Source organism: Cricetulus griseus, chromosome 2 (assembly GCF_003668045.3).
Source record: "Cricetulus griseus strain 17A/GY chromosome 2, alternate assembly CriGri-PICRH-1.0, whole genome shotgun sequence".
Lineage (NCBI taxonomy): Eukaryota > Metazoa > Chordata > Mammalia > Rodentia > Cricetidae > Cricetulus > Cricetulus griseus.
Window position 1 is genome coordinate 307,684,642 of NC_048595.1, and position 144,179 is coordinate 307,828,820.

General features: G+C 35.7%; 2 protein-coding genes and 1 pseudogene across 3 annotated transcripts in view; 2 read left to right on the top strand and 1 right to left on the bottom strand.

The window, feature by feature from the left end:
• Positions 1-26,357: 26,357 nt before the first annotated feature.
• LOC113834194 lies at positions 26,358-96,060 on the bottom strand (annotated as a pseudogene).
• A 32,260-nt stretch (positions 96,061-128,320) lies between these two features.
• On the top strand, positions 128,321-128,662 carry LOC113834193 (60S ribosomal protein L29-like). Its single transcript, XM_035438777.1, has one exon. It carries the CDS (start codon positions 128,321-128,323, stop codon positions 128,660-128,662), a length of 342 nt encoding a protein of 113 aa, XP_035294668.1.
• A 6,477-nt stretch (positions 128,663-135,139) lies between these two features.
• Edil3 (EGF like repeats and discoidin domains 3) overlaps positions 135,140-144,179 on the top strand; it is a 449,920-nt gene continuing 440,880 nt past the window's right edge. For both annotated transcript variants that reach the window (XM_027401777.2, XM_027401778.2), the window contains exon 1: positions 135,140-135,206. In XM_027401777.2, coding sequence (XP_027257578.2) covers positions 135,140-135,206 — 67 coding nt within the window. The remainder of the gene's footprint in view (positions 135,207-144,179) is intronic.

The following is a 144,179-nucleotide window of genomic DNA, read 5'->3' on the forward strand; positions in this document are numbered from 1 at the left end:
TTGCCAAAACATAGTGGCTTCAAATAACTACTTTGTACTTATTCAGATTTGTAGCTAAGAAGGTAGGGTATGGTATATGGGTTCAATGCTTAGAAATTTAAAGGCTGAAATCAAAGCATTGGTTTGGCTAAATTCTATATTGTTTCTTTAGAAGAATATTCATGCAGAATTTTTCTTGAAATTGATATTATTTAGCATTTTAGTGTTGTGTACGATTGAGGGATATATAGATAGTAGCTATCTTCTAAGTGTCTATCTCAGCTCCTAGAAGCTACTTTTGTCCTCTGTCATCTATCCCAGTAAACCCCAAGCCAAAATCTGACACAGCCTTTTTTATCAAACCCACATGCTTCAGATTGCTGTGACTTGACCTACTCTGACTTCCAGGGCCATCCTACTAAGTAGGATCCACCTAAGTAATGTTTTAAAATTATAATTGTCTTTAGATCTCAGTTACATCTACAAAATACTTCTAAGTTCAGATTAGTGTTGGCTGATACACTACGTATATACATCATGGACTGAAAATTTTGGGAGCCATTACATAATCCCACTACTACAAATGCCAGCCATGCATTAATTGGTTCCTCATCTCTTAACTGAAGACACACCTCTGAGGAGATACATCACTACCACCAAGAACTTCTGAGAAAGATATAGCAAAAAGGCATAGTCTAATTAAAAATCAATAGTTATATTAATAATTATACCAAAAATATTTTTTGAGATAGTGCCTCATTGTGTAGAATAAGATGCCTTCAAGCTCTTTATGTTGCTCAGACTTGCATCAGACTTGAAATGATCTTTTTTTTTCAGCATCACAGGTATTTGAAATGTAGGTGTGCATCACAATCACCATCATGCCCAATTTGGAAGTAGTTTTGTGTTTCCAGGGATTTTTCTGAATTTGGTTTTCAGTGAAAGAAATCAAATTTAAACCCTGACATATACTAGACAATCAATCTACCTCTGTGCCTAGCATCCATTATAAATTTTGCTAAATATACTAATTAGCAAATGAAGTCTTAGGCATAACATGGAATAAGTATATGGAAATAGGGACCAGTTCTGTGATATGGTAGAATTTTAAATATGATTATTAGAGAAGAATGGATTAACTGAAGGGGTGAAATTTGGAGAAACACATAGACAAATGACTGACCAAGCTATACAATCAAAAGTAGAGCATCCCAGGAGAGGATGCAAATACACGATCTGTAATGTGGGTACAATTCTAAAGGACCCTTGTGTTGTGTCAAGAACAGGAAGGGAAATCCAGCTGGTACAATGCTTAGAAAGTTAGCAAATAACTTTAGAAAGAATTTGGTAATATTGAAGTGGTGGTGGAGTAGACAAAGACTTTAAAATAATGAAAAGATTACTGTTTCATATTTTAAGAGCAGGCGGAATACGTGGTAAAGTTGCACAAAAGAATTGAAGGTCACACTTAACGATAACTCTGTTGATTTAAGCCTGAGTTTAACACAGGAGGCTCATCCAAGTTTGTGGCAATGGTTTTATCTTAATTATATTTTATTTTGAGCTGGGCATTGGTGGCGCGCGCCTTTAATCCCAGCACTCGGGAGGCAGAGGCAGGTAGATCTCTGTGAGTTGGAGGCCAGCCTGGTCTCCAGAGCGAGTGCCAGCATAGGCTCCAAAGCTACACAGAGAAACCCTGTCTCGAAAAACCAAAAAAAAAATTATATTTTATTTTGGTATGTTTGGTTGTTACCTCTTACAAGCCTGTGCCTTTCTAAGGAGGAACAGAAAGGGAGTGGATCTAGATGGGAGGAGAACTAGGAAGGAACTGGGAGGAGTTTAAAACATAAGAGGTAAAATACTACTACTGTGTCATCAGTCAGTAATAGACAGAATTAGGAGTTTGAGCAGAAGACAGCAAAGTATTCCAAGAAGTAATGGCTAATCAGGTAAGAAGAAAACTATGAGACTATTGGAGTACAAATACAAGTGAAATTACTATTTCAAAAAAAGAGAAGGTGGCATTCTCTGAACAGGTTCATGGTGTGTTATCTTAATCTATTTTTTGCTTCTGTGATGGAGGAACATAAGTTGTATACAAATAAAAATTCATTTTCTCATAGTTATGGAGGTTTGGAAGCTCTAGATCAAGTTGACACTAGTATTTGTTGAAGGCCTTCTTGCTGAGCTCTCATCAGGCAGAACTGTGAAACTGTCCGAAGGATCCAAGCTAATTTTCTCCAGGGTTGTTATAAGGCACTAATCTGCTCATAAGGACACAGCAATCTTAACTTCCCTGAAGACCACACTTCTTAACATGAACATGAAAGGCATAATGCTGTGTCATAAATTTTGTACAAAATACATTCAAACCAAAGCATAGGTCATGTAAAGGTAAGAAGTGAAAATACACCCTTAGTTTTAGCTTACAAGGATAATGCTCAACTTGGCACTAATTTCAGCCTTGCTGGATGGAGCTTCTGACAGCAAAGAAGAAACTGAAGACAAAGCAGTTAAGACTGAACAATTATGGGAGATAATTATTGTAAGAGGAGTAAGAGGGAATAGCAGGGATCACAGAAAATAATGGAATCAAAATAAGATGATATTTTAAGTTAAAAATGAGAGCAAATTTGCAGGCTAATAGGAAAGATCTACAGTATGAAGAGATTATGTTTTTGTTGTTGTTGTTGTTTTTTTGTTGTTTTTTTGTTGTTTTTTTTTTGTCTTTACTGCCAAGGACAAAGCCCAAAGTCTGGTGCATGTTAACAATGAATTGTAACCCCATACCTTACAGTGCTTTTGAAAAAAAAAAGTCCTCATGAGTGTATTATTGGAAACAACTTATTAAGCATGAGTGACCAATAAAATATACATCGAACGTGGAGAGCCCACCCATGGCAGCAAGTATGATGAGATGAGATCATCAAGTTCAATGTGAATTCAGCCAACTAGATGTAGTAGGACTTGTGAAAGTTTGCTGATGAATGTTTTTACTTTCTTGCTTAAATTATATTGTAAATTACTGTTCTGATGGCAGACAAAAAAAGCTAATGTAGTAAGAAAGCTCCTCAGCGCATCATATGGTAAATTACAGAAGACCCAAGTACTCTGTTTTTGGTCCCATGGACAAGTGGAAACTGAATCAATGACCTCTGGACACTGATATAGTATGAGGAAAATGATTGGTGCCTGGGACTTCTGAGCATGCTAGAAACAGCTGTGATTTCAGAAGAAGCCTCACAGATACGTAGTTTATTTTAGCTTCTCAGTCACAACATTCATTTGCTGTGATATGTGAATCATGAAACATAGGAAAATATTATAGTTAGTCTCTCTAGCTGATTGATCAGTCATTGGTTTGCATCTTTGCTTAAATCTACTACTGATCCACCTGGGATGTTAACATAGTCAAAACTTTTGGTTAAACAAAACCAAGTTGATCAGAAAACTGCTTATGAAAGACTAAACACAAGAATTGCTTCATGAACCATGCCCAAATCCATGTACACTCAAATGACAAAACATTTAAGCAGTAGTATAAATATCTTGGGATTTATATAAAATTTTACAAGTTAGGTAACTTTTCTTTGTTAAAATTTACTTTTATTTTTTTTTTATGCCCTGCCCTTCAACATCATATGAAGGCTGATTTCTCATAAAATTTAATCTTTGTCAGCTAATGCCTGGAGTAACAAAGCTGTAGGTCTTAGAGATCAAGAACCAATGACTCATTCAAATGAAAGCTAGGCATAGTAATAATTAAGATGACCATGTATTTTATTTCTATGATTATTATGGGATTATTTGTTTCCCAAGTTTTCAACTTACCTTCTCCCTTTCTTCTATGGTTCAGATACAAAGGAATAATTCGTAAAATATTCTCCCCTTTCTTTCTCTCCCCTCCTCTTCTCTTCTTCTCCTTCTCCCTCCCACTCTACCTCCGCTCTATTCCTCTCCAAATTTATTTTGAATCAACCTTAATGGCAGAATAAACCTCCCCTTTATTATGTGAATTCTGTTCCTGCATCCAACCCCCTATGAAGCTCTAGAAAATATTACCATAGGGATATTTTCTTCAGTTTGTTTTGAAAATATCTTCTGAATTAGTGATTGATACCTGTGTTCTATCCACATTGGTTTGATGGCTCTAGTTGTAAATCATGCCTAAACTGTGGAGTAATTAACTTCACAGTTCTTCTGATACAGAAGAGATATTAAAAAACATTGAATGTCTGCATTGAAATCATCTGAATACAAACATGTACTCCATTGTAAACACCATGTCATGAATGAAATAGATGGTTTGTTTGCTGCTACCTTTATTATGAAAACATGAAAAATGCACTGGGGAGATGGGTCAGTTTGTAGATAAATTGACTAGTATACATAAAGCCTTGGTTTGGTCCCTGCACAATACAAACTAAGTGTTGTGATATGTAGTTCCAACATCTGATGTGTAATTGTAGCACTAGGAAGGTGGAGAACTGAGGGTCAGACATAAAAGATTATTTTCAGCTGTATAACAAGTTCAAGCCAGCATGGTAGATACAGACCCTGTCTCAAAAAAGCATAAATAGTGAAATATCACTTAACAAAATTTTAAAATGACTTAATCAATACATCTATCTACATGGGAAAAAAGAATTTTACTGATATTTACACCAGTGACATCATATCCTCTTCCTAGAACACCCTCAAAGTAACTCAAGATTAGTAATTATAGCTTTTGCAGTTATAGGGCCTTAATTTAGAAAATCTTAGAGGGTTGCTTATAAAAAATGTTCTTCCCATTTAAAATAAAATTTTGACATCAGTCTCAAAATATGCTATGATGAAAATGAAGCTCTTCACTTTTTTTCATAAAGGACATAAAATAATTAACTTGGCATACTTTGGGGATTATTAAAAAGTTTTACTTACTATGAGATATATATTAAACAGCAAGAATTTTACTTTCAGGATCGATTTTATTTTTATCCCACTGGATGGAGTAAGGGCAATAAAAATAGAAAAATATAACAAAACTTTAAATGCTCTGCACATCAAAATACAGTTTTGAGTTAACCAGTACTTTCCTGAAAGATCTAGCTTAAAAAGGTACATAAAGCTTTGTCTGCTTGGGCTTCAGAAGAATATTCAAGACCAGAACAGATATGTCAAAATCAAACAAGATCTAGAGTGCTCTCTGTTCTACTATAATCTTCAGCAAAATGGAATTATTTCAATCCTTAAGGAAAATTGACAAAAAGTGTAGGAAACCTTAGGTGAAATAATTTAAATTTGGTCCAAGAACAATAATTTCTTTTGGAAACCAAAGGAAAAGCTCACAGAAAGAAATGAATGAAAATAACTAATCACAAAATGGAAAAACTAAAAAATATAGCAGTGTATTGAAAAGTAAAATTTATGAATTAATCAGATCTGTATATTTTCAGTTAATATTTTACAGCAACATTGGTCATAGGAAATAAAATTTGATAATTTAAACCTAAATGAGGAAGGGTCTACTGCACTGTTAGAAGGTTGGAAAAGGAGAACCTACCAAAGAGTGCTAGACCTGAAACTACTGTAAGTGCTACTGTGAGATTATTATACTCTTCCAAGAAACTCTTAAAATTAAATGCATAATTGTACAAATGTATTTAAAAATTTTTAAAGCTTAATTATATGATACATATATAATATATATACACACACATACATTTAGGTAAGGATTCCTTGAAAGGATAAGAAGCCATTATTTTTTTGTAAATATACCTGTAATCATATAAAGAAGAGACACATTTTTCTGAATATCCATCAAGCATTTCTTCACAAAAGTATAAGCATTTATTTAAGCATTCATGTTATGTACTAAAGTACTTTATTTCAGGTCACAAATAAACTGATTGAATAAATGTGCAAAATGCCTTTCATTATAGATGAAAGAAAATAGAGTTAAAAAGAACAAGACTAGCTAAATGGTAATAAACAATGAAATTGAGGAGCATATGTTTATTTTATTCTTATTTAGTATTTTAAAAAATTGTTTAAAAAGAAATGTGAAACAAATAGCTTTATTGTATTTCCATGGCAGCTTTTCATCCCTTTGTTCATACTGAGGACCAGAAAAACCCTCCATCTCATAGGGAGTCTTCTGTGTTTCTCTTATTAGAATAATATAAGCATTTTGTTATAGAAGACAGTTCTTCCATATCCCATGAATATCCTTTTGTTTCTTTTTTCTCTGCAATCGGCCATTAATACTACCATAGATATTTTGCTCTATGTGATATATATATATATATAGTGTTTTGGGCTGAATCTCATTTATAAATTAAGGTAATCTGTACACTTACATAAATTTTGAAATCTGTTATACAAATAAAACGTCAATAAACTATTCTAATTATTCATGATATTATAATATGCTAGTAAATTATTTAAATTATTGAGTGTTTAAATAAATACAAATCACAAATTAGAATAAATATTCTCCTTTACATGCATTGCACAAAAGAAACAGGATGTTCTTTTTCTACAGTACTACATGGTAAGTAATTCTGAGTTCCCTTAAATAAAAATGTGTGATAAGTAAATAAATAGGATATGAAGAACCAGTTGCAAACTACTTCAGAGACTTATTTCATATTCTATTGGGTAATGATTATAAAAATGAAAGTGTGTTTTATTTTATTATAGATTAATTCTAAATTGTGTTGCAAGTGACCTCACTTATTTACCTGTTCTGACACAACATATCAATAACCAATAAAATGTGTATGCAAAACATATTTTTACCTTACTGATTGCTGCAAGATTTTGTGGTGTTTTTGTTCAGAGTATTAAGTCTAGATGGACCTTTTTGTCCATTGATTTAAAAATGCTATTAATTCTTTAGAATTGAGCCTGCTTAATCATTAACTATTTTGTTGTTTTAAAAACACTAAATATGTGAATCAAACACTTTTATGTTTTTGAAAATAAAGCATTTCTTTTCTGAAATAATTTTTGAACAGGACTTTATTTTCACACAGTAATGATTTCATTAGTGAAATTAAGTTAAATAAATAAAAAGTGAACTAAAGAAATATCAAATTCATGATGCTGATACACTGAAAACTGAATGGTGCTTAAAGGTTCCTTTTAGCAGCAAGGGAAATATACTTCACAAGATTACACACTTATTTGAAGAATTCAACAATCGTTCTATTCTCTTCAAATACCATAAGGGATGAAGGTTTTTAGAGGAATAAAAAATGTCTACTGAATGGAACAGAACAAAGTGGCTTGCCAAAGTATATTTCAGTGTATATACCAACATGGTTCTGTAATGGAAGCAAAAACATGTTTTGTTTTGTTTTTTTCTTTTCTGTAGAAAAAAAGGCTTATAACTTGTTCAAACACCCCCACACAACACAAATTCATAATGTATCCAGACTGTGAAGAAACTTCCACCATTTCCTGGCAAGAGTTATTAGGATTAGTTCTGCTTAAATGTTACTTATTCTACAAGAAAACAAAAGTCTCAATAGCGTTCATATTAAATGAGACATTTTATTTATAGCTAGGTATGTCATGACCATTAAATACTTTAAAACATGTATTACTCTGAGGAGTTCTCAAAGACTGGCATTGTTGAGATATTTGTATGTAACTAAAAATAAGTACACATAAGTTATAAAATTTTATAAAATTTTATAAAAATATAAAATGTTTTTAATGCTTAAAACAAGAATCTAGTATAGCAAACTATATATAAAATTTAAAATCTGTTACTCTAATATTAAATATATTTCAGTTAATTTTAGAAGCTTACCCATGTTTGTGGAAGAATAATGCATATTCCAAGCAGAATGTATTATTAAATTTCATTATTAGTTAATTACAAATTTCTGAAATGTTTTTTTTAAATTTTATTGTTCAATATTTAGTAATATAAACACAAAAATATCTAAACCATTATATTTGTATCATCAGGAATATAAAATAAACAACAAAATTATTCTGGGGTCTATGCAAATTTGAAGTAAAATATATTAACAAAATAAATAAAAAATAATAAAAATTTTAAACAATATCTGGGCAGTGGTGGTGCATGCCTTTAACCCTAACACTTGGGAGGCAGTGTCAGGTATATCTCTGTGAGTTCAAAACCAGCCTGGTCTACATCGTTACACTTAGAAACCCTGTCTTGCAAAAAACAACAAAAAAAATAAGAAATATGATTGAACTATCTAAATGTAAAAATCACAGTTTAAATACAATAAGAATGTAAATTTGAACAAATTATAGATAAATTAGTCTTGTTTTCTCCAATACTGATTTTACAAATTTGTACCTAACATTTAGAGAAGTTCAATAACTTTTCTCTAAACTTGTGTTTTGTGTTCTTTACCCCAAGGCCCACAGCTTCATTACAGGGTCACTGTCTAGGGTCAAAGCATAATTCTTCCCTTTGAATTATACAGTTAACACAGCAAATTGTCATTTACTGTATTTTAACATTGGTTTGTTTTCTCATCCAGCAAATTAAAACTCTGTATTTGATATGTTTTACATCATTTTATTGTTATTAAATGGTTTCACATTCTGACTTAATCTCTACCACTGGGATATGAATAATTACACACACCTAGATATTTATGCAAAAGTTCAAAGATTGTCTGATCACTATTAATCACCAATGACAAATATTAAAACAGACAGCAAAGTACATTAAAGCTTCTTTTACTCCTTGGTCTCTCAAAATCTAGTGTTGGAATAAAGCAAATGATTTACTCTTTGGATAATTTTGACAACTAATTTTTACATTAAATTTTGTGTTTCACTGTGGCCTGTCTCATTCTATATTTGAATCTATTGAGAAGATGCAAAGGACACAGTTCCCACCTTTTATTTTTTAATGCTGAGAAGAAAATTTAGTACTTTAAATAACAGGAACTTTTTCTTCTTCTTTAAGTTTTTAAAAAATTTTATACAATCAGTTTGTCATAAAACAAAATACAATATGGCTGCTAGCCAGAGTAAATAGCCTGTTCTTAGTAATATAAGCTGAATTTAACAGAGTGCATTATATAAAGGGGAAAATATACCTCCATTTAGAAGTTTAGTAATATAAAATTTAACCTGCATTTCTATTTAAAAGTAGAATACAAGGTACAATAATACAAAAATTGAGTCATAGTCATAATTTTAAGATCACATTATTCAAAGATTTATGTTCTGTTTTGCACAAAATCATTTAACATTAGCACACTTCCATTTGTCTTCTTAATTACTAACAATGGAATTATTGTGAAAATTTATTATAAAATTAAAACAGACAGGGCACATGATTATCATACACAGTCATATTTGTTTGGAAGTGATTTCTGAGAAAAATTGCATTATCACTAAAGACTTACTTGCTCTATGTCAGAATTCATTAATATAATGCACATTAAAAAGGGTCAAGAGCATTTTAGACAAATTTGTATGATTTAAATTTGATAAAACTAATTCTGATGAAAAATAAAAAGCTCAAAAATGTACAGAGAACAATAAATCCTTTCTGAATCCTCTCACACAAGTACTTGATGCTTCAAACATGTGCTATGTATAATGATAGATTTTTCTAGTACCATTTCTTTCTTCAGCATTATTACCAACTCAAAAAATATTACATTTGTCTTATGTAACCTCTTTAACTGAACCGCTTCTTAAGACATAAAAATATTAAGTCAAAACAATAACTTACCTAGTATTTTCAAGCACACTAGTACACTAACTTTGGTTTGTGAGTCTAAGATTTGGGCGTTGCATCTCTTTTAGCGTAATCTGTCTTCAAACTCATAATCCTACCCCCTTAGCCTCCAAAGCTGTGGTATTTTGGAGGAGAAGTTTCCCACAGACACCTGTGATCACCATCTGATAGTGCTGCCTGATAAGGTAATAAGGACTGAAGGTGGGGGAATCTTGCTGGAGGTGTCATCACTCTGGCAGGTCTTCTGAGGTTTTCCACTTGTCCGGCACACTGTTCTGTCACTCCACTCTGTGTACAGATGAAAATATGATCATTCAGCTTCCTGCTCCTGCTACAATGCTTTCTCTGCCTGTTGTCATGCCTTCCCTACCATGACATAGTCTATCCTTCCTGAGATGTCTGAGGAATCTAAATTTCCCGAATGCCAGATTTTATCAAATTTTCTACTTTTTAGACTTGGTATAACTAAGTAGAAACTATCTGAAAATTGTCTGAAAATATTCTGCAACTTTTGGCTGAACAAAAACTAAAATATAGCTAAGAATATGCATTTATTTTCCTGAGGAACATTTTATGTTTGAAGGGCTTCTAAGTAAACCCTGGCCTGGCAGTGGTGGTGCAAGCCTTTAAGCCTAGCACATGGGTGTCAGAGGCAGGCTGATCTCTATAAATTGGAGGTCAGCTGGACTACAAAGCTAGTTCCAGGCAAGCCAGAACCTTACAGAATGAAACCCTGTCTTTTTCTCCTACCTCCCTTAGCCCCTCCCCCTATGCTCCCAATTTTCTCAGGAGGTCTTGTCTGTTTACATGGGGGAGGGCCTAGGTTCTGACCCAAATGATGTGATAGACTTTGATGATCCCCCATGGGAGGCCTCAGACTCCCTGAGGACTGAATGGGGGTGGGATGGATAGTTGACGGGGGGGGGGGGGGGGATGGGAGGACAGGAGGAGAGTGAACTGGGATTGAGTATGTAAAATAAGATTGCTTTCAATTTAAATAAAAATTAATTTAAAAAAAGAACCCCTGTCTGTAAAAGTAAACTCCGTGGTTAAGATTCTTACATGCTCATGCATAAACAACCCTGGAAGCATTCAGGAAGCATTTCACTCCTCTTGGATTCTCTTTTCTGATCCTCAGTGTGGTCACAAAAAACAAACCATATCATCTTAAAATTATTATTCAACTTTCATGGATAACAATCATTCAGACTGTTTGCAAATTTCCTGATATCTATAAAACTGTTACAGATATTTTCTTATGCTTTAAAGATGATTCCTTCATTGGCATTTAGTATTTTTGAAGTTGAGAGAGAGAGAAAGTGGGGGTCTTTAGCTAAATTATTTCTTCTTACATATTCCTGAGTACCTTCTGAGATAAATATTTCTATGATGCTACTTGGAGCCCAATGTTAGTTGAGAAAATTAAATTTGAGAATAAATTCAGAACAAAAAAAAAGTTCATGCCAGAAACGTGCTAGATTACATCAACTTACAAAAGAGCACACAAAAACTGTTCTTTGTTTTGGAGCATAAAATTGTACCTGGGGCTGTTGTACTGAAAGGAATGATTGTTAAAAAAGAATGAATAATCATAAGTATAAAGGAACAGAATAGCCAGGCATGGGTGGTGCACACCTTTAATCCCAGCACTCAGGAGGCAGAGGCAGGTGAATCTCTGTGAGTTCTAAGCCACCCTGGTCTACAAAGCTAGTTCCAGGACAGGCTCCAAAGCAATACAGAGAAACCCTGTCTCAAAAAATCAAAAAAAAATGTAAAAAATAAGTAAGCTGGGGAGCCCCCGTCGAGGGCCCTACCCTGCCTTAGGAGTTGGAGGGTGGATGGGGTGGGGAGTAGATCAGGGGTGGGGGGTTAGGGGTAGGGGAGGGAAAGGGAGAAGGGATTGACATGTCGAACAAGCTTGTTCCTAATTTGAACTAATAAAAAATTACAAAAAAACTAAAAAAGTAAGTTTTAAACAAGGAATAAACTACAAGACAACAATTTTAAAGTTCAATGAGATAAATGATAAGAGGATGTAGAAGACATGCATAAAATAGGATAAAAATAAACATAAGGTAAAATACTTATTAAAATGATAAGAAAAATTCAGTTATAACTAGCATCATATATGGAATTTAGTGTCCAACTTCAAATTCACAGGTTAAGTATGCTAGATGAGATAATTTTTTTGAATATAGATCAAGCAAACCTCTTTCTAAAATGTAGAAATAAAATCTATATATATCCTTAGGTTTATTAAGTTTCATATGTTTTATTAAGTTTCAAATTTATTTGTTATCATTAATATTTTATTAAAATTGAGAAACAATCTCACATTAAGACCTTTGTCTTATCAGGAGCCACTTTCATACAGGAAAAGAGATGAAGGTCTAGTTTTATTTTTCTACATGTTTGTAGATAGCTTTATGAGCACCATTAGTTGAAGACTATTATTTTTCTCAACTTTAAAAGAATAACTATAGTTGAATAAAGCTATGTTTTGGACCTCTAATTTTTTAATCTAAGTATCTGTTTTTATGCAAAAAATATGTTGTGTTTGATACTATGTCTTTGTAGCACAACTTAAAATCAGGTGGAACTCTGAAAGTAGGGAAAACACTTCAAGATATATGCAGAAACAAGCATTCTTCGAAAAGGATCCCAGTTGCTGAGGAATTAATGTCTGCAATTGGCAAATGAAGCCTTATAATGTATACAACTGCACAAGAAGGAAAAATGCTCCATTGAAAAGATAGCCTAAAGAGTGGGAGAGAAACCTCTGCTAGTTTATTTACCAAAAATATACAAAGATCAAGAAGTTAAAACAACTTGATCTATAAAATGTCTAATGAAGAAAAAGTTATCAAAAGAAATTAAATAGAAATGGCCAATAAACATGAAAATGTGAGCAACCTCACTAACCATGAAAGAAATACTATTAAAACTGCTGTGAGATAGTCAAGTAGTTAGAAAAGAGTAACGGTGAATACTGACGAAGATGTAGCTCTAAGGACCCTGAATAAACTGATAGTGACAATGTGAGTTATTGTTGCCACTGTGCAAATTAGTATGGAGGTTTCTTCAAAAACAAAAGTAGGTCTCCCACACATCACAGTGATACAGTAGTGTTTTTTTAGTACCTGAAATACTCCAAATATTTACTGAAGCACTCTTCACAATAGTTTAGTTATAGAACCAACCTAGCTGTTCAGCCAAACAGCAGCTGATAAATATAACCCAGCAGTGAAAATTTGGAAAGGCTATATAACCACCAAGAAAACTGATCATGAATTCAAAGAAACACACAGAACAACAAAAAAAAAATCCTGAATTTTATTGTAAGTTTCTGGAAAGCAAAACAAAACATCTTTTCTCTTATTTGTGGTTCCAAGACACTTTAGTTTGTTTTTGTATTGTTTTGTTAATCATCTGCCCAAAGGCAGGTTGAGGCATAAGAGTTTCCTCTCCCACAGCTTGAGTCACAGTCCGACAAAGGAAATTCAGGAGGAATGGAATAGACCATAGTGGGATGTGGTTTATTGGATTACTGGCTTGATCTCCACTGCTTGGCCAGGGTTCTTTCTTATATAAGCCAGGACCACCTCTCCAGAGGTAGAACCATGCAGGCCGGCCTGGGCTCTCTAACATTAATCATTAATTTAGGAAATTCCCACAGACTTGCCTATAGGCAAATCTGTTACAGGTATAGTCTCATTTGAGGTTCCTCCTTTCCTGTTGATCAGAGCTTCTGTCAAGTAAACAAACAAACAAAAACTGATGGGTCAGTTGATACTTCCTGTTGTGGGGGCATATAGTTCAGAGTCAAGTCTTTAGCACTCATGCAAAAGACAGACATAGTGTTATATTTCTGCAGCCAGAGTCTTCAGGAACAGAGTAGGGGAGCCTGGAGCTAATTTGTCAGAACCTAGCACAATAAATGAACATAAGAGAGATGAGGTCAAAGAAGGAAGGAAGTGAAGAAGGGAGGGCAGGAGGGAGGAAAGAAGAAGGAAAAGAACGGAATGAAAATATTTTAAAAGATGAGTAATAAAAGAAAACATCAATGTGCAACCTAAACATGTAGATGCGCACACATGAGAATGTAGAAAACACACCAACATATATGTTGTGAAAGAAGTGGATCTACCTAGGGATACAAAAGAGATTAATGAGGGTAGGTGGAGGGAAAGAGAAAATAAGAAGTTTGAGTGGCAATTATGGTCAATATACAATGTATACTTGTATGAAAATGGACTTGTATTAGACTATGTATAATGAACATATAATGAATTATTTTAAATAGCAGTAAATTAAAGAGGATAAATTGAAATAAAGCAAGATTCACTTTTAGTTAAGACAAATTTGCTTAAGTTAGATGAATTCTGCATGAAAGTTGTCATGGTTTGAAAGAAAATGGACCACAAAGGAAGTGGCACTATTAAGAGTTATTGCCTTGTTGCAGTAGGTGTGTTCTTCTTAGAGGAAGTGTGTCACTGTGAGGACAGCTTTGAGGTCTCTTTTTCTCAAGCTTCTATTAAGTGTGACAGTGAGTCGGCTTACTTTATTTCGTAGCAATCTTAGCTCCAGCACCACATCTGCCTGCAAGAGCCCATACTCCCTGTCATGATGATTATGGACTGAACCTCAGAAACTACAAGGTAGTTTTAGAGTTACATGGTGATGGTGTCTTTTCACAGAAATTCAATCCTAACTAAGACAGAAGTCAATAGAAAAATCTATAAAATATGAAAATATCTACTAGAAAGTAATATAGATAAGATTTTTTTAAGTTTGCTGACTTTATTCTAGATCAAATTGTTTTCTTTAAATTATCAGTTTTTCCTTTGTTTGTCTGTTTGTTTGTTTGTTTTTCGAGACAGGGTTTCTTTGTGTCTTTGGAGGGTCCTGAAACTAGCTCTTGTAGATCAGGCTGGTCTCGAACTCAGAGATCTGCCTGCCTCTACCTCCCAAGTGCTGGGATTAAAGGCATGTGCCGCCACCACCCATCACAGATATGAAATCTTAATACATAGGATCAAGCTCCAAGAAAAAAGTAAAATAACACAAATCCCCAATTTCAGGTACTCTCCTATAATCCACTTCTTGAGTATTTGCAATTTGCAACCTCTGGAAGCCACTAAGCATATAAATGGTGATTCTGGGCATTGGATGGAACTGAAAGAATTAAATTAGAATTAAATATTTGGCAGAGAAAAGGGTAGGTGGAAAGTATTCCAAGCATTTAATTGGATACAGAAATACAACAGTACTGACAAAAAATACAGTTCCCAGTAAGAAAATACATCTAATAAAAGGAAACTGAATGTAGACTGATCCTTACTCTTGCCATTTAAATATTGATTTTACTCAAAGCTAACTGAACTAGTACCATTTTCCATCATTGTGACAACAAACTACCCTGAGAAAAATAACCAACTAACTAAATGCTAGAGCCTCTATATTTTTCTCAGGAAGAATACACTGAATTCTACATGAATTCAATGATCTATATTTTTTCCCAATACTAATGTGTTCTATTTACTTGAAAATTGCATTATTAATTTACATCAGTAACACCTTTCAAAAAACATGAATTATAAAATGTTAGTGAAAAAAATCACAATATGGACTTTCTATGAACAGTTGTTATTAATACATGCTAATACATTGTTCTTCAAAGGGTGTGATTATTTAAAAGAAAACAACAAAATGATCATTAAAAACACAATAATCATTAACCAGAAATCTTTTCCATAAAATTTTACGGACGTTAGGGGAGACGGTTTCAAAATCACCACAATTGCAATGATAATTCTTTAGGACATACATTCTTCAGATGTTTAAGAATATGTTGAGTTGCTAAAACATATACTGTATAAAATTCATATTTTGAAAGTACATTTAAATTTATAATATCATTATAAAATATAAACTTCATACTTTACATGTAAAATTCACAAATTATTTTAAGTATAAATTGAACGAAAATATAATTATATCTATTCACATCTGGATTACCCCAGTCAATTAAATTCCAAATGATTGAATATTCCCTCATCAATACTGTAACTGCCATTTGATAACTGTTGTTAAATATATATTTTCTATATTTGCTTTGTATCCATATCCATATTCCAAATATATGTATCTAAATGATTTAGATTTTTTTCTGTAGATCAGTGAATGAATGTCCATTCACTACATATAGGGAACTGACAATAGGCTAAGAAACAGTTCTACCAAAGGCTAACTTAGTGAACCAGTGAATTTGTTGCAGTTACTTACAGGAACACAGCTGAGGGGGTGTTTCTAAAACATGAATTACTCCCAAGAGCTGCATCCCAGACTTCGCTGCACACTTTTCAAACAGCTTAGCTAATCATTCTTCTTACCCAGCGATTGTAGCTGCATGAATAGCCTTACTATAAGGTCTTGTGAATCTTACAAACTTCAAGAGTTTCCTATGATATGTGAGTGTTCTTTTCTTCCTGTGTGCCATGAACTTCCCTCTGATTTCTAGAAGGAAATTTTCTAATTGGAAGAAAATCACTGTTCAACATACAGATGAAACTCACATTAAGAAAGAGGGAGATGATTAAATTAAACTCCTGCACTGGAAATTCACACAATAAATTTAAGATAACTGATTAATATTTTTAAGAGAATTGAGAATTTGATTTTTTAATGAAATGTACATTTGAAAACTCAAAGCTACAAAACCCCATTAAGAACTAAATTAGTGAGCTTAATAGTGGTTCATTTGGTCATGGACCAAAGAAAATATTATTAATTACTAATTAACAGAAAATATCTGTAGTGAAACTCAAGATGGAAAAATAATGGATAATGATACCAGAAACATAGGCCAAAATTATGGGATATTTCAATAAGTTCTAGCAAATTAAGAAGAAATAAAAGGAAAAAGAAAAAACACAATAAAATAAAAACTCTGAAATTGCAAAATCTATTAGATAAAAATAATACTCTTATTTACACTGATTAAATAGTAAGCAGCAGGAAGAATGTAAATCAAGAACAAACTGTGCAATGGCTTCCATGCTTTACCTTAAGAAGTATTGCAGTAAGAACGAAAAAAAGTTAATAAATGAGAAAACAGTGAAGAACAAACCCATAATGTTAAACGATACAATTTTAAAGTGGAATTCAGATTTCAACAAAAATTATTCCTCAAAATGAACCTGGGACCACTCAAAGAGCACCAAATACTCTTAACCACTAAGAAATATCTTTAGCCGTTAGGTAACTTTTAATTGACTGTGCTATATTTCCACATAGGTTTTATCTGTCCATTGTTATTCTATAGTTAGCAATATAAAATAAGCATGATAATGGCATTGAGAATGTGAGCTACAAGAAAAATTTATCACTCATTACAATGGATATATGCCAATAAAAAGTTTAAAATGTCCCATATACAACTACCAGTACCAGTATTGTCACTCCAGAGGGATGCAATGTCTGTCTGTGCATAGCCTACCTAGGCCATCTAACTGGCACCTACATTCACAGGGCTTGGTTTAGTCCAATGCTGTTTCCTCAGCTTTACAACTGGGGTCCGTGTGTTAACACTAGGTCAGGTCAGATGGTTCTATAAGTTTATCCAGCAAGCTCTTGACTATTTTCTTCAACATCCCCCCCTTTCTACAGTTGGATTCCAGGAGTATGGCTCAGTGCTTAGCTGTGGATGCCTGTTTCTGCTTCCATCAGCTACTGGATGAAGGCTGTTCTGGGGCTCTGGCTTGTTCCGATGTTTTTTCCCCAGCTGTCAGACTGGGGTCCATGAGTTCCCACTTTCCCAGGTCGGCTGTTTCTGCAGGTTTTCCCAGAATGATCTTAACACCTTTGCTGGTCACTCCTCCCTCTCTGAAAATGTATTTCTAGAGTTGGGCTCAGTGCTTAGCTGTGGGTGTCTGTTTCTGCTTCCATGAGCTAATGAATGAAGGCTCTAGGATGACATATATGGTAGTCATCATTCTCATTATAAGGAAAGATCATGTAAGGTAGCCTCTCCACTATTGCTTAGGTTCTTAGTTGGGGGTTATCCTTGTGGATCTCTCTACAATTCTCTAGTGCCAGATTTCTTTTTAAAACTATAGTGGCTCCCTCTATTGATGTGCTTCTTTTTTCCTCTCCTCTATTCCTCTCCCCACTATATTGTCCTGATCCCTCATGTCCTCCTTCCAACTCTTCTTCTCCCTTCCTTTTTCTCCTGTCTCCCTCCTCCATCCCCCCAAGATGCCAAATTTCTCAGGGGCTCTTGTCTTTTCTGATTCACTGGGGGACCCTATATCTCTCTCTTAAGGTCCTCCTTGTTTCCTTGCTTCTCTGGATGTGTGGATTGATCTATGTCTAATATCCATATGAGTGAGTACAAGCCACGTTTGATTTTGGTTACTGAGTTACCTCACTTAGGATGGTTTCTTCTAATTCTATCCCATTGCCTGCAAATTTCAAGATTCCATTATTATTTTTCTGCTGAATTTTACACCATTGTGTAAATGTACCACTTTTTCTGTATTCATTCTTCCATTGAGGGGCATCTAGGTTGCTTCCAGGGTCTGGCTATTACAAATAATGCTGCTATGAACATAGTTCATAATGTATGAATGTTCATTCTTTGAGTATATGCCTAAGAGTGGAGTTTGACGTTTCCTGAAAAACCACTATACTGATTTCCAAATTGGTTGTACAAGTTGGCACTCCCACCAGCAATGGAGAAGTGTTCCCCTTTCTCAATACCCTCTGCAGCATAAACTGTCTTTAGTGTTTTTTATTTTAGCCATTCTAATGGGTGTAAGATGGTATCTCAGAGTTGTTTTGAATTGCATTTACCTGATGGCTAAGGATGTTGATCACTTTCTTATGTGCCTTTCAGCCATTTTAGATTCCTTGACTGAGAATTCTCTGTTTAGTTCTGTGTCCCAATATTAATTGAATTATTTGGTGTTTTGGTGACTGCCTTCTTGAGTTCCTTTTATATTTTGGAAATCAGCCCTTTGTGAGATGTGTGGTTGGTAAAGATCTTTTCCCATTCTAGGGGCTGCCGTTTTGTCTTGTTGACTATGTCTTTTGTCTTACAGAACTTTCTCAGTTTCAGGATGTCCCATTTATTGATTTTGATCTCGGTGTCTGTGCTACTGATACAGCTGTTATTTTCAGGAAGCATTCTCCTGTACCAATTCTCTTCCAAGAGTTTCAGTGTGGCTGGGTTTATGTTGAGGTCTTTGATCCATTTGGACTAAGTTTTCCAAAAATGATAGATAAAGATCTTTCTGCAGTCTTCTACATATCTTCATCCAGTTATGCCAGCACCAATTGATGATGCTTTCTTTTTTCCATTCTATAATTTTAGCTTCTTTTTCAAAGATCAGGTGTTCATAGGTGTGTGGGTTAATATTAGGGTCTTTAATTGGATTCCTTTGGTCTACCAGTCTTTTTTATGACAATACCAAGCTTTTTACATTACTATAACTCTATAGTACAGCTTGAAGTCAGGGATGGTGATGGTACCTGAAGTTCCTTTATTGTACAGGGTTATTTTGGCTATGCTTGGTCTTTTGTTTTTCCATATAAAGTTAAGTATTGTACTTTCAAGTCCTGTGAGGAATTGTGCTGTGATTTTGATACATATTTCATTGTATCTGTAGATGGCTATTGGTAAGATTGACATTATTACTATGTTGATTCTACCTACCTGAGAGCATGGGAGATCTTTCCATTTTCTGGTACCTTCTTTAATTTGTTTCTTTAATAACTCAAAGTTCTTGTCATATAGGTCTTTAACGTTTTTGTTAGAGTTACCGCACGACATTTTTGTTGTTTGTGGCAATTGTAAAGGGTGATGTTTCTCTTATTTCTTTCTCAGCCCCTTTATTGTCTATATATAATAGGACTACTGATTTTTTTTTAGTTAATCTTGTATCCTGCCTCTTTGCTGAGGTGTTTTTCAGCTGTAGGAGTTCCCTGGTAGAATTCTTTGAGTCCCTTTGTAAACTATCATATCATCTGCAAATAGTGAACGTTTGAGTTCCTCCTATCTAATTTTTATCCCTTTGACATCCTTTTGCTCTAGCTAGAACTTCAAGTACAATATTGAAGAGATATGGAGAGAGTGGACAACTTTGTCTTATTCCTGATTTTAGAAGAATCACATTGATTTTTCTCTCTGTTAAGTTTAATGTTGGCTGTTGTTTTGCTATATATTGCCTTTATTATGTTTAGGTATGTTTCTGTCATCCCTGACTCTCCAAGACCTTTATCATTAAGGGATGTTGAATTTTGTGGAAAGTTGTTTCAGTATCTAGTGAGAAAATCATGAGTTTTTTTTTCCTTTTCAGAATGTTTATGTGGTGGACTACATTGATGGATTTTCATAAGTTTTGTCATCCCTGAATTCCTAGGATGAAGCTTACTTGATCATAGTGGATGCTTTTTCTGATATGTTTTTGGATTTGATTTTCCAGTATTTCATTGAGTATTTTTGCATCAATGTTCATGAGGGAGTAGTTCTCTATCTTATGTGTGTCATTGTGTGGTTTAGCTAGCAAGGTAATTGTAGCCTCATAAAAAGAGTTTGGTGATGACCTTTCTGCTTCTATTGTGTGAAACATTTGTGGGAGTATTGGTATTAGCTCTTCTTTGAATTTCTGGTAGAATTCTGCAGTGAATCCATCTGGCCCAGGGATTTTTTTGGTTGGGAGACTTTTGATGACTGCTTTTATTTCATTAGGGCTTATAGGTCTATTTAAATTGCTTATCTATTCTTGATTTAATTTTGGTAACTGATATCTATCCAGAAAATTGTCCATTTCCTTTAAAATTTTCCAATTTTGTGGAGTACAGGTTTTCAAAGTATGACCTGATAATTCTCTGGATGTTCCCAGTGTCTGTTGTTATGTCCCCTTTTTTGTTTCTTAATTTATTAATTTCCATGTTCTCTCTCTTTCTTTTGGTCAGGTTGGATAAGTTTTTTTCTATCTTGTTGATTTTTTCAAAGATCCAACTCTTTGTTTCATTGATTCTTTTTATTGTTTTCTTTGTTTCCACTTTATTGATTTCAGCTCTCAATTTGAGTATTTCCTAGCCTCTAGTCCTTCTGGGTGAATTTGCTTCTTTTTGTTCTAGAGCTTTAAGTTGTTTTGTTAATTTTCTAATGTAGGTATTCTCCAGTTTCTTCTTGTGGGCACTTAGTTCTATGAACTTTCCTCTTAGCACTGTTTTCAGAGTGTCCCCTAGATTTGGGTATGTTGCATCTTCATTATCCTTGAATTCTAGAAAGTTTTTGATTGCTTTCTTTATTTCTTCATTTACCCAGGAGTGATGTGATTGCATATTGTTCAATTTCCATGAATTTTTAGGGTTTCTGCAAATTGTGTTGTTGCTGAAATCTAATTTTAATCTTTAGTGGATACTCTATAGAGGTTTATTCCATTTTTTTTGTGTGTCTGTTTAGGTTTGCTTTATTGCCAAGTATGTGGTAGATTTTAGAGAATGTTCCATGTGGTTCTGAGAAGAATGTATATTCTTTTGTGTTTGGATGGATTGTTCTATAGATGTGTGCTAAACCTAATTGGGTTTAACAAAAGAAACTTCTGTTAGTTTCTTTGTTTCCTTGTTAAGTTTATGTCTGGTGTTCCTGTCCAGTGGTGAGAGTGGGGTGTTGAAGTCTCCCACTATAATTGTGTGGGTTTAAATGTGTAATTTGAGTTTTAGTAATGTTTATTTCACTAATGTGGGTGCCTTTTTATTTGGTGATTAGATGTTGAGAATTGAGACTTCATCTAGATGTGTTTTTCCTGTGATGAATATGAAATGACCTTCATCTCTTCCGTTTAATTTTAGTTTGAAGTCTAATTTGTTGGATATTAGGATAGATACACCAGCTTGTTTTTGAAGACCATTTGCTTGGGAAAACTTTTCCCAACCCTTAACTCTGAGGTAATATCTGTCTGGTTTTTGTTGTTGTTGTTGTTGTTGCTGTTTTGTTTTGTTTTTGTTAGTTTTTTTTTTTTTTTTTGAGACAGGGTTTCTCTGTGTAGTTTTAAGAGCCTATCCTGGCACTCGCTGGAGACCAGGATTGCCTCAAACTCACAGAGATCCGCCTGCCTTGCCTCTGCCTCCCGAGTGCTGGGATTAAAGCGTGCACCACCAACACCCAGTCTGTAATGTCTGTTTTGAAGTTGAGGTGTGCTTCCTGTATAGAGAAGAAGGATGGATTATGTTTTCATATCCATTCTGTTAGCCTTGGTCATTTCATAGATGAGTTAAGACCATTGATATTGAGAGATATTAATGACCATTGATTGTTGATATTTCTTTGTTTTGGATTTGTTTTTGGTGGTGGTATTATGTGAGTTTTCCCCCTATGTCTGGCTTTTGAAAAAGTTTGATTATCTATTGCCTATGTTCCTGTGCATGTATTTAACTTCCTTGGATTGAAGTTTTCCTTCCATAACTTTCTGTAGGGCTAGATTTGTGGATATGTACTGTGTAAAACTGGTTTTGTTATGGAATATTGTTTTCTCCATCTATAATGATTGAGAGTTTCCTGGGTAAAGGAGTCTGGGCTGGCATCAGTGATCTCATAATTTTTGGAGAACATCTATCAAGGACCTTCTGGCTTTAAGAGTTTCCATGGAGAAGTCAGGTGTAATTCTGATAGGTCTGTCTTTATATGTTACTTGGCCTTTTTCCTTTGCTGCTCGTAATATTTTTTTTTATTCTGTATGTTTGCAGTTTTGATTATTATGTGTAGAAGGGACTTTTTGTTTTGGTCTAGTCTATTTTGTGTTCCTTTAATAGGAATGTCCTTCTTCAGGTTGGGAAAGTTTTCTTCTATGATTTTGTTGAATATGTTTTCTGTGCCTTTGAGCTTGGCTTCTTCACCTTCTTCTATACCTATTATTCTTAGGTTTGGGCTTTTCATGGTGTCCCATTTTCCTGGATAGTTTGTGTTAATGATTTATGGATTTAAGATATTCTTTGGTTGATGAATCTATTTCCTATCTTCAGCACCTGAGATTCTCTCTTCCATCTCTTGTATTCTCTTGGTTATTCTTGTATCTGTAGTTCCTGATCATTTACCCAGCTTTTCTATTTCCAGAAATTCCTCAGATTTGTTTTTTTGTCTCTGTTTCAGGTCTTAAAGTATTTGAATTGTTTCATTTTCCTTTTGATTGCTTTTTCTTGGCTTTCCTTAAAAGATTTTTTTATTTCTTGCAGTTTTTGGGTGGTTTTTTATTCTATTTCTTTAAAGGATTTTCTCACATCCTCTTTGAGGGTCTCTATAATTTTCATGAAGTTGTTTTTAAGGTCATTCTCCTCTGCTTCATCTGCATTGATGTGTTCAGATCTTGCTTGGATAGAATCCCTAGACTCTGCTGGTGTCATATAAGTCTTTCTGTTGTTGTATGTGATGTTATACAGTCAGCTTCTCATTTCTTCTTCCAGAGGGTGCAGGTGGGGTCTCTCCCTCTTCTCTCTCTCTCTCTCTCTCTCTCTCTCTCTCTCTCTCTCTCTCCCTCCCAGGGGGGTCACAGGTCAGGGGACCTGAAGAGGGAAAGTTGGCCTGGGAGAGCCCCTGGCACTCACCTCTCTCTCTACTGGAGTGTGGAGGGTCAAGACACGAATGGCAGCCAAAGATGTTGGCTGATCTGTACTGCCTCCAGGTCCCTCTATGGGATTTGGTGGCTGGAAGTGTCTGGTGGCCACATGTAGGGGACTCAGAGAGGTAAAGGTGGGCTGGGAGAGCTCCTGGCACTCACCTCTCTTTCTGTACCAGTGGAGGGGCAAGGCAGGAATGGAGCCCAAGACTTCTAGTTGCTCTGTTCTCTGAAAATAAATCTTATAAAAATAAACATCTTTAGAAAATAAACTTGAAGTGTTTTTTTTAATTGTCTGTATGTATGTATGTTTAGAGGTATGTGTATATATATGAATAAAAATGCCTGTAAAAATCCAGGAGGGGGCATTGGATCTCCTGGAGGTTGTGTTAGTGGTGGTTGTGAGCCATCTGCCATGAATACTACTAGCCTCTTCATGAACTGCATGTACTCTTGCATGCTGAGTTATCTCTTTAGTCCCCAAATAAGTCTTATTTTTAAATTTTGTTTTTAAATTTATTGTTTTAAGTGTAAACTGCTTTCCCCCATGTCTGTATGTGTGCCTTAGGTTCACAGGTCCAAGGAATTCAATAACCACTTATGACCATTCTGGGCATAAGGCACACGTGTGGGTGATTTCCATCACAGTTCTCTTCAAGAGCACCACGTGCTCTTATGGGCTGAGCAAACTCTCCATATACCCCCAACAGAAATTTATTAAATATATTGACTTGAGAAATTACTTTTGTCATCATTATTATTATTTTAATAATACATATGTAGGAAAAATGTGTTCAAATTGTTTGTGCAATCAAGTGAAGGACAAATTAGATCTGGTGATTAATGTTTCTAATTTCTTAAGTGTTTTCAAATTTTTTATTTTCATATAACTACATATTTATGAGGTACAGTATGGCATTTAACCATGTGTATATAATAATACTAATTGACTTAGAGTATTTTTTTAATCTCACAGTTAATTAGTTTGTTTGATACTTTGAGTTTCTGTCTTCCACGCATCCATAAACTGCATAACAGATTACTACTGTTTCTGTTGCAGGTTAAAATACCACAGTAGGGACACCTAATTCACTCAAACAGAGAAATCCTTCAATTGAAATAAAGATCAGAGTAGACATTATCTATTATTCTTCTTTTGCAACTTCTAAAGCTTCCAAGAAACAACTAGAAAGGATATTGGCATCCTCAAGTTACACAGTAAATAAATAACTAAGTCAGCAATATTTGGGAATTTATGTTTCATTGAACCTACATCCTGGGAAGGCATAAGGAAATTGTGACTGCAAAGAAATTATTGAAGATGTATATGCAGTTAACTATAACCTTGACTGTTTCAAGGGTGAATAAATGTTTTGTTTTGCTCTGAGTTTTTAAAATCAATTATTAAATAGATTCATGGGAAGTCATATGAGTGTGAATAATGTACTATTTGCTTCACCTAGTGTCATAAACTACATGATTATTCTTGATGCTTCTAAATAAATATTTATTGAAAAATGGGAAAGTAAATATGAAAATCTAAGTCACTGTGACGAAAATACCAATGGAAAGAGTTGGTGAACTTCAAGTTTTCCAAGACTAAAATCAGTGGATAAGGAGAAGAGTTTCAACTTTGATTTAGTGCAAAAACAAATAGTTGCTTATGACACCTTAACTATATTGAAGAAGCATCGGTCCAAGGTAGCTGATGTGTATTGTTAGTGTGTAAAGAAATTGGATTATATCATTTAATCTATGATCTCATTTAAGCCTCTCAAAAGTCCTATTTCAGGATCATTTTATTTTGCAAAATTCTTTATTAAGATTTTGAAGCATTAAGTACTTTCATCATGATTTGTGTCTTACTGTCAGCAACTGAAAAATTAAGACTTTTTGCTTATTTCAAACCAAATTTTATCTGCCACAGTTTCATAGATAAAACACAAAACTTCTGGGTTACAAAAAGAAAAGATTTTATTATTATTAATTGCACAGCAAACAGCATGGCTTTATGTTTCTCTGTGTTCCTTTGCCCTTAAATCCAATAGGGACAACATAGTTATCCAGTTTGATGCCACATATTCAGGGGTCTATGCCACAAAAGTAGGAAATCTGAACCTGTGAGACCTGATGTTTTATGGTGGACAATAAGAGAAGCTTGACTCTGGAGAGAGACTTTGGTTTTATTTTACTGACTATATTTTACTTTACTGGTTTGCTACAGAGGGAGACAATCTCTCAGAATTCATGATTGTTCACTCTATAGACATCAGTGAAGGTCTACAATATAAGGGGCATTAGTGGTGTGCTGAATATGAAGAAAGACCCATTGATTCCTCCCTCATATATCCCAAATTTGCTTTTAATTTTTATGTCTTCTGGTAAATTCCATTAGAAGTAAAGGATTCTATCACAAGTGTTATTAGCCAGTTCTCAACAGTTGGACTACTACTGTTTTCTAAACATTCAGAGTAGGCTCACCTTTAAAACTATTTGAGAATATTGAAAATGGACTTTGGGTAATTCATGAATTTAGCATTAGCTAAAGAATAGAGATGGAATCCATATTATTGGGCTAAAGACACTAGATAATTCAAACAAGAGTAAAGGACTATGTGAATTATATTTCTGAAGGTTAGAATCTCATTTTTGTTGCCAAGATTTTCACAAAGTTCGATCAATTTCTGCAGGGGAATAAGAATCATAGCTTAGTGTTACTGACAAATATATATTTTAACCAAAATGAGATACAGCGTATTTCTCTATTAAAGAGCATATTCATTTTTTCTAAGGGTGTAACCTAATCTTTATTTACAGGACACTGCAGCATAGGAAATTCCACATAGAAATAACAAACTCAGAGGACAGCTTCATGTAGTATGGACTGTTTACAACTGTTCAAGTATAGATTTTGTGAACAGTGCTACAATAACAAACCACATTTAAAAAGACTTCTTAGTAGTGAAACAGTCAGACAAATTTATGAGGAACACAGCACATAGCTAACAACTTTGCACCTCAGCTGAACATTAGAAGTTAAAGGTCCCAGGAGCCCCATCCTGAACTTGAAAGGCAAAGCCTTCAGAGGTAGTTTCTGGCACCACGTTTTGATCTACCCCTTCCTCCATGAAGAAATAGAACTCTATCAAGCTTAACGATGCTGAGACCGTGTATACAGACTCATTTTCATGGTTCTGCAGTGCTTCAATTTTGTCCACACTTTTCAATCATTATACTGAGTTTCTCTGTCTCACCTAGTTTCTCAGCAGCCTGAAATATATTTGAAATGGCATCAAGAATAACCAAAATAATTTTCGTATCTTTTGCACTTAAGAGGTTCATCAAAGGTTCTAGTATGCCACAATGAACAAGATGCACAATCTGTTCAACAGTCCCACCACTGGTGTAGTTGGTTACAGCCCACAGAGCTTCCTTCTGTGTCTTAAAGGCTGCCTTAGATATGACACCAACAAGAAACGGGACAAAGCCATGAATTACAACTTTCTGTATCTGGTCCTGGCGTACAGATGTCATGTTTGACATTGTCCCTGTGGCCTCCTTATGAATATTAGTTTTGGAGTTTGTTGCCAGGCAGGGAAAAACTGCAAGTGCTCCTGCATCTATTACATTCATCTGTTCTAGTGACAATATTCCATAAGGCTCTGAGTGCAGGAGTCACAATTGACAAATCAATAGCTCCTAGAAGCTTCACAAGTTGGGACGCAACTCCTGTCTTTAAAACCATTTCAATCTGCTCATTTGAACCATCAATCAAGTAGGAAATAGCCCAGCAAGAACCTGCTAATACTTCTGGGTCATAGTGATGCAGGAGACAACTAAAGTAGGAAGAATATGCTCAACAGCATCTAAGGGGAGGTTCAGGATTCTTGTTTGAAAGTGTGCAGTTAAGGTTGCATGAGTAACCACATGCCAAGGAAGACAGGTCAGGAATTGCAAGAAGTGCCAACAGTGGGTCAACTGCACCATATTTGATAAATAAATCTCGGAAAACTGAACTGCAGTGTTTCCGAGAGCCCATACAGCTTGCTCACTCATGTGATCATGGGGAGATGGTAAGAGAGAAATGAATTCTGGGATAGCACCTCCATCTACCACAGCCTTGGTCTGTTCCGATGTTCCAGAAGCAATGTTAGTAAGTGCCCACGCAGATTCAAACTGAATGAGACTACAATCAATTTTGCCTAAGAAGGATACAAATTTTGGGATCAAACCAGCCCGGATGATGTTGTCTGAGCAGCTTGAGTAGCTTGGAGTTAGCTTTCCAATTTGTTTCTGGTTATGCTTTTAACAATGTCTTCAACAGACCAATTTACATGGCCTGATTGTTGCAGTTTTCCTGCAGAGGAGAAGTAGCATCCTTGGGAAATGAGCTGACATTTCTCCTTTTCAGCATCTGGTCGTCTTTGTTTTCCTCAGTTCCACATTAACTACTACTCGGTGGCACTGCATTTCTGTGGTGCCTTTCCCCTTGGTTTTGAATTTGTTAAACTGGGCAGCTGGGAAATTAGCATACTCTTTGGTGGACGTGATTACAGCAATACCGGAGAAAGCTGCTCAGCTGGCGCGGGTATCCATGAAAGGTGGTGCAGGTCTCTCTCAGCCATCGATGTCTGCAGCCCCGGAAAGATCCACTGCGTCTCAACCCTCTGAGGTTATTCATTTAATTAATATATCTATATATACTTTTCTTTTCCAAATATAGAAAGGAAATGGAGATTGTTTTAATACAGACTGTTGCATATTTAGACCTAATGCTTGGTTAGGACTCGGAGAAATTTGAGTGTGTTGCATGCATCCTTAACCAAACACACAAAGTTTAAAAAGAAAGAGAAAAATAAAAATAGCTGATGTGGTAATTCAACGTATTAATTCCAGAAAATTTTATTAAGGAAGAAATTAAGCTTCCTCTTTAAATTTACTAAAATTTAATTAGCACATTAATATACATGTAGCAATTTCTCTCATATATTTGGTTTGTTGGGGGAGTTCATTGTTCTTAATATTTTCTTTCAATATTTTGATGAGTAACTTGACTACATTATTAGTAGCATTTTACAATAAGTGCCAATTCTTTAACATTCAGTCTTCTTTTATTTTTCCTATCCTAATTTATTCTCTGTCTTTTACAATTCAGAACTGTGGCATTTTAATCTGACCATGTAGAGTATATTTGGTAACTGTTACAAGATGTCTTAGTTAGGGATTTTGATTTCTGTGAAAAGAACTATTACAATTGCAATTCTTTAAAGAAAAATATTTAATTGGGGTGGCTCACTTACTGTTTCAGAGGTTCTGTTCATTATCATCATGGCAGGGGACATATGGTCGTGCAGGCAGATATGGTAATGCAGGAATAGCTGAGAGGCCTACATCTTGCAAGCAACAAGACATTGACTGACAGTCACATGGAGGGAATCTTGACAAAAGGCACCTCAAAGCCCATCCCCACAGTAACACACTACCTCCAACAAGGTCACACCCATTCCAACAAATCCTCACCTCCTAATCATGCCCTTCCTATTGGATTATGGGGGTCAATCACATTCAAACTTCTTCACAAGGCATGGTATGGTTTTCAATGCATTTGAAATGGCAGCAACATAGGTGTAAACATACATAAATGTGCAAACTCAAGCACCACTGCAAATTAGTAGCCTTATGATCTCAGCATACTTGTGGCTGAATATTGTAGGATAATCATGTTGCTACGAAGGAATCTGTACCCTGCTTTATTATACATATCTGACTTAGAATGAAATAAATTCATTAAGTGCCATCTTTCCATGAATGAGAAGTTTGGTAATTAATTGCTGATTTGCTATTGTAAGTTAGCAGGAATAGTTTCTTCTGAACTGGTCAAATGAAGGAAGACCAAAGGATCAAGCTCTGATTTTAGAATAAGATTTAATGATCATCTTGCTGGAGTCTTTTAGGATGGAAGAACTGAGGACGTGTAACTGAGATGAAAACTTGTCTAAGAATAATCCTGAAAAACCAGATGGATATTTCTGAGACAGGTTCTCTCATATCTGGAGCCAAGAAATGGCACAGGACTTCAGGTCTTCTTGCCTGTACTTCTTGAGTGCCAGCATTGTTGCCATGTACAACCATGCCCGGTTTTCATACTGCACTTTACATTGGAACCCCTGGCAAGTTTCCTCCCAACTGACCATATCTCTGTCCCTTAGATCTTATGTAAAATAATCTTTAAGTTAAAATATAAAAATAATATAAAATTATAAAAGAACATTTCCCCATATATAAGTTATTATAATATTCAAATATTATACTACTAAAATATTAATATCCCTAAAAAATAGAGAATATTTTCATATCCTACCAGTCCTCCAAAGGCTAGGGCAGTTATCTCTTGACTTGGCTCTGGCTGACAAAATTACAGAAGTTGAAGGTGAAAATGGGGGTAAACATTAAGAGGTGATACAGAAGAGAACTATTTCTTCTGTTCAAGAAAGCCCAGACTGCACAGCCTTCAGCAAGCAGCCTTGCATCTTCACAGTGAGTCCTCCGGAGCCTTCTGAAGCAGTGAGATTTATGAGTATCCAGGTGAGAAGAAGACTTTTCTCCCCCACAGGACAACTATTTAAATAGAATCAAACAGTTTTCATCTTTGGTTCCTGGCTTTTTGTAAAGCTCTTTTTTTCAAAGAATGAAAAAATACTCTTAACAGAGTAGTTTGTTCTTTAACATGGGGATAGATAGAAAAAATGTGTTCCAATATTTTTTTTCTTCTCAGATCTTATTAAACTTGTTTGATTTCAAGTTGGTTACAGATTTGTTTGGGGATGTATATTTTAAATAAGCAACTGTATGTCTATGTTTTACATACTTAATAAAATTCTTCCCTATATCCTAGATATGTGTACTTATATGTACCCATATATGAGTCATATTTTAACTAAAATGAAATATTCATTATATAATGAGTGTTATTAAGAAAGCTGAGGTGGCTCAGTAGTGCTAATGACAAATACTTTAGTGGAGCATCATCCCCAGTAATTAGGTTAGGGAAGGTTCAGCTTGATGGTAAATAAAGTTATTGCTCAGAATATTGCAAGCCAGTTTCAGACAGTATAATATCCTAAAGCCTAATAACTTGGGAATAAGAAACCACATGCACCTTCCCGAACAATAATGTCATGAGTTCTATAATCAGTGAATCCAGTGGCTTGTGCACACCAGACAAGTTGTCTAACACTGAGTTACATTCCAGGAACAGAAAAGGTTTTAAGTGCTAGGGCTAGAAGAATGTGCAAGCAGGGAATTATAGGGTCCTTTTAAGTTAACTATATGGCAGGCTTGGAAATAATCACACCAATAGAGGAATTTTCCTTTTGGAAGAGCAACAGTCTCCATTACACCAACCATGAGAATATTTCAACTTCATGTGCCCTGTCCATTTTTAGCTGCCAGTAAGCATTACTTCCCCTTTTGCCAGAGTCTAGTAAGGCACACCCACCTGAAAAAAATATGTGAAACATTCATGTTCATTGCAGATGTTCAAAAAAACACCGGGTCACTCAGGGATCCTTGTGAGCTAGTCCTTCACAGTCAAGAGACCAGGCCAGTACAGATGGGGTCTTGGTATTCTGTAGCTACAAATGAAAGATCCAAAAGTCAGGAAACCTGGAGTTGGAGACCTGGTATTCTTAGTGACACTTTGAATGAAATTTTAAAGGACATCCTGCTTTCAGTGTCAGTGAGGAACAATGACTCATTTTTCAAGGATACAATATTTCTTTTCAAGATACCACATGTTCTGTAATTAAAGGAACAAAGGCTATATACTATTTTAGGGAGTTTCTGTTTACCTTGGGACATTGAAATTTAGCACATTATCAAGTTGTTCTTCAGAACTGCAAGCAGAAAAGAAGGAATAGGTAATACACTTGATTTGATCTACTACCAACTGGAGAATTTTCCAAGAGAGGGATTGTTCTATACATCTACTCCCATATTTGCAAGTACTAAAAATCTTCAAACCATAGAAAACCAAGTTAAGAGTTACAATTATTTTGTTTTGATTTACTATATCACTCTACTGTCAGTTATGATCTTGAACTTCTAGGTTCAAGTTTTTTTTTTTTCTTTTCTTAGACCTTTGAGTATCTGGAATACAGCCTAGCATCATGACACCTGAAAAAGACCTGCATTTTAAAACAAACAAAATAAATAAATAAACAAACAAAACTGATAGAGTATAAAAGCTTCCTTCAACATTTTAAACACTTAAAAATGATAGACAGTTCTGTAATTTACTAAAAATTAACTTTCTTATGTTTTGATTCCAAAATTTTAGTTTTGATATCTAAACAATTATTCATATTCTGTCCAGAATAAGTTATATGTTCAAAAAGAGTATGATTAACATTATGCAGGCAGTTTACTTAGTCCAGTTATTACTATATTAATAATAAAGGAGATTGGATGGTGTAAACATCACACTAGCTGACTCACTGGAGGCTGTGAGTCCCATCTTTGGCTATAATAACACAGCAAAGGACACTACATGGTGACTTACAGAAAAGAGGACATCTGGGAACTTTCTATTTTAAAAGGAACCAGGTCAATATAGGACCTCATCCTCACAAGACACCATTGAAGATACCATTGTGAACACTGGATTTCTGCTAATACTCTACTGTAAATTGTGTTCCCAATGGTTTTCCTAAAACGTAGAGAGAGTGGCTTAAAGTTAAATCATAGAATACAAAGTATAACTTTAAATTAAATAAATAGAATTTTCAGTGTTTAGTAAAATTATCAAAGGCCATATTTTGTCTTAAATTGTAAAAATGCTATTTACATGAGAAATAAATATTACTTTAAGGAAATATGAATAATTTAGCAAAACAGATTCTAGAATTTTTAAATCATTAAAATACTTCTCTGATGATAGATCCTTTTATGACTTTCTAATGGAGAAATTTACATTATCACATTTTTATGCCTCAAAATCACTTTTCATCCAGAAGTTTTGGATGTCACCTTGGTCTCATATATCACCCCAAATATAGTTAGCAAGTTGCAGTTGGGTCTATTCAATTTAACTGTAATTGTCCACTGATACTGACATTGGATCTTATGATCTGTAATCTATTGAATACTACTACATCTGACAGTTAAATATAAACAATTCTCTGAAAGTCTCTTTTTAATTATCTCATTTATTTTTCAGATTTTAATATAATTTTACCTCTTGCCCTTTCTCTTTCCTCCCTTGAATCCCACAAGATACCCTTCCTTGCTCTTTTGAAAATGAATTTCTTAATGAAAATACAGAGATTAGATGACTCTCTTAGTAAGTGTTCTTGGACTGTAAAGAGACACCTTGACCACAGAAACTCTAATAAGAGAAAGTATTTAATTGAGTCTCATATACAGTTTCAGATGTTTATTCCATTCTCATCATGACAGAAAACATGGCAGCATGCAGACAGACAAAGTGCTAATGATGTAGCTGTGAAATCTGGGCCTGCCGACAGGAGAAGAGAGAGAAACTGTGCCTGTCTTGGGTCCTTAACCATCCCCCCATAACACACTTCTTCCAAGAAGGCCAAACCTACTCTACAAAAGCCAGACCTCCTAATATATTCCAAGTAGTGGCATTCTCTCATGACTAAGCATTCAAAATATGAGGCTTTGGGATCATACTTATTCAATCCGCTACATTCCACTCTCTGGTACCCATCAACATATAGTCATATCATAATAGAAAAAAGCATTTAGACCAACTTGAAAACTCCACATAGCTTATCATAGTCTTAATGCTGTTTAAAGTCCAAATTTAAAGTCTCTTCTAAGACTCAAGGCTCTTAACCGAAACCCCTGTAAAATCAAAATGAAAAATCAGATCAAATACTTCCAACATAGTGACACAGAACATATATTACCATTTCAAAAGGGAGAAAAGGGAACACAGTGACAAAATATTAGACCAAATTAATACTGAAAGCCAGCAAAGCAAACCCAAACTCAGCATTTCAATAGCTGATGTCAAAGGATTCTTTAGAATTCCAACAAGCACACTTCTCTCTCATGCTGTTTTTATACCCTGTTAGCTGCTCTACTTGGTAGGTTTCCCATGACTGGAATTTCTAAAACCTTTAATCTCCCACACAATCCAGACTTCACCTTCACAGCTTTATACAATGGTCTCTGTGAACCTTCATGTAGGGACAGCCCTGACAAATACCTAGCCTCACTGTCTTTCCTTAGTTAAGGACAAAAATTCCAGAACCCCTTTCTTGTATCCTTGTCTGTAATGGCTGAACTGTGTGGCTGAAGATGCCAAGTACTCCTGCTTGCTGGGGCTGGAACATGGCCCCATTTCTCAATAATATCTTCACCAGCTTTCTGTCTTTGAAGGTTTTCTTTACTGCTTAATCATTTCTTTAATAGATTTTCATAAGTTGTAAGCTTAGCTAGTAGGTCTTGATCTGAGGTCACCTCTCCCTTTATTACATTTGACATCAGACTTTTTTAAACTAATAACTATATGACAAAGACAATACTAAGCTGTCTTCAAATCTCTGCCAATGCCATTCATCCAGAACTCTTCAATTTAGCCTCAGGCAGAATTTTTTGAAAAGGGCAGAAAGCAGTCATATTATTTGCCAAAACATTATAAAAGTACTCTTTAGGACACATACTAATATTTTTTTCTCTTTTGAAACTGCTAAAGCCAGGCTGTCACAATCTAAATTGATATCAATACCCTTTCTTCCATGCTCCTACTAGTATGGCCCATTAAATCTTTCTTCAAGTGTTGCATTGCACATTCTGCTAGCAAACAGCATGGTCAGGTGACAACAATACCCCACTCCTGGTACCAACTTCTGTCTTAGTGTTTTAGTGCTGTGAAGAGACACTATGACACACGGCAACTCTTATGAAAGAAAGCATTTAATTAGTGCTTGCTTACAGTATCACAGGTTTAGTTCATTATCCTCCAAGTGTGGAACCTGGCAGCACAAAACAGACATGGTAGTCAAGAGTTGTACATCAAGATCCATGGACAGCATGAAAAGAGAGTCAATGCATGTTGTTTAGGTCTTTGAAACATGAAATACCATCCCCAGTGACACACTTCCTCCAAGAAGGCCTCACCTACCTCAACTAGACCACATCTTCTAATCCTATAGTAGTGCCTTAGTCCTTGATGACTAAACATTCAAATTTGTGAGCCTACAGGCCACTCTTACTCAACTACCTCAGTTAGAAATATACCATTTTGGTAAGAGCTTACTTGCTATTTGCTTTTATTTCTCTAATGCTTGCACCGTAATTTAATTAAGTAGTCATTTACTGATGGCTAGTTAGGTGCTTGGAAATGTTTCTCTAAATACTTTTCTATAATGAATAGAAATCCAAATCTTTAGAAATGCTTCATTTCAAACACAAATCAGTATGTCAGGAATTACTGACTCAGATAATATGCTTATAAATTTGAAGAACATTTTCAAAACTCAGTAAAAAAACTAAACTAATTTATGAGCAATATTATAAAACAATTTTCATTTAAAACTTAATCAAAATAGTGTATCATTAACTATCTTGACTCTTGCAAATCAGGTAGCTGAAAAAAATGGATCAGAAGAGCAGTTTGAATATGCTTTGATCTTAGGTTACTGTGCTGGCTAATTGTATGTCAACTTGACACAAACTAGAATCACTCGAGAGGAGGGAGACTCAATTGAGAAAATTCCTCTATAAGATCTATCTGTAGGAAAGCCTGTAGGGCACTTTCTCAAGTGGGGACTGATGTGGGAGGGCCCATCCCACTGTGTTTGGGGCAGTGTCTGGACTAATGAGATTTGATTCTATAAGACATCATACAGACCAAGCCATAGTGAAGAAAGCCAGTAAGCAGTAAATTCCTAGCTCTTGTTCCTACCATATTTGAGTTTCATGTATGGATTTCTTTTTATGATGAACAGTGAAATATAGATGCATGCACCAAATAAACAAGTGGCTCAACAATTTGCTGTTGGTTGTGATGTTTCATCATAAGAATAGCCCTAACAAGGACAGTAACTCTGATATTCATAAAACTTTAGATAATTTTTTATTTATTTCACAATACTCATCTCTTCTGTCTCTCTATATTGACTTACAATGTATAATTTTATTGCTACATTATGATGTAAAATCTAACCTTTAAATATAATTGGACATATATTATGTGCATATTCACTGGGAAAGAACACTTACATTCAACTTTACTTTCTCTGGGTGGTGGCTCATTTACACAAGGAAGGTCACTGAAATCCCTTATTTTATATTCATATATTATGTATTTGGGTATTATATTTGGAATGTAACTTCACTTAATAGCTCTTCTGAAATCATTATTTAATTTTTGATAGTTTATTATTTATGTTGGAATTTGCTGACTTATTCCTTTGCTACTTTTCTTTCCATTGTTTCTGCTGCTGTTTCATTTCCCAGGCTGCTTTTGCACATATGTATTAATATAAATTTTACAATTGAGTGTTTTCAAATCATACTATTGTAATATTCTTATGGACATTTTGGTAAATTCAAAATTAACCCAGAAACTTTGTAGACACTGTTTCTGTTCTGCCTGGTCCCACAGCACTTCAGGCCCAAATAAAACACTGAGGCTTCTATTAATTATTAACTGTTTGGCCAATTGGTTAGTCTCCTTACTAACTAGCTCTCTTTTAATTATTAACCTATAACTACTAATCTATGTATTTCTACATGGCCTTATCTTACCTGAGAATACTCTAGCATGTTATACCTTCAGGACTATAAGGTGTCTTTATCTGGTCACTCCTCTCTGTGTACTCTCCCCAGAATCCTCCTCATCTGGAAGCCCAGCCTATACTTCCTGCCCAGCTAATGACAAATCAGTATTTTGTTTATAAACCAATAAGAGAAACGTATATACAGAAGGACATCCCCCATCAAGCTTCTATTGTGTCCTTTGGTAATGTTGAGAATCAAATATACCTTTCTAATGTATCAAGTACTCATATAAATCACTTATTTTTGCATATTTATTTCTGTGTTTGTTCATGTGTTTTTGTATGCATTCATAGAAGTCACATAGTCCATGTTAGAAGGTCACAGGACAACTTGTGGGAATTGGTTCTCTCTTTCTACCACTTGGGTTCTAAGGATCACCTCTGATTATCTGGTTTGGCAGCCAGTGCTATTATCCACTAAATGATTTTGACAGTCCAACTGCTTAATATGCTTTAAATCCTTTCAAAATTCTTTATTTTAGGGTTGTCTACATAACTCAGGTGGCTAATGTTGGTTGTCAACTGGAATATGCTTAGAATCCACTGAATTCTTATCAGATAGGCAAGCCTCCATAGGATTTTTTTGAATGAATCTTTGGAGGTAGGGAAACTCAACCTAAACCTGAGCCACACCTTCTGGTAGCAGCCCACATAAAAGTCTATGAAAAAAGGGACTTTAGCTATTTGCCTGACTCAACTGGAAAGTTCATCTATTCTGTTGATGAGGTATACCATGTGTTCATATTTGAAAGCTTATCCACCAGGGAGTAGAACTCCTTGGTAATAAGAATATTAGGAAGTATGGCAATGTTGGAGGAAGTGTGCCACTGTGGCTAGGCTGTGAGATTTCAAAAGCCCAAGCCTGTCCATGTGGGCTCCCTCCCTCCTTCCCTCCCTCCCTCCCTCTCTCTATCTCTCTCTCTGCACCTGGGTCATGCTGTGGATTTCAACTACTTCTCTGGCATGCATTGCTGCAGCCATTCTCCTATAATGATGATTATGAACTAAGCCTCTCAAAATGTAACCAAGCCCCAATCAAATGCTTTCCTTTAAGGAGGTGTTGGGTCACTGTATCTCTTGACAGCAACAAAACTGTGACTAAGACACACACCATTTGAGTCAGAATACTCTTCAAAATGTGCCATTCATTAATTTTTCTCTCATTTTCTTCCAAATTTATAAACAAATACCTTATAAAATGACAGATCCTCTGTTCTCCCAATAGTTGCTACTTTTATTTTTATTAGCAATTAAAATTGTACTTTCACAAGTTCATTTACTTGTATAATGCATTCTGAGTGCTCTTGTCCCTACCCTTTCTTATGTTCATCTCCGCATCGTAAACACTTTTCCCTCCCTTATAGGTTGTTTTCCAAATTTTGTGTGTGTGTGTGTGTGTGTGTGTGTGTGTGTGTGTGTGTGTGCTTGCACTTTGGCTCACACTTGCCTCTAAAAATCACCATTGCCTGGTTTCTTGAATGGGGACTTTACAAGACTGGACCTGTCAATAGTCCCTCATAAATGAAAGAGGGGCTCACGGTGCCCTATGCCTTCCTAATGAACTATCAGATCTTTATGGAAAATGGTGAAGAATAATTATATTCATATAAGTTCTGACTGGTGACTTCAGAGGGCACCAGTGGACCTGATGAAATATGGGAGCAATAGATATGTTAACAAGCAATCAGGGAATCTCATAAAAACCCAACATAAAGAAGAATATTAGACTTTCACACTGACTTTGCTAGTTGACTAAATTACAAACAACAGATAATCGAAATTGTTATATTCCATAAGAATGATTTATATAAACACACGTGTACACACACTATATAGACATATATATGTACATATATACATTGTGTGTATATACTACAAATACTACTATGTGTTACTACAAAAATAATATATAAATGCCTTATTTTCTCTTTTTGTCTAAATGATTATAACATATGGAAGAAGCCAAAAGTGTTCTGGGGGCTAGGGTATGTTTGAAAATCCATTTTATTGTCCTATACCTGAACTCTGAGAAGAAAGGAACTGAATTTTTGTCCAATATAGCAAGCCTGCTTTTCCTGACCCCTTGTAGCAAGCAGTATTAGCTCTGAAATCCAGGATATTTTGCTATAAGTATCCATCAAGATATTTTCTTGACAAAATACAGGCATTGCTTCTGAATTTAGGACATCCAGAAACATGTGAGTCTAAAAATTTCTATTAATAAATGTTTAACATATATGTATAATTCATATATGTGTTTATATATGACACACATAGAGAGTACTATTCAAAACTTTAATTTTATAAATTACACCTTTTAAAATTTTATTATATAGCAGGGGTAGTGTCTCATGTCTTTAATCTCAGCACTCAAGAGGAATTGGCAGGTGGATCTTTGTGAGTTCGAGGCTAGCCTGGTCTACAGAGCTAGTACCAGGACAGTTAGGGGTGTTACAAACAGAAACCCTATCTTGAAAAACCAAAAAATCTTTTTATGCTCATGTTTCTATGTATAAGTTCCAGACCTTCCCAATTCCTTGCCTAGCTTATTTTTTAACTTTTTTTTGTTGTTGAGTATATTTAATGTTTAGTTTTATTATTTTCTGTTAGTCATATTATGACTTGTCCTTGGTTGAATATAATGCACTTTGTTCATCTTCACATGCTTATTGCTCTTTTTTCTTTACATATCCCAGTCTTCCCCCCTTTTCTTCTGTATCCCTTATCTTTATTTTATATTTTGATTTTATCCTGGATTCTATGCAGACAAAAAGTAACATGAAGACTTGTCTTTGGGAGAATGGCTTATATCACTAACATGGTGAAGTTCAAGTTCATCCTTTTCCATGACAAGGACATAATCCATTCCTGCAGACAATGTGGAGAGAAAAAAAGTGCAAAATTTGTAGATAATATAACGTCTAGCTTCATATGCAAATAGAAATTTATTTTAAATTGAACGATGTGCTTAAATTCACAGGTAAGCTAAATGGTTATGCATCTTGGTATGAAATAAGATTACGTGTGTTCATACCCAGGCTATGAAACCAAGCATAGCAGAAACTGTTTCCTTATAGAGAAATAGTGTTAGTACCAGTATCATCCTTGCATCATATGATTGCGGTGAAAGCAACAAGATAAAACTGATGCTTTCAATTCATTGCTTACACTTAGTAAATATGCAATAAGTGTTAGTTATTGTAATGCAGAGTGACATAGAAATAACTAAGTTCTCATAGGCAAATTGCTCAACCTTCTAGACACTACTCTCTTTACCATAAAATTAGTAGTATTACAGACTTAATTTCTTCTGTTTAATCTAATATGAAGATTCTGTTTTACTGTGATAATAATTACATGTGATCTTTCTTCTGAACTCTATTTCATTGAAGTTAAATGAATTCCCATAAAAGTAATATCACAGTCTTATCATTTTGATTTGTATTTTTCAGATAACCACAATTATTGTCCTGATTACTAGTACTTATTTATCAGTAAATAGACAGTGTTTCATAATCATCACATTCTTCCTCAAAATAGTCTTTAAGCCCTGATACTATTTCTTTTTTAAAAAGAAAGAATAAAATGAATCTTTTGAGAGTTAATGAATTGGCAAAGGCCATGTAACTGGGAGTTGTGAAGAATAAAGCATGAGTAGTGAAGGAACAGATATGTAATTAGGAAGAAAAAAACAAGACAATGTGTTTAATGAGCATAATTTTAAAAGTCTGAGTTTTTTATGTATTGGAGATCATGATGGCAAACAGAAATCTAAGCTTCTGTAAGATAAAGAACAATACTTTGTTTCCTATTTCCTTTTGTAGACAGAATAAAATTTCAACTGAATTGTGCTGACTAAATTAATCATTTCATAATTTTATTTTAGCATTACCTTGTTATTATAGTTGTTTATTTCACTGAGACACAGTCTCAAGCAAGAAGAAACACTATTTAAATATATGCATATTTAATTGTACAAATTTAAATACATACATGGGTACAAAAACAAAGAATAACCACTGAGTAAATGTGAAATACTCAGAACTGGCTGTGCTAAGGACGCAGTATATTCCCAAGCCCTAACACACTGATTTCAGAACTCAATGTATATAGGTTAGAAGCTAATCATGAATGTTTTTACATAAGGGGAAATTTGGAAGAATGATGACAGTTATCACTGCCCTTCCATGTGGACATCAAGTATTTGACAGATGGGGCCTGACATGGGTCAGCACTTAGTGCAGAAGGTCAGTTAAACATCTGTCTTTTCTAAATACATATCATGTTCTGTTGACCTGTGTCAGACTGAGGATTTCAACAACAGCCCTCAGTTAAAACTCTAGCATAACATGGATTACCCACATCATGGTTATTAGAATATTTTTTTGAAAGTTGAGCTGAAATGAAGCTGTTAACCGTGGAAGGCTGCTGGGATGTGTGTTGGGAAGGACTCAGTTATCTTAAAGGGGCTGGCCACTGGGAATATGACAATGCTCCAATGAGTATACAAGCAACACAAATGGACTTGGTGAATTACTTTCTTATTCTTTTGGGTTTTTTTTGGGGGGGGAGGGCACAGAGTGGGGTTTCAGGGAATGAAAAGCAAGTATGATTGGGCTGCATTGTAGGAAATTCAGAAACAGTCAATAGAAACATGTTGAAAATTTTTAAAAAGAAAATCTCAATTACGTATGTATTTTCACTAGCAATATGATTGATAAAATCCACAAATATGTCCAAAACAAAATGACTGCACATCAGGAGTGGGTCCTGTTGACAAAAGGTAATTATTCTCTACAGTTCCTAACCTTAAGCTTTGAAATATTGCCTAAGCATTTCAAATTACAAAACAGTATAAATATTATTAGAACATGATTATAAGAAGATAGATAAATAACATTAACATTTCCTGTAATTGACCAACAACATTGCTCTTGTGTTCTTTTCCATAAACCATTTTTACATCTTTTCCAATGCTGAAACAAATAAGACTAAAAATGGAGCCAAAAAGGCTATTTACCTGCTATTAGAAAAAATGGGATTGCCATATTCTAAGGACAATATTAACCACAACATACTCAGATTTTATTGTATCTGGCTGCATTCAGATTATTTTTACATATTATTTCTTTGACATCTGATTTTATGAATGAAGATATTATAAAGAAATTAAATAACTAGTCAATGGAGGTGTCTGACTACAAAATCTGTGCCAAACAGTGTTGTGGTTTCAAGGACAAAGAACAACTAGAAACTCAGCTGCTTAAATAGCTGGTCTCCGGTTTGGTAAGTGTTTGGGAAAAATTAGGAAATATGGCCTTAGTGGATGATGTATAACATGCAGAAAAGAAACTCATAGATGTTTCATGTGGCCTTCTTTAAGCATACAATCACATAGTAATTTCAGGACTAAAAAAGACAGAAACACAATTGGCATTATTTGTGAAGAGGAAGGCAACACAGGAAGCAAGAATGAAAAAGATCAAAAGGTCTTAAATGAACAACATATATTATAGATGTGTATGAAATATATAATTGAATTTTATCATTTTGAATGACTATGAAGCAATAAAATATATTCGTTAACTTTTGAAAATTATGAAAAGGGTCTACAGATTTTAAATTTCCTTCAACATAAAAGCTGTGCATGCTGACCAGACACAATGTGAAAATAACTTTGCGAATATATGCTTTGCATTGAATTCTGCAGAGTTGGTATGCCACTCCAAAAATGATAAACAAGATAATGCTGAAGCAAATAATAAAATTCCATTCAGGGAGTATTTTTCGGCTAAAATTTTTACTAAATGTATTGAAGAAAAGATTTAAACTTACTTTTGTCTTTTCTTGTTCATATGATATTTAAAGCAAGCAAGCTAAGCAGGGGTCTATGAAATATAACTCAGGAGCAAGAAGTTCTGAAGCCCAATTTGTACATGGATGCTAGAAAATATTTTCAAGTCTCAAGGGTATATTAATTGTATATTATTAAATTATTTCTGTGAATCTCATTATAATATTATTATTTCAGCATTTTTGTATTTATTTTTAATGTTTATGATAAAACACATTTTCCTAGATGCTGACACATTTTAATGGTTCTAAAACTTTATTTTAATTAAATATGTACACATCAGAATTTTGTCAGTACAAGATACAGAATTATGTGGTATTATATTATATTAATTATGTTATATATTTGTATTTCATTTTCCATAAATGGTAGGTGAGAAGTGCAAGGTGTAACAATGAATGTGACTCTATAATGTTCGGATTCCAGGCATCATATACATCAGGGAGCTTCTGTGTTTCCTTACACTAAACACTTGCACATATGTATTTATTTTATTCATATGCCACAAGGATAAGAATAGCCTGTTATATCTAATACTAAATTTCAATTGAGCAATGCTGTTACTGATGCAGAATAGCAGAAGAAGCAAGTAGTGCAATGAATACTTTCTCACAAAATACTATTATGCTTTTGTGCTCCAAGTAGGAGATTAATATTGTTTCAGCATGGTTTAAAGACATTTTAATTAAATGAAAATGAGTCAATTTCTTTTTCCGAAATAAGATTTACTATAAGTTTATGTGTTTATAATAATTGACATGTTGAAGACGAAATCAATTTCTGTGTAACTATTTACAATGATGTACTTCTAATATTAATATTATTTGAAAATATTCTGGGATACAATGATCTTGAAGAAACCAATGTGTTAGGCATTCCTTTTAATTGTGGGAAGGCCCAACAAATAAGAGAATTCACTTCTGTAATTAGTTTATGTGGCAAAGTGAATGGATTTTAGAGATATAATTAAGGCTTTTAGAGAGCAGACTTTAATCAAAAGGAAGATCCTGTTAGATGTCCTCCCCTAATCTGATAAGCTCACTTAAAAGAGCAAGAAGTCAAATAAAGAAGTGAATTGAAATGGCTGAGTCACTTTCTCCCTTGTTGAAGAGCAGTAAAGTGCATAATTGTGCAGACAGGAACTGCAACCCTAGGCAAGCAGAAGCAGAAGAGCTTAGTCTTATAACTTCAGGACATTGAATTCTTCCAAAAATTAGTGTTTTGAGAAGAAAAGAGCCTCTTCCTTTAGAAGAGGTCACAGCCCTACAAGAAAATTAGATTTCAGAAAAGAATGCCAAGAAGCAAGGCCTGGGAGCTGAAGCTCAGCCTCCCGACTGTGAACTAATCTATTCACACTGACTTTGACTAGTTTGTTGTCATTTGTTATACAGCAATGGAAAATCAACTGTGGCATCTACCACAGTTTCACTGACTAGCATCCAGAGGACTTTGTTTATGCATTCTGTGGATTACAGTAAGAAGTAACTACAGTGAAGTAATCTGAGATTCTAGACGGTCATTAAGCAATAGCTAGTCTTTTTACCCTCCCAACATTGCCTAATCTTATTCAGATGTATCAAACAGTAAAATTACACAATTGCATCTTTATTGACCCCCAGTCCAGTCCCAAAGCAGAGCAGAAAATAAAAGTAACTGACATAAAATCGGAGGAAGTGGCTGAGGAGGTTAATCAGTAGGTAGAGGTATTTGTCCCATAAATGTCAGGTCTATAATTTAAAATCCCAGCACCCATATTTGTAAAAAACAAAACAAAATAGGGGCCTGACAGAAAAAGCTCAGTGAGAGAAGATCCAAGACTGACAGCCTTAGTTAGATCTCAGGTATTCTAAGATCTACACCCATCCTGGCATGCTCAGACTGATACAAACTCACATAGAGAGGGGATGGTTAATTTAAAGTGATTTTTAAAATATCCAGATAGGCACGGTTGCCTCCTGTTATCACATTATATGGGAGGTAAAGACACTGTATTCCCCAAGCAAGCTAGCTATTTAGCTCATTATGAATTGGAGGGACTTGATGTTCATCAAAAGGCCCTGCCTCATAACAAGAGCTAAAGAGATATGGAAAAAGACATGTCCCATCATCCTTGGGCATTCATACACATGCATGAACATATGTGTACACCTTGACATACCCATGACCCCATTCATATGTACATAAATCATTCATATTCACACACATAAATCACAAACAAGTGATGTGGAGTTTATAAAACATCAAATCAATACTTCATGTCACAACCTACCTTTAGTCTTCAAAATTTGACCACCAATTTAATTTCATTTGCAAATTCTTCAACCCATGCAATATATCATTAATTAAATTGATAAAAATAATGCACTTAAACTATGCCTACCAATTCATAATTCTCTCATGGGACTGCAGATACACAGATGACAAGCTATGCTTATGATCTGCATGGTTTATTAGTTATGCTGGGAAAACATATTCATCCTTCAGAATTTCCAATCTCTACAATATTTCTGACTGACTCACAGTTGGGGATTATTTCATGTGTGATGTTTTTGATGTTCAAGCTAACTTTTAAGGCACCTTTGAATTATGCAGCAGTATTACTTCTAAAAAGATTCCTTTTGTAAAGTTGAAGTTAGTAAGTCAAGTATTATTTCTCTACTGAGTGCTCAGAAGTATAATTCCAAAGAGGGAAATGGATGCAAAATATCTCTACTACATGAAAATGCAGGCACAGTTCTCAAAATTCCACAATCTTAGTATTAATATGAAGACATTTTGAAAATAATCTCAGGCAAATCTAGGTTTAATTGAAATAACTGTTTTAAAATCATAGTAAATTATCCAAAATGAGATTGAAACTCAAACAAAATTCAGTAAAATTAATTTAGATAAGCATATTTGAATATCTAGGTGCCAAATTATTTTTACCTAAGGAAAAAAATTACTTTTGGACATCACCATAGGTCAGGCTCTCAGTGAAAATCCTTTGGTACTTTCCTTCACTTCTAGAATTAACCAAGTTACTTTACAATGCTTACATCCATCCCCAAGTACAATTCCAGGAGCTCTACTAAGATAGACCCCAAATTGCCTTCTCTGAAAAGACAGTGACTAATGGAAAAGAAATTCATAATACAATGATTACTTTACCAAAGAATGGAAAGAAGAGAGGAAAAATGAAGGGCTAATGAACAAGTGTGTTCATAGTGGAAAAGATGAGAAGTGGCAAAAGGGAAGGAAGGAATAGAGAGAATAAGGAAGGGAAGATGGAAGAGAGGAAGAAAGCAAGACAAGCCATTAGAAGTCTTACGTGTAATCCATTTTTCAGCAGAATAAAGCTATAGCCACACTTTAGTAAATGACTAATAGTAGGTTAAGCTCTTCAATATAGGTATAGTCTGTGTTTGACCAATTTACATAGTATGAAATTCAAAAACATTCATTAAGCTGTGTATATATTTCCGTTATGCCAACAATTCAAATTACATGGTACTATTGTTCTGTTTTGTGAAATAAACAAGATAATATATTATTGATATCATTGGGTTTTTGATAGTTAAGTAGATGAAAACCCACAAACACCCAGACACAAAAGAAAATTAGAGCAATGCATAGACGATGAATATTCAAACTATAGTGATAGTATCTTTTACATACTTATTGTATTACTAAAAATCATTATGATGTAATTCAACTTGAAAATGCTTCCTAAAAGCATCCCTCAGAAAGGCAGCAGCTGAGTGTGAGTGAAGGTAGTCTAAACCACAGTCATGTTCACTGCAACAGAGGGACTCAGAGCATCTGGAGATTAACAACTTCCGCTCTCCTTGCCTACAATAGAAATCAATATGACAGACATTTAAATACTCATCCATGTTCTTTACAATTCAATTTTTTCTGAATGTATCACCATTTTCTTAGAACTTACATGGTTTTCAGGCAATGTATGATTTCAACAAAATGGTTGTGTTACTTGATTCTTCTTCATAACAAAATATTTTTCTAAGGTGTAAAAATATCTCATAAGTAGCAAAAGATTGAAGAATTAATTTTCCTTGCTTAAGATTTATTAAATGTGTAACAAAAAGAAACTTGGGATTTTTCTTTTTTATAACTTTAAAAACTTCACAATTTTATCCCTATACCTTTTATCTTCAATTACTATTGATTGATATAATGTCATATAAAATTTTTTCACTTTATCTTTATCCACATAAGTGTTTAAATTATATTTTGATACCCAGATTTGGTTTTGTATTGTTCCAAGTCATTCTGCCCTAAGTAAACATGAATAATTTTCTCATAGCACTGAATTTGAAGAGCTTGCACCAGAGTATACAACTTCTCTTCAACATAGGTGACACAATTTTTGGAGTTAGTAGTTATATAGAACCTTTATGGATAAAAATGAATGTAAGTTCTCATTCCTGCATCCAATTTCAGGTACCTGGCTTTGGTACCTTGTGAGCAGGGTATAATATGAAAGTCTGCAGAGTAACTAGATATAGGAACTCCAGACTTGTTTTCATATGAATGCTATGTTTGCAGCTAAATCCTTGACTATACTAACATTGGGGAACAGTCTCTACCGCATATACAATGAGTCAAGGTGCTAAAACATACTGTGCAGAAACTAGAAACATGGTGCTTAATGTGTACTTACTACAGATAAAGCATGATTCTATATAAAGAAATATCCTATACAGTCATTTCCTGCAGTAGATAATCTTCCTACAATTTTATATATGCACATCTATATAAATGCACACACACACATATATATATATAAATGTATATATATATATATATATATATTATATATAATATATATCAGACTTATAGTTACTTTACTTTCAACCTGAACTTGAAACAAAATTTTTCAAGTGCAAAAGACATCTTTAGCAATATAAAAACAAAGCAAGAAAAATTTCCAATGAAGATGAAGTAGAAATTTCTTCCTCTATACCACTATTGAAATTCATCATATAAAGCATCCAAATCTGGCACACAACTTAAGTTTTGTATTAGGCATTTGTTATTAAGAAATAAAAGATAAGAATGGCTGGGGAATATGTACTAATATTGCAGAGGCCATGGGTTCAATTCCTACGGCCCTATCTATAACTCTTGCTCCAGGGTACTTTCTGGCCTACATGGGCAACTGTACTCTTATATTCTTACACACACACACACACACACACACACACACACACACACACACACACACACACACAGTTAAAAGAATAAATCTTTGAAGAAAAAAAGGGCTTGGTTACTACAAATGATTTTGCCTCAAAGGTAATGTTGAAATATTTGTGATATACTTATTTGATAATAAGATATTCCTGCAAAATTTATAACTTTCAAATAATTGTCACGCATGAGAAAAACTGTATCATGATTTAAGACACCTATTCAAACCAGAATAATAGCTGAATCTACAAGTCATACTTTTTATAAATTATACATACAAAATTAAGTTGTCAAATACTGACCTTATTCTGTTTTGTTTGTTTTGTTCTTGTTTTTTATCAATGTACGGTATAATACATTTTTAGGGATTAGTTTTTGATTGACTATCTCTGGAACATTCTCAAGTTCTAAATGTTATGATATGACACAAAGGGGACCTTGGAAGTGTCCCATGACAGGTGAGGGACAAAAGGCAGGCGACAAAGGCCTGCAGACATAACTTAAGTGAAAAGTTTATTATGGAAAGTTAAGGAAGCAAAAGAGAGAAGAGAGAAAGAGAGAGGCAGAGACAGAGAGACAGGGTGACAGTGGCCTGCCTCCCCAGAAAAGGGCAGAAAGTCAGAACAGAAGTAGGCAGAGTTTGACTCTTAAAGGGACTTTGTACCTGCTAAGCCAGGGAACTGCTTGCCATGCACAGTGGCAGCACATTTTTCCAGGTTTACTTAGTGGCAGGGCCAGGTTTGCCTGGATTACCATACTAGATTCATCAGATTCCCCATTATAAATTCAAGAGTCTGGTCATTTCTTACAACAAAGGATGTCAAAATGAGGTGTACAATTGGATGCTTTGGTGTCATGATAGTTTATCGTTTTACACACTGAGTTTCTAATTTATGTTTCAAAGCTTTCCCCTCTAGTCTCCAGAGGAGCTAAATCACAAACTTGGACTACAATATACAGATGTAGGACAGTTGTGAACATCCCATATGTATGTCATATCCAGTGAGGGTTTATAGTCCTTTATTGCCACTTCTTATTTTTCCTTGAAATAATTGTCCTAGTCATCTTTCCCTTACTGTGACCAATGCTTAAGGAATAGGCTACCTCAGAAAGATATTATGTATTATAGTTATGAAAAATTCAAGGTATTACCTTTTAGTATTCTTACTTTTGTTTGTAAATATGTAGCAGTTGACAGACCTCACAGGAGCATACATTAGAGAAAAACCATTCACTTCAAATCTGAAGAATAAATAGAAATGAGGAGAAAGAGAACTAGGTATGACAGGGTACCCCTGCTCCAGTATTCAGAATCTTGAGGTAGGTGACTCACGAGGTGGAGACCAGAATAAACATTAAAGTAGCCAGAGATACATTATGATACTGAGAAGAAAATGGGGTGGCCAGTAATCTGCTGTAAGAGTAAGCCCACAGTAGCCCCAAACTTACTAGGTTCAACCTCCTAAAATCTCCCTCAGTAACTATGGCAACAAATTAGGGATTAAGCCTTTCTAACATGGGCTTTAGGGAATCTTCAATGTTAAAGTATTGAAACATTTATATCTAATCATCACGCACTGATATAAAAAATATCTTTGCCATCTGTTTCTTCTTCTCCTTCTCCCTCTTTCCTCTTTCTTATTTTCTTCTGTCCTTCTTCATAGCCTCTCTTAAAGTGGCCAAATTTCTCAGTATACAAACAGTTCACAAAACCTACAATCTGAAGATTGTCACCAACAGTCAATGTCTAATCAAACACAGATATTTCAAGTTTCCACACTAGTCTTCCATCTATTATGAGATTCATATGCACTAGCGTGACAGGGGTAAGTAAGCCCTTAGGAATGGTTAAGGAGTAAATGAAATTCTGAGAGATAATGTATTGTTTTGAAAGGGCACAGACATGATAAAGAGTGTCTAACCACCACAGGAATAGCATTTTTTCCTGGGTTAAGGCTCAGAGAGATATCAAAGCTTTCTTGTAGTCCAATTTTAAAGGTTGACATTGTTTGCAAGTACAAGTGACAATAATTGGCCACTGTATGCAAAAACTAGGAATTGCAGCTCTCTCTGCTCAGATGTTTACAATCTGACAGCCCCCACCATCCCAGCTTTTCTCTCTGTGTGTCTGTGTGTCTCTCCTTTCTTCATTCCCTCACTACCCAGTCAGGTCATGACTCAGCCATGCTGGGTATAGCACTTAGCAAGCAGTTGTATTGTTCTCCAAGGCTGTCATTTTATGGTCACATTAATCTTTATTTCTGCTGCCACAAAGGCTTGAGGAGCATATGCAGATACCATATCTAATCACACACAAGAGTGAATGCTATCATTATCATGAGTGTCTTCTCTCTGCAGAGCAAAACAGAATGAGTGAAATTCACCATTTTGTTTCTGTGTGCTCCCAATGGTTATTTTACGTCCTTCTGTTATGCTTCTTCAACTCATTCATGGCCCTGCCACTCTTTCACCCTGGTTTTAGATTCCTTTTGCTTGAAAAATGAAGGTAAATTTAGTCAACTCCCCTCAAAATTTAATGATTTCATTTTTCTTTGGAGCTGAAAAATGTTCAATTTTTATATGTACCAGGTTTCATTACCAGTTCATATGTAAATGGGCATCTAGGCAACCTCCATTTTCTTTCTGCAGTAAATAAAGCAATAATAAACGTGGTGTGCATGTATTTCCGTGATGAAATCTAGAGTTTTATGAAATTGGAATAATTGTGTCATTTTGTTCTCCTTTGTTGTGTATAAGTTTTTAATAGTGTAACTGAGTGATAGTATAAAAAACTTAATATTCACAGTTTCAGAATGACTAATCCAACTGAAAAAGTTCATTCATGTTCATTGATCTTGGTTGCTTCCAGGTTCTGGCTATTACAAATAATACTGCTATGAACAAAGTTGAAAAGATGTCCTTGTTGTATGTAAGTGCATCCATTGATGCACTAAGAGTGGATTTGCTGGATCTTCAGGCAGACTGATTCCTATTTTCCTGAGAATCTGCCATACTGATTTACAAAGTGGCTGTACCACTTGGCACTCCCACCATTGGAGAGTGTTCCCCGCCCGTTCTCCACATCCTGTCCAGCATAAAATGTCTTTGGTGTTTTTTATTTTACCCATTCAGACAGTTATAAGATGATATCTCAGAGTTGTTTTGATTTGCATTTCCCTCATGGCTAAGGATGTTGAGCATTTTCTTAAGTACCTTTCAGATATTTGAGATTCCTCTATTGGGAATTCTCTATTTACATCTGTACTCCATTTTGTAATTGGATTATTTGGTCTTTTGTGACTAGTTTTTTGAGTTCTGTGTATGTTTTGGAGATCAGCCCTCTGACAGATGTTCAGTGCATGAAGATCTTTTCCCATTCTCTAGGCTGCCATTTTGTCTTGTTGACTGTGTCATTTGCCTTAGAGAAGTTTCTCAGTTTCAGGAGGTCCCATTTATTACTTGTTGATCTCAGTGTCTGTGCTACTAGTTTTATGTTTAGGAAGCAGTCTTCTGTATAATGCACTCAAGGGTTCTTCTCACTTTCTCTTCTAAGAGGTTCAATGTGTCTGAATTTATGTCAAGGTCGTTGATTCATTTGGACTTAAACAGCCTACAATCCATAACCCTGCAGAAGCAAGGAAACAAGGAGGTCTCTAAGAAAGACATACATGGGCCTTCAATGAAGGGGAAAGGGACAAGATCTCTTGAGTAAATTAAGAGCATTGGGTAGAGGGAATGTAGGAGAAAGAGAAGCAGAAAAGGGTAGAGGGAGGGAACATGATGGATAAGGAAGGTTGAGCTGGGGAAAGAACAGAGGAGACCAAGGAAAGGTTTACTTAATAGAGGGAGCCAGTATGGGCTTAAGGAGAAATCTGACACTAGGGAAATGTTCAGGGATCCACAAGGATGACCCCAAATAAGAATCTAAGCAATAGTGGAGAGGCTACCTTATGCACCTTTATACATGCCACCATAGAGCCTTCATCCAGGAGCTAAGGGAAGCAAAAGCAGAGATCCATAGCTAGGCACTGAGGTGAAGTCCTGGAATCCAGCTGTATAGAAGCAGGAGTGATTGGCAAAGGGGTTAAGATCATGCTGGGGAAACCCACAGAAACATCTGACCTGAGCAAGTGGGAACTCGTGGATCCCATTTTGTATCAGGCCCCTGAATGTGAATATCAGTTGGGAGGCCTGGGCAGTCTATAGGGCCTTTGACAATGGAACCAGTATTTATCTCTAGTGCACGATGGGCTGTGGGAGACCATTCCTTGTGGAGGAATACTCTCTTAGACTAGATACAATGGGGAGGGCCTAGGACCTGCCCCAAATGATGTGATAGACTTTTTTTTAATACCCCATGGGAGATCTCACCCTCCCTGAGGACAGGATGGGGTATGGGATGGGGATTGGTTGGGGGATAGGAAAACAGGAGGAAGAGGGAACTGGGATAGGTATGTAAAATAAGATTTTTTAAAATTAAAAAACATAATTTAAAAACATAATTAAAAATGTTCATTTAGGTGTATATGTAGAGGATTTGGGATTGGGCAAGTGTTTCTTTTAGTGGTTACATTAACCTAACTGTCTGATGTCTGTATTTATGAGTTAGTTACAATATTTAATTAGGAAAAAAAGGATGAAAACTTCTAGGCAACAAATGTTTTTATTGTCATTTGTTTTTATTAAGACATTTATAATTATTTCCATTTTACAGTATGTATAGAAAAGTTGAATTCCTTTAATGGCCACTCTTTTGGGCACTGTCTGAGGCATTATGAGGTAGCTATACAGACTTGATTTTCTTAGAAACTCTTGTAGTTCGTTCAAATTTGCTACAGAGAGTAGAAGAGATGTTAAAAGAGGAAGGCTTGAGGATCATAGAAGCACTGTAACTTACACTTTAAAATAGTGGCATTTAATTTACCCATAATTACTACACAATGGCATAACTGGATCATGAACATTTGTTCTTATATTCTCCAGTGGTTAAGTGTCCTTTTGCTGGATTAAGTTTACCCCATGCACTTTGGAAAGAAATGCAACGGAGGATTCAAATGTTATTTAGAACTCTACCTTGCATTTTTGTTTCCATCTGAATATGTTTTGATCCAAAGGGATAATCTGTCCCTCTGCAATTCCACAGAAGAAAGACATAGTTACAGCATCCTCTGAACAATGTTGAAGGGAATTACTGAATTTCCCCCATGTTAATAGCTAGACACCATGTTGGCACTCCACTCATGAGGGGCAGACTATAATTCTACCTTCAACAAAAATTCATTAAGTAACTTATTTACCAATCCATTCAAATACTAAACTCTAAATGCTCTGGTACTCAAGGGGTAAGGCTCCTATTTTAGCAACCCTAACAAAATAGAGAAAGTAACAGTTTTTATTATACTTTTTTTCTGAATATGAAAAATATTTTTATAATGAATGAATGACTAAATAAGAAAGAATTACAAAATACACATAACAGGTAACAGTGAGAAATTGCACATGATTTAAACAAAATGATGTGGTTGGATAGGAAGCACCTACTGTTTGAATGAGAAGGTACACATACCTTAATCGGGAATACTTTACCTGGAATATGAATAATAAGAATCAGCTGGACTTGCAAGATCATTACAAAGTCAATGAGGAAGGGTAAACAGTCATCTCCTAGGAATGGGAGGAAAGACAGTGGTCTTGGAATTTAATAAGCTGTACTAAATATGCAAAATGAGTTTGGAAGGTGTAATGAAACAAATGTTTCCACCCAAAAGAGAAATACATATCTCAAACTTAGAAATGTATGGTTATTACTTAACTGCACTAAAGTATGATTATTTCTAATATACAGAATGGAGTTTTTAAATATCTTTATTAATTTTGTGTTCATGTTCATGTGCTAATGTGTTTATGGTTTATATGTCATAGCACCCATGGTCATTCATCAACTTTAAAGAGCTGGTTTTCCTCTTTGACCCTGTGGGCCTTATGAATGGAACTCAGGCAGTCAGGCTTAGCAACAAATGCCTTTACCCAATGTGTCATTCACCAGGGCCCAAGAATGGATCTTTGTAAGATCATTGGGGATCATCTAAAGTTTTTTTTTTTTTTTTAATTTAATGGCTGTCTTTCCCAAACATAGAAGAGAAAGCATGCGGAAGAGGAGAAATCAAGGAAACACAAAGAAGGAAAAGATGACAAGAAAAGAGTGTCCAACACAAAACAAAACAAAACAAAACAAAACAAAGCAGTTTGAGAAACTGCAATGAGGTACAGACACTAAGAAATGCTGCTGGCTAGCAGAAGTAAGACAGGACCATAGTGGATCCCCATCCCAACTCCAGAGACTCCAGGTGGAGCACAAATTTCACCATGTTGTGACTTTGAGCTTGCGAATCTATAATAGATATAGAAAAACAAATATCTCTTATGTTAGCCCTTGTAATTTACAGTAATTTTATTGTTACTTTCTTAGGAAAATAATTCAATGGGTGATACTTTAGAACATTTCAAATAAATAGTAGGCACTTGAACTTTATTTATATTGGAAGAACAAAGCAAAATGAAATCAGTGGCTTGAATGCTTGTTAGATTATGAGGGCATTTTAGTAAATTGTTGATTCAATATAGACATATAAATGATGGATATTGATTCATATTTAGTCACAAGATAGATTTGTGTTGAATCCTGGAACTTCTTTGCTTAGCTTTCTATCAGCTTAGGTACACTGGACATCTTTAATTAAATCACTTCATGTATCTGATAAGAATAATGCATAATTCATTTTTTTTTCTGAAATGAACTTTCAATGTTTTTCAAATTTAAATATTGTGGAATATTAATTTAAGATATGTACATTAGTTTATACTGTAGACTATTTTTTAATGATGCAAATATGTGTTGCAACCCTTTATGTTGGATTTATTTAACTCTATAAAGGTATGTTACTCTGCTTGTATGAAACACCTGATTGGACTAATAAAAGTGGAATAGCCAATAGCTAGACAGAGAGGGACATGTGGGGATGCCAGATAGAGAGAATAATTAGGAGGAGAAATATAGACTTGAGATAGAACAGTGAAAAGGGAGGAACAAAAAAACAAGGAGAAAAGGTTGCCAGAGTCTAGCCACACAGCCACAAAGCCAACTATAGAGTAAGTAGGAGAGAAAGTTATATATAATAAAGGTAAAATCTGAGGCAAAACATAGAGAGAAATGGAATAATTTAAGTTAGAAAGGCTAGCTAGAAACAAGCCAAGCTAAGGCTCAACATTTACAGGTAACAATAATTATGTATTTATTTGGCAGCTGTGTGGTAGGCCCCCAAAGATAAAAAAACCTAAATTCCAATCTTAAGCAGATTAAATAACTGACACTCAAGAAAAATGTCTTAAAAGAATTGATTTCTGTTGATGGCTATTTCTTTTTGTTTCAACTTTTTAAATTTGAATTAGAAACAAGATTGTTTTATATGACAATCCCATTTCCCTTCTCCCACCCATCCTCCTCTACCCGACCCCCCCAACTAAAACCCTACCTATCACATATCTTTTCTGTTCCCCCTGGATGGTGAGGCCTTCCATAGGGTGTCATCAAAGTCTTTCGTTTCCTTTGGGGTAGGGCCTAGGCCCACCACCGTGTGTCTTGCCTCAGGAGTATTCCTCTATATGGAAGAGGGATGCTGGTGACTATTTCTTTACTTTCTTCCATAGGTTGCTGGGAGGGAGGCAAGGAGAGCAATCAAACAAGAAAAATAGAGAGAAGGAGGAAGACACAGAAAGAGGCAGAGAAAGAGTGAGAGACAAACAGAGAGACAGAGAGAGGGAGACAGACAGACAGACACACACACAAAGAGATGTTTTATCTGTTTTTTCTTGCTCTTGCAATGACACCAATTTCATCAGGAGTGTACCACTCATTCAAATGCACTAGCTTCCTTAAGTCCCTGCCTATAGATACTAACATATTGAGGAAGTCTGTCTTCAATAGTTGAATAACCAGGGACACACATGTCCATCTCAGAATTTATGCCTGGAAGATCATTTGATCATATTGTATCTATGAGATGTAAAGACTGTGAGTGTGTGTGATTGTGTACTAACATAAAATTATTTTTCCATTGATGTGTAGGTAACCTAAAGACAGTCGAGGTGAGATACTTATGCTATGGATATTGAAATAAATCAAATATCAGACTCCTTCATCCCAGCTCTCCAAATAAGGAGATAATCTACCACAAAGAATGAGCTGAGCAAGATTTGTATATAGGATGACAGGTGTTAATTTATGAGCCAGTGATTGTACAGTAAGACTTTCCTATTTTTTTAATAGAGTATTTCTGTCAGAAAGAAATATGGTTTTTCTCGAAGGACAGGGATTTTTGGAGAAAAACATTTGTAAGAGTGAAGCTCATTGAGAAGTCACATTTAAGAAGGAAATGATGGATACAGAACCCAAGGAAAAAGACTAGTTTGAGAAAAAAAATGCCACCTGCGACCTCATCAAAATACATTGATGATCAACATGTTAGTATTTGAAGGCTTCAAGTCTATGCCTTCTACATTTTGCAAATGCAGTGTAGATTTCCATTTTAAAATGAAAATTATTGTTTGTATTCATTAGGCATGCATGCATCAAATCATGGAAACTCAAGAAAAATGTAATATATATATATATATATATATATATATATATATATATATTACAAATACACTGCCTATAGCCTGTAGGTGCTTACTAAGCACCTGTTGAATAAATGAGTAATGCAGACATGATATTTTAATTTTGAAAATTAGTTTAAAAAATAATAGGTCTCTATGTGGGATTTAAGACACAGTATATTTTAGTTGATTCTCTCCACACACACACATTACCATATTCCTGTCTCCCTTCTTCCTCTGTACACTTTGATTCTGGTATTCTCTCCTCTACGACATTCTGTTGCATTCCCCACTTCCCCTGTAAGTTCTTGTTGTTTCTTTTATTCCAGTCACAATGACCCCTTCCTAGCTTCTTTTCCTTACTTACCACCACATGGATATGCACATTCAGTCATGAGAAAATCCATATAATGAAGAGAAGAAACATCTTTGTCTTTCTAAGCTTTGGTTACATCATGTAACATTTTTGATTTCTTGCAAAATTTCATAACATAATTTTTTTGTATGTCCTTTGTTTATATGTACCACACTTCAACATCACATAGTAATGGGCATTTTTGTTTTTCTATTTTCTCGCTATTGTGAAATAAAGCATCAACAAATGTAGATGAGTAAGTGTCTCTATAGGATGGCATGGAGATCTCTGGTGTCTGTCCAAGGATATATATAGGTCATATAAAATTTATTTTAGATTTTGGAGAAGTCTTCTCATTGATTGACATAGCAACTCTTCTAATTTATACTCCTATCAACTGTGGACAAGGGTGCCCCTTTTCCAATATCTTTCTGTCATTGGTTGTCCTTTGTTTCCTTCATGGTGGCCCTTATTTCTGGGGTAATGGGCTCTCAGAATATTTTATTTTGCACTTTTCTTATGGCTAGATTGGGACAAATTAAGAATATAGGTACAGAACAATTTACAGAATATGTATTGACCATTTATATTTTTTTCTTCTGGAAATTGTCTGTTCAGACGATTTCCTATTATTGTCTGCAACTTTTGAGTTTTTTTCCTTCTGGAGGAGGCAATTTTCCAGTATTTTCCTGCTGTAAACCCCATATATATTATATTTATTATATTTTTGCACAAAATTATATTTTTATGTTTTATTATATTTTTTACAAAAACTTTAAACATTCATGTTATCTTATTTGTGAATTCTTGAGTATATATCATATGTTATTGGAGTTCTTTTTCAGAAACTTTGTTCTCATGCCAATATCCTGAAGAGCTTTCTCTCTTTTCTTTTAAGAGATTCAGTGTTTCTGGTTGGAAAGCAAAGATATCGATCCAGTTTGAATTGATTTTTGTGCAGGGTGAGTGATATAGATCTAATTTTTTTCTTCCACAGATAGATAATTCAGTTTCATCAGAAATTTTTGCTAAAAATTTTATCTTTGATGAAGGATGATCAGAGCACTAATCTATGGTTATAATCATCTAAAATATTTGCAAGCCAATTTGACAATATGGCATTTTAGCAAAATAGCATTAGATTCACTATTGCCTCTATGCCACCAATTCTATACCTGCTAAACAGAATCAAGTATGAATTCCTTCCAATAGAACAATCCTCAACTCATATAAAAAAGCAGTTGGTTACTCAAACATATCATTAGTGTACTAACTGTAGAGAACTTCTTGCCAGTTTTATCAATATTGTAGTTTGTGGGATTCATCAAAGAACATTCTTACTGCAGCAGACAGAGGCTAATGAAGAAACCCATAACTAACCAAGATACAAAGTATAAGTATTGATGGACTGCTAGTCCCTAAATGTGGCAGTTTTACCAACAGCTTCAATACTCAATGAATCAGTATGAAAGAGGAAGTAGAAAGAATGAAGGAGACCATACATGGAAAAGGCATCAAAAAGATGTCTTCGGTAAATGATATAGCCAATGTATTTATAAACCTATTGAAGATATGGCTCTTTTCACAAAATTTGAAAAAGGCTGAACTGAGAGGCCATAAGGTCTCATCCCCCCTGAGGGATTATTAGTAATTAAATGTTCCTGGGTGGGGAAAGTCATCTCTTTAGCCTCCTTCGAGCAGATTAAAAGTAGAAAATCTATTTTTTCCTGCTTCTTAAGTTATCATATTTGTTTGCCTGGAGTTGAGGGGCTGTCAATGTAGAATGTTTTCTCATATTTTTTGTGGGGCTTTTGTAAATATTATTGTTCTGTCTTGTACATCTTTTGAGATATGTGTCTTCTAGTTTGTAGCTTTTTCTCTTTTTTTAACCACTCTTATTTGATTGCTTTGCTTTGTATGAGTCTTCTAAGAGCTTGCTTTGCTTGATTTATGCTTAGGGAAAGTAACCATAATAACTATGGTTGTTTAAAAATCTCATTGGTTCCTGCAAAGAAAGGTACTGTTCTGGGGTTGGTCCACTATGATATTTGTAAACAGGAATGCTAGAATGCTGGCTGGTGTTATGCTGGTTCATAAGTCAGTGACAGATCTCTTATTGCTCAGCATCACTTGCTTTTTGGTTCCAGAGAATATAATTTACAGAGTCTTGACTTATAATTAGCCTTTTGTAAACAGAACCCAAATTCTTCTGCTTTGATGACTACCTAATCGCTGTTCCATTCATGTTGCCTCCTCTAGCCTTGTCCACAGTATTGATGCCTTGTGTTTCAGTGAACAAATGCATTTTAACTTCCTATGATTTTAAATTGTCTTGGGAGAAGATATGAATTTATCTTTCCTTCAAAGTATACAGATCATTTAAGGTAAAATGTTCAGTGTCTTCAACCATGTAATTAACAATACTATTAAATTTTAGAATTTTTTTATCTCACACCATAAATTTGAATTTACTTTTTCAGAATGTTTGCAAACTTATGTGACCTGTGAAATGAAAAATTAATTATTTTCACAAATGTCACCCATGAAAAGCTAGTCACAGAGCACATGAGTATTTAATGAGGTTTTTCATGTATTTCTTGAAATATGTTTTATTCGTTATTCAGTTAAAATAGATTTTAATGTTACTTTACACAGTCAAATTCTGGTGGAGGTTTACTACAAATATGTAAAAAGTGATTTCCAACTCTCATGAATAATTCAGAATTACTTTTCACAAATCCATGTAGATTTTCTCCAGAGAATTTGAAATTTCAGAATAGAAGAACCTCTGCAGACTCTGCAGTTTCTAGAATGGTAAATTAGACTTTTTAGAGTGGAGTTGTCCCAATGTATAAAGATAAATATAATGCAGAACAATGGCAATATCAAGGGTATGGTAACAAGTCGTCTGAAATAAGTAAGATGCTACATGGAAACCCTGCTTACACAAACAAAAGCATTCCTGAGAGTGTCAAGGGATTTACACAATTGACTGTTAAATATAGCTAAAGTAGAGTATGTAGGGCATGTCTTTGGTGAATAAAACTAACACAAAGAAATTCAATAGAAAACATAAGATAGATGAGATTAAATTTAAAATAAAGCACACTGCAGTAAAAAAATGGATGGACCCTTAACAAACTACAACAGAAAACAAGTTAATGTTTAGGAGTAAGCTATAAAATGGTAGCAGATATCGGTGGGCTAATTGGAACTATACTGTATTAGCAATTACTTAATATTGTTATTTACTTCACATTATGCCTTAAACATAGGTTATTTCCCACCAGTTGTAACTTCTCTGTGTGAGAAGGGAAATATATTGAGCCCTGAATCTCTATTGCACACTAACTCCACAGATTCACATGGATGTGGGTCCCAGTATTTGGGGAGATGACCCTGATTGATTGTCTTAATGAGATCTAGCACACATTTAGAAAAACACTTACCCTTTATTTATGTATCCTCTGGATCACAGATAAAATCCAATTTACTGTGGAAATTTGTAGGAGACAGTATTTGAAACTCGTCTTCTAAACCATCAACAATACCAGAAGGGTACACGGCCAAAGGTGAGAGACCAGGACTTGAAATCCGTCAATGTGATTCACCAGAGCAGCTCATCGTATCATTTGTGACCACCTTGCTATTATTCTAAGTGGTTAAAAATGTCTATACCTTGAGTTATCCAGGCATTGTCTCATTTAACCTTCACAGCCACCCCATGAGACAAGCTATCACTTGCACTACTTTATCAATTATTAATGTGAGCTTGGGAACTGACTATTTCACATACAAGGGAGGGTTCAACACTATTAATGATATTACACTTCTACATGTGTGTAATACTAATTGTTTATTCATAAAAATGTTTCTATAATGTTGTGAACCATTATGTTAATCATTACACAGAATCTAGCAAACTCATCATTATAAGTTACTTCGAAGGCATATGAAATATTTTTAAATGTACTTCTTTATAAAGTTATATAAATGGTTATGGATCACTTATTTCTTTTTTTTTTTTTGGTTTTTCGACACAGGGTTTCTCTGTGTAGCTTTGGAGCCTATCCTCCTGGCACTCGCTCTGGAGACCAGGCTGGCCTCGAACTCACAGAGATCTGCCTGCCTCTGTCTCCTGAGTGCTGGGATTAAAGGTGTATGCCACCAACGTCCAGCTTGGATCCCTTATTTCTTATACCTCTGTTTTTTTGATGCCATAGCAGATTTTTAACAAATATAGCATACTAACCAAGTTCTTGTAGAAGAGAAAATGAACAGGGGATAGAAATAAAGAGGTGTGTAAATGAGGTGATTCCTGTAGGTGTCCAGGCAAAGAGATGAGAATGAAAAAAAAAAAAAACGTGGTTTAGAGTAACTTTGTCAACCTGCATCAGATTTCAAGGAGTCTAATGTCAGGAGGACAGCATATTAAAAACAGTGCAACTTTGGGAAAAGTTTCTCTTCAACAATCATTCCCATTCCAGTTTTTCAAACAACTATCATTGCAATTCCATGTATACAATAAAGCTTAAAGTATGACTACATAGAAACTCCTTTGCAAAGTACATGTAATGATGATGGTGGACGATATATCTAAACAGCCTAAAATCTAGTATGGCCTCTTACCAAGATAGCATAGAGATCAGCAAGCTATAAAACATATGTCTCATCACCCCTATGGATGAGTTCTATAAACTGTAACTAGGAAGGATGAGTCTGAAATGAACATTCTCGGAGATTTGGGTGAGGTCTCCTCTATGGCAAAAGGTGGGTGAGGTCTGTTGCCACAGATAACACAAAGGTTACCAGGTCATTAACAATAACCACTTGCAGGTTTCTGGGTGAGAAAACCGGTATTTTTCTCCTCCATTGAAGAGGAGCCCATGTATGTTTTAACATTCCCAGTTTTCCTAGTGATTAGTGGGCAAAATGACTTTGGAGTAGGAGATCATTAAAATACAAATGCGTAATCATAACCTATAAAGCTTTCCTTTATTGAAATATTGTTAACATTTATATATTTAAAGTATTTTAAGATATTGCTAAAACAAAATAAGCATAAAGAATAATTTCATGCCAGTTCAGTCAAGTATTATGTTAACATACAAGTTATTTTATACAGAAAGACATTTTTTTCTTGATGTATGATGCACATGGGCTATTTCTGTACATACAGCAAATGTCTAATAAGGGTTAGTTTTAACGTAAGTCACCTAAGACCAATTTCTGAAAATATAAGAAAAAAACCCTGCAGAAGAACAAAGAAAACCATAATAAATATTATTATTGGGCACATAGCCACCTCAGATAAACAACTTGTGGCCTCAAAACAGCATGGGAAAACATCTTCAATAATCTCTTTATATTTTGTCATTTGTTTTCAAATTGCCACCACTTAAGTCAGTTAATTATTCTTTGATGATGGGATACCAAATTATAAAATGAATTTTTAAACTTGTAAGGAAGTGCACAACTACACGGAAATACTTTGATGCCATATCCTCATAGGCTTTGGATTTATGTTCATCTTTTTGCTCTATTAGGATTAAGTAATGAAAATGCATTAATGTGGTCAGAAAGGCTTTACTTAGGTCACTGGGTTTCAGTCTAGAAAATGAGATATCCATCAAAAACCAGAAAAGAGTTGGCTATACGTTTGGATAGATGACTCTCAGGGTCTTTAAATTCATACCACCTTCAGTCATAATTAACAATGACAATGGAAATAGCTCAATGATGACAGTAATAATGATAACAATATGTACAAGGGTTATTTCAAGTACAAATAGATATTGAAAGCCTAATTTTTGTCACTATTTCTTGTCAATTTTTATACTTTGAAGGTGAAATGTCTCTCTACAGCCTCATGTGTTTGAATATTTGGTATGCAGCTAATGGTGGTGTTCAGGAAAATTACAGAAGGAATTGAATCTCCCTTGAGAGGGTGAGTCACTGGATACTACCCTTGAGGTTTCACAGCCCAGACTCATTTCCTGTTGACTCTCTGTTGGTTAACTGCTGACTAAATATGAGCAGCCACCTCATGCTTCCCTATTCCCCCATGGTGTACACCTTCTTAAGCTGTAAATGAAAAGCATCTCTTCCTTTCTTACATTGCTTTTTCAGGTATTTTGTCAAAGCAACAAGAAATATCACTAATGTATTGAATAATGAAACTGAGAACAAGAAGTAGAGCTTATTCATATTATCAACTTGAAAAAGGTTAAGGTTAACACTTTCCTGGCATTCTTAAGGTTTAAAATACTGTTATTTGCAGTTCTGTTCAAATTGTGCAATCTAATGCTGTTACTGTGTGAGGCTGCTTTCACATTTTGGGAGGCTACAGTGACAATATTTTATATGAAATAAAATATCGTGAGTAATTTAATGTGCAATGAAATCATCAAAATGATATACATAATGTGCTCCTTTATATAAACAATAATAATTGTGGGACAATGCTTTAGTTCATTGCATAGATCTTTAAATGAACTTTGTTTCATAATAATCTTGGGGATTTCTTGTCATCAGAGATATTAGACTGCTTCTACTCCTGTATATTAACCTTTACTGTATTTCTGTACAGAAAGCACTCAGGCTATTTAAAAACCATTATGACTGATACGAATTTATTATTTTGGAGAAAACAAGTCATAATATGACTTAAGGTTTTCTGTTGTACAGGTAGGGAAAACAACACAACTGTGAAAATTCTTGAAAGAGCTACAGATGGCTAGGACACGGTCTGCCATGTTCTGTAAGTTACATTTTATGAATTCTGTATCCACATAGTAACTGTAATTTTTGCATAAAAGAACTTTCAAAATACTCATCCAATATCAAATACAAAATACATCATGTTTGTGTCCCTCTAATTTGTAAACATAACAAGTCATTGTACTGTAAATTCAAGTTTGTCTCCCACCCCCAGTTCCTGAAGAAACATGCAGGGGCTTAACAGTAATTATAATTGTTTGGTAAATGGCTCAGGCATCTTACAGACTAGCTCTCATAATTAAAATAACCCAATTTTACTAATCTGTATATCACCACATAGCTTACTGGTAGTGTTCTGGCATCTTACCCCTTTGATAGCTCCATGTTGACTCCCTGACTCCACCTTCTTTCTCTTTGTATCACTGTTTGGATTTCCCACCTGGCTCTATTCTGTCTGACCATTGGCTAAAACAGCTTTATTCATCAACTAATAAAAGCAACACACATTCACAATATACTGAAGGATATTTCACATTAACTATACAAGAGTATGAATATAAATTCATTAGAGGACACACCTGTGGACATGTCTACTCACTTCGAAATCATTTTTGACATTGTACTATGTGACAGTTATAGGCATGTAAAAGTCATTAAGAGATAACTACTAACAACTTCCCCTCTTGGTCTTCCTTTCTTCTATTCTTCTTTTATTTTTCTTTTGCCCTTTTGATGCAAGGGTTCACTTTGTAGCCCAAGCTTTCCTGCAATTCCCTATGAAATTTAGGAAGGCTGCAAACACATGTCAATTCTCTTGTCTCAGACTCTAGAGTGCTGTGATGACAGGTATGTGTTATTATATTGTTTGTAATTACCTAATTTAATATTGAATGTTCCAATTTATGAATACCTAGCTGAATAAAAATTTAAGGGGCTGACTGACCAAATTTGGGACCATCTTATATCTATTAAAATCAGATTATGGTCATCAAAGTCAAAAGGCAAAGAACACCCCACTATTTTGTTCTTATAATACAAATAGATTGATCTCAAATTTAATATGTGTTTTTGTGACATTTTTCATTTAACAATGAACTATAATCTAGGATAAACTTTTCACAAAGATTATCATGCTTTCATTTTGTATTTGAATATACTATTAATATGCACTGATATATCCCATACTAAATCATGAATCATGTTAGATTTTTTACTATAAAGTTGTTAAAATTTCAGTAGTCAATTGTATTTATTTCATAATAAAATGAAACTGAACTTCTATGAATAAATAGTAAATTGATATTCTATAAATCACAATGCTTTTAGAATCATAAAATAGTTTCAAGTAAAATAAGATATTAGTCATAGACCAAAGAGTTTCGCTGAAAATTTACTTCACTCTGATTTTAAACTATTACATTCAATTATTTCAGAAGCACATAAAAATCAATAAGCATTTATCTAATTATGAGTTCTGAATGTTATGAATCATAACTGTAAACAACCCAAACCATTCTCCTTCTCCAAAGTGTTTATGACTGCACACTCATAAAAGTAAAAACATTACTTAGCAAAATGTCTCGATCTACAGAAACAGCCCTATTGAACAATACCAAGGACATCCAAGGTCTTCCTAGGGACCCAAAACAGAATGTAAAATTGAAAGATAGTGATTTTTTTCTGCAGGGACCTCTGCATCTTACATTGTGATATTTGGTTAGTGATATCACAACCTTGTAAAACAGCTCAAGTATAGGGGATCTTTTTATTATGGCCCTTTGGTGACTACAAAATAAACAATATGTAGTACCTCGTGTTAAAAATGCCTCAGAGTGATACTGGTATATTTTCTCATAAGAAAGGCATTGAAATAAATGTTACACTTGTGGGAGATTCAAGGACTTGCTGACTAATTGCTTGGAATGTGAGAATAAATACTTAGCCTCATGACAGTATTAAAATCCCATTACCTATTTTGCAAGGGTAAAAGCCTAGTGCAATTGCTCTCAAGTAGTTGTGGGGTAACAAGGAGTAGTTATCACCCAATCCAAACATCAGGGGTGAGGAAGAAGTACACAGGAAAAAAACATTAATATACACATAGAACTATGTTTGGGGAAAATTTTAAGCATCATCTTTGATTCATGACACATCTGCTTAACAGTCCCTAGTTATTGGACAGAAATCAGTATTGACTTTCAGTGAAATGTTTTAATGAGTTAGGACTGGTTACTCACTGGAAGTTTAAGTCCCTTCAGGGTAATGGATTAAAAACATGTGTTGTAGTAAACTCATTCTTTTGTGCACTACTATCCTAATAATATTAGCAAAATAATAAATATAAACTAACCTTTGATCTTACTGATTAAATATAAAGGCTGAGTTTTCCCCAGGTTTTGTGAATCTCTCAGTATAACCATAAAAGTTCACATACACTTTGCTTAAAGGATTTAAGTCCTATTGGCCAAACTTACATCAACCCTACAGACAATTCTCTTTCATTATATAAACAACACATTAACAATTGAAACACAGTATGATCTTTTATCCAAATGTCTTTAACATTTGATGGCACAGAAATAGGATAAGTCAAAAGGTATTGTATTTTAATGTTGGAAATTTTATGTCAATAAGCATTCTAGTATTGCTTAATGCAATTTCTACCTTTTAGAATTTAACAATGAGAAAATATGTAATATGATATTGGAATCCAGGGCCAGTTAACAGAACACTTAATTTGTTCTATGCAGTGGCTTTGAAATCATTTTCGTAGTCTGTTTACTTACTGACTTATTGTAACTGGAAAAAAAATCAGATTTTTACACTATTAGGTAATTTTTATGTTAAATGTTATTTTTGGCTTGAATTTGTTTTAAGTTTGACCAGTGGTTGCCTGTTACAATAAACAAATCTAAATAAAAAACTATAAACTTTATTCCGAGAATAAATATGAAGGCATGAAAAGTTTGATAAAAATGAATTAGGGTTATAAATTCTCAATTCATTTGCTATTAAAGTTCTTGATGAACACCCCTAAATGTCACATTACTTTTTAAAAGTCTAAAATAGCTTTAAAACTCAAACTTGTCTACTATTACTTTTATCTATTGATGACTAAACATCAGCTCTTTCTTGGATACAAATAAGTTGGTAGCCTTAAATGAGTCTATCAATTCAAAAATATTTATCATTTTAAAATTTAAGCTTCAACTTCTTCTTGCATACAAAATAATTATTATAAACTAAATGTTCTTAGAAAATGTTATATTATCTCAAAGTATTATAATATATTGTACAATTTATAGTGCATATACTAATTGTACTCTAATTGTTGTATAATATAATAATTGTACTAATTAAATTGGGAATGTATTTGATGCCTGTTTAGTAGTTACTTCAAGGTTTTAAAACAATAAATATTGGCATTTGGTCTAAAAGACAATAAAAATAGCTATTAATAGATCCATGTCACTTGTACTTTCAGAACAACAACAACAACAACAACAAAAAAAAAAAACCAGCATAAAACTTAAAAAACTTTCAAGGTGAGAAGTGGAGATAAAAGTGTACTGATCATAGAGCTTTGAAGTTATCAAGATTGAATACAATGTGACATGGTTTGTATATAAGTTAGAGTACACAGATCATATCAGTAGATACTTAATTTCAGATAACAGGTAACTGGACTCAAGAGGTATGAGGGGTCCAGGTAAATATAAGTTAGATGTAGAATTAAAGTTTTCTTTCTGACAAATATATAGCACATACAAGGATGTTTTAAAGAGACTTACTCTCAAGAAAGAGGAGTATAAAGAATGTACACTTGGGTTTTCTATTTGAGTGACTGTACATAGTGTACAGTATCAACCTGATGACAGATGAAGGGTAAGATATTATTGAAGAGAACCTGGGAAGGATGCTTTTCTTGATCATTGCATTTAATGAAAAACTGACTCTTTTTACATTAGTACATTCTCAATGTTAAATATTATGACTAAAGAAATAACCTCGGTAACATTTAAATGTAGATCATGCATTCTCAACCAAATTAGTATAATTATTACATCTTCAATGTATCATGACATTTTGTCAGAATGGTTTGCAATTATTATTTATTGTTTTTTCTTTAGAAACAATCTTATTTCACATATCAATCCCAGTTCCCTCTCCTTCCAGTTGCTCCCATGAACCCCACTGACCCCCTCAACCTGGCCCCCATCCACTTCACAGAAATGGTGAGTCCTTCCATCGGAGAATCATTATAATCTGTCATATCATTTGGGGGAGTCCTAGACTCTCCCCTGTGTATCTAGCCTCAGAGAGTAACCCTCCATGGGAAATGGGCTCCCAAATCCATTTGTGCACTAGGTATAAATACTGGTTCCATTGTCAGAGGTCCCATAGAGTGCCCAGGCCTCCTAACTGACACCCACATTCAGAACCAACAAGTTGGTACCCATAAATGTGTATATCAATTTAAAATTATTTACACAGAATGACCAAAAATGTGAACAACCGAACTTAATATGTTTAATTCCTTAAGGGAATCACTTAGTCATTTCCTGGAATGCCAACTAAAACAAAGATCTCAACATAATTCACTGAACATAATTCAAAAGGAAACCACTCTATGATATATACAGAAGCATTCTGCTAACATTGTTTAGGTTTATCTACTTTATCATGAGAGCATGCAGTTCTATGCACTGGAATACAGCATATAAAATAATAGCAAGTCCTTTCTTGTATAAAATTTAAGGAATTCATTCATTCTGAGTAATCAATTATACATTGCCACAGACAGTGCAACCTCAATATTCTGTCATACATTAACTTCATTTGTTAAAGTGCTTCCCCTTTAATCACGTCCATTAATTTCAAAATTATAGCCATTGAGTTATAACTAAAACACTAGGCATTTTCTTTTAATCTTGTATTTTCAATTGAAATTTAAATATTTCCCAAAGTAAGTTTTAACATGTTTTCATAAAGTATTTATTTTCTATTTGTATAACCAGTGGATTCTCAATTTCATTGGCGTCTCTCTCTTTGGCTTCACAATAAGTAAAGTCTCCTCTAATATTCGTTAGCTGCTTTTGACTACATCTTCCAGACAATTGATTTTTTTTTTTTGATGTAGAGGTCTTGCTTTTCAGATCTTGAAGGTAGCAGAGCTTTTATTGATAGAATAATGGGGGTTACATATAATCTTCTACCATTGTTCAGATGCTATTCAAATTAAATAGCTCTCCCACAGGCAGTTAATGTGCCTGCTGAAGTGTTAGCAGTACAGCTTTAGCACAGAACCTTTCTTTTCAGGTCTCAGAATACCCTGTAGTGAAGGTGTTGATGTAGAAGAGAGAAAGTTGTTTCAGTTCAAAGAAATATACTCAATTATATAGAACTTCTTTCCTGTAATTGAGTGACACATTGCAGGAAACATGAATTAGATGTCAAAGAGCTAACTACTAGTCTCAGTAGTGTCACAGTCTTATTGCTTCAGGCTATGGGAAGTCACCAAAATAATTATCTGTCTCTTTCTACACATATACAAATACAGAAATATTTCTCCTCAAATAAGTAGTGAAAATCTGAAAGAGTTTCATTTTTTAATAAATTTGTATTTCAAGAAAGTAATAGATCTCTCAAGAAACTGGAATTTCTAAAGAAACTGAATAAACATTTTTTTTCTTATCCAACATTACTAATAACATTTTTGACATAGGTGTTATCCTGGGAGCACATAAATCTGAATTAGTTTATAGCCTTATGCCCCATAACAAGTTTATAAATCTAAAAAGAGAAAATCTGACTATTTAGTATTACCAAGGAACATGGCATCTAGGACACCCAGACTTTCTTTAGTTAGCACTCCTTCTTCTTCAAATACAGTTAAAATATGACCTCTTTTAAGGAACCTATTTTGGAATCTCCCTATTGTCACCAATGTTTCAGTCCCACAAGGGCTAGCAGTTTCCTTTTATATCCACACTCTGTTGTGCATTTATCTAGTATATGTACACTACTTGCTAAGTTCATTCTATTATTGGGGTAGGTAGAATATTAGGGATCAATAAAATAATATAAGCTAATTATCAGTGGTGAAAAAGTATCATATTTCTGCTTTTCTTATTACTACATTTACATAGCAAGGACAAAACCTTAAAAGTTGTAGTTCTAGATAATAAATTACACTTGAAAATTAATGTTTAAAAATCTAGTCTAGAAACCACAGTAAAGAGATGAGAGATGGCTCAGATGTTAAAAGGCTAGGATCACAAAAAAAATATAAGAAATTCTGGGTTAAGTAGTTCTGAATGATTGAGGGCCAGAAGCAACAACAATACTGCTAACGATCTGAGTAAACTATATCGGTACATAATAATGCTTCATTGCTTCATTTAGAAAAAAAGAATAAATTAGTGTCAATAAGTAGGAAAATATGAGTGGAAGCTAAGGTAGAAATAAGATGAAAGGACATTTTTTTAAGTAAAATAATGAGTTGGATAATGTAAAATTAAGAAATAGACCTTGATGTAAAGGAAGAATGTAATCTTTCATATGTAACTGTAGATACTCAAGGAGGACCTAAAAGAGACAAACTTTGTCCCCATGGAGAAGGGGAAAGTGTCACAATCCCCTGAGCAAATCGAGAGCATGGGAAAAGGGGAGAGGGAGCTCCTAGATTGAGAAGGGAAGAAGAGGAAGGATGCAGAACTCATGAGGGAGCAGACAGGTTGAGTCCAGGGAAGAATAGAAGAAAGGATGTTCAATTGGTAGGGTTTTAGTTGCTGGTGGTGGTAGGGGAGTGTGTGGTATGTACCAACCAGCTTTGAGATCCAGGATAATTAATGGTAAAGACCCATTTTAAATTCTGTATGCCTGTTTATTGGGAAGACCAATTGAGCTAATGCTTTTAAAAACTTGATAATATCCCTCTTCTATGTTCTTGCATGGCTTTCACCTGGTTTCATGAGACTCACCCACATCACAGACAATAGTTTGTAGTTTGAATTCACTAAATTTTGATCTGCTCAAAAATAATCCACCAAATTTCCCATCATAACTGCTAATCATGACACCTCAGTGAGTTTCAGTCATAAATGGCATGTCCTTCACAGTTTCTTAACATAGCATTACCATTCTTGTAACATAATTTTTAATATGAGGTGAACTCTCATCAGTAGCAAATACAGAAATTCTTACAAAGAGAATTTAATATTGTCTATGATATTGGGTTGTTGTTTATTTTACAAAGTAAAGGTTGTACTAAGGTATTCAGGTGAGTCTCAAGGTATGTCAATAACCTTTGATCACAGATGACAATGTGTGATCATGGGAGTATTTTGGGGTGTTTTGATGCAAAGGATGTTCATACTCCCTTGCTGGCTTTGGATAGAGAAATGGGACATCAATCAAAATCTATGTCCAGCCTTTAGAAGATGTAAGAAGCAAGTAAATGGGTTCTGCCTAGAATCTCCTGGAAAGGGAAAACCCTGCTGATACTTTCATTTTGTTCCATTGAAGCTGACTTTAGAAGTCTTTCTTTGAATTGTCCAAGATAAGAAAGATTTGTGGAGTGGAATGACTGCTCTTGTGCTAAGGTCTCTGCTGCACAAGAATGAGGACATGACTTTATATCCCTAGTGCTGTGTTAAAAAAAAAAAAAGGTATGTTGACAGTCACTGTAAGTTAATATAGCTTGAGGATGGACTGATGGATCCCCATAGCTTGTTTGTTTAGCCAGGATCTCCAATCTATGAACACAGGTTCAATGAAATGCCCCATTTCAGAAGATAGGGTGGAGAGTGACCACAAAAAAGAGCTGACATTAACCTCTACCATCTATATGTATACACATGCATGGACACATGTGCACAACATATCCTAAGCAGTTGCACAGATACAAAGGATTTTTTATAAGTTTCTTGTACCTTAAGGCTACAGCAATAGGAATGATAGCAGTACCTCACTACAGCATTATTCTGTCACTTTAGAATGGTACAATGGAAATAACACTGGCTTGTAGTAATAGAGAACCAACTTTGTCTTTGACCTTCACAAAATAACCAGAAAAGTGAACTTGTCTTTATACTTTAGTAATTCATTTCTTTCCATTACAACATAACTACCATTTGAGATGTATCTGATATTACTTTAACTCATAAATTAGCATAAATAGATGTCTGACTCCATTGAAATTAATTTGTGTGTTTTATTCAGTTCTGTCTCACCATATAAGATCTTTTTCTAGATTTTTATGATTTCTTTTGGTCTTAGAAGAGCTTACCTAGAAATTGAATTCTGACTAGAAAATTGATAGGCAACTTCAGAACAGTACATAGCATAAGAAACTCCCTTAATCTTTGTAAATAGAAAATAGGAAGTTCAATGATTTACACCTAAAGTTAGACTTTCCTTGCAGGACCAAAATGTACTGAAGTCCTGCAAGCTTACATGCATACACTAGTTTCAGCCATCAAGAAGCATGTTTCCAAATCTGTACCCCTCTTCTAGACTTAAATCATTAGTATTCAGAGTACACCTATTCCAAGCTGCTGATATTTCAACTCAAAACACCTTCTTTGACTTCATGCCTCTTTCATTTGGAATCTGAGTAAAAGCATCTACTGGGCATGTCTTAAGTGTGTGTACCTGAATATAGATGAGGAGGTTTGTGTACAAAGACAAAGGAAATTATTGGGTGTGTAGCTATCAATAGGAACAGAAAAACAACCCAACATAAGCTTGAAATGTGAGTTAAGAGGAATGCAAATTCTAAGTCCCAGGGAGACTCACCTGAGTCTACTTTTGAGTACCATAAGCAGAACCTATATGTATATTGCTTCTTATGGTGAGTTTATTGTCAGAAAATGCTTATATATCAGAATATTGTGTGTGGGTTTCAACTAAATCAACGCAGGTTAATTAGGTTTATGCAACACCTGAACAGTCATTTCTTGGTAATGAAGATATAAAATATCTGCTCGCCATGAAATTTTTATTCAAACAATATTGTATTATTAAACACAATAACACCCCCCCCGTGTGATAGAAGACAAAAATGTAATCTTCCTGTTTGTCTGTGACTTTCTAGTCGTTGACCAGACTAATATCTCCTATATCTTCCTCTTTCCTCCACTCAGTGACCTCTCATTGCTGCTGCAATGCTCTCTATTCTATAAGCTTGATGGTTTATATCTGACATTTCAGAAAGAATATTCAATATGTATCTTTCTGTGTCCTCTTATATTGCTTAACATCATGGCCTCTAGGTCTGCCCATGTCATTGCTTATAGTGTTTTGTCCTTTTTGAACCTAAATAGAATTTACCTGAGTATATAAGTTATCTTTTCTCAGCACATTCACTAGGAGTTGGACAACAAATTAATCAAATTATTAGTTATTGTGAAGAGTGTGCTACAATCACCATGGGAGTTCTCTTTAATGTACTGATATTATCTCTTTGGAATATAATTCTCCTTTATAAGTAGCTAACAAGCTGTTTTCATTTTCTTTGTTGTAAAACAATTTTCTTTTAACAAAAGGCATTCACCAATTCTGCCCTGATTTTCCTATGCAATTGAAATGCTTGTCACAGATAAAATTTAAATGACCATGTCTTTCAACGTGCAGGATGCATAAGTAGTTATTATTTAAATATACAATTTAATGACAATTTCAACTCACAGCATTTCAACTGAAAAGTAAAATACACATGCCAAAATGTGTTTTCTTCTCCTTTGCATGTGCACTATCCATCCTTTCTTATGGAGAAATCCTAAGAAGATACCAAAGGAACATATTAGTAGTATTTAATATGAATTTAACCCAGGCAATAAGAAAGAAAGAGAGATAGAAGGAAAGAAAAAAAGAAAGAAAGAAAGAAAGAAAGAAAGGAAGGAAGGAAGGAAGGAAGGAAGGAAGGAAGCCCTAAAAGGCCTATGAAAAATCCTCTTAGGTTTCTACATTCTTTATTACAAAATGTTTTCTTATAGATATCTCAAGGTGATTTTGTTTATTACCAAAATGATGAATAAGAACTTTTTGTGAGATACAGTTAAACGTTCTTTATTTAAGAAAAGTACACTATCATATTTTTGCCTTATATGAATGTTTTATATTTTAATTGTGTATCTTGGTTCTGTAAGTTATTAATTCACTTTCTATTGTAGTTGTGAATATTCTTCTGATTCAGAAAGCAGAAAAATGTACAAACAGTATAATCTATTGATGAATTACTAGTGTTGTGACTGTGACAGCTTGTCATATGCTTTGCAGAGAAAGTCATTAGCCAAATGGAAATTTAGGTCAGCTAGCATTTCTGAATGATATTTAGAAGATCACTGAAATTATTGAAAACAGGCTTCATATTTCATCATGCAAATGTCAAACTCTATTTCTTATTCATTTATTTACAGTCATGTCCCCAAAGTTACTTTAGTATGTGACCAGTGAAAATCAGTCATTTCATAAAGTTAACTCTCCTGCTTTTTAAAAATTACTATTAAACTGATTTTACTTTTAGGTTTTGTACTCTATGTTAATAACTATTCCCAATCAGAATACATATCTCTGGCATATTTTCTTTCACAAGCTAGAAACGACCCTCTCAGTATTTTGTGGCATTAGAAGGATATTCTAAAACAGCAACTTGGGAATTGCACATTCCACTGTACATTCTGAAAACTGAATGCAATAAATTTGCATAGAATTATTGTGGTCAGAAAGAATATAAAAGAAATGAATTGAAAAATGCATATATGTATCAATTACATGTATTCTCTTTAGTATTGGTAAGATGTAGAGACAGTAAAATATTGGCATAGAAGTTCATTAATTGATATGGATGTTTTAAAAGAAGCTATTATTAAATAATTAAGATTTATCACTCTATCATATGACTGTAAGTAACCTAGAATACATATAACTATATGTACTCTACAAACATAACATATACACATGACACTATATACATGGAAGGATAGATGCTTATAACTTTTATCATTCCCATTATTAAGAGGAATGCTACTCATTGTTAATTTGCCAGAGAACACAGATTGCTCTACAGTAGCATATGGTACCTAGGTATCAAGGGTATTAGGGCAATACAATACATGGAAATAGCATAGATATGGAGAGAGGTTCATGCAAAGAGAATGGATACTTGATTCAACTGTTAAGAAACTTTGTTGAGTGTCTGGAGAGTTGACTCAATGGTTTAGACCTCATACTGCCCTTGCAGAGCAAGAGTTCTCTTCCCAAGGTCAGAATCTCATAAACCTCTCTGTAGCTCCAGGTCCAGAGAAATGTGCCCTCCATGGGAACAAGTGCTCATGTATGCCCCATGACATTCTGCTGGAAAAAAATTCATTTTCCCTTCTCTAACAGATATCTATCACTAATAGCTTCCCCCTTTAGAGGTGGTATCCCATCCCCATGCTGCCTTCTCAATACAAGGACCTCATTTTTCTGTGTGTGCTGACAGTCTCTAAGAGTTCATATGATATGGCCTCTTGTGTCAGTGGAAATACTGGTTTGGTGGAGTCAATCTTTGCCTCTGGCTCTTCCCACCTCCTCTTTTGCATAGATCCTGAACCTTGAGGGGAAGGACTTATCCTATGCCGAGTGTTCCACAATCACAGTTTCTGGATTTTTTCCCCCAATTGTAGGGCTCTATGCACATTCTCATCTTATGTAATGAGAAGCTTCTCTGATGGGTTTTGAGCTAGTCATTGATCTATGGGTATAGCAGTGTGCCATTAGGAGTCATTTATTGCTATGTTCTTTTCCCAAAGTCAATATGTCATCTAGTCTTCTGTTCTGTGGCCACTATATCAATGGGTGTTATAGGTCCCATCTCATGGAATGGGCCTTAACATTTGTGCCATTAATGCCCCAATCTTGTTGACAATTTATTGTAGTAAGAGCAGAATTCATAGCTGAGTGACTATGACTACCCTTTTCCTCTGGTAGCAGGCAGAGTATATATAAGCACCATGAATGGCTGATCAGTAGGAATAAGGCTTCTATTTAGGCACCAGCTTGACTCCTCCATGTTCAATGACATAGTAAGTGTTGTCATCAGTAGTAGAGTCCTTTATGCATATACAAAGGGGTGGCATAGCTGGATCTTAGAGGTAAATCTATCCCCAGATTCCCAGGGTAATCTTCACATTGATTTTCTTAGTGTAGTACCAGTCTTCAATCCTACTGGCAATGAATGTGTTACCCTTTGCTTGATTCATTGCTATTATGAATTGTCATTATTTTATGGATGTTGGTCATTATGAGTGGTACAAAATTAACCTTAAAATAATACTAATTTACACTTTCCCTTTGACTAAGGATATGAAACACTTATATTTTTTTCAGATTTGTGTTTCAAATGCTCCAAACTCTCTGTATAGTTCTGTACACCATTTTTAATTGAACTATTTGTGTTCTTGACATTTAGTTATTTCAGTTATTTATATGTTATAGATACTAAACTTTTAGTTGATTTATTATTCCTTAATATATTTTCCCATTTTGTCTGAATGATGGCATCTTTTGCTATATATAAGCCTTTCAATTCATGAGGTCCAGTCTATTAATTGTTGGTCTTAATGTTTGTTTTAGAGTCAAAAAGTCCTTCTCTGTGCCAGTGGTTCAAGTCTACTCTTCATTTTATCTAATGATCTAACTTTTGGTGGGGTGGAAGTCTTGCAACAGGTTCCCACTATGTATCCTTGGTTAAACTGGAACATACTACATATATGATTCTGGCCTTTGACTGACAGATATCCACCTATCCAAGCTTTTGAAGTTCTGGGACAAATGACTACCATCTCAGAAAGAACTTATATGTGTTAAGCCCTTAAGCTTCTAGAAACTGTCTAAAATGAATATATGGACAATGATAGTTAAACTGCTGATGGTTTTGAAGAAAGTGGTAAGTGAATATATCATTTCATACACGTAGGCAAGTGAACGAAATAATGTGAGCTCAATAACTCATTAAAATGAATATTAAATGGTCTAATATTTGGGACATTCTACCATTTAGTATGTTTGCTATCAGGGAAAAAAAAGTTATAATTCAATATAGCAAGGAGTACAGTCATCCCAGATTCTGAAACAGAGAACTATGTCTGATAATAGAAGACATTTTATTCATAAATCTAATATAAAATATATTTTAAATTTTTCTGAGTGTGAGACACAGAAGTACTTTGTGTATATAACTGCAATTTTTCCTGGAACAGCAGTTTTGTTGGATTACTTAATATCAGCAATCCTGATTTTTTTTATTTTGGCAAAAAAAATACAGTTATCCAAGTGAACTATCATCATTCTTTTAAAATGTATATTAACTTTTTGAGATTTTTCATAGAATATATTTTGATAAAAATATCACCCAATTTATCTTCTACCCGCCCACCTTAGTCTATTTAAGGGAAACTCTACCAGTCCAATTTTTTCTCCCTTTATCTCTTGGGCAAATTGCCATCCACTTATATGTGGTCTACCTACAAGGGGGTATGTTTTCAGTAAATTTGACTTTCCTTTTGTCAGAAGCTATCAGTTGCCTTTAGTTCCTCTGGTCAGTGCTGAACTTTTTTCCCTAATCCCACCGAATGATGATATTTTTGGTCTGGCTTGAGCTTGATCAGATCTTGTCTATGCTGTTACAAGGACTGTGAATAAATATGCCTTGAAGGATTAAAAAATGTAGTTTCATTATGGTTATCCAACACCTCTAGGCTTTAAACCTTTGCATCCTCTCTTCCATGGCAGTCCTTGTGACTTGCAAGAAGAGGTGTGATATAGACTTTCCATTTAGTCGTGAGCCTCTTGCAGTCCTTGTGTTATTGTCAGCAGTAGGATCTTATCTTAGGAGTCCATTGTTCTTGTTCTTTCTCTTTTAAATGCATTATTTCCTATCTTCTTTCCATTGAAAATCCCCACATGGATTCATGATAGTCCAAACCTCTACAACTATTCCAAATGAAATACAAATATCTAAAGATTAAAAAAGGAATCAATAAATCAAAGAAAATATACAGTAACTGTCTTTCTGGATCTGAATTAACTCTAAGACCCAAAATCCATCCATTCAACTGTAAATTTATTTTTTCTTCTCAGCTGGGTAATATTTCATTATGTAAATATGCCATAATTTTCATTATGCATTCATCAACTAATCATCTAAGCTGCCTATTGTGTTCATTAAGAAGAGAACATCAATGAACATAGATGAGCAACTATCTCTGGAATATGATATAGAGTTGTTTGGGTATATTCCCAAGAGTAATATAGCTGCATCAGGCAGTATACATATCTCTTGCTTTCCTTGAAGAACCCCATACCAATTTCCCTAATGGCTTCTCCAGTTTACATTTCCACAAGCAATGAATAAGTGTTCCCCCCTTCCATATCACTGTTTGCTTTTTTATCTTAGCTGTTATGACTATGGAAAGATCAAATTTTACTATAGTTTTGAAATGTGATTCCTTGGTGCATAAGGATGTTGAACATTTAAAGTAATATTTACTCAGATATTTTTTTTTGTTTTGAAAACTCTGTTTCTTTCCAGTCTGCAGTGTTACTTGGACTTTTTTGTTTTCTTTCATTTTTATTTATGTTTTTAGTTTTTTGCATGCAGTAGGAATTAACCATCTTTCAGATATGTGGTTGGCAAGTTTTTCTCTAGTTTGTAGCCTCACTAGAATGATGGTATCCTTTTCTAAACAAGAACTTTTTAGTTTCATTTGGTTCCATGTATCAATTTTTGTTCTTTTTTTCTTTAAGTTAGAAACAAGCTTCTTTTAAATGTCAATCCCAGTTTCCTCTCCTTCCACGCCTCCCCTGTGCCCCGCCCACCCCCTATCTCATCCCCTTTCTGCTCCCCAGGGAGGGTGAGGCCTTCCATGTGGAATCTTCAAAGTCTGTCATATCATTTGGAGCAGAGCCTAGTCTCTCCCCCTTGTGTCTAGGCTGAGAGAGTATGCCTCTATTTGGAATGGGATCCCAAAGTCTATTCTTTTGATAGAGATAAATACAGATCTACTATCAGAGGTCCAATAGATTGCCCTAACTGACATCCTAGTTCAGCTTGTCTGGAACAGTCCCATGCTGGTTTCCTAGATATCAATCTGGGGGCCATGAGCAACCCTTTCTTCCTATCAGCTGTTTCTGTGGGTTTCTCCAGCCTGGTCTTGACCCTTTGCTCATCACTCCTCACTCTCTGCAACTGGATTACAGAGTTCAGCTCAGTGTTTTGCTGTGGGTGTCTGTGTCTTCTTCTATTAGCTACTGGATGAAGATGGCATATAAGGTAGTCATCAATCTCATTATCGGAGAAGGGCATTAAAGGAAGCCTATCGACTATTGCTTAGATTGTTAGTTGGGGTCAACCTTGTAGATATCTGGACATTTCCCTAGTGCTAGAATTCTCTTTAAACCTATAATGGCTCATTCTATCATGGTATCTCTTTTCTTGTTCTCCTCTATTCTTCCCCTGACTAGATCTATTCTATCAATGCCTTTTTCAGAAAAGTCCTTCATTATGACAGCAAGTTCAAATCCAACCTCTACTTTTTCTTTACAAAGCTTATTTTAATTGCTTTGATGATTTGGAGTAGGTTTTGTGCTGGGTGAGATTTCAGTGTCTATTTGTTTCTCCTGTGTGAAGCTTTCCAGTTTGAATAGTACCATTTGTTGAATGTGCTGTCTTTTCTCCAAAGACTATTGTCCCCTTTGCCATAAATATGAGGTGATTCTAAGAATTGGACTAATTGTGACTCCTCAACTTTATTCCATTATTTCATGTATTTGTTTTTATCTAGGAACCATGCTACTCTAATTACTTTCATTTATTGGTAGTATACCTTTAAATATGAGGTGCTGATAATTCCATGAGTATTTATATTGTTCAGATCTGTTTTGGATATCATGATCTTTTTTCTGTTTACATATGAACTAATATGTTTTTAGTTCCCATGAGTAATTTCCCTCTTCCTTGAATTTTCTTGAGTGTCTCAAAATTGTAATAGTACAAGTCTTTCACCTTTATGGAAAAATATACTACAAATGATATTCTAAAGTTTTAGTGTGTGTGTGTGTGTGTGTTTATTTTCATGTTGTACTTGTCTGTTATTTCTTTCCCTGTTTGTCTGCTTCTTGGTAACAAATTTTATTGCATATTAATTTTGAATCCTGCTATTTTGTTGAATATGTTTATCAGGTTGGAAACATTCTTGTGGACTCATTAGTGTATTTTATTAATAAAATATTACCTGCAAATAAGGATTCTTATACTTATTTCTTTTCAATTTATGTCCTCTTCTTTTTTTATTCCTCTAGTTAATATTTCAAATAATTCATGGAGCAGCACTGAAGGTAGTGGACATTCACGTATTGCATCTGCTTTTAGGGGAAGTTGTTTGATTTCATTTCTCAGTTTAGCATGTTGGCTGTGTGGTTGCTGTAGAGTGCTTTCATTATATTGAAATATGACCTCTGAGTACCAAGATTTTCCAGGAATTTGATCATGAATGAAGCTGAATTTTTTTTCAAGGACTTTTTAGCATCAAATGAGATGACCCTGAGGTTTCTGTCATTGGGTTTATTTAGGTGACACATTACATTTGGGGATTTATGTATGTTTTTAATCCCTACATCATTGATTTCAGGCTACATTCATTTGTATAAATAATATGATAATACTTTTGATCTATTTAACTTTTTATCATATTTTAACATTAGTTTCATATTGTTACATTGGAGAACAGTAGGACTTTTTTCCCTGTATTGAAAAAATATATTTTTCTCACATGCTATATCCTGATTATGGTCTCCCCTCTCTCTACTACCTCCAATTTGTTCCCACATCCCTGCCTATTCAGGTCAATTTCCTTTCTGACTCTTATTAGAAAACCAACAAGTTTCTAAAGGAAATAATAAAAATAAGACAAATAAAAAATTAACACTTTATGATTGGACAAAGCAAAAATAAGGCAAAAAATCCCAAGAGAAGGCAGAAGAAACAGATTCCCACTTGGCCACATACCCAGGAATCCCATAAAAGCAATAAACTCTCACTCATAATATATGTGCAAAGGGCCTAATGCAGACCTTAGTAGGACCTGATTTCTTTTTTAAATTCAATTTCATTAATTTCATAAGTTGATCATCTTATCCCATCTACCGTTCTTGGTATCATTTGTTCTTAATTCTCAAATATTTTCAGATGTATCAACTGTATTTTTGTCATCTTCATTCTGGTATTTGTTTATATTCTCTTTGACTACATTATACATAGTTATTATAACTTTTTAAACAACTGTCTTGCACATGATCTAAGATGCTTTACCTGGAGAACAATATTATGAGGATATTAATTTTTCTAGGATACATATTTTCTTCATTAATAATTTTGTGCTCGATGGGACCTTGGGATTTGCAGTTGGGACATTTGCAGTGTTTATTGGTATGGATATTAGATCTCTCCTTTGTTGCATGATGTTTAAATCTTTAGTTGCTGCCACCCTAGCTTATCAGGTTGTGGACCAGATGAAGGAGTTTAGGACTGAGTGTTGAGGCAAATCAATGAGGCATTGGAAATTTCACAGTTTGAAGGAGGTATAAGAAATAGTCATGGATTAGATGAGACTTGAGTTTCTAGATTCTCCTAGCTTGTCCTCAAACATTTATATGAGTTTTACAGGAATGATCCTCACTTAAGTAACAATTGTAGTTAAGTTGGAGAGTTGAGGTCTGGATCCATACATTGATAGGAGTTGTGGAGGGGTAAAGGGGTTGTGAGCAAGCTGGACACATACACCTCAACTGTTCTGGGTTGTGTAGAGTTAGCTGGAGGAGTCTGGGATTTTTATATGGAGACTTTGGGATCCCGACCCGAAGATAAGGGGTAGCCTAATGGCTCACACTGTCCTCAGGTACAGAAGTAGGGCTGAGTTTGCAGTAGAAGTCAGAGTCCCCACCAAGAGAGGAGGGGAAGCAGAGAGGATGGGTAGAAGGGTGGAAGAAAAAAATTAAATTGGACCAGATATAGGGTCCTCAGTCACAGCATGGTGGGTCACCTTACTATTAATTAAGAATAGTAAATGAATGTAGATATGAAGTTCAATATCTAAAGTACTTAACAAAGACTAAAATGAACTTATAAAAAATTCCCCTATACTGATTTTGATGGTGGAGCTTGGAAGTTCTGGCAACTCAGGAGAATGAGATTGTGTCGTTACAAATTCAAGGCTTGTCTGTACTACAGAGTAAATTCAGTACTAGCATGGGTTCTTAGAAAGACACTAACTAAAAATAAAAGTAAAATAAGGCCTTAATATATAGCTCAGTGCTATAGTGCTTGTCTAGCATTTCAGAGCTCCAAAATAAATCCCTAACATTTCAACATCATATGCATCTTGATTACAATTTCATCCAGATCCCATGTCTCAAATAACAAACAAAATCCACAGGAATTCCTATATTTTATAATACATGTTTCATTTGTATTATTTTCATCTCCCGAGGACTTACATTTTTATTTTCTTTTTATTTTTAGATCACAATGACAGAAAATGAGACACATCTAGGAAGGAGGTATCTTTCTTGCTAAAATGCCTTCATAAGATTAGCCTATAAGTAAGCCTATGGGACATTTTCTTAATTATTGATTGGTGTGGGAGAGCCCAGCCCATAATGAATGGGGCCAACCCTGGGCAGGTAATACTGGATGGTTAAGAAATCAAGTTGAGAACCAGGAGGTGGTGGCTCACTCCTGTAACCCTGGCACTTGGGAGGCAGAACTCTGACTTGGAGGGCAATCTGATCTACAAAGTGAATTCCAGTGCAGCAGGGCTACTCAGAGAAACTCTGTCTCACACACCCCTACCCCAAAGGAAGAAAAATTGTAAGCAGTACTCTTCTACAGCTTTACGTTATAGCCTGCCTTCAGGGTCCTGCTCTGCTTCAGTTCTTTCCCTGACCTTTCCTGCCATCATGTGACCCAATTCTGTAAAATGAACCCAGGATTTTCTTTACCAAGTCACCTTTTGTTCATGGTGTTTTATCTCAACAATATAAACTCTGACTGTTACAGGATATCTTGGTTAGATTCAATAGTTGAATTGAATAGTTGAATTCTTGGTCCCTTTTAGCCATGTTAGTTCTCTCTACTTGTTTCAACATTTACCCTCTAATGACACCTCCTTGTTGTCTTTCTGTATACAAACCTCATTTCTATTGCTCCATGTTTATCCTTTCCATTTTGATTAGTTGTAGTATTTTTTCTCCTCTAGAGTCCATTCATGAAAACTTTCTGTTTATTTTACTAGTATCAGGCACTATGGTGATGGAGCCTTTATCAAATATCATGGTTTCATCTTAGCTCAATATTTTGTTTGCCATCATACAACGTTATTTGATATTTTATTTATATACATTAAAAAGTTGTGAGAATGAGACAAACTGTTTAAACAGTTAAGATCTTGTTATGCAGGATTCTATGCTTTAATAAAAGTTGGAACACATAACAGACTGGAATTTACATTAAATTTTCAGATACTTTCTTAGCATAAATTTGTGTTGGTCACCAACCCAGATACTTGCAATTCAAATATGAGAGAACAAGTTCCTGCCAGTGTACAGTGTAACACTTAATAGGAAAAGTCATATTTGAAACAAAGCATTTTAAAAATGAATATATTATTGAGTAGGTCTTAAGTAAGAAGCATTGTAGAAAATATTTTTAAAAAATAAAATATCAAAGAGGCATAGTGGGGTCATGAATTGATGTTGTCTATAAACTCGAAGTGGAATAAATAATGAGTTTAATGAGTTGGAATATAAAAGCAAAGAGGACATATGGCAACACAGAGAAAGAATTACAGTGTTTGTGGGTGGGTTGGGATGGTGTGTGTGTGTGTGTGTGTGTGTGTGTGTGTGTGTGTGTGTGTGTGCATGTGCTCACAGTAGTAGTTGTTGTTAAGCTGGAAAACATGAATGAATAAACCACACTCATTTTCCAGATATTAGACAGTTGAACTATGTATGTTCAAAGATCATAGCAGAAGTTGACTATTTTTAATTCGTCCTTAGAGACTTTCACATTATGTGTTTTCCCAGGAACTTTTCCCAGAATCATCTCCTGCTCCTGCTTCGCTACCCACCCACACTGTGTCCTCTTCATTTTATCACTTTTAAATCCTTAAAGTCCACTTTATGCTGCTCATGCATCCTGGTATGGGTGACCTTCCTCTAAAGCATGGCCCAAATAACAGGTATCATAATCTTACAGAAATGTGACTTTAGTCACAATTTTCAATAAAGGAACTGCCTGTTCTTGAGCTAATTATTATTTAAGAAAGGCAAATAATGAGTGGCCAATTAATTAGATGAAATAATGTGCATTTGTGTTGTTAGAAAATGTACTCCAAGCTACAGAATTATAATTATAAATGAAAACAACATTTCTACACAACATTAATTCTGTTAACATCATAAAATTACTTACACACAATCATTTTACGTATAGGACACATGCAATTTTCTCCCAATATTGGCAACTCAAACCTATAAAAACATAAAAAATAATAGGAGAAGAAAAGACAACTCCACTGATTGCTGTGTACAATGTGAGCATTTTTGCCTGAAATAAGAAGCTTTAGTGCTTGTTTAACTATGGTGACTAACAGAGAGAGGCGGTGTCATATTATTAAGAAGATGCCAGTGATGCTAAATCTAAGTGCTAAGAATTTAAGTGTAAAAGAGCTTCATCAAAAATAACTTAATGAAATTTTCAGCACAGTTGAAGAATTGTGGTCCACTAAAAGCCTAATGAAGTACTAGATGAGCAATTAGATATATTGTTAAAGGATCAATCAGCAATGAATATTTCTGTGATTTGAGTAGAAAATTAAAATTAAGTTTAATGAATATGTAAGCTCTTTCTCAAAGCTGAAGAGGCTTCCATCTGCATGATTTTTTAAAAGAAAGCATAGATAGGAAAAATAGACACTATAATATTCTTAAAAGATTGAACATTTTTACCAAAAATATTTCTAGATCTTTCTTGAAAGATTGAGAACTGGTGGCAAAAATATTTCAGTGTATTATATTTAGATTACCAGACAGAATTGAGAATTAGTTTGATTCTGCTGCTTAACTAATTCAAAGACAGTAGTAGTGGTTCTTCTCCTCTCTGATCTGAGACTAAGTTTTCTGTTAGATACATGTAACAAAATAAAATGAAATATGTATATATGTTATGCAAATTTAATGAATATAAGAAATATTATTTTCCTTAATATAAAGTAGAGATATTGTTAATATAATTTTACTGATGCAGTTACTGTCACTGTCATCAATGCAAAGTACACTCTGAGGATGAATATTGAAGTAAAGACATATGAATTATACATAAATATTATTTAGACATGCTAAGGAAAATTAATTTTTAATAACTTGGAAAGTAAATGTCTAATCAAAAATTGTAGAACATTTACAAAACCTTATAGTCAAACTAAATAAAGTTCTTTTAAAATCAGGATAAAATGTTAGTGTGACTGTTCAGGATGGAGGATCAAGAAAATCTCAGGAATTTGTAATTCATGATTATGGAGAGTGCCTTGTAAATTCAATTAAACATTAGGCTCTTCACCTAAACAATGCCTATTGTACAACATCAAGTCTAGAATTATTGTTTCTCCACCAATATTATTCCTTGCAACAACTTCCATAGTATTTTCTTACATATAGCTAAAGGAAAGAAAGCAACCTCAGGTTGGGTTTTTCTCACATGCCCTCATGTTCACATTTTTTCCATGGAAATAACATGTCTTAATAGTGAATTTGTGATGTTGCATATTTGAAAAGGATATGAAAAGTTCCTTTACTTCTTACCCTCTTCATCCTACTGCCCCTTATGCTCCTCCTGCTTCTCCTCCTTTTGTTATTTTTATTTTTATTTTTGTTGATATAGGGTCTCACTATGCAGCTGCGGTTCATTGGAAGTTAATATGTATGGTCTTCAACTAAAAGAAATCCTCCTGCCTCTGCCTCATGAGTGTTTAAAGGCATTAAATGATTAAAGGCTTGTGCCATCACAACAGATGATGACAAATTTCTAAATCAAAGTACTCTTAAACAGCCTTTTCAATGTAATTGGTAGTCCTACAGCTGCGGAAGTGGTTACCATAAAGACTCTAATTACTCTCACTTGTTTCTTTAAGTTGCTAAGAAATAAGAGGTTCTATAAAATTTAAAGTAACTTAGAGCAAATTTGATATAAAATGTGCAGCTGCTCAAAAATGACTTCTGATTTCTCTGAAAATTTAGCCTTAATTCTTGGTAATTTTGGAAATTTCAAAAACAACCTCATGCATTAGAAATTTGATAGATGTGTTGATTTCCTCCTGAAGCCTGGAAGGGTGATTCTGACTACAGAGTCCTCAGCAGAGCCGCAAGGAAGACAATTGTCTACTATTAGGCAAAATGAAAATATTACTAACTTTTGAAGTTACTCATCATAACTAACATGACCTTTTTGACTACTGAAATGATATGATTAATATATTTTTCATATTTTGTAATGCTCTCTTTTCTTATTTTAATGACATATTTGTGACTACTTTTAATTAGAGGATTTATGTGGATAAAATGATATATCCATGCATATTTCTAATAAATAATCCATTTATATGTTTTAAATAGTGATACACTCTATAACAAACATCTTTCAATTTTTTCCTTGTTATAATATTTTCCTTGTTATAACCAGGATACTGTCATTGATATCATAAATATAATCCATTAATTTCATCACCTATTGTGGGTACATCTATCTGTTCATTTATTTTTATGCTATTTATTCAACTAATGGGTTTTGTTATCTACTCCCATTATGTATAAAATTATTTCTTTTAATTTTTAAGATTATAATATAATAACATTATTTTCTTGTTATCTTTCTTCCCTATAAACTATTCCATATATTTCTCATTGCTTTCTTTCAGATTCATGACTCTTTGTCATTAATTGTTAGATATGTAAGTATGAGCTCAATGGAGGCCAAGCTGGCTTTGAACTAACAGGGATCCACCTGCCACTGCCTCCTGGAAGTCAGGATTAAAGGTATGTGCCAAGACACCAGACAATTAGTAAGGCATTTTGTTTTATTTTTGTTTAGGTACAGGGTTTTTCTGTGTGGCTGTCTTGGTTGGTCTGGAACTCATACTATACACCAAGGTGGCCCCAAACTCACAAAGATCTGCATTCTTCTGCCTCCCTCTTGAGTGCTGGGATTAAAGGTATGTGCCACAACTGCCTGGTTAGATCAAAATATTACTAAACAGCACTTTCCACCTAAGTGAGTGGTCTTATGATAGGTACAGTTGGGGGAACGGGCTACTAAAAATGTTTAATTACTATCATGGAAATAGATTAAGAATATATATTTCTAAAGACATACATTCAATTTGCTCAGACTTTATAATATTAGCTTTATTAATTTCAGGGCAGATGGTTTTGAATTGGATAACCAATTTGATGTGCTCTTCCCTGGGGAAAACTATTTTTCCCACTCTCAGCATCCCTTAGTAGCTTGTGTCTCTGTGTGTAGGACTGAGGCCTACTGAGCTTTTCTCCACCCATCTTACCATGACTATTGTTACTGTCTTTACAAATCTCATGTTTATAAAGTCACATTAGTGTGACTTTATGGGTGTTGCTTCTGACATTCTTATGAGACAAAATCTCACAGCAAACAACCTGATGATCTGGCTTTTACAGTATTTGCTTCCCTTTTCTATACTCTACCCTGTTCCTTAGATGTGTGAATTGTATGGTAGGGTATACATTGGAAGAGGTCTCCATAACCCTGTATTTTAATTGATTGTGATTTTCTTTAATGGTCTCCATCTATTGTAAGGAGGAGTTTCCTTGATGGGGAGCAAAGACTACCCTTAAATGTGGACATACAGGCAAATATGTATAATGTTTTAGTATCCATACAAAACTTCAATTTCTGGAATAATTCTTTGTGTTATACATACCAAATGATCAAAACTACAAATTCCTTGGTTTCTAGAAGCTTGCCATCCAAACTATGGCAGAAAACAAATAGATATCTTGGATAAGGGGCAATAAATATTGGGTAGACATTTTCTCTTTCCCCCTTTTAAAACAGTTTTTACCAAATAAATGCATGTGGTATTGAGGCTAAATTTGGGGGGTTTCAGTCAGTAGTTTTGGTATCAATATAGACAGGTATAAGACAACTGAGATGTACTGTTAGATTCTGTGTTGACATACAGAGCCATGCAAGCTTATAAAGTCAAAATATGAGGTACAGTTGATGGGTTTGGAAACACTCAATCCTGAAATTATTTTTAGTTGATGATTTACTGTTGGAAAAAAGCATTAGAAACGTGGGGGAAAGAGACTGATGTCTTGTTTTTGCTTCACTGGAAAAGCAGTAGAAATTTCAGTTTATGCCTAGTATTACAAAATGGATTTCTATTTCACTGTGTTTTCATGTACATGGTGGTATTGAAATCTAAATATTTGACTTCGCTGAAATCTATTTGTGAACAATTTATTCTACTTATTGATGAAGTGACAGTTCATATATGATGGCCTAGGTGAAACGATATACTCCTAGGAACTTTCTATATATAGTGTATCTTTTATTAAGTGAGGATGGAAAATATTTCAATTAAATGGACCAGAAAGCAAGCATGTATTGGCTAATATCTAAAAAATGTAGATGTCAAACTAAAACCAAAGGGAAGATATAAGGGACAGTTCATTCTAATCAAGGAACAATTAACCAAAAATAACCGATATGTGATACTGCCCAGGTGGTCAAGAACCTGAGACTAGATAGAACAGGGACCTAGGGAGAATCCAAATACTACTCTTGTGCTAAAAGAACATAGCAATAAAATTGATTCTAATGACATCCTGTTACATTCATAGATCAGTGTTTTGCTCAGTCATCATCAGAGAAGTTTCCTCCTATTGCAGAAAAAATTCATAGAACCACAAGTGGACAATGTACAGAGAATAGGAGATCTTGGAAAACTCAGACTACAACCCTAAACCAGAAGTTATCTCCAATTGATAATGACTCACAAATGAAAAAGTAGTTTTCCTCAGTGAATTCTCACTGAATATACAAACCACTCTTAATGACAGGCCCCATGCCCAGCAGTATATACCCAGCAAAAAGTGAACACAATGGCAATTTTAAAGGTTCTTTGTTTCATAACGCTTTCTCAAATCTTTTTCCCCTTACAAGTCCTTTTTGTATATACTATGCTTTTGGATTTTGTGTTTTTAATTGTATTCCCATGTGTGCAAACATGTGTATCTGTGCATCTATATGTATCTATTGTGCTTTTTCTTTGGTTCTTTTTCTATTTGTTTGTTGACTTGTTTTATCTCATAGTTTGTTTTCAATTTAATCTTATATTTTTGCAATGATTGCTTGCCTTCTGATGAAAGAGAGAAAGAAAGGGTGTGTATTTCAGTGGGTGGGGAAATTGCAAGGGTCTGGGAGGAGTTTGGGGAAGTGAAAGTATAATCAGAGTGTATTGTATTAAAAAATCTATTTTAAATCAATAAATAATATAAGTAAAATGTTTGAAGAGATATATGGTTAAGAACCGTATGAAAAGTGATCATTGACTCTGAGACGATGCCCCCATTTGCCCATTCTAGGTGTCAATCACCAACCTGAAGTATACAAAAGATTTTTATTATTTGGTAAAGATTAATCTTGCTATGATTTCCCTTCATAGGGTTGTGATATGTAGTGTCTCCTGTAGAAACTTCTGTCTCCTTTAGAGCAGACCTCTAACCAGATGGTTATGAGCATATTGCAGAAATCAAGCCATTGCCGAGCCACCTTCTTTCTGCATTGACATCAGAAAACTTTTCCTTCCTAGGGCCTAATTTGCACACCTTTCATAATTTTTCTTGCCTCAGTCAGTACCCATTGATTTCTTCATATTTCTCTTCAAATGGAAAGGACAATGTATTAAAATGATATATGAATTCCAGATATCATAAATTAACTACTTCATGCTCTGTAGTGTTATTTGTAGCATAACCATATAGCCTGGTAGATATGTTGTATGATATCAAAATAAATGATTTGATAAAAAAAGAAAGACATAGAACCAGCAAATAAATACACAAAATATTGTTCAATATAAATATCATTGAGGAAATTCAAATTCAATCAAGGTAAGATGTCATTTTATATTTGCTGCAATGAGCTAACATGAAAGTAATCAGAAATTATGAAGAGTTGGGAATAAAAATAAAATAGAATGTTTATGTATTGCTTTTAAAAAGTGAGCTTAACAGAGTCACTTTGGAAATTTTTCTCAAATATTAAATGTAGATTTACCATATGAATTCAGGATTCTAATTTGAGACATTTAATCATGAATGGAAATTTCATTTCTCATAGTTTTAGAGCTAGAAAGTAATTTACAATGGTCAGTTTCCAAGGTCATAGAAAAGAATACTTTCTCGAGTTATTTCTAGCACGGAAACAAGACACTAAACTGTTGTGTTTTATATAAGTGCTTTTATTAAATGCACAGGACCCTGCCTTTTACCCAATCTAATCACCTCCCAACAGAAGTATCTCCAAAGGGTATCACGTATGCACAGATTTTTTTGAGACCATAGCTATTCAGATTATAATGAGCATTGCTCACTATAATCAAAGACTGGAAACAGAGGAAATGCCCAATGGTTACTGAATAAGTAAAGTAAATGAGTATTCTATTCATACAATGAAAAACTGTAGAAGAAACAGGATAAAGTAGATAAAAAATATCTACTTGATGATGATAAATAACAGAATAGATGTAATTTCTCAGCAGGAGACTTGGGTAAGGGTGGATGAGAAACAATTTTGCTGATGATATTATTCCTGTTCAATCCAAAATGGAACTTGGACATCTCTTCAGTTTGTGAAAAATGATCTATCCACATATACATTGTGTACTTTCTCATGAAATGTTACACATTAAAAATTTCCCCAAATCAGACTAATGTAAAGATTATAAAGTTTATAACCAAAAAATGTTAAATTAATTAAGTATAAATCAGAGATATTTGAAACTGAAGGAACCGGCTTCCCTTTTGGCAGCCATAACAGCCGAACACGTGCTTGCCATAAACCTGCCTTGGTCACGTAGAGGTCAGATGCCTGTCTCGTGACAAGGAGCCAATCAGAGGTTAGCTGGTGGCGCTATGCTTTACGACCCTGGGTGTGCTTTACGGACAAGCGCACAGCAATGATGTAGAGAGCATAGCAACCACCCTGGGAGGGCCTATGAGCCATAACAACCAGTTGACCAATCAACACAGGGCAAGCCCTCCAAGCCTGGAAGCACACCAATCGTGAGCCTGTGCGTAAGCCTGTGCGTACCCCTAGACACTCCCCTTACGCTGCCCTATAAAGATCTATGCACAGCAGCTTCAAGCCGTCTTTTGCTAGCCGTCCGCCATGGCGGGTGGGTGAAAGACCCGAGCTAACACGGGGTTAGTTCGTTAAATTACAATAAAGCCTCGTGCAGTTTGCAACAAGCTCTCGAATCCACCTGGTGATTGGGGTGACCGTGAACCTGGCCTGAGACCCCGAATACTTGAGTTTTCGGGGGTCTAACAAAACAAAGTAAGCCACTTTAAATATCATTATATCTTTTAAAATATATTTTTAATTTTTGAAGTTAAAATATAATTATATTGTTTTCACTCATCTCCTTCATTCTTACAACATTTCCAATGGGCTACCTAACTTAACCTTCTCAAATTAAGGGTCTCTATTTCTTTAATTGTTACACACAGATATAATATCCTAAATATATAAATACAGTGTGTTTTCTCCGTTTTGTCTTTTGTATGTATATGATTTAAGGGGCTATCACTGGGCATTGTATAAAAAATTTGGGCCTTCTCCTTGGGGAATATTATTTTTCCCTCTCAGTATTCCTTAATTTCCTGTACTCTTCAGGAGTGAAGCTTTCAGTTCAGATCTAGCACGGATCTTCTAGGTCCCATGTTCAAAGTACATGGTGTCTTCAGCAATAGGAATTTATTTCAACTCCTGTAATATAATCAAGAATAACAATAATAGAGATTAATATTTTTGGAGTCTTGGATTTTGGGAAAAGTATCAGAAAGATACTTTTCATGTATTGTAGATTTCTGCTTCTTTTAGGTAGTTTATAGATCTTGGTAGGAGCATTGTCAACAGAGATGAGGAAATTTCAATCTATCTATCTATCTATCTATCTATCTATCTATCTATGCATATATATATGATTTTTATGTAATTTACGTAGATAAAATGATTCTTTCCAACTTCGTATTTACTTGTATTTTACCCTTCCTCCATCTTGTATATTTACCTTCCTCATCCTATTTAATGCCCCTCCTGGCACCAGCACCAGCGCCAGTGACCAAAGAACCAGACCAGGCGAGAGTCTTCAGATTAAGGACACAACTCAGGTCATTCGGAAAAAGTGACTGCCATCTGTTTATTGCAGCCATCAGTTTATATACAAGAGGAGATGGAAAACACCACCTACTAGCAGAATACATTCCCACACCCTATCATAAACAAGGAAACCACAACCACCACCCACAGCCAATGAAACAAGAAGGGGATGGGGGCAAGGCATAATGTTTCAAAACAAGAAAGGTTCATAACAGGATGTTGATGCTAGTGAGTGAGGCCAGGAAAACAGGAGATACCTGTGGATATGCTGGAAAACAACTCACAGAGACCCCATGGGGGCTGGGTCCCAACACCCTCCCATTTTTCCAAATTCTTCCTTCAAATCTCTTGTAGCTTACTAACTACCCATCAACCGTATGGACCGTTTACTGGCTTCCGTGGATACTCCAGGCTATATACTCACATTAGAAGAATTGTAGCTAGGACCTACAGATGAGAGAAAATCTGGGATAATGGGATAATTATTCTTCTGAGTTACTTCATTCAGCATTTTTTTCTAATTCTATCCAATTCCATTTACCTGCAAATGTCATGATTTCATATTTTTCTTTACTCCTTTATTGCATTTGATAATGTATCTTGATAAAATTTTCATTTTCCTTTTGAAAGATATTTAGGTTCTATCTATGCCTAAGCTGTTATGGATAGAGTGACGATGAACATAGATGAATAAGTGTCTGTGGAGTAAAATGTCCATATCTTTAGGTATATGCCCAAGAGTGCTAAGGTTAGGTAATATGGTAGATTAAATTTTAGCTTTTTAAGGGTTCTCCACAATGATTTCCAGAGCAGTTGATCTATTTTCAGCCTTACTAATAGTGAATGAAGGTTCCCTTTCCCCCATATCCACTCCATTGTTTTTGTGTTAATTGTTTCTTGATCTATGCCATTCCAACTGGGATAAAGTAAAATTGCAAAGATGTTTGAATTTTCATTCCCAAAATCCAAGATGTTCTTAATCCTATTTACTTCTTTATTTAATTGCTCTCTGTTCAGATCCTGGCCTTGTTTTTTGAATGGGTTATTAATTTTTGTTTTTTATTATTTGTTTTATAAGCTCTTTATTTATTAATTATTAGTCTTCTGTCAAATGTATATATGGTAAAATTCTCTCCCATGACATGAGTTTCATCTTCACTTTATTGATTATTTTTTTTTATCAGTAAAGAGGCTTTATAGTCCTAAAAGGTCCCATTTGTCAATTATTGCCCTCATTTTCTGGGAAGATCTGATCCTACTCAATAAGTCTTTTCCTACACCTGCATGCTGCATGATACTGTCTCTGTTTTCTTCTAGAAGTTTTAGGGTATCAAGTTTCATACTTAGATCTTTAGTCCATTTGGAGTCAACTTTGGAGCAAGATGATAGAGAGCTGTCTAATTTCATTTTTTTATGTATGGCCATTAAATTTTTCCAGCAACATTTCTGAGTAACATTGTCTTTTCTCTTTTCTAAAGTGTAGAGCTAGAGGACACCAGTTATATTGGTCCATGATTTGTTGTTGTTATTGTTATTTTGGTGATTGTTCTTGTTGTTAAGCTCTTCTCACCTGGCTTTGGTACTAGTCTGCCACTACCTTCATATAAGGAACTATAGAATTATCCTTTCTTTCTTTTTTCTTTTCTTTACGTCTTTTGAATTCCAGCCTGAGATTTTCTTAGTTGAAAGAATTTTAATTACTTTTTAATATCCTCATTTATTACGGATGTGTTTATGTTGTTGACTTCTTTCTTAATTTTCGTGGCTTAGCTGAATCTATAAATTGGCTCATTTATCTTAGATTTTCCAGCTTAATGTGGTAGAGATTTCTTAAAGTATTTCTTTATAGTATTCTGAATTTCTTAGGAGTCTGTTGTAATGTATCCACATTGATTTTTAATTGTTTTAATTTGGGTCATCTACTTGTTTCTTTTTGTTAGTTGTGCCAAAGGTATGCCATCTTTTAATCTTGCTTATCTTCTCAAAAAAAGTGGATCTTTGGTTCATGGATTCTTTGGTTTTACTTGTCTGTCTGTCATAAATATTTGGCTCTGATTTTTATTTCTTGCCACCCATGGCACTGGGGTTTGATTTGTCCTTGTTTCTTTATAATTCCTGAAAGACCCCCGGTGGCGAAGTCTCCCAGGATTTCTGCCCAGGACTGCAGTTACCCCAGTCACCAGGCAGAGGTGAAAGATTGATGCAAACAGCAGTAGGCTTTATTGCAGTTGTTTAATGAGCTAACCCCATGTTGGCTCAGACCTTTCATCCACCCACCATGGCAGATAGCTGGGGAAAGACCCTGAGAAGCCACTGGATCAAGATCTTATAGGACAGCATAAGGGTAATGTCTAGGGGTACATACAGGCTCAGGATTGGTGTGCATCCAGGCTTGGAGGACTTGCCTTGTGTTGATTGGCCAACTGGTTGTTATGGCCCATAGGGCCTCCCAGGGTGGTTGCTATGCTCTGCAAGTCATTGCTGTGCACTTGTCTGTAAAGCACAACCAGAAGCTTAAAGCATAGCACTACCAGCTAACTTCTGATTGGTCCCTTGCCACAAGGCAGGCATCTGACCGCCTACTTACCAAGGCAAGGTCAGGCAAGCACGTGTTAGGCTGTTATGGCTGCTGAAATAGGGAGCTGGTCCCTTCATTCCCTCATTGTCATTTCTTTATGATCTTTCTGATTTTTTTAATGGAGGCACTTAGCACTATAAATTTCTCTCCTATAACTGCTTTTACTGTGTCATAGAGAATTTTTCATGCTGTCATTCTATGTTTTCATTTTTATTTAGTTACAGGATTTTTTCTTTTTTTATTTCTCTCTTGATTTCTTCTTTGATCCATTTGTCATTCAATAAGAGGTTGCTTAACACCCATATGTTTGTGTAGTTACTAGACATTCCTTTGGCATTGATTTTGTTTTATTGCTTTATGGTTCAGTAGACTATCTAGAGCTGTATAATCTTCATGAGTTTGTTAAGATTTGTTTTGTGTCCTAGAATGTGATCTATATTAGAAATGCTGACTCAAATATGTATTTTTTGTACTTTGGTGGAATACACTGTACATGTCTATTTAGTCCATGTGATGTAGGGAGCTGCAGAAAACCGCACCCAAAAGATGGCGCCGGTTTCTGCCCTCCGCCAGCCCGACGGCGAGCGCTCTCTGTAGTAAACAACTCCAAATATGGTAAAGGTCATGTATCCTCTTAATTCTGCTTGGAGACAACCTATCCTGGCGTGCCACGTAGGGTTAGGTGATTGGTAGATGTAGACTATATCAGGCCCCGTCTCCCTCGGCCCGGGGCCGCCGCCGCCGCCGCCCATTATACACTGTACAAAGCAAAGAGGTTCCCGATTAAACTGTGTTTGAAGAAGATTCCTCGGTGTGGCGTCTTTCTTGCTGGTCAAGGGTGGACGCCGCAAGTGGTGGCCCGTACGAACGGGGAATCAGAACTTCTCACAGTCGGGGGTAAGTTCCCAAGGTAAGTGGAACTGTAAAGTCCGCGGTGAATGCGGAGATAGGTCTCCGGTAAAGGAGCACCAAGGTCCTCGGGAAAGAGGCGATAAAGTCTCCAGTAAAGGAGCACCAAAGCCCTCAGGAAAGAGGCGATAAAGTCTCCGGTAAAGGAGCACCAAAGCCCTCGGGAAAGAGGCGGTTAAAGTCTCCGGAAAGGAGCAACACTGTTCGCGACAAAAGCGAACCGAAAGTAAAAAACCTCGCTTCTGTTTTAATTTGCAGAGTGAGAGTAAGTTGATGGACCCCGCTATTATAGTGGTCATTTGGCTGCTTTTTAACATCGCAGCCTCGGGCAACCTCACTGTGGATAGTTGGGATAAGCTTGGAAAAGATCTAGATTTTGTCTGGGCACAGGGAACGCTGAAGCCAGGGACGAGGCCTATTTGGAAGATGGTTCGCAGCTGTCTAGAGGATCAAAGATGCCGCAAGGCTGTAGAAGAGGGGCAGGAGGTGGTAGAACAGCTGAAGGAAATAAATAGATGCAAGTCATGGGGCCTGTGCAGCGTGGTTTACCATTGCTGTCAGCCCTACCCAATCATGAAGAACCTGATTTGTGATGTGTGCAGGATAGTGTTAGGTTTGCTTTTACTTTACCTTCTATTCTCCATACCATTATATGAGTGGGTGGTTTTACCCCAGGGTATGACCAATAGACCCACTATGTGTCAGCTTTTTGTGTGTCATGCTATTGCTCCTATTAGAGAGAAATACCCTGCTGTGAGATGTGTTCACTATATGGATGACATTCTCTTAACTAGTAAGGAGTTGAAATTGCTGCACTTAGCATATGGAGATTGCATTGGATATCCAATCTACCCTTAATGCTCAATTGAAAGGTGGCATTATGGTTTTGAATCAACACATTGATCTATTGCAGGAACAATTGGATAATTTATGGTAACTGGCACAGTTGGGATGTGAATGGAGAATGCCTGGTTTGTGTATAACAGCTGTTTCCTATCAGAATTATTCTTTAGCAGCAAACATGTCTAAACAACCTTCATAGTATCTTCTAGGCAACTGGTCTGGGGATTTTGAAAAGCTGATGCAGGAGCTGAGACTCTCCATAGTGCATGTGAATTCCACCAGGGTCGACATCTCGGTTGCGGAAGGACTGTCTGCGTGGATCACTCAAGCCATGAATCATCTGAAAGAGTGGGCAGGAATGGGTGCCCTGGGAGGAATGCTTATCCTAGTTAGTTTCATAGCGTTATGGTGTATCTGCAGGATGAGGGTCACACAGCAGAGAAGTAATACCATGATTGCACAAGCCTTTAGTTTAGTTAAGGAATGGGCTGGAGTAGGGGTTATGTTTTCCATGATGCTGTTAGCCATTTTTGTTTGCTTGTGGTGCCTATGCAGGATCAGGAAGTCGCAAAAATCCCAAGCTGCTATGTTGGTACAGGCCTTTGCTGCTGTGGAAGCAGGACAGTCCCCTCAAGCATGGTTATCCATGCTGACAGACAAATAGATGTCTGTCTCGCCCTTGCTGAGTGAGTGATGCGTATCTGAATCAGTCATGCTCAATGACGGGCACCTACCCTCATGCTGAGCGAATAAGCATACATGTGTTCCCTTCAACCTAAGACATGAGCCTGTGAGGGCGACACAGTGACTCTTTGACGGGTAAGATAGGGACACTGGGGTTGAACCTAAGACAGAGATGACTGAAATCTGACAACAGATAGATACTGCTACTCCTATAATATTAAAACAAAAAGGGGGAACTGTAGGGAGCTGCAGAAAACCGCACCCAAAAGATGGCGCCGGTTTCTGCCCTCTGCCAGCCCGACGGCGAGCGCTCTCTGTAGTAAACAACTCCAAATATGGTAAAGGTCATGTATCCTCTTAATTCTGCTTGGAGACAACCTATCCTGGCGTGCCACGTAGGGTTAGGTGATTGGTAGATGTAGACTATATCAGGCCCCGTCTCCCTCGGCCCGGGGCCGCCGCCGCCGCCGCTGCCATTATACACTGTACAAAGCAAAGAGGTTCCCGATTAAACTGTGTTTGAAGAAGATTCCTCGGTGTGGCGTCTTTCTTGCTGGTCAAGGGTGGACGCCGCAATGTGATATCCCTTAATGATGTTTGTCTGCTATTTTCTGTACAAATGAACTTATATTGGAAAAAGAAGGCTATTAGAATCACCTACTATTAGTATGTTAATGTTTATCTGTGTCTTTAATACCAGCATCATACTTTTTCTGAAATTGTGTATACTAGAGTTTGGTGTGTTAGGACCGACACCAGGCAGACCCCGCCCCTGATGAGAGGTAGGGCACACACAGGGATGTGCTATGCCATCACCACTTGTCATGCATTGTGGACATGCATGAGGACTCTGCGCATGCATGGAACCTCAGTGGGCATGCACAATCTTCCCCTTAAAAGTTCCAACTACCTCTGCCTCCCTATCTCTATCTCTTCTTGGGTTGGCTGCCAATCCACCCCCATCTCACCTTCTCAATAAAGTCCACATGGGTTTGTTGGTTCAAAGTTTCATATTTCATCACCAATCGATGCACCAGAAATTAAACATGGTGTATGTATGTTTAGGATAATAGTGTCTTCTTGATTACTTGTTCCCCTCTTTAACTATTAAGGTTAGTTCTAGTTCAAAATCTATTTTGTCAGAGATTAGGCCTATTGTTATACTTGTAATTTGGATTGATCTCACTTGCTGCAGTGGGGAAATCACAGCTGGATTGCTGGCCTTGACCACATGCTGAACCTGGTCTCAGGAAAGTACTCTGAAAGCAGGATCCATGTCTTCTCTCTGCTAGAATCTAGTTCCTGACACACATACACTGGTAGTTCATTCCTCTGCCAGTATCAACTCTCAAAGGTAATCTCTTACTCTCAGAAGACTTCCTTTCATTTAAAAGAGGGTGGAAGCAGCAAAGTCATTCTTTTCTTCCAAATGCTGGAACTTTCTAGTGATGATACACTTCACATACATTTTCTACTCATATCCCTTGTGAAGCTGTGACTTCTCAGCCTGGGCTACTCTTCCTGTAAACCTCTTTATAGAGTGTCTTTTATAGGCTATCTCTAGTTAGACTGCTTAGCATCAAATTAAAGTGTTCTATTATACATTTTTCTTAACCCAGAATTGCACTGGGCTGATGTTAATTAGGTGAAACACCAGTCTGATGGAAAGAAGAAGCCATAATTTGTTATAGATCAACAAAAGAGAAATAACTGTCAATCACCCAGTCTCCAGGAAAGTGTATGTCTTCAATGAGCATTTAGCAATCCTAGAAGGAACTTCACACCCTCTTTTACATTTCTAGTGGTATATGTGTTCTGACGTGTGATACCAATGAAAGAAACACCCCCAAACTGACTAGAGGTGCTGTGTCATTGTCAGCAAATTTAGTTATCCACTTATCTATTAGAAGCTTCCACCTCTGGATCACTTCCTCACAGCTCACTGCTCAAATAATATGTGATGTCACCATTCCCAGACACACTGAATACAACATCACCTTCAAATACCAGGAATTTGCTGCAAAAAGTTTGTGGAGAATTTCAAGAGCTGGTTGATTTTGCAAAGGTGTGGACGTTCAGTGGTTTGAAGACTAAACAGACTTGAAACCCAGTAAACTGTACATCGAAGAAGGCACTGTAGCCCATTTACTGTTAGGAATACATATATGGTTGTCCTGACTACCATGGTATATGTATGGTGATATATTATTTATAATTTAATAAAGCTTGCTTGGTGGATAAGAATGCAAAGCCAGCCACACTAGTTAGCCATACTTGCTGGGCAGTGGTGCCACACATCTTTAATCCCAGGACTCTGGAGACAAGGCAGATGGACCTCTCTGAGTTGAAGGCCACCCACCCAGGGCTACACTAGAGTGAATCAGTCTAAAAGAATAACAGAGCTCACACCTTTAATCCCAGCACTAGACAGTATATAAAGTGCTCAGTTCAGTTTCAGAGACATAGTAGAGAGCAGTGCAGTCTGGAGATGCAATCAATCTTGGTTCAGTGGATTGCTCCTTCAGTCTGAGCATTTGTAGAGATTAGGACTCTCTAATGGCTGGCTGTTTTGCTTCTCTTACCTTCAGTTTAAACCCCTATATCTGTCTCTGGGTTTTTATTATTTGTGATACAGTGTTGTTACAGAAAAATGAAAGTAAGGTCATTTTTCTGTTTCTGTTTCTTTAAATGCTGAGTTTATTTAAAAATTTCAACTTTAAGTATTGAACCTACTTTAAATTTGAAATAATAAAATTAAATTATTTAAAATATCTAGAAAAATGGACAAAAGTTTACAGAGGACAGATATGAAATCAGTAGACCTATGTGTCCTTTGTTATATAAATTAAATTAATTAGTACAGGTGTTTCACCTTTACAAACACTAGCCAAATGCAATTCTGAGTTAAGAAAAAAATACATAAGGGAACACTTTAAATTGATGCTAAGCAGTCTGTACAGAGGTAGCCTCTCTCTCTCTCTCTTTCTCTCTCTCTCTCTCTCTCTCTCTCTCTCTCTCTCTCTCTCTGTGTGTGTGTTTGTGTGTGTTTTGTGTGTGTGTGAAGGGGAGGCAGAAACAAAGGCAGAGAGATTTTATTTTATTATGGATCCTTGTTAAATATAAAATCCACAGAATTAAGATTGAGTAGAAACCGAAAAGAGCCATAGTTCAACTCTGAAGCAAATGTGCTAATCATTGTGTACTAATTTCTCATAGGAAGTCAGGCTTGATACTATCAAAACTCAGTGTAAATGGATAACCCATCCTCCCTGAAAAATAGCATGTTTCCATCAAAATCAAGGTTTTAATGTACACTCATCAACCCTACCCCAGATATTTTAAATAGCAAACCAGGAATTGACATGTAAAAGCAATATTTCTACAAGTCTATTTTAGTGGGATTTTGATGATTTTTATTAATTTATTTGAGATGTATTGATATGTGTTTGTGTGTGAATGCAGATGCATGTTTGCCACAGTGCACCCGTGGGGAATGGAAACTTTGTGAAACAGCTCTTTCCTTCCACCTAGTTTTAAATACTCAGGCCACTGGCCTGGAGGGGCAAGTGACCTCACCTGCTAATCCTTCTCACAGTTCCTGCAGGTTTGTCTTTTAAATCTTGTTTGCAGGCTTTTTGATCATATCACCCTTCTCTCAATCCTTAATCTCAGGAATCTTGTAACATTCTTCATGGATTAAAGAATTGAGGATGTGTCCTTAATATTTCAAGCAGTATTAACAATGCTAGTATATATCTTAATATAGTGTATTCAGAGCCTTAACACGGCATGCCTTTTGGTGAAAACAAGGCTGTAAAGTATCCTTTTTTTGGATTTGGTGTGAAGCAAGTCATGGTTTTTAGTCATTTAAGCATGAAATTTGGCTTCTCCATATTTTTTCTAATATTTGTTTGTAAACATACATTCCTGGTTAATTTGGTTTCTTTTTGTATTGTCTTAGAGCAACAAGCAAATATTACACTTTCAATATTTTAATTAGAAATATCTCATGTCTCAATCAGCACATGCTCTACTTTTCATAGATAATTTATGGATCACTACAGGAAATAGTTTAATATAAGTATTTAACTTTAAAAATAGTTTCAAAATTCACAGTTTATGAATAAAATAATTGCATACTACTAGTCACTACTGCTGTGTTTCCTTAAATGCTTTCAAGCACCTGAAACTATTTTCTCATTGGCTGCTTGAACCAGAAGCACTTTTATGGCATTATCACAATATAAAGCGATTATTTCTGTTATTAATATTTCTGTTACTATTCTAATCACTTTATTTCTGCTTGAGCACATTACTCAAACATGTGCCTGTAGAGAGTGCAATTATGCTGCGTCATAGTTAAAAAGTTCAAAAGATTAAGGTAGACATCAGGGAAATTATATCAATGTGCTATGGGAATGGGATTCTCTGTAGCATCTCTGGAGGAACATCTGCTTCAAGTTTCTCTATTTGATTATGTCTGCCTCTTACACTTAAACCCATCAGTCATAGACACTTTTCTGTCTTACTACTCCTGCCTCAAGACCCAGCTGTACCACTCCAGGGCATGTTTCCAAAGGGTGCTCCATCCTATAACAAGGACACTTGATCAAATATGTTCATAACAGATATATTAGTAATAACCAGAAACTAGAGAAATCTTAGATTTTTCCCTCAGCTGAAAAATGGATAAAGAGCACATATATTTACAGGTTGGAGCATTACTTAACTATTAAAGAAATGATATCATGAAATTTGAAGGCAAATGCATGGAACTAAAAAAATTATCCTGAGTGAGTTAACCCAGACCTAGAAATACACACATACTATATACTCACTTATAAAAGGATACTGGCTATAAAGTAAGGGATAATCATGCTGCAATCCACAAACCTAGATAAGCTATGCAACAAGGAGGGCTCAAGAGGTCAGACTTATAGAACTTTTGGAGAAAGGGAAATAAAATAGACTTTGCAGGTGGCCCAAGGGCAGGTAGGCATAGGAACAGTAGGGATCAGGTTGGGGAGGTGGAGGCAGAGAGTACTGGAAGAGATAATTAGAATAGGAAGGCGTTTCGAGCACATGGGAAAACCGAATGTAATAGAAATGCCAAGGAATTGATGAGGGTAATCCTAGTGAAAAGTCCTAGTAATGAGGGATAAGGAGCCTAAGCTGGCCATATTCTCTAACCAGGCAAGGCTTTCAGTGGAGGCCTAGAGATATCAACGGAGTCACAAAGACTAATAATTTGTCCTGCCTACAAGAAGTACTTAAAGATGGCACAGAATTCATGCAAGTGGCCAAAAAATGACAGGTCAAGCTTGAGACTCATGCCACAAGAGAGAACATGCAGCTGCTACTGTCTAGAGGGCCAGAAACCAGAGGCTGAATAACCTAGAGACCTGAGACAGAACTAAATGTAACTGGCAAAAACAAACAAACAAAAATCAAGAAAATGATCCCTAATGCCTGTCCCAGTGCTGATTATGCTTTGATCTAAGTCTATCATTGTCATCAGACAGGATGATGGGAGAAGAGGCAGAGACCCACAAACATTAGGCAGAGATAAGGATACCCAGTGGAAGAGGAGAAAGGATTGTAGGAGTTTGAGGGATCAAGGAAACCACAAAAATCTCACAGAATCAAGTAACCTGGGGTCATAAGGGCTGACAGAGACTGAGCCAACAACTAGAGAGCTTGTATGTTTGTATGTCTGACCCAGGTCCTTTGCATATATTATGGCTGTGTAGCTTGTTGTTCCTGTGGGACACTAAGCAGTCTGGGTGGGGGCTATCTCTTTCTATTTTGCCTATTTCTGGGACCGTTTTTCTCCTTCTGTGTTCCCTTCTCTAGCTTTAGTATGAGAGATGGACCTGTATTTATTATGATTTGCCATGTTTGATTGATATCCTGGAAGGTTTGTCCTTTTCTGAAGGGAAACAGAGGATGAGTGAATCTGGGGGAGAGTGGAGGTGTGGGGGGGAGGCGGCAGGGTGGTGCTGGGAAGAAAGGAGGGAGGGAAAAACCAAAGTAATCAAATATTTGTCTAATATATATGTGTGTTGTTGCTGCTGATGCTTTGTAGCTATTTTTCTATATTAAAAGTTTTTATCTTATAAAGAAACTCTAAAATAAAGGATATTAAAGGGTGGTGTTAATGAAAGATCAGGATATTTTAAGACAGTATGTTCAAGGGTGTTTAAACTTACAGGCTATTTGAAGGGGAAATGAAACAGTCTTTAATTCAGGAAGGCTCTGTAAGCTCAGGAAGTAAACAAGTCAAAATAGATTCAGGAAGTCACTGAAACTAACTAGAGAACCTATGCCTTTCTGCCAAGCATACAAAAGCTGTAAGAACTGAGAAACTTTCAGATAAGCAAAGTGACCTAAAAAACTGAGACAAGTTAAGCAGCCTGGAAAAATTAGAGGCAAGTTGACATCTCTCATAGGAACAGTGGATACCAACACACCTTGGGAAGAACAGTATCTGTCTTTATTTTTCCCCATGAGAGTGTTTCTCTGTTTAACAGCTCTGGCTGTCCTGGAACTAGCTAGACCAGACTGGCCTTGAATTCACAGAGATCCACCTGCCTCTGCCTCTTAAGTGCTGGGATTAAAGATGTATGTCACCAATGCCTGGATATTCCCGGTTTACCTTTTTACAGTGTGCTTCAGGTTTCTGGCCTATTTTTCTAAGACAAGGTTTCTCTGTAGCTTTGGTGCCTGTCATGGAACTTGCTCTGTAGACCAGGCTGTTCTCGAACTCACACAGATCCACCTGTCACCCAAGTGCTGGGATTAAAGGCATGTGCCACCAATAATCAGACAGAGTTCTGGCTTTTGAGGTTGTATCAAGAAAATGTTGCATATACGTTTACCAATGTAAAGTAAATTGAATTACATAATTGCTTTGGAAAAATAAAACACTATGGGAAAACTGTTTTAAAAACATGTTACCATTGAACTTATCACAATTCTAACAAAGACAGTGATTATTAGAGAAATGTTATTTAGAGACAGAAAGTTACTCTTTAATGGTAATATTTATAACAGCAGAATTGTCACCCATGTTGGGATGGCCTTTTTTTGGTTGAACTGTATTTGAGTCATTTCTGCTCCTGAAAGTTATCCTTCACCCATACTCCTAATAAAGCTCAATGGTTCACCAAGTTGGATTTGATAGTAGCTATAGATGATCTGTCAGTTATCTATTTCAAACAGTCCTTAATTCCTAAATAATTATAACCATCTAATTTTTAAAGCAATATACTTTAGAAAACGGCAGGCTATCTAAGGAGACAAATTTCAGAACTAACTCTGTGCTTAAGTTTGGTTGATTTGTATCTCCAATGAGTAACTCCAAATGGCTATAAACTTGAGTCATGTTAAGTGATTCTAATACATTGGAAGTTGAATTTGTACTTTGAAGTTGTTCAAAGTGAGCTGTTTAGCTGTCTACCTGCTTAGTAATTCGGGAAGTCTTGGATTATTCCTGATCTGTTATACATCCACTGAACTGCTACAAATGCTTGATAGCACAGTCATCTTTTGGTGGAGGGGTAAGGAACATTTGCTCACACAGTCAGAATTTTGGGGATAAGGACCATTTGGGGATAATCTGAAGCTGTTAAGTCCCATTGATTTTTTTTAAAGGTATCAATCAATAACAATTTTCGGTAATTCTCCTTTTTTGCTTTGTTGCATTTTAAGTTTCAAGTAATCTCAAACTTACAGAAGAAATGCCATCAAGATACTTTTCTTTTTCCTTGAAATACTTCAGTCTTGGCATGCTGTTCCCATTACAGACAGCCTTATTATCTGGTTTGCACTTCTGTTCCCTTACTACATTCTCCTGCCTGGGGAAAGGCAATCTGCCATGTCCACCTAATCACCCCAGAAAAGACTTACTGAGGAAAACACAGAAAGAGCAGCTGTAATTATCCTTAGCTTTGCAGCAGACAGGTTTGCAAAGAGGTACATCTTGTGTGATTATGTGTGGCCTCATCCTGATGGCTGGGGAATCATTGCTCCAGAAAAGTACAGTTCCCAGTTCCTTAGTATTGTTAAAAGTTTGAGTCATGAGCGCCAAGTCGTCACATGAAAAATACTATATACATATCAGCCAATTATATGTAATGTCATAACTCATGACAAGATATTATCTGACTGGTAAACATTACATATCATTAAACATAAATATAAAATAGGGGCATAAAGGCTGATTGTAGTGGAAGAAGTAGCAGGAGGAACAGAAGTTGATCATCATCCTTGGCTGCATAGTGAGTTCAAGGCCAGCCTTGGCTACACGAGACTCTGTCTCAAAACAAACAACTAACATTGATTAATTTTTAAAATAATATGCTATATCCTAAATGAATGAAATTTGTGTCAGTCTAAGAAATTATGAATGTATGTTTCAATTATCTTATACTCAAATTCAGAAAACGCTTTGTGTATATTTTAATTATACTCAGTTGTGTTCATTTTTGTTAACTTTGTATTTACTGACTTTTATTTATTTTATGTATGTTTCATTTCATAAACTCATTATTTTAGATAACACAAGCTAAGGGGTAGTAGGGCTCAAGTGCAAAATAAATACACAAGAAAATAAAGATAACCTCTAATACTTTTTTTAAATCTCATTTCTGGAAAAGCCTCTTCTGTGGAGTCAGGAGCAAGGAATGAGAATGCTATTAGTACTAAGTGCATTTTCTACAAGGAAACCACAAAGCACTTTTGTAAATCAATAGGTTCTGAAAATATATTTTAAAGTCTATCCAGAGGGGAACTTATTTTCAAAGTGGATTGATAGTTGAAATGGTCCAAGAAGGTAATGTGCACAGGAAGACTCTCTTTCTTTTACCCAAGATGCCTCTGACTTCAGTCTTTGCCCAGAGGCAATTCAGTTAGACATGCAGACCATGGAAAAGGAACTAAGACTCAGCAATCCTGAGGCAGCCAGCCAGGCCTGACACTGTCATTCCTGCAGGCCAGCAAAATACACTGTTCCCCTTTCATGTAGCCAGACTTTTTGTGGAGAATTGTCTGCTGTGATATAAATATCATCATTTAAAGGTAACTTTCTGCCTCTACATCACAATTCTCCTACAATGATTATTGTCTTCCAGTGTGAGGATTTTGATAAGAATAAAATATATTTTTTTCTATAATTTTTTTCTCATACTGTTTTATTTTTCCAAAAGTAATCACTCCACCTGGGAAAACTTACACTCAACATTTCCTTCCTTCCTTCCTTCCTTCCTTCCTTCCTTCCTTCCTTGTTTTTGTTTTGCTTTGAGACAGAGTTTCTCTGTGTAGCTTCAAAGCAAGACCTGGCACTCACTCTGTAAACCAGTTTTTGTATGTTCTAGGTAAGGCATGGGAAAGGAGAGAATAGTTGGTTCAGAGACATCAGGCTTGAAAGTATCTGGGATGTAAGTGTTTATTTAGCCAACTCATTGATCATTCATCAAGCCAGCATTTAGTATGTATCTAAACTGATGGTCCCATGTGTATTGTGATAAATGAGGTCCCATCTAGGTCTGGAAGATGCTCCTGGCTAATGGGTGCCTCTATGCAGGAAAATTTAAAATGTTTGGTTTTCAATTCTTTGAAATAAAGTCTTCAATCATTTTTTGTTAATATCCACAAGAATAGATATTTGTTTTACAAACAAAAAATCAATTGTAAGGGTCACTATATCTATCAACCATTAATTAAATATGAAAGGTTTATGTGATACATGAAAAATAAGAGCAGAAATCAAATTTAAAGTGTTAAATCATAAGAACCTAGAATCATTAAAGGTGTCATTAAAATTCTGGCAATTAGGAGAATTCTCCCACCTTAATTTAAGTGTCTCCACCCCATCTGTCAAAGAATTAGAGAATTAATCTGATACATCATAATGCAATCTTGACTCCTTCTAAGTATTGTCCATTTCCTTATTAGACAAGATTTTGAAATATCTTCCCTTACAGAGTAATTGCTTTCACCCTGCATTTGGCTTTTACTTTGTAGACATCCTGCACAGTATTATGAGATAATGGTATACTTCAATATATGTTTTATTCATTAAAATTACTGACTAAATAGATATTTTCAACAAGTAATAAAAGTGTTCACATTCCATTTAGCTGATGGATAGCCTCTTTTCACTTTTGTTGCTGTGCACCTCAGTAGAGTTACATGTTTATGGTGTCATTTTCAAAATCAATAAATTCTGAATTGATTTTCAACGATTCTAATTTCTCATGCCTTATTATGAGATCTGGAAGGAAATGTGATAGTTATCTATTGTTGTGTAAGAAGCTGCTCCAAATCTTAGTGATATAAAATAATAACTGAGTATTGCAGACATTTCTGTAGGCAGGTTCATCCTGTGTTGGTTTTCATGGATCCGTTTTTGTGTGACTATTGGAGATGGTTAAGCCCCATGGGGCAAGTGGACCCAACTCATGTCTGCTGGTGATTGCCACAGCTCAACTGAAAGCTTTGAGTTTCTTCCACTTGTCTCATTCTTGAGGCTTATCAGGAATTATTTTCCCCATTGTTACTTCAGAGTTCCAAGATAAATAGATATGACTTTTTCAGATTTATGATAGCCTAGGCTCCAGAATTCCACATTGCACTGGGTAGCTACCAGCAGTACTGTCCCAGGTACAAGGAATTACAGAAAAACACTCCACTCCAATACTTCTTTGCAAAAGGACATAGATAGTGTTATTCTTAGAGAACAATATTAAAATATTTAATGAATTTATAGGATAGTCATGCAATTTCTAGTATGAAAATATTTTATAAACAAACAAATTCCTATGATTTGAATATGCAAATACAAATAAATATATGGACTTAACAATTACATTTAAAATCATCTCTTTTATAAAATAGAAATCATATCACTTAAACTACTGATATTGTAAAATTTTGGAAATCATAAAACAACAGTCACTGAATACCTAAAACAACATTACATCAAGACATTTTGATATCTTAAATTTTAAAAAAATGCTTCATTGTTCACTCTTTAAAAAATAAATATATTTATTTGTTTGCTTATTTTACATCACAGGGGCAGTGGCCCCTCCCACCCCTCCTTCCATCTCCATCCCCACTCTGCCTCTGTTTCCATCCCTCAAACCATTCCCCTTCCATTTCTGTTTAGGAAAGGGCAGGTACCCCACAAGTATCAGCAAAACATGGCATTTCAAGTTGCAGTAAGATATATCACATCCCGATGTTTAAAGGCTGGGCAGGGTGACCCAGTGTGAACAAGAAGGGTCACAAAAGTCAGTAAAAGAGTCAGAGACAGGCTGTGTGTACCCACTGCTATGAGTCCAACAAGAAGACCAACCTACATAACTGTAACATATGTGCTGTCCCACTCAGACTTCCTGGTTGTCAGTTCAGGCTCTGTGAGCTACTGTGAGCCCAGGTTAGTTTATTCTGTGGTTTTTCTTGTGTTTTCCTTGATCCCTCTGGCTCCTACACTCTTTTCTCCTCCTCTCCTGCAGGATTCCCTGAAGTCCATCTAATGTTTGTCTGTGGGTCTGCATTTTTTCCCATCAGTTGCTGAATGCAGTCTCTCTGATGACCATGGGCTAAGAAACAAACTGGTCACAGGAGATGGCCAGTTCAGGCTATGTATCTGTTATTGCTAGGAGCCTTAGTTGGAGTCATCATTTTAGATTCCTGTGAGGGTCCCATGTGCCAGATTGTTAGCTGGTCCCGAACTATGACCTCCCTTTCCAGTAGCCTCTTTCAGTATATTCTTCCAGTACTAATCCACCTCATTCTGGTTGCTCACATTTCCATACCCACCTGCCCTCAGTCCACTCATGAAATCTCTTATATTTTCCATTCTCTGGAAGATACAGGCATCCTTTCAATTCTTGTTACATAGTCTATCTTGGTCTGTGGATTGTAGCATAGTTATCCTGCATCTTTAGAGCTGATGTCCACTTACGGGTACATAGCATATTAGTCTTACTCAGACTGGGTTTCCACACTCTTATCCATTATATCCTCAACATCAGGGATCTTGATTCATAGAATAGATGTGAATGTTTATGATACAATAGGTGCCCTATTCCCTGGTTTCCTTTCTGGCATAGTAAATGCTGAGTTACAATTATAAGAATCGGGAGCTATTTTCTTTACTGTGATATTTTTGTTCAGTTTTTGTTCAATTCTATTCATGTTGTTTATTAGTTTCTATTTTCACTTGAAATTTGAACACATTTGATAATGGAGCTACTAAGGACAAGAACTTGCTCATCCCATGTTTGTATTTTTGTGACTGGGTTACCTCGATCAGAATGGTTTCTTCTAGTTCCTTCCATTTGCCTGTGAATTTTGAGATTCCACTCTTTTTTACTGCTGAGTAGTAGTCCATTATATAAATGTACTACATTTTCTTAATCCATTCTTCAGCTGAGGGGTATCTAGGTTGCTTCTAGATTCTGGCTATTACAAATAATGAGCATAATTGAACATATGTCCCTGTTGTATGAATATGCTTCTTTTGGGTATATGCCTAAGAGTGGAATTGCTGGATTTTGTGGTAGCTGATTCCCATTTTCCTGGAGAAATGCCCTACTGATTCCCAAAGTGGCTGTACAATTTGGTACTCCCACCAGCAGTGGAGGAGTATTCCCCTATCTCCACATCCTCTCCAGCATAAACTGTCATTTGTGTTTTTGATTTTAGCCATTCTGACAAGAGTAAGAGGAAAGGATTACCAGCCTACAATCCACACCACAAGAGGAGCTAGGAAACAAGGAGGACTCCAAGAGAGACATACATGGTTCCCTGGAGAAGGGGAAGGGACACAATCTCTCGAGCATATTGGGAGCATGGGGGGAGGGGAGAAGGAGCTAGGAGAATGAGAAGGTGAGAAGACTAGGGATGAAGAGAACATTAGGGAGCAGGAAGTTTGAGTAGGGAGAAGAATAGAGGAAAGCAAATCAAGAGATACCATAATACCATAATAGAGGGAGCCATTATAGGTTTAAAGACAATTCAGGCACTAGGGAAATGTCTGTAGATCTACAAGGATGACACCAACTAACAATCTAAGCAACACAGGAGAGGTTACCATAAATGCCCTCCCTGATAATGAGATTGATGACTAACTTATATGCCTTCCTAGAGCCTTCATCCAACAGCTGAAAGAAGTAGAAGCAGAAACCTACACACTGAACTGAACTGGAATCCAGTCATGGAAAAAGGAGTGACGAACAAAGGGGTGAAGAACAGGCTGGTGAAACCCACAGAAACAGCTGACCAGAAAAAGGGGGAGCTCTTGGTCCCCAGACTGATAGCTGGGAAACCAGCATGGGACTGATCCAGACACCATGAACATGGGTGTCAGTGAGGAGGCCTCAGAAATCTATGGGACCTCTTGTAGTAGATCAGTAATTATCCTTAGCATAGGAATGGACTTTGGGAGCCCACTCCACTTAGAGGGATATTCCCTCAGCCTAGACACACGGGGAAGGGCCTAGGCCCTATGGCAAAGGATATGACAGACTTAAAGACCGCCCGCCATAGATGTCCTCACCCTCCCTGGGTAGCAGAAAGGGTATGAAATAGGAAGGGTGTTAGTGGGGTCAGGGTAGGAGGAGAGGGAGAGGGAACTGGGATTGACGTATAAAACAATCTTGTTTCTAATTTAAAAAAATGGAAAAAAGAACTTGCTCATCTATGTCTAAATATTTCAATCAAAACAATTTGAACTAAACTCTTAACATATTTGTCTTATGGCGAATTTACATAGCTCTAACTTCCTTCCAAAAAAACAAGAAATATGTCTTAAGCATATAAATATTACTCACTAGGAGGCAAGTATCTATTTAGTCATAAACCGTATTTACTTAAGTCATCATTTTTATTAAACACAGACATTGATTTCAGAACTAATATATTAATTAATTAAAATTTTGTTTTGTTATTGTGACTTACTAAATCTCCCCTATCTAAAGTCAATCATATGAAGACAATTTCTCTGGGTTTATATTTCAAAATCATGTGTTCCCTCATATTTACTATGAACTCAGAAATACACATGGAATGCATTTAGCATTACTCCTGCAGAAGACAGCCTAATAAATATTAACATTATATTATTGCTTCAGCCGATTCAATTCTAGAATTAAATGTTATTTTCAAGTTATAAAATATCAGGTTAAATGTCTACAAGTCTAAAGGGTTTAAAAATCATTTCAAGCAAAGAATAAAGCATTTTAATTACATTCAATTCTTAATAGCTTGATTTATAAATACATGTTAAATATCAGTACATTTTAAAGTCAGAAATTAGTTTTAAAAATGACTATAGGTTTCACATTTTTATCTATATATCACCTTTTTAAAACCATGCTTTACCAAAAAAGCCATGTTTTTCTAAAATAATCCCAATAATGGGATATTTTGCATTTTAGGAAAGAGAGTATGCTTAAATATATAAATTTTTAAAATAATTATATGCTGAAAAATGTGCCAGTTTCACTGAAGCTTTGGAAAGTTGCAACTGAATCCTATATACTAGAATCCACTTAGTATTTCCAATTTAATATCTTCTAGAATGATATCTGCAATTGAAACACTCATACCATTGAGTGTTTCTACCTCTTTCTGCATGTAATAGGTCATTTTCTTGTTAATAGATTTTGCAAACACCTTTAGTAGACTCTATCATTCTCTAGACTGCTAGGAGAGCCTTGTGTTCTCCCCCATGGTTTTGCTTTATTTCTGTAATTCTACTGGAATACATAAGCCCCTGTGGTGATTCTTAGACACAGAGATCTCATTACACTTATTCCCTAAACTTTTGTTGCTAAAGAGGAAACCTAAGCATCAATTCTGCTCAAGAAATAATGCATTAATACATATTTAGAGAATTTTGTCACTCATGGATAATAGAATGACTGCCAAAAGTGGAGTCTTACTATTATCTGAGGTTTAAGATAAGATGGGAAAAATGTTTGAGATCAGTATCTTCAGTTAAATAAAAATTGAAAATAAGCTTCAACACATAATTGTGAAATATACATTCTGAGGATGTGATGTGATATACCTTCCTAGAGTAAAATTTTTCAAATGTTCTCTGGAATTTCAGATAACAGAACACACGTGATTGTATTGTGCCTCACTGATATGACAAGGAAAATGTACCCATTCACTTTTAACAGTACAGTTGCCTGAACAAGATAAGCATAATGAAAATACCAATTGACATGGCAGTGGTGACAGGAGAAACTTCACATATTCCCACCCTTAAATGAAGAGTTACAGGGAGTCAATGGCTATTGACAGAGAGACAGAATCAATTGTCTACAATGATAAAATACAAAATAGTTGTCCAAACTCAAGTGGTCAGTCCTAGATACATGAATGTTGGAACTAAGTTAAATGGACTTCGTAGGTTATGCTTGGGGTGAGAAATTAGAGGGGGAAGGATGAGACTCATGCAAATACTGTGAACTTATATGAAATTCTAAAGAAAATGCAAAATCTCTTATCACATTTGTCTTCTGGTATTGTGCAAAGTAACTTCCAACACCGTGAAACCTACTCAGTATGGTTGGAGCTCCTAGTTGGACTCTAGCTGTATTTGTACATATTAGATAATTTAAGTCAGTTGTGTCTTCAGCAATGGGGCCTTGCCATCAGATTGTGGAGAGCAACTGTGAATAGCCTGAGATAATTGTGGTTAGGGAGTCTGTGCGATCCCTTTACTTAAGAACTTAACAAGCTGCAACCATTCATGGCACAGGAAGTTTTACCTGGTGGTATAATCAAAGGCAGGCAATGGTGGCTCAAGCCATTAATCTCAGCACTGAAGAGACAGAGGCAGATGGAAATCCATGAGTATGAGACCAGTCTGGTCTATAAGGAGAGCTGCAAGACAGCAAGATCTGTTAAACAGAGAAACATTTTCATGAAATAAAAAAAATCTAGAATATCTAGAAGAGGTATTGTTTCCTTTCTTATATGATGACTCCAATTAAATTCCATTCATATGTTTTAGGAAGCTCTATAGTAGTAGGTGTCCATATGGCTTTTCAAAGGCCTTTGGTGTGTGCCTCCATTCATATTCCCTCACTTACACTAATATCAAAACAGACAAAATTCTATCATGGAGAAAAGGAAGTGGGTACAAATCCTACCCCTACCCGAGAAGACATTTGCCACTGCTACTTACAGGGAGAGGGAGAATCAGTGTTCTCCAGGGAATTTCACTGGGTAATCTATCACACTCTTGGGCAGCAAAATACTCAGGAGTATCGTGCAAACACCAAAGGAACTGCATGGTTATTTTGCACATCTATCTATCTATCTATCTATCTATCTATCTATCTATCTATCTATCTACTGTTTGTCAGTTTTTGTCTTACTGTATTTTCTTTGTTATAACTGTTTTTGTTCTGTTCTGTTTGTTTTAACACACACACAGAGAGAGAGACAGACAGACAGACAGAGAGAGAGAGAGAGAGAGAGAGAGAGAGAGAGAGAGAGAGAAAGTAGGGAGAGAGAAAGTAGGGAGGTGGGGAAGATTTAGGATGAGTTGGTGGCAGGGAGAGAATATGATGAAAATATAATTCTCATGAAGAAATGTAAATCTACTCAATTTGAAAACTTTATCTAATAAAATTTCTCACCTCATTTTAACAAAAGTACTGAAATAAAGAAAGAAACTAAAACATAGCAAAGAAAGAATTAGTAATTAGTTTATGTCCCTTAGAAACCCTACATTAGAATCATTTAAAACAAAATAGGAAGGGAACAACTCTGTCACTGAGCTCCTCTTAGGAACAGAAGTTCCTAAGTACTATTCCTGGACAAACAGTGCAATAATAAAAGCAATTTGATGGGTAAGTCTGTTATAAACTAGACTCTTTATACACATTATCTCCAAAACTCAATGGCCTCATACTGTCATGTAGGCACCCATTTAAGCATTAAAAAGAGTAGAGTGGTTTGGCTGGGTGTTGGTGGCGCACACCTTTAATCCCAGCACTTTGGCAGGCAGAGGCAGGCAGATCTCTGTGTGTTCTAGGCCAGTCTGGTCTCCAGAGCAAGTGCCAGGATAGGCTCCAAAGCTACACAGAGAAACCCTGTCTCAAAAACCAAAACAACAACAACAAAAATAGAGGAGAGTGAATCATACAAGCTCAACTAGCATGTTCAAAGTTGAAGGGTTAGCAAGGAGTGAGAACAGGAGTTCATTTGTTTTATTCTCATTTTGTAATACCACAGTCCAAGGCATTGATTTCCAGACCTATAAAGAGGCAAGTCCAAGGAGTAGTGGACTCATCTGCAGGCATTTCAGGACTGTAGCTTAAGAACCAACATAAGGACTCATGAGTCAGAAGACCTGCCCATGATCTTTCCCCAAGTCAGCAAGAGAACATTATATAAGTTGTTTTGTATCATGGCACAGTTTGTCATATTATACAATAATTTAAATTGTGTGGTCTGTAAGTATTGCTCCAGATTTGAGCTTTATGATTTCTGTAACATACTTCTTTCTTAAGTTATAAGTTCTCTATACATCAAAAGTTCTCTGTATATAAGAATAATGATTTTTCATCAGTTATTGACATTGGACAGTATAGTATATTTTATTGTTAAATACATTGCCAATAACTTGCAATAAAGTCCTTCTATATAGATACCAAGTACTGTATTTCAAAACAAGTGATATATGACTCAAGACTATTGGAAGGTAATAATTCTGTTTTTATTGGGAATTGCTTTCTTAACTGATGAATGGCATTTTGAAAGTTTAATGTAAGAATGAGTGCTCTGTTTCCAATGTTTCATATAATCCAAGGATATATTTTCAACTAAAATTCACAATATAAAATCTGAAAATAAAATAATGTTGGCAGAGAAATTCATCTTTAATGGTTTTCTATTTTTGCTTTACTCACAGTGTGAAACAAACCCAGATATACATATCTGCTTGACCAACAGTTCACTGATGATAAATTTAAAATAAGTTTGTTATATAAGTATGAAGTGGTTTAAATTTAAATATTTCATTATTCACCAGTAGATGTGTTTAAAACTAAATATGAATTTTGCATTAGGGCTTTTTGTTACGATAAATTTTTCGGCCAAAAGCCGCCCGAGCCCCACCGCCACGTGTGTGCTTTATGGCAGCCACCTGCCCAAGTTAGGGCCCAAATTAATACACAGAGAGACTTGTATTAGGTTCAAAGCTGCTTGGCCAATGACTAGGATTCTTATCTGTTAGCTCAGTCATAATTATCATAAATCTATATATTTTATAAGACTTATATTATCGGATGCCTTATTGGCGTCCCTCCTTGCTGGTGGCTCACATCCCGCCACTGGAGGAGGTGAAGGGAAAAAAGAGCGGCCCTTCCTGTTTCCTTTTCTTAATTATGAGTCTCCTTGCTATGTCACTTCCGGCCTGGATCACCACGTCTCTACTACATTTCCCAGAATCCTCTTTGACTATAGTCCTGTCTAACTTGCTGTCTCCTTGACCAAACAGTATTTTATTCAATAATCAATAAGCTGAACATACACAGTACATTCCCCATCAACTTTTCTTGAAGCACTAATAAACATGGATATCCATGTTTAGTCACACTTAAGTGTTTTGACTATTTTGTTACTGTTTTACCCATATGAACTCATGATGAACTAAACTATTATATGAATTTTAAAAGTGGTAAGAAAAATGGTTCCCGATCCCTCCTGCAAATACTTACCTGGCTCTGAGGAATGAAACAATACCATTGTCAATCATCTAAAATCATTTTCTTATTTTCATTTTCCTTTGGGGAGTGGCCTGGGCCATTTTCAGTATACTGTTCTGTGACCCTGGTTCTGACAGTTAGTTCATGATTCTGTTTGCAACACTGGCTTCAGTAGTGTGCTGGGTATGTTCCATGTGCTGAGTGTCAGACTTTCCTCAACAGAGATGAGTTGGGGTGAGCAAACACTTCCACTGTACCAATGCATCAAGACTCTTCAGACTGAAGGAAGAGGAGACAATGAAACACTAAGAAGTCTTCATCTTTCTTCTATACCTGGGTAAGTTTGTCAAACTAAGGCTGACACAGGACAGAAAAAAAAAAGAGATAGAAAAGCATTCCATATTTATAAGAAATTTTAGTGTTCTAAATTAAGTCATACAGAGATTATGAATGATTTTGAAATAAATCACATAAATAATAATTCCTCATATTTGAAAATATTTTATTACCTATATATAGGGAGATAAATAGTACCAAATAAATATTAATTAAATTATTTTACCTGCAATAGCTTTAACTGCATTGTTTCAAAATAAATTTAGTGCAAAGTCTTTTAAAGTTGTTTTTTTTCCCTCTTTACATCATTCTCTACAGCTCCAACCATACAGACTTCATCTATGGATACTTATGTAAAATTCATTACAAAAATAGAGAGTAGCCACAAGGTTTTACTATTGCTAAATTACATTTATTAATTAATCCTAGTTATCTTCTAATTTTATAGCATTTCCACCTCTCAAAGAGCTTTATAACACAAGTTTGGAGTCCTGTAATTTTTGTTCTTGTCGTTTTCTTAGAACTCTCTATTTAACAAAGCAGGAAATCAACGTCAACAACAAATTGTGCTTACAAATTGGAAAAACATGTAATAACAAAAATATTGGCATGCAATATTTGATGGCCTTAAAAGCTCACAAATCCTAATTAAATACTAAGCAAGCTAAACTGCATAATTTTGCAGGCAACACTGGCTATAACGTCTCAGAAATTAGAGCAATCATGTTCCTCAAGAAACAGACAGTTCATAAGCCAGGAAACAGGGGAGTCAGTCAGAACACAGTTCTAGCCTGATGCTATTTAGGGAACATTATTTTATTCACAGTCCTTTTCACTTTCAAAGGTACACTTTTTTTCCTTACACTTGAAAATAGAAGAAACCATCTTATTATATCAGACGTCAGGGTGCATTTGATGCACTGAAACAGGCAATGGTTAACTAAGATGAAAAATTACTAAATATATACTCACCTCCTGAGAAGATACTATCTTGGCACATACTTTAGGAGAAAATGAGGTTTCTATCAAGCATGGAGCAGTTTTCACAGTTTACCAAGCAATACTCAAAAAGTATCATCTGTCTCTTCAAGATTTAGCTCAAAAATATAGAAACCCCATAGGTTATCAAACCATACAGAAATACTATATGACTGATGCTAAAGTGAAACAGTAGAAAAATACGAACTAGAACAGTAAAAGATTTATATAAGTGAAAGTAAGTTCTTATTATATAAAACTTGAATATCATTTAGTGACTTGCATGGTCTGTAAAATAACAGATTTGTTTCTTATATATAATAGTTTTAAATGTAGAAAACACATCAGGAAGTAAAAAGTAACAATGAATACATAGTTAAACTTCAATATTTATGATACCATGATATATATGCATACATATTTATATATACCTGTGTATATACACTTTGATTTTGAAATGTTTCTTATACAACTATGACCAATTTTCAACAAATTGAATCACACTGTGTATATTTTTTTAATTTTCCCCTTTTCTCTCCTTCCTATAAACTCTCCCATGTACCTTCTAATGCTCACTTTCAATCCATAGTATCTTTTTCTGTTACTTGTTGTTACATACATATGTGCATATTTATGTACACATATATTCTTAAATACAATCTGCTTACCCTTTATAATGTTACTTGTAAGCTTGTTCCCTAAACTGAGGAAGACTATTTTTCCCACCCTCAGCAGTCCTCACTTTCCTGTAGTTGTGTGAGGCTGAAGCCTAGTGGTCATCTCCTCATCGACTTTAGCATGTCTATTGTCATTGTTCAGCTCATATTTAGTCAGTCATGTTGTTGAGACTTTGAGTGTAGCCACTGACCTTACTAGGAGACATAGTCTTGCAGCAAATTCTGATCCTCTGGCTTTTACAGTCTTTCTGCTCCCTTTTCAGACATGTTTCCTAAACCATAAGTGGCTGAGTTATTTTGTAGACCTATTAATTATCAATTAATTGTAGTTATTTTTCATATCAATGCATATTTTCCTGTAATGTATGAAAATAAACATGTATTTAATTGCTTGGAGTTACCATCATTCCACAAATCAATTAATAGTTTCATCTAAACTAGCCATTTCCCAAGTTTAAAACAAAATTAATAAAATTTAGGTCTTTTGCATGGTGATACTGGGACTGCTTCATTTCCTCCTGTTAATTTGGATGTGCTACTCCAGCTTTACCATGAAGAAGGTTTTCTACAATCAGCCATTTATTCTACTTTTCTTTCCCAAATGCTTACAGTTGATTCCATCAACTACTGAGCAAAGAACTCATTTCTTCTCAAAGAAATCATATCAGTTATACAGTTTTATTACAGTTCTTTAAGAAACACAGATTTACCTCAGTGCCAATGAGACCATTCTCTTTGTTTCATTAGCACCAGCCCTCCCATTGTGCAGTTTTTCTTGGGAAGACATGAACAAAACACCCATCCATACCAAATAATGCACAAATATATGAATAAGGAAAAATTCTACGAAAGTCTAGATAGGAGAACCTATGAGTTTATTGGAGTTAATTGCAAGAGCATGAGCTGAAGTTCCTTGTAGGGGCCAGATGTCTCAAACAGCTGATACAGCCACTTAAGCATCAAAGCATTGTCACTGCCTTTCTCGACATGGCATGTGGGTAGTTCCACAGATGGGGCTCTGACACAGCTATTGTTTACTGTTTGTATAATCTCCCAGAAGACTCTGGGAACTTCTTGTGAATTCCTCAAACATTTTGCAGTTTTAATGAACCTTTCCCCCCTATCCAGTAGGAATGTTTTAATACTGAAACAGCAGCTACATGCCTCGCCCATGGAAGCATAACGGTTTTTCAATAATGTAAATCACTGTTGTTTTCTCTTTGGGCCATGACAGGATCACTGCCCACTGGAACTCACAGTGCATGTGGTTGCTTGTAAAAGAACCACGCAAGAAGAATCCAGTAACCATTACACACCACCACAGTGTTGAGAGGGGAGAGGCTCTTATGCCCTCACTCTGTTTTGTTGTTGTTGTTCGTTTTGTAGTGTTATGTTTTTTTGAAACAGGGTTTGTCTCTGTAGCCATAGCTGTCCGGATCCATAAACCTGAGTATTGGACACACAATTGGACTCTATGTCTTCATTAAAATAAAAAGGACATATATATTTGGAGAGCAGGGAGCTTGTCTGGAATTAGCAGTAGAGATGTAGATAAATATAATTGAAGTACATTGCATGTATACATGAGATTCTCAAAGAATATAAATATTATATTGGAAATATTAGGATAAGTAAGCCACTGTTTCTTTCTAGCCCAACTGCACACCCCCATGTTGTGACAATAATAATATGATCATTTTAATAGTGGCTAATGGGACTATCACAGGGCCAAGACACTAAGATGCAGAGCTTGTCCAGGGCAAGGCAGCCAGCATGCACCATTCATATAGAGTGAAAGAAAAACTAATTTGGAAGGTTGTGTCAATATTCACTGTGTGCAAAATTCCTTGAAATATTTCTTACTCATGAAACAGACATAGTACAGTTTACAAACCTTCACACATGCCTTAATAATGTAGGACACTGCTGAAATTTATGAAATAAAAAATCATTTTCTGATGAATGATGCTAGCAAGTTAATAAAATTATTTATGAATATACAGGAATCATATTTTAAAACAGTTCTTAAGTGAAGAAGTTTTCACAATGCATTCACAAGGGCAAGATGGCTCACCAGATAATGATACATCCTACCAAGCCTATTGACCTGAGCTTGTTTGTGGGACCCATATAACAGAAGACAAAAACTAAATCTCACAAGTTTTATTACGACCTACATGGATGGAAACACACACACACACACACACACACACACACACACACACACACACACACACACACACACAGAGAGAGAGAGAGAGAGAGAGAGAGAGAGAGACTAAAAAACAACATTTTAAAACTGTATGTCTAGAAAAACAGAACAATTATGAATTGTACTCCACTATTAACAGATTTTACCTCACAAGGTTTCAAATTTTGGTGGATTTCTTGTGTTTGTTTGAATTCAGAACTATCTTGGTAATTTTAAGTTAAGTATTTACCAACAAGTCTTACTGTTTTTAACTTCTGGCATTCTGCTCCTTTTAATGCATTCCAGCAGAATTTTTTAATTGGCTGGTCCTAGAGAGCCTTGTATACTCCTGGCAGTACTTCATCTCTGCAAGGAAAGCATGGCTTACTAAGAGCAAAGCGATCTTCCCATTATTGCATGTGTACCTGTCTATGACATACACGTGGAAGTGCAGGTGTGTGTAAGTCAGAGCACACCCATGAGGAGTTGGATCTTTCCTTCTACTATGCGTACTGATGATCAAATGTGAGTCACGTAGTTTGCACAGTAAGCACATTTACCCTCTGAGCCATCTCACTGGCCATGACTTTTATCCCTCTTCATTCTTGTCTTCTTCTTGAGTATGAACAGATGTCATTAAAAGCTAAAATACATGGCTGAGGAGTTTACAGAATCACAGTATTTTTTTTTTCAGATAAATGGACATTGTCAGCTTCCAGCTTACTACAGAAAGTAAGTGGTTTCAGGAGATTTTTCTTGTCCTGGCAAGGAGCCAGGGCATTTAACAAAATCACACACCGGAAAGCAGCCTTTTTATTTCTTAGGAACAAAATAGTTTTCTGTGGATTTTCTAAATCTAAAACTAATAAAAAAAATTGTAAGTGGTTTTAGAGACAGACTATGTATATGTATGTGTGTGGTGGTGCATAGTTTTATATGAACAGAATAAACCCAATTTTACATGCATTAGAGAATAGCACATAAGAGGCATCAGAATAAAATAGTAAGTTAACAGTCTTTTCTCACTTAATATATATCTATGATATCATAATAAATAGACATAGCTGAAAGGACAGTAAACTAGATAATACATTTAAAACTTTTGAAGAAAAATATAATTGTGAAGAATATTTAAGAAAATATATTCTCTACATTATATTAAAACTTGTATAAAAATATATGAAAAATTCTGACAACAAAAATGAACATAAGTAAAATTGACAATTCATATAAGATAAAAGAAACTATTGATGGAATCGAGATGTTTGATTTCACCAGCAGTCAGGAATTTTTTCTTATCAGGCCCTATAATGCAGAAGTAGAAGCTTAACTGTGTAGAAAATTTGATAAAACATGAATTTATTAAGATTTAAAGTGTGAACTTTAAAAGAATATTAATTTTTTTTTACATTCTAATTCCAGTTTCCCTTCCCTCCACTCCTCACATGTGAAATATTTTTTTTTTAACCAAAGCAAGACTTATACCATGAGAGTTACCCCAGAAATAACTGCTGAGGATTTTGGAGATCACTTCAAATTTCCATATACAATTGTCTGAAATAAGAACCAGCAGGAGCTAAAACAGATTCTTGCAGATAATTTGAAAACCAGTCAATAATAAGCGAATGTGTTTGTTTGCTACACATAGGAATGGCACACACATACCAACAATTGAAATTAACATTTTGATGAACTACAGGGATGGGGATGTAGCTCAGTAGTAGTATGCATGCCTAATGTATACAAAACTCTCATCTGTCTGTCTTCTGACTCTGTCCGTCTTTGTCTGTCTCTGTCTCTGTCTCTGTCTCTGTCTCTGTCTCTGTCTCTGTCTCTCTCTCTCTCTCTCTCTCTCTGTGTGTGTGTGTGTGTGTGTGTGTGTGTGTGTGTGTGTGTGTTCTACTCCAGTCTTCTAGTCTGTGTTATTGTGGATGCATAGAAAACACCCTGGGATAGTATAGTCCAAAATCTAAGTAGTTGTTAAAGTGTACTTTTCCCTACAAATGAAAAAATTGATAAGAGCATAGGTGTACATTATAAGTGGATAGTTATTTGAAGAAAATCAAAATCAAGTATAAATACTTGTCCTATAATTGAAAATTAATTAAAACACTCTGCTTATAAAATACATAAAACTTTAGGGAAATAAATCAATGTTATTGACATCAATAATTAAATAAACATAGAAAATCATTAAGTTAAAAGTCTGCTATTAGATATCACAGGATTTAAATACTTTTTTTTTTTGAGACAGGGTTTCTCTGTATTGTTTTGGAGCCTGTCCTTGAACTCGATCTGTAGTCCAGGCTGGCCTCAATCTCACCTAGATCTCCTGCCTCTGCCTCCCAAATGCTGGGATTAAAGGCGTGTGCCACCAACGCCGGGTTTACATACATGTTTTGCCTGAGCATAAACTATATTTGTTGTGGCTGATAGAAAATAGGAGACATACACAATTAAACTGTTTAATGATAAGCAGTAAAAGTTATATAGAAATACTGATAAAATGACAGCTGTAAAACATGGGATGGCCCTTTTCAATGTACTTCTACAGACTAGTGTGGTGATACTCAATTTCCCTTCTATTCCATAATATGGACTGAATTGAATGTTTGGCCATTGTTAGAAAATTATATTTAATTCATGAGTTCATTTATTAAGGACTGATTGAGCTTAGATATTATTAGAAAGCAACAATGCTCTAGTCATTATCCCCAAGCTGGCTGTGAGTTGGTGATTATTGCTCCCATGAGAAGAAATACTTAGTCAGAAATCCTCCTGACTGCCGTTAGTAGTGATTTAAGCTCTCCACTGCCTTCTTCCTAAACAAGACTATGTCTTAGGGCAGAGGTGCCATCTGAGATTAAAATGAGAGCTCAGCTGTAGAATGTTAAAAGGAATTTTAGAGAACTAATTAGAAGCAAAAGGCTACCTGCCTCCCTCGTTAGGAACACAAACTACTCAGAATTTGTAAAATTAGCCTTCAGCATTTGAAAAAGAAGGATAAAAATAAATGTTAAAATATAAATGAAGTATAATATAATTCAAACACAGTATAATACACAACAGATGAGACAACAAACATCTTGTAGTGGTTGTAAACATAAAAAGCAAAGAGCCTACCCATTCTTGTATTTAAAATTAACATCTGAGCATAGTTGCCCCATAGTCTGTGCACTTGGTAACTAAAACCATGTTCTTTGAAGAGGAAAGTTTTCATCACATAGTGTCCTCAGGGTTAGTCTTAAACAGAGCTGAGCCACTTATTCAGGCCAAATCCCAGAGTGACACATTACTTAAAAGGGGAAATGAAAATGTTAAAATAATAGAGTGTTTTCAGCTGATGCTGAGCTCAACAAGCAATGCAAAACTGGAAGTACTTGCGCTCCTCACTCTATTACATCTTTTCTGAAGCAAAAAGAGAAGTAAAATAAAGTTGTTTTATTCAATTTTTTTTCTCCAGAAAAAATAGAATCAGTTTTAAAATTTCAAAGAATACATCATTTCCATGATAATGAACTTTTAAGTTATTTACCTCTAGCTACAGTGATGAAAGTATTCCTAAGGTACTCTAAAATCATCAGTGAAATAATTCTAGGTTGACTTGTAATTTGTTTTTAGTTCATTGCAATATATCATAGAAAAATTCATGAAAACATTCTTTATGATATGAGCAACTGAAAACTCAGTTGAACAGAAAGTTTTTATTTCACTTTAATTTGGTGATATTTTTTTGGATGAGCGAAATTATATATTGTAATGGGTATTTAAAACTTTCAGCAATTTAGTTGTAGATGTCCACCAAATTTTATTGTAAATCACAAATTATTATACAAACTAAATTCTATCCCTATAAATACTTGTAAGCTGTGTAAATTCAACTAAATATCTCAATCCTTTATAAATTTGGTGAGGCAATTATGAAATTTTGAAGACTTGTCCTAATGAATTCTTTATAATTTTGCTTAAAATAGAAAGCTTCATAAAGTCTCAGATTTGTCAAGTTAATTAAGTGTGAAGCCACTGTGATTTCAATCACTACATAGAATATCTAGCTTTATGTGGGGGCTAATTGTGTAGCCTATGCTTCCAGAAGCCCAGTGGCTCAGTTTTAAACAACAACAAACAAAATAAATGAGTTTAAAATTTGACTAAAATACTACAAAGTTATTACCGTATAATTTTCTTTTAAAATAAATACTGATTTAATTGAAAAATCTTGTGTACGTTATTATCTCAAAAATATGTTGTTTAAATTTAAGTAATTACCATGTCTATCATTTCACCTATTTCATAGTGAAGACCTTGACATATTTTAATTTCACCTGCTCAATTTTAATATATTATAGTTGGTGAAGAAATGTATAGTTTCAAAACATTAAATTAAATATTTTGTAGTAATAAAATAATCATTTACATGGAATTACAAATGCACCATAAAACATGGATTATGTTTTGATTTATAATAACATTTTCAATGATTATGTGTGTTAGGAAAAATCTACTATGACCTTATCTGTGGTCAAAATTAGTATACATAATAATTCTAAACAGACAATATTAAATGTTATTCTACTGATGGCTGAAAAGATACACTTAAAAGAACATTTTCTAACATTGTAGGCTATATTCTATTTTCATTTTATTATTTTGTATAAAATAATGATCACAAAGAAAAATGACTCTTTAACTCACAGAATTTTTTCATTAGGCTGCAGCCCTTTTTGAACAAAGACAATCTGTGAAGATTATTTATTAATAATGCTTGATATTTTTATGGATAGCACACAAAATTTTAGATTTCATTTAGAATATTCTTTACTTCATGTACTAGGCTAGGCTTGATGTATGACTCCCTTGTATATTTTATTTTTCCCTATTAAAAATAGATTCTTATAAAATATATCCTGATCATAGTTTCCCCTCCATCTACACTACTCCTCTAGTTCCTTCCCACCTCCCCTTTCTGTCTGTCTTTAGAACAGATTCCTGAGAGAAAACAATAAAACATTGCAAAATATAACAAGCTAAAGCAAAACCTATCACAATGAAGTGGAACAAGGAAAACCGACAAGAAGAAAAGAGCCCAAGAGAAGAAATCATACAGAAAAACTAAACTAAAGCTGTAATATCATTAAGAGTCATTTTATCATTACATCTTTTAAGATCAATAATTTTTGCTTTTACTCTAAGCCACTGGGATATCTAGTTTGTCTGTTCTGGGTTACCCAAAGAATGTTTAGTACTGGTTCCATCTCCTGGTATGGGCCTTAAGTCAAATCAGACATTGGTTGGCTACTCCCACAAGCTTTGTGCCACCATTGTCCCAGCACATTTTCAGACAGGACAGTAAAGATTTTGTGGCTATGTTGGTGTATACATTTATCTTTTGGTAGCATGCAAAGTACCTTCCCATTCCAAATATACCAAAAAATAGGGGTGAAGATTCTCCATAAGCAGCAGCTAGACCTCTTCATGTTCAATGAGTTACATGAGTGTTATCTGAAGCAATGACATCTTGCTGTCAGTTTGTGAATAGCAACATATTTTCTTGGCAATATCCTGGGTTGTTTGTCTTGCAAATTTAAAAAATATATATATAAAATTCTGACTCAGTTTTAAGCAATGCTGCAAACAGAAAAGAAGAAAAATCAATGCCAATAAATAGGTATTAAGACAGAAAATAATTCAAAATGGTATTTCAACTGTTATATTACATTGCCCCAAACCATATAATCAACACGTTATGGATATGGTAGATATCAAGGATATAGATATATCCTTTTTTTCTTAATGATATTATATTGAGTGATAGTTTTCTGTCAGTACAATCTGAAAAGTTAGGGTATCCAATCCTGAAAGATCTTTATAAGCATGTCCTTTGTAGAAAAAACTACAAACTAAACAACAAGAACACAGATTTTCTCCTGTATTCTATGTTAAAGCTTACATAGACATTTATTTACTTTCCATCTGACAGGGGTGTTCTTACTTTTTCAGGTATCAGCGCTTTTGGACAGATGCTGTAATACAAAAAGTGACTGTAGTGACCACACTGTGCTCAGGCCCAAATGACTGTGCATTGAATTCCCTTTAAAAGATCATTCCAGTGGTCACTTCCATAGGAAATTTCAAGGGTGTGTACTTATTTAAAATGTAAGTACTATGAGCTTTAACAAACTAATACAGGAAATAATAAGCATGAAGAATTGCAAGAAAGCAAAACAAATCTTATTTTCATATTATATAATGTAATTCCAAAGGCATCAATTGAAAATCAAAATAGTAATAATATTAATGATGGTGACAATAATAATAATAATAATAATATAAATTTGTAAATACGACTGCTTTACTACAGGTGTGCATCTATACATAATTACACATAGAGAAATAGGATTCTTATAAACATACCACAATCAGTTATGAAAAATGGGTATTTCTTTTAGGTAACTATGTAAAAATTTAGGAACATAAAAAGAAAGTAAATAAGAATATAGAAGAAAAATTAGATCTACCGATAGGTATTTCTAATATTAGAAATATACTTGTCTCGTTTTCAGGTGGACCAGCTCATTCTAAAGTTTCTATATAGGAAAAATAATGAAGGATGGCCAGTAGCTTGAGGGATGGGAATGAGAACATTTTACTATAGCAGGTATTAAAAATATGTTTGAACAAAATGTGTGGTATAGACACATGAAGAGTGAATCCAATGATGCTTGGTAGAAAAACAAGCAGAGACAAACAATAGTGTCTAAAGACAGAGCCCTCTTATCATATCAATTAATATTTACTATGTGTCTATGGTATTGGTGGTAGTCATGGGAGAAAATAAGATCCATAGCAGCAATTTATATACAAATGAGTTGGATAAGAGTAGTTCATATACTTCTGAAAATGATACTAACACAATTACTATAAAGCATTGAAAGATATATTAAAAGCCAGAACAGAGAAAGATATTTGAGCAAAAACTGAAGAAGAGATCAGAAAGCACAGATGAACAAATGTCATCATCCAGGTGTACTATACTTCACCACAGCAAAGTCAACAAAGTGTTGGTGAACTATATTAAAGGACAAATATCAGCTGAATAAATTTTGACATACTATAACATACTGCACACTGGTTTCTTTAATATATACAGACTTCATAAGAGTCAATAAGAAAAAGTCATCACTCCACTATGAAAAGGGGAACAGGACAGAAAATGGCAGCTCTCATAAAAATATTTATTTAAATATGTGAAAGTTGTTAGACTAAAAATAATAAGTCAAAATAATAGATACAACTTTCCTTTATAAGAAGAATGGAACCCCCTCCTCCATATGGTGGTATGAACAAGGGGGAGATGTGGTTCCCTCCACTCCTCACCGCCTACGGCATGTGACAGAGCTGGCTATGAGGTCAGGAGAAATGATGAGCTGCCTGCCTGCAGCACTCCGGAAAAGAGGCCCTGCATGTCACCCAGGCAGCTGGTGATGGTGTAGGTGAGCCGACCCTGAGAGCATAAGTGTGGGAGAGCTAGTCCCACTTCTCATCTGCATGCAGTGTGAGCATGGATGGGGGAGCATCCTCGCTGCTTCCAAAACTAGGGAGAGCAGGCCCTGTGCTTCACCTTGGCACCATAATAGTGCCAACCCTCCTGTCGCAAACATTGGTGAGCCTGCTATGAATTCGTGAGAGAGGGAGAGCTGGCCCTGAACCCTTTGTCTGCCATGTGATGTTGAGGAAGAGGGAAAGATGCTCTCCTATCCCCTTCTCCTTTGTGACCTGTGACAGTAGAGAGAGCTGATCTGGCCCTCACCAGATGCAGAACGAGGGAAAGGGGGCCGTGCATCTTGCCTGGGCAACACAGTAGAGCTGACCCCATTCACGTAGGTGTGGGTGACCTGACCCTAAGAATATGAGTGTGAGAGTCTGAGGCTGGTGCCATGTCTATCATATGGAGATATGATCAAAGGAGAAAAACCCCTCCCAGTGCCCCTTAAGGCCTGTTGCAGTTGGTAGAGCTGGCTGTGAGGTCACTAGAGCAAGAGAGCTAGCCTTGCCTCTCACTAACCGAAGCACTAGGCAGAGTGGCCCCTACACCTCGACTAGGCAACACAGTAGAGCTGGTGGATCTGGTGGATCTGGCGGTACATGCATGGGTGCGCTAACCTGGAAGACATGAGGGGGACATGAGAGAAGCAAAATTGGCCCACCCCTTCTGCATACTACATATTGAGCTAGCTGAGCTAGCTGGGGCAGTACTGATGAGCTCACCCTGATGTTGAAGATTAAGGAGACATGATGGGCTGACCAACACAACAACCACACAGACCCAGAACCAGAGCTATGAGTTGGCCCATACCATCTTGTAACCCATCTATGATTTGCTGGAGCATGTGAAGGGCCTGGTCATGAAGACCAAAAGTTACAGGATCTCTATGACACATGGCAATAGCAGGGTATACATGAGGAGCCCCAGTGAAGGTGCAGTGCTGATGATGTAGCAAAAATCTGAGACTTCAAACCAGACCATTGACTCAATACAATGACACTTTAAAGTAACAATATATGAACTAAAGGACTGTGTGGCTCACTGAGACACAGTGCAACTTCCAAGAGATTTTTCTTTTCTTTTAATTTTTATCTTGTTTAATGCTGGTAAGGGGAGCTTTGCTAGGGTAGCGGATAGATGGGAAAGGATAGGTAGAAGGGTGAGGCCCAGATGCATGATGTGAAATCCCCAAAGAATCAAGTTAAATTTGAGAAGAAGAGCAAGAGTAAGAAGAACAGAGAAAGAAGAGAAGGAGGAACATCCGGTCATAGGCACTTCAGGAGCTGCGGTTACCATTTAGACCCGGCCAAGTTCAAGAACCACACCACACACAACACAATCCCGAAAATGGCACAGAAATGACATCCATAAACCAACGTCACAACGATACTACTCTCTTATGGAGGTCGACCCCAAGTTCCTGAGGAAGATGTGGCTAGTCAAGAAGCACAGCAAAAAACACCTTAAGAAGATGCGGTCACACAATGTGAAGGCAATGAGTGCATGCTCAGAGGCCATCGAGGATTTTCAAAGCCAGAGGTGGTTAAGTCCAGGATGCCACAAGGCCCCAGCAGCAATCTCAGTCACATGGCTTCCATCACTCACCCCAATTGGGAAGTGGATTAGAAACTACATGGCCAAGTTTCAAACCAAGGAAGTGGCCACAGCTCTACCTCAGGCCCAGGCTTCAGCTCCAGCTCAGGCTCCAAAAGGTCCCCAGGCCCCTGCAAAGGACCCATAAAAAGGTTTCTATTGACCAATGTGACAACCAATGGACTGGTGTGACATAGCTACACACTATTTGCTGATGATCAGTACCTTATGCTGTTTTTACAAATAAAGTTGAGCCAAGATCTGTTAAAAAAAATAAAAAGGAATGGCTAACATGAAATGTGACATTATAATGTTCAAAGAGACCCATTCTCTAATGAACTGTAGACTGATGAATTTACATATCCTTTTTGATGGCTACTTCATGACCTATGTGATAATTTTAAATGTGCTCACCTGTCACCAACAAAGCCACTTAAAGGAGCTTATCCTACTGATTTTATCTTGCACATGTGAAAAATATCTTATCATTGCAATATCATCTTTGATATTGAAAGACTGGCAAAAATTCAAAGTCTTTAAAAAAGGGTTTACCTTACATAAACACTTTGGGGCCCTTGATATACTTTTGGAAATAAATATGCAAGTAAGCAAGATTCATATTGTATGTATAATTTAGTAAATATTGTAGAGTTGTGCATACATATGTATCTTCATTATATAAACATTCCTTTTATGTGTACACACATGCACATGAGAATGACAGCAGCTATTAGTTGCCTGCAGTTATCTCTGGTGACAAAAAAAAACAAAACAAAACAAAAAAACTTGTATAAGGAGAGAATGCCACTAGCAGGGAAATATTTTCTCACTCTGCATTTTCCCTACATTTTGAACTTTCCTTATGTGTATCAAATAATCAAAAAACATTTCAAAGAGATGAAAATATAAGTCACCAAATTAGGCTGGTTTGAAAACTGGAATCAGAAACACAAGAAATTTTTTTTCCAGGGCCAAACTTTATAGGCAAAGGTGCATTGTTTTCATCTAAATTACATGTGCCCCAGAGAGAGCATCAAGCCAGGTGTGGGAACACTTTGAGGAGGACTCAAGGGAGGACAGTAGTTTCCTTACACTATTTACAGGAAACTGCTCAGGAAGAGAGAGTTGGAAGAACAAATGACCTTGATCCTGGGGAAACAGGAAAAGTTCTTACAAGTTATGCAAATATTTTAAAGATTTTAAGTAAGTGTTTCGAATTCCAAATTCAAGTCCTATGGATCATCACATTATAAATCAGGATGTTATGGGAAAACATAACAATTATAGTCATTTAAATAGAAATGTGAATAAATACAACAATTGAGACTGTTGTCTAAGCCAATACTCCAATAATCTGAAAATAATTTTAGAATTTCAAATAGGGTTCAAGTCCTGTCCACAGGCCCAATCCTTCCCTTCCATCTTGGCATTGGATGAGTCACTGAAAAGATGAGTACTGAATTTTCCTCAGCATTCAACAGACACAGCTATTTTTCTTCTAGGGGTTTTGGTGGATTTGGGGGCATTTGGGGAGTATGACTTTTAAAAGGAGTCCCTGTGAAAATTCACTGCACTGTGGTCTGAAGCAGACTCTCCACCATTGCTGACAGCAGTGGAAAAAAGGTCTGGATTCAGAGTGTGTCCTTTAAGCTTTGGCTCCAGCACTGACAAATGTTAAGACATACTCAATTTCATTCTATGACTTACTCTTTCTCACTGAGAAGTTGAGAATAATAGTTACTTACTGTTGCTACAAAATATATTGTTGTAAACTTGGCATCAAAACCAGCATGTGTTTATAAGTGTACAACTTGCATCTGAGGTCATAAATCCACTTGTTCTTGACTGAATTTATAATGTTATATGACTTGGAGCTGGTAATCCATTTCGGTCATATAATATTGGCTTGAATAATCAGGGTCACCATGTTTGATACTCAGTACTGAACACAAGCAAGAATAAAAAGTACTGAGTATACTTTTATTAAACACTTTAAGATTTTATCTATAGTTAAATTATGTAACAACATTTTTTAAATGGAACAATCAGGTTCAGTTTTATTTTTCTGATAAATTGAAAATTGAGCTTCAAGCTTTCAAATAATTTAGTGAAAACAAAAACATAGGGGTAGAGATTATCACTTTTAAATGAGACATTATTCTGAAATTTGGCATATGATTATAGTTTTATGCCTATTTACCATCTTATATTATCAATACTGTGTAACAATTACTGAGCTGGACCCTTTGATGCACCACATAACAGCTTAATACTACAAGTTTTGTCCTGTTACTGACTCCATTTTACAGATGGGAACACTGAGGCCTAGCAACTAACTAACCTTATTTGTGCTCAATGAGCTATAATTGAGGTAGGGAAAATCAATTCATATATGTCTAGAATACATGTATGTTCCAGAATCCAAACTGCTACCCAATACAATGAATCCTGAAAAAAAAAAGTGTGCTTAGAGGCTGGAGAAAGGCTTAGCAATTAAGATCACTTTGTGCTCTTGCAGACTACACTGATTCAATTCCCAGTACCCACCTGATGCCTCACAGCTGTCAGTTACTTCAGTTCAGGAAGTTGATGCCCTCTTCTGGCCTCTTCAGGCACTACATGCATGTCAAGGACTAAGGCTATTCTATATCAATAAAAACTTGAGAGTCAGATATCATTGGGGTAAGAACCTGAATGATTAGAGAAGGGGCGGAGAAACCACCAGTGACATCCTATCTCTTCCTTTTCTCTTTCCAAAAGGCTAACATCCTCTCAGCCCCACCTTACTATTTCCTGTGCCCTGTCTTGGTCCTCCCAAACCTCTATGGTTAATTTTGGTCAGCTAGTGGATACCTCTGCCCTCTGACTTAAAGCAAACATTATTGTCAGAATGACATCAAAATATCACACAACATTGGACACACATGCAGGCAATACAAATACACATAAAATCAATTTCAAAATAAATCTTTATCAAAACTGTGCACAGTTTCGGCAGATTAAACAAATTACCGCAGCATGCGTGCACTAAATAGCATTTGTTTCTTAGTTATTGTAGTTAGAAAATCCTAAATATGGTTACTAGCAGATCCAGTAGTGACAGTGTGTTTTCTGGCTCACAGATGGCCATCTACTTACTATGTCCTAGTGTCAGTGAAGAGAAGGGGGTGCAAAAGGGAGCAGGGAGGGGACAAAGATAAAAAAAGAGAGTGAGAGACAGAGATGGAGTGACAGAAAGAATATCTCTCTCAAGGGTACACTAATTTCATCCATGAGTGTCCTACAGTAACCACCTAATCACCACCAAACACTTTGCCTTCAGAATTCATCATGTCTAAGTTTCTTCCCCTGTTATCTTAAGAAAATACCCTGATAGAAACAATTAAATAGGGAAAATGTTTACTTCAGCACTCTTTGAGATTATAGTCCATTATGGCAGAGACACCACAGCATCCACAATACAGACAACACCCATGCTTGTTCTCAGCTCACTCTCCTTTCCTTTTAGCTCAGGATCATTTGACTATTTTCACCCTACTTATTTTTGCTTCATTTTAGGGCAATATTATTTTCCTTGCAGTGCTAAATATATAATATATTAACAGATATATCAAGGAAAAAGCTTCTCATGATGCCTACAACAGCAATAACAACAAAGTTTGCAAAATGCTGCGTTAATCACATTTGGAAAAGCTTCTTAACCACATAACAAAGAATTTAATATGTAAATATTCACCAAGGCTATATAAGAAGCTTCTTTAATATACAATGTTCCCAAATCATTTGTCAATGCAACAATTTTCTTTTCTTTTCCCAGAAACCTATCAACATCCTAAGGATAAGAATGCCTGTAGAAAACAATTTGGGAAATGCTATTTTCATGTGATGTATAGATCATTTTTAGTACTTTAGGCACATATTTGGAGAAGCTGTAAAACCATTGGCTGGATCATATGTGATTAGTAAAGGTCTCTTAGCACTTTATTGCAGAAAAATTCATAACAGCATTTTGTCCTTTTACCCTTTCTTTCTTTGATTTTTCAATTTGTGCAGTCTTCTAAACATTTTCTTTATTCCACCTGTGAAAGAGCTGGATACATATATACAACCCTGTGTAAATGGAATAAATGTGAAATGGATTTGGAATGCAAATGAAGATGTAAATGCAAGTGTAATTGAGGGTGTATAATTGAAATTCTCAGAATGAAGGCTTGTTTGTAGATGGTCATTCAATGGGTAGGAATAAGGAAGCCCACCCTATGAGTACTGCGGTTTTGAAGACTACATACCACCTTCTGATTGAAAGTGAGACTTAAGGAAGCAGAGGGATTAAATTGGCAACACCTTTCAAAAGTGGTGTACCACTAAATAAAGAGTGACCTTTGTAGTCATCATTACTTCTTTTATTTGGCCATAGACTATGCCTTTTGATGTGGTTTTGCTCCTACTGCATTATTTTTTCAAAACAAAATGAACAAAAAACAAAGCTTTTTTTTAAAAAAAGAATGTATTTAGTAGCCTACATTTTGCAGAAAAAACATTAAAATATTCACATACTTCTTAATTTCATTTATGATTAGTAAAGTGGAAATAGTAAATACAATGAGGAAGCAAACACAATTTTCATCCTATTTTCTCTCATTGGCTATCTTATGCAGAGCAGGGTCAGGTTCTGCATTTTAGAATTTGCCATATCCTTTAGTAATAATCCCTTAAAAGTCACTTGTCATTGCACAAGTTAGAGCACTCCTTTGTAAAGCAAGTGTCACAGCAGGAATGCACTTTCAGACTTCAATTATAGTGGTCTACAAGGAAGCAGACTTGCCTTTGAGTAGAGTGAATTTACAACTGAGAGCAATGCTGTTCCAACAGGGGCTGGTTCAAGCAGGAGAGTACACACACAGTAAATAAATGAATCTTCTTTCCCTTGGCTAAATAACTTTTTAAACATACTTGTCACCCTTTCTCCCAACCTGAGAAACATTGTTTTGCTGTTACTGTTTTGCCCCTGATACATACTATCCCTCCCTAGCAATCTTTTGGTGTTATTTTGCCAATTGTTTTGCATAGCCTTCCATCCTTTTTTTTCATTTCAAACACCAGAAAGATGATAGAGGTTGAGGCTCCGGGGGAGTTGGGTCAGAAAATGAAGAGGTTTCAGCATGGAATCCCCTAGATGGACGGCTTCCTTCAGTTTCCCTATGTATGTGCTTCTGTCCTGCCCTCTCCCTCCCTAACCGAGGGCTGGTGAGGTGGGGGAGGGCGCAGAATCCTCTGTTTCATTTTGGTACTTGGTTCAGCAGGAATTGAATCTACAGTAAGTAATCATTCTAACCTAAATACAGAGGAGAAAGCACAATTGTAAGCCAGAGGCTGCATTTTTGGTTCAATCACTTTCAGTGCAAAATAAGCCCATTTATTTTGGTTTTGGTGGGAGCAGCGAAATTTGATCCACCTGAGTGATGTGTCAAGAATCTGTTCTTCCCTCTGTTTCTCTGCCATGTCCTCAACTCTTCTTTTTCTCATGTGAAACAGATGTCCTGCTCACAGGCCTCCTACTTGCTTTTGTCCCCTTTCCACTGGGAGCAGATGAGCCCACAACCTTCCTTCTCAGTCCTGAGCTTACTGATTTGCAGACAGAACAAGGGAGCTTGCCTGGTTAGAGTCTGGCTCCTGACTAAATCTTGACTTCTGAGAAATAGATCACTTCTTTTAGCAGTGTTGGGTTTCACCCAGCTTGAGACTTCAAATGCCATTAAGTAAAATTTCTTAACTTCTTTTCCTGGCAGTCCTGAAGTTCAGAGGACTCCTTTGCACGGTTAACTATAACAAACCCTGGGATCTACACTTCTCAGACATCATTTGTGTACCCCTAACCCTAGAGTTTCCATCATGTATGCAGAAGGTTCAAGCAAAATAGGAACTTAGAAGGTGGCAGGTACCAGGGTGTGGCTGCTGCTTTCTCCCTTTCTCTTCCAGCAGAAGGAGCCACCTTCCAAGGCGGGAGTGCTGGGGGGCGGAGGGGGAATGATTGAGATTGGAGGAGGCAATAAGAAGAGGGAGGGCAAGGGGACGGGCGACGGGGGAGCCCAAGCCAGCCTGCCAGGCTCAGTCTCACACGCGCACCCGCGCGCCGCCACTGTTTGTACACAGTGCGCTCTTGGCCTCAGGCTCACGCTTCATTGTTCTCCAAGTCAGAAGCCCCGCAGCCTTGGCGGCAGAGGTAGCGGCAGCAGCAGCAGCGTGAGCCCGAGTCACTGCTGTCTGCTTCGCCCGCGGTGCGCGCACGGAAGTCGGGGAGCTGGGAACCCGGGAGCCCGCGGTCTGCCCGCTGTGCCTCAGCCAGGACCCACCCGCAGCGACGACCGAACCCCAGCCGCTCTCCAGCGCACCCTCATCTGCGCACCCCAGCGCAGTCAAAGCGGGAGGGACACCCTTTCTCTCCGGGCCATCACTCTTTATCGCCCTTCCCAAGATTTTGTTTGGGGAAGCTCTGCGGGAAGAAGACATCTTCTTGAATTTCTGACAGGGGCGGGGTCTACTGCTGTCCGGCAGGGCTACCTCGCCTACAGTGCCCTCCACTATGACCCCAGACCTGCCCGGGTCACGTCTGCGAGGCGGAATCATGAAGCGCTTGGTAGCTGCCTGGCTTTTGGTTGGACTCAGCCTCGGTGTGCCCCAGTTCGGCAAAGGTGAGGTGGCTGGGCAGGGGTCGCTGGATGCGGGACGGGCAGGGAGCGCCTTTGGAAATGCCGCTCAAGAGACCACAGTGGGTCTTCAGTGCGTGCCTGGCTGGAGGGAGCGCCGCGGAGGAGGCGACGCACCCTGGATCCCCTAAGAAAGTGCTAGCAAAGTCCGAGTGGAGTGCCCCAGGCTGAGCCAGGGAAAGGGTGTGATGTAGAAAACAAGATTGAGGGGTGGATGGGGTGTTCCTCCCGGGCTTCCTTCGCCACCTATTCTCTGCGGGACCTTGGCTAGCAAGTGTGAATATTGCATAGGGCTGTGAGAAGACCTGGCAGAACCGAGTGTTTCAAGTGTGCGGGCCATCGTCTAGTTGGTGCTGGAACAGCATGGATAACCGCAGGACTGTAGACTGGTTGCAGAGCTCTGGCGCAGGGCGCGGGTTAAGGGGGTCTGCCAACCAGGACCCAATATTGAGACTTTGTGGGGCCAATGAGATGGCCCCTTGCTTCCTTTCTCCCCCTTCCTCCTTCTGGGCGCATGACTTCAATTACAAAAATTCAACAACTCCCCCCTCTTCTAAACCCCAGGGGGCCTGAGTATTACCATGCACTCCCTCTGGGTGAGACCATAACTCTTGGTAATAGACAGCTGTGCGGTGCAAACCAACCTTCATGTGCCCCCAGCCCAGGAGCCGAAAAGTTGTGCAGGCTGGCTGGTCTGCCTGTGTCTTTCATGGCTTGCATGCAAACAGGAAACAAGCAAATTAAAATAAAACAACATTTTTTTTTAATGCAGGACTTCTGGAAGTCTCCTTCTGAGTTGTTTTGGTGACTTTCAGATCCTCTGAGAGATTAGATTTGTAAATACTAAACATCATTAGTACCTTACCAGCAGGTACTGAATTGGAGCCAGGAACCCACGGAGAGAAGAGAGGGGGCTTCCAAAATATTGGGTGTCTATGCCCTTTCTGTGTTCACTCAGACAGGCGGCCCTTCTGAGAGATTCATATGTACTACAAGCCTCCACACACAGCATTTAGGGGAGAGCTGTGTGCACTACAAGGATTTAAAACGCTGTGGCTTTAGAAGTATGTGGAATAAAAAATGCGTTGACTCAAATCCATTTGCGATTAGACTAGGCATTGCATGGATACTCTGTACTACACCCATGCACCGCAGATGTGCCATAGAGGACAGTCTGTTAGGGGACAATGCTCCGGAAAACTGGCTTGTGGGCCAGATGCCCTCTTAACCCTCGCTTGGGGACACAGGAGGTAGCTAGTTCAGTCTTCTCAGCTCCCCAGAATTTGGCTGTTTATGCCGGGGCGTAGGAGTGAATATGGTAGGAGTGAGTGTGGGATATATCTTTGCTTCTGTTTTTCAAAATGCCCAGATAGTTACCTTACAAAGGAAGTCGCTTCAGTGAAGGTTAGCCTATGGAAATGATTCCGGAGTAGGTCTCCAAATTTCCAGTGATGAGAGAAAGAAACGGCTCCCAAAGCTGGTATTTTCTGTTTCGTTTATTTCTTGTCTTGATTCCTTCTGTGCTTTGATGCCTTAGCTAGAAGAGAACTGGAAAAGCTGAAGGCACTCTCCTCTCCTCCTGCTATCCCCGCCTTCGCCTTCGTGCCCAACCCAAACAAGAACACACACACACACACACACACACACACACACACACACACACACACACACAGAGAGAGAGAGAGAGAGAGAGAGAGAGAGAGAGAGAGAGAGAGATAGAGATGCAAGCACTTACAAGCACCTACACTGTGCTTCTGCCACTGTTTGACCCATATCAAAGGTGGTTGGAATAGTAGAGGATCTAATGACTGATGGTGCTTGCCACAGGGCTTCTAGTTGGTAAGCCTGGCAACCACAAATTGCAGCTGTCCTGAGTTCTTGAAGATGCCACCGAGGGCACAGCTTATGCCACCAGTCAAGTGAATCAGGGAGATGCTGCCAAGGCTTTCCAATGTGGCCCTCTAGACAAAGCTCCAGAAACCTATTCCCTCCATTCTTCAGCAAATTCATCCTTTGTAAACCACCCTGTGAGTGGAGGGCCAGCACTTCTGGGAGAGAAAGGGGCGTTTTGCATTAGCTCTTTCTGTTAAACCTGCACTTGTCTAATTTTCTTCTTCCAGACCTCTGCAGAAGGCAGAGCTGAGCTTGCCTGATAGTTCAAACAATTAAACTTTTTGAAAACTTACTGACACTCCTGTTAACACTGAATTTTACTTTGCATCTTTCTTACCCTTCCCCCAACATATATCTATAATTTATGGGATGTTTTATAGGAATTAGTGTTTTTTCTTTGTGTGGATTCCAATTTACAAGCACTTATGTCTGGAACTTTATAATAGTAGGTAACTCCTTTTATTAGTAGTCTTTATTTTAAAATTAAACCAATGGATCAGTCAGTTTGAATATTTTATTAACTCCTAAATTATTCATCATTGTGTATTGCTTTAAAAAAATCCAATAACATGCATACAGTTGCAGCAAGCACGTGACATCTTATGCAATCTGTCCCTGTGCCTGCAGTTTGAGCCTGGAGTCTAAGCAGACAGCACAATCTAAAAATTTCTAGATGTGTCCCAAATGCTATGAATCATTGGCATTTGCATTCCTATTTTTTTAATCAATGGTGATCTTAGTTAATTCTACATGAGAAGAAATTAATACCTGAAGAATCTCACTCCAGATGACACTATACTTCAGTGATTAACACAGTGACGCTTAAGCTGAAATAATAGGTTTCTGGGGGGATTTAATTATTGCACTTTGGTGCCTTCATCACCTAATTTGCATGACCATTAACTTTATACTTTAAGAAATAAGTGCTCACATCAGATTCAAGGTGAAACATTTTAAATTAACAGTTAAGTAAACATCAGAGAGTTTGAAACCAGTGTCTGGGCTATGACAGGCAATACCATGATAAACAGCTTTTCCTTTGATTCTGAGAAAGTTCTCATTCTTTCTTAACTGTTTCCTTCAAATTGAAATCTATTTTGTCTAACAATATCTTGTCTGGAAATATCTATATCCATTTGTACATAAATATGATTTGGGGAAATATCTAGAATAAAATTGGGGAAGTGATGTGAAATAATTTGTTCTTCTTCTTCGATCTTAAAGTTACAAAGATTTCCCAAATAGGCAGATGTGGTGCATTTCTGAACACTTCCTTAAATTAAAATGTTTATATTTTTACTAAGTATCTTAAGGTGAATGTTTATAAAACATTAGTATGTAGTAAATTGAATGACAATTTTAATGTTATGAATTTTTACTAGTTATAAAACTCTAGCAATATGCAGGATAAAATATAAATGACTATAATGAAAGAACATGGCTACTAAACACCAGAGAAAACATACTTAACGGGTTTTAGGGACTAAATTACTCCAAACACTTCTTTATTATGATAACATTGTTAACTAGGTAATTTATTCTTGAGATGTTCATCATTTAAACAGATGCTAATAATGTCTTTAACTCTATATGAAATCAGGTGTGTGTGTTCTTTTAAGCCTTTGGAGAGTTTTCTAAAGCCCAAGATAGTGGGGCTGGTGTTGCTTACTGTACACACTTGCAGGTGCTATAGCTTTGAGTATGATTTATGATAAAGCAGTTTTATCATATATTTTCCAAAAAATGTGTAGGCTACTGTATTCAGTTCAAGCCAGAGGTTAATTTTGAATGAAGGGTTTTATGGGGATAATTGAAGGGAGGGAAGGGAATGAGGGAAGGATGTAGTTATATTAAAATTTCAAAAATACACATAAATAATAAATAAAAAGCATAAAATGTGAAAAATAGGAAGTATTACAAATATGCAATTTGTATTAAACCTTCCATCATAGCCATCCATTTACTATTTTTGTTAGCTAAATAGTTTTAAATTTGGCACATTTATGAAAAGCTATAAAGCCAGACATGTTATTCTTACAATTGAGTTCTTAGCTGTGTTTTTAGGAAGATGCCTGGAGTATTTCTTCCAGTCCTGTGATAGTGATGACAGTGAACGCTTCCCTAATCAAAGTAAATGCATTTAAGAACAAAATCAAAGGAATGCCAATGTGAAGTGGGATAATCAGTAAAATGTTTTGCATGGTTACTCTAGATGCAAAATCACCACTTAATTGTTGCTGAATGTACGTATAAAAACCTTTGGTTCCAGACTTGTGGAAAGGAAAAGACTGAAATCCACTGTGCCCTCACCAGCAGGTGTCAGAATAATCAATGGAGATAATTTTAAAGATCTTTGAAAGAAGCAAAAGAGGTAAATAAAAAATATCAGCTTGCATATCTACATAAAACACTCTATGATCAATGAAACTAACTTACTTCTCATCAGTCCCCGAGAAAGTCTGAAGGGGTAAATTGTCAGACTGATAGCTTTAAATGTAGAATTTTAACTTAGAGACACAGGGACTGCAAACAAGAACCGCACTGTGGAGAATCCATCACTTTTTCAAGGTGTTTATTAGAGACTTCCAAGGAAATAGATATAGATGTGGATGGACCTGTGGTCAAACAAATATTCCTGGTGTTTCTAGCATGACTTCTAAGTTTCTTCTCAGTGCCTTCTCTAACTTTCATATGGATATGTTCTGTTATACTGATTTCCATTTATTTACACATCCATCTGTATCTCTCTACACATATGTTATATGGAAAATTCTGAGTACCTTATTCAGTGAAGAATATTTAAGAAAATATAGTCAGAAAGGAAATTTTCTTCATTTTTTAAATGAGAAACAAGCTTGTTTTACATGTCAATCCCAGTTCCCTCTCCCTCCCCTCCTCTCCTGCCCCCAACTAACCCCCTATCCCATCCCCCTTTTCTGCTCCCCAGGGAGGGTGAGGCCTTCCAGGGGGGAATCACATCCAGTATAAAATGAATTTGACATTTTGTCATCATAATTAAAAGACTGTAAATTTACAAAACATTATGAATTTGTCACATTTCTTCTTGGATGGATAAAAATGTAAATGAGAACATAGTGTCCTGTTTCCCAAACCCTGAGATTTACAACAGTGAAAATCAATTAGGATCTGAATTGAAGAATAACTCAAGGGTTTTATTGCTAAAATTGATCACAAAGTCTTGCCTAAAACTATCACCTGGGCAGTTAAATACATGCACCTGACACTGCAGAAGTTACTTGCCTCACAGTTTTATCCATGTCACACATAGTTGTAAGCATAGAGGAAAGAATGAGAAACTCTTGACCACATAACATAGAATTCACATTTGGGATTTAGATTATATATTATATTTTAAAAATATATTTACCTTGACCTCAAAACTCCCTGAGTGTCTTTAAACGACATCAGGAAATTGAAAAAGAAAACATAAAGCTATAGGTTTAGTGTGTTGGTGGGAGGAATGAATGCCTTAATTAACCTGGGAAAGTTTATTATACTAATTGACTCAAGTACTGGTTATCCTTTTATATTAAAGCTGAATGCATTATGTTCACCATTTGTGGGTACAAGAACATTGAATTATTTATGTATATTAACAAAAAATATTTTGTTCAACAAGTTTATGTTCGGAAATCTGCTTTATTGTGAAGAATTTAGAAATCTGAGTAATGTACTTGTTAGGCAATTTATTTTCTTACTATGCCAAAGAAAACAATGCTTTTTAATTTTTTTCCTAGAATAATCAAATGAAGGTGTTTAGCTTTACAGAAAAGGAGTCAGTCTCAGAACCCAGATAAGGTGACCTGCAATTACATTTCACAAGAAAATACACCATTGTTTTATGTTTAAATATGTGTTAATACGTGATAGTGATTGTTCTGGGGTTGCCCAGCAGAGATGCCTTGTGCAACCGTGAGCACAGAGAGTTTAACTACAAGAATATTATTGAGGGCTTCTGACACACTAAAGCATCTCAGGGTGAGAGTGTTACTGTGTGGAAAGACTCATTTTCTGTTACTCTTTCTATTTTCTAGAATAGTTCTGTATCAAAGTGATTAACCACATATTTAGTACAATATAGGAAAAAGAAAGTTTTCTCTCTTGTTGCATGAGATGTGCTTAGGTTTGAGGCATTAAATGGGGTTACCCTGCTCTGCAGTCCTTAAGGTTTCTGCTTCGTATTTGACAAAGTGGTTTATTTTTAGAATGAAAAATAATCCCTTAAATCCCTTCCTCTACTGAGCTCAGGATGACTGTTTAGATTTTGGTCATACTGGGGATTATGAGGTCAGCTATAGTAAAATGAGCTCCTGACATTTGAGCAAGAAAATCCAAAATAGTCAAAGTATAAATATTGGATTGAGGAATATTCTCTTTAAAAAAATCCAATCCCCTTTGTCACAAATAGTCATGTCTGTAGGTTGAGTATGTCTGGCAGTCAGAAATATGTGCCAATCTTGCCAACACACATTTCTCTAATTTTAATCACATTATTATTTTCCTATTTACACACACACACACACACACACACACACACACACACACACACACATATATATATATATATATATATATATATATATACATATATACATACATTATTTCTATAGCTTAACTCATGTATTATAAAAACCATTTTCTTGGAATATTTTATAACAACAATCAAAAGCAGCTTACTATTCAGATGCTTTAATATTTATATTCCAAATTCTAATTTCACATTGATGCTATCTTTACATCCTTGAGTTACCATAGTATAGGTGAACCAACAAAACAAAACACAACAGTAACAAAAACACTGAAATGAGTTTGACTATTTCTTTAATTGAATGGAGATCTCACCCACAACCATACCCACATCACTGTTTTTAGAAAGTAAGTGCATATTTGGTTTATTATTTTTTATTTTAAATCCATATATTTTATTTTATGTGCACATATATATTTTTCTCCATGTATGAACCTGGATCCTATGAAATAACAGCAGGTCCCTTAACCTGCCAAGGCATCCTTTCAGCTTCATAAGTGAACATTTTAAATAGCCCTGTCTTCACACACACACACACACACACACACACACACACACACACACACTAAGTCAAAGTTTCTGAAATTTGAAAAGTATCTGTTACTTGATCGATTTAACCATTGCTTGCAATCTGTATTTTAGAATGAACCTACTTTGAAAGTACCTTTGAACCCTTCTGGAAGATAGAGCACTGACAAAAATATTAATGAAAAACAGTATATAAATTTTTTTATGCTTGTTATAAGTCTTTAATTCAGAGAAATGAAACTACTAAACAAAAGATTCCTTTATTATATACCAAGTTCTGGTGCTCTTTGTATCTGCAATTTTTCCCAAAAGGCAATGATTTTCAAGTTATAGTCCCAATTTGTTATTCTTCTTTCTATATGAAATCTGCCACCATAGCAGCATAAGCATCATTACAGACAAGTTAACAAAGGTCATTTACTGAGGATGTTCTGTGAAGTTGGGTAACTAAGTTTAAGAGATGCCTTCTAAAATTTGCACTGTTACAGGTACCAGTTCTGATTTTCAAACTCAACCAGGCAGGTGCTGCTGTATTTGACAAATGAATAATAAAAAAAGATATACAGATACCTTCAAAGATTGAATAGTTACTAAGTCATTTGTAAGTTAGCAAGTACAGTACAACATGAAAAATTAGAACAAACATTAATATAAGGGCAGGAGGAAGGAAGGGATGTAGGTTATGGAGACAAGGAATGAAAGAGGATATAAATACTACTTTTTTATATTTCTAATTCTGATGCAGATATTTTGGTTGTTGATAGCCAAGTGAATAAAATATACTTAGTAAGTCCAAAATTTCAGTGTGAAGCTTCACAACTTCTGCTTTGCTGACAGCTATATTTATATATAAATTCATTAAGTTTTAGAGAATTGGGACTGATTAATTTAAGTGAGGCAACACAGACACAGAGAGACAAACATGATATGGACTCACTCATTAGTCGATATTAGATTTAGAGCAAAGGATAATCAGGCTACAATACACACCGCCAGAGAAGCTAGGTAAATAGGGATTCCCTAAGAGGGACCCAATGGAGTGTCCCAGGAATGGAAAATAGTTAATATTTCCTGGCTTAACTGGGAGGGCCATAAAAGGGAGGGAATGGAGGATGGGAACATAAGGGATCAAGACCTAGAAGAGGGGGAAGAGGGGGGAGCAAAATGATTTTAAAAGACAACACAGTTTTTAATTTTTCCACTTCAATGAAAGTATTTAGCTTGTCATAAACATGTATGTGACATATCTATAATACCCTCATTTAATTTTACTTCTACAAAATATATTAAGAGAAGTAAACTAAATGACCAAGTGTCATGGCACATGCCTGTAATCCATACATTGAGGAGGAAGCAGAAGTATGACAAACTCAAGGGTAACACAGAGTGAAGCTGTCTTTAAAAACCAAAACTTGAGAGATACCTCATGGGCTAAGACCACTGGTCCCAGAAGACAAATAAATAAATAAATAAACTAAATAAACTAAATAAACTTCCCTCACCCATAAGTTTTCTCATACAACCTGTAACTCCAGTTCTAGGGATCCAACACACTCTTAAGGTTTCTACGGACAACATCTGGGCATATTTATTATATTTATTTATTAAAATCAACAACAACAACAAAACAATGTAAAGCCTAAGGAAGGTTAGCAGCATGCCAAGGCCCTAAGCTCTTTACCCAGCAGCATAAAAACAAAGGCAAACAGAACCTGAGATCCCAAAGCTCCAATGACCTCCACTTCACAGAGGAGGGGGAGGCTGTGTTTGACTACAGCTGCTCACAGCTGCCACACAGTAATGAGTGAGGTACTTAAAAGTTCTGTTTTGCTATCATTTTTTAGAATGAGGAGATAAAAGACATTGGCTGATGTTCATTTTCCAAAATTATCCCAAGTGCTTGCAGTAGTTCTAGGTGTCTTAGTATTGCTGTCACCTTGCCCTCATTAGAGTCTATCACTGAATCTGATGCCCTCTGTTAATTTCTA

Bases quoted from the DNA above. Each gene is read 5' to 3' on its own strand.
- LOC113834193 (XM_035438777.1), top strand. From the start codon at position 128,321: ATGGAGGTCGACCCCAAGTTCCTGAGGAAGATGTGGCTAGTCAAGAAG.